Raw genomic sequence first — 144,179 nt, 5'->3', positions numbered from 1 at the left:
GGAGTTGGAAGCAGAAGTAAGTCTTGGCTAGACATGATTGATTGCTAGAAGGAAGAAAAAGGTCATTAATGTGATAAGTTGCAGGTGTTTTTGCAGAGTCCTTGGAATAATTGTGTTTTGGCCTAGTTCAAAAGTTCATGGCTCCACCTGGGGAGGATGAGTATGTATGATCTTAATGTTCTCTCAGCTTCATTTAAAAACCTTTTTATAAAAGTGGCTCCATTTTACTTCACAGTTTCTTCATTCATTCACTTGCTGTGGGACATCTTGGTTGCTCCAAATTTTGGTAGTTATGAATAAAGCTGCTATAAACATTCATGTGCAGGTTTTTGTGTGGATATAAGCTTTTAACTCCTTTGGGAGTTAAACATCAGGAAGTACGATTGCTGGATTATATGTTAAAAATGTGTTTAGTTTATAAGAAGTCACCATACTGTCTTCCATACTGGCTGTGTGATCTGTATGATTTTGAATTCCTACATTTCCTATTGCTTCATATCCTCACCAACATCTGATGCTCTCAGTGTTCTGGATTTTGACCATTCTAATCTGTGTGTTGTGATATTTTCCTATCATTTTAATTGGCATTTTCCTGTAACCCATGATGTAGAGCGTATGTTCATGCTTATTTGCCATGTGTATATCTTCTTTGATAGGGTGTCTGTTAACGTCTTTGGCCTATTTCACAACTGAGTTATTCTTTCATAGATTGTGCCTTTGGTATTGTGTTTAAAGAGGCTGCTGCTGCTGCTAAGTTGCTTCAGTCATGTCAGACTCTGCGATCCCACAGACTGCATGCAGCCTGCCAGGCTCCTCCGTCCATCAGATTTTTCAAGCAAGAGTACTGGAGTGGGGTGCCATTGCCTTCTCTGTTAAAGAGGCTACACACTGTATTATTTCAATTATGTGACTTTCTGGAAATGGTAAAATTATGGAGACAGTAAAAAAAAAATCAGTGATTGCCATGGGTTAGAAAGGATGAATAGGCAGAGCACGAGGCTTTTTAGAGAAGTGAAAATACTCTGTATGATAGTGTAACAGTGAAAACATGGCATTACACATTCGTCCAATCCCATAGAATGTGTAATACCAGGAGTGAACTTTAATATAACTCTGGACTTTGGGTGATGATGTGTTAACGTAGGTTTATCAGTTATAACAAAAGTACTACTCTGGTGGGGGATGCTGACTGTGCTGGAGGCTATGTATGTGTGAGGTCAGGGAGTCTATGAGGAATCTCTGTACCTTCTGTTCAAGTTTTCTATGGATTGAAAACAGCTCTGAAGAAATAATAAATACTACCTGTGAGGTCTTCTGGCCCTGAACTTTCATTGTTGGGAATTTTTTAAATTACTGATTCAGTTTCATTACTGGTAATTAGTCTCCCTTCGTATTTTCTGTTTCTTCTTGGTTCAGTCTCAGGAGATTGTACATTTCTAGGAATTCATCCATTTATTCTAGGATGTCCATTATATTGGCACATAATTGTAGTAATCTCTTATAATTCTCTGGATTTCTGAGGTTTCAGTTGTAACTTCTTTTTTTTTTTTTAATTTCCGATTTTACTGATTTGACTGTTTTTCTTCTTGAAGAGTCTAGCTAAAGGTTTACCAATTTTGTTTAACTTTTCAAAGAACTGGCTCTTTGATCTTTTCTATTGTTTTTTAACCTCTATTTCATTTATTGCCACTCTGATCTTTATGATCTATTTCCTTCTAACTTTGTTTTTGGTTTGTAATTCTTTTTCTAGTTTTTTTAGGCATAAGGTTAAATTATTATGAGATTTTTATTGTTTCTGAGGTAGGCTTAAAGAGATGGGAATATCAGACCACCTGACCTGCCTCTTGAGAAATCTGTATGTCGGTCAAGAGGCAACGGTTAGAACTGGACATGGAACAATAGACTGGTTCCAAATCGGGAAAGGAATACGTCAAGGCTGTATATTGTCACCCTGCTTATTTAACTTATATGCAGAGTACATCATGAGAAGTGCTGCACTGGATGAAGCACAAGCTGGAATCAAGATTGCCGGGAGAAATATCGATAATCTCAGATATGCAGATGACAGAAAGCCATATCCTTATGGCAGAAAGCAAAGAAGAACTAAAGAGCCTCTTTTGATGAAAGTGAAAGAGGAAAGTGAAAAAGTTGCTTAAAACTCAACATTCAGAAAACGAAGATCATGGCATCTGGTCCTATCACTTCATGGCAAATAGAATGGAAAACAGTGGAAATAGTGACATTATTTTGGGGGCTCCAAAATCACTGCAGATGGTGATTGCAGCCATGAAATTAAAAGATGCTTATTCCTTGGGAGAAAAGTTATGACCAACCTAGACAACATATTTAAAAGCAGAGACATTACTTTGTCAACAAAGGTCCATCTAGTCAAAGCTATGGCTTTTCCAGCAATCATGTATGGATGTGAGAGTTGGACTATAAAGAAAGCTGAGCACCAAAGAATTGATGCTTTTGAAATGTGTTGTTGAAGACTCTTGAGAGTCCCTTGGACTGCAAGGAGATCCAGTCCATCCTAAAGGAAATCAGCCCTGAGTATTCATTGGAAGGACTGATGCTGAAGCTGAAGCTCCAATATTTTGGCCACCTGATGTGAAGAACTGACTCATTGGAAAAGACCCTGTTGCTGGGAAAGATTGAAGGTGGAAGAATAAGAGGACAACAGAGGATGAGATGGTTGGATGGCATCACCGACTCAACGGACATGAGTTTGAGTAAACTCTGGGAGTTGGTGGTAGACAGGGAGGCCTGGTGTGCTACAGTCCGTGGTGTCGGAAAGATTTGGATATGACTGAGCGATTGAACTGAACTGAGGTAGGGTTGTATTGCTATAAATTTCCCTCTTAGAATTACTTTTACTGTGTTCCCTAGATTTTGGATCAGTGTGTTTTCATGTTCATTTCTCTCCAGGTATTTTTGAATTTCTTCTTTGTTTTTTTTGTTTTAGTGAAACATTGCTTGTTTTTTTTTTAATTAATTTTTAAATTGAAGTACAGTTGATTTATAACACCATGTTAGTTTCAAGTGTACAGCAACGTAATTCAGTATTTTTGTAGACTAGACTCCATTGTAAGTTACTATGAGATAATGGCTATGATTCCCTATACTATATAATACACCCTTGTGGCTTATCTGTTTTATACATAATAGTTTGTATCTATTAGACCCATACCCTTAATTTGTCCCTCCCTTCTTCTCTCCCGTGGTCACCAACCACAAGCTTATTTTCTATATCTCTGAGTCTGTTTCTGAATCTACTAAGTTAGTTGTCACGGGCATTTGGGAGATAATGCTGCAGGGAAGTGACTACCTTAAATACAGCCAACAGGGTATCCTATTTAAAGAGAACTTGGAGCCTTTGAAAATGCAGAGAAAGACAAATACTGTATGATGTCACCAATATGTGCAATCTAGAAAATAATACAAATGAATGCATATACAAAACAAAAACACACTTAGTTAACTTAGTATGTTTCTGTTTTGTGTATACAAATGGCTTCTCATTCTCATTACATGGCTTAAAATTTTCTCTCTGAGCATTTTTTTTTTTTTTTTTTTGCTCTGCACCCTGTGATTTTATTTTTTTATTTTTATTTTTATTTTCTGTTCTCTCTCTTTTTTTTTAATTTTAAAATCTTTAATTCTTACATGCATTCCCAAACATGAACCCCCCTCCCACCTCCCTCCCCATAACATCTTTCTGGGTCATCCCCATGCACCAGCCCCAAGCATGCTGCATCCTGCGTCAGACATAGACTGGCGATTCAATTCACATGATAGTATACATGTTAGAATGGCATTCTCCCAAATCATCCCACCCTCTCCCTCTCCCTCTGAGTCCAAAAGTCCGTTATACACATCTGTGTCTCTTCCCTGTCTTGCATACAGGGTCGTCATTGCCATCTTCCTAAATTCCATATATATGTGTTAGTATACTGTATTGGTGTTTTTCTTTCTGGCTTACTTCACTCTGTATAATCGGCTCCAGTTTCATCCATCTCAACAGAACTGATTCAAATGAATTCTTTTTAACGGCTGAGTAATACTCCATTGTGTATATGTACCACAGCTTGCTTATCCATTCATCTGCTGATGGACATCTAGGTTGTTTCCATGTCCTGGCTATTATAAACAGTGCTGCGATGAACATTGGGGTACATGTGTCTCTTTCAGTTCTGGTTTCCTCGGTGTGTATGCCCAGCAGTGGGATTGCTGGGTCATAAGGTAGTTCTATTTGCAATTTTTTAAGGAATCTCCACACTGTTCTCCATAGTGGCTGTACTAGTTTGCATTCCCACCAACAGTGTAGGAGGGTTCCCTTTTCTCCACACCCTCTCCAGCATTTATTGCTTGTAGACTTTTGGATAGCAGCCATTCTGACTGGTGTGAAGTGGTACCTCATTGTGGTTTTGATTTGCATTTCTCTAATAATGAGTGATGTTGAGCATCTTTTCATGTGTTTGTTAGCCATCCGTATGTCTTCTTTGGAGAAATGTCTATTTAGTTCTTTGGCCCATTTTTTGATTGGGTCGTTTATTTTTCTGGAGTTGAGCTGCAGGAGTTGCTTGTATATTTTTGAGATTAGTTGTTTGTCAGTTGCTTCATTTGCTATTATTTTCTCCCATTCAGAAGGCTGTCTTTTCACCTTGCTTATATTTTCCTTTGTTGTGCAGAAGCTTTTAATTTTAATTAGATCGCATTTGTTTATTTTTGCTTTTATTTCCAGCATTCTGGGAGGTGGATCATAGAGGATCCTGCTGTGATTTATGTCTGAGAGTGTTTTGCCTATGTTCTCCTCTAGGAGTTTTATAGTTTCTGATCTTACATTTAGATCTTTAATCCATTTTGAGTTTATTTTTGTGTGCGGTGTTAGAAAGTGATCTAGTTTCATTCTTTTACAAGTGGTTGACCAGTTTTCCCAGCACCACTTGTTAAAGAGATTGTCTTTACTCCATTGTATATTCTTGCCTCCTTTGTCAAAGATAAGGTGTCCATATGTGTGTGGATTTATCTCTGGGCTTTCTATTTTGTTCCATTGATCTATATGTCTGTCTTTGTGCCAGTACCATACTGTCTTGATGACTGTGGCTTTGTAGTAGAGCCTGAAGTCAGGCAAGTTGATTCCTCCAGTTCCATTCTTCTTTCTCAAGATTGCTTTGGCTATTCGAGGTTTTTGTATTTCCATACAAATCTTGAAATTATTTGTTCTAGTTCTGTGAAAAATGTGCCTGGTAGCTTGATAGGGATTGCATTGAATTTGTAAATTGCTTTGGGTAGTATACTCATTTTCACTATATTGATTCTTCCAATCCATGAACATGGTATATTTCTCCATCTATTAGTGTCCTCTTTGATTTCTTTCATCAGTGTTTTATAGTTTTCTATATATAGGTCTTTAGTTTCTTTAGGAAGATATATTCCTAAGTATTTTATTCTTTTCGTTGCAATGGTGAATGGAATTGTTTCCTTAATTTCTTTTTCTACTTTCTCATTATTAGTGTATAGGAATGCAAGGGATTTCTGTGTGTTGATTTTATATCCTGCAACTTTACTATATTCATTGATGAGCTCTAGTAATTTTCTGGTGGAGTCTTTAGGGTTTTCCATGTAGAGGATCATGTCATCTGCAAACAGTGAGAGTTTTACTTCTTCTTTTCCAATTTGGATTCCTTTTATTTCTTTTTCTGCTCTGATTGCTGTGGCCAAAACTTCCAGAACTATGTTGAATAGTAGCGGTGAAAGTGGACACCCTTGTCTTGTTCCTGACTTTAGGGGAAATGCCTTCAATTTTTCACCATTGAGGATAATGTTTGCTGTGGGTTTGTCATAGATAGCTTTTATTATGTTGAGGTATGTTCCTTCTATTCCTGCTTTCTGGAGAGTTTTTATCATAAATGGATGTTGAATTTTGTCAAAGGCCTTCTCTGCATCTATTGAGATAATCATATGGTTTTTATTTTTCAATTTGTTAATGTGGTGAATTACATTGATTGATTTGCGGATATTGAAGAATCCTTGCATCCCTGGGATAAAGCCCACTTGGTCATGGTGTATGATTTTTTTAATGTGTTGTTGGATTCTGATTGCTAGAATTTTGTTGAGGATTTTTGCATCTATGTTCATCAGAGATATTGGCCTGTAGTTTTCTTTTTTTGTGACATCTTTGTCAGGTTTTGGTATTAGGGTGATGGTGGCCTCATAGAATGAGTTTGGAAGTTTACCTTCCTCTGCAATTTTCTGGAAGAGTTTGAGTAGGATAGGTGTTAGCTCTTCTCGAAATTTTTGGTAGAATTCAGCTGTGAAGCCATCTGGACCTGGGCTTTTGTTTGCTGGAAGATTTCTGATTACAGTATCAATTTCCGTGCTTGTGATGGGTCTGTTAAGATTTTCTATTTCTTCCTGGTTCAGTTTTGGAAAATTGTACTTTTCTAAGAATTTGTCCATTTCTTCCACGTTGTCCATTTTATTGGCATACAACTGCTGATAGTAGTCTCTTATGATCCTTTGTATTTCTGTGTTGTCTGTTGTGATCTCTCCATTTTCATTTCTAATTTTATTGATTTGATTTTTCTCTCTTTGCTTCTTGATGAGTCTGGCTAATGGTTTGTCAATTTTATTTATCCTTTCAAAGAACCAGCTTTTGGCTTTGTTGATTTTTGCTATGGTCTCTTTTGTTTCTTTTGCATTTATTTCTGCCCTAATTTTTAAGATTTCTTTCCTTCTACTCACTCTGGGGTTCTCCAACTCTTCCTTTTCTAGTTGCTTTAGTTGTCGAGTTAGGTTGTTTATTTGACTTTTTTCTTGTTTCTTGAGGTATGCCTGTATTGCTATGAACTTTCCTCTTAGCACTGCTTTTATAGTGTCCCACAGGTTTTGGGTTGTTGTGTTTTCATTTTCATTAGTTTCTATGCATATTTTGATTTCTTTTTGATTTCTTCTGTGATTTGTTGGTTATTCAGAAGTGTGTTGTTCAACCTCCATATGTTGGAATTTTTAATAGTTTTTCTCCTGTAATTGAGATCTAATCTTAATGCATTATGGTCAGAAAAGATGCTTGGAGTGATTTCGATTTTTTTGAATTTATCAAGTTTAGATTTATGGCCCAGGATGTGATCTATCCTGGAGAAGGTTCCATGAGCACTTGAAAAAAAGGTGAAATTCGTTGTTTTGGGGTGAAATGTCCTATAGATATCAATTAGGTCTAACTGATCTAATGTATCATTTAAAGTTTGCGTTTCTTTGTTAATTTTCTGTTTAGTTGATCTGTCCATAGGTATGAGTGGGGTATTAAAGTCTCCCACTATTATTGTGTTATTGTTGATTTCCCCTTTCATACTTGTTAGCATTTGTCTTACATATTGTGGTGCTCCTATATTGGGTGCATATATATTTATAATTGTTATAGCTTCTTCTTGGATTGTTCCTTTGATCATTATGTAGTGGCCTTCTTTGTCTCTTTTCACAGCCTTTGTTTTAAAGTCTATTTTATCGGACATGAGTATTGCCACTCCTGCTTTCTTTTGGTCTCTATTCGCGTGGTATATCTTTTTCCAGCCCTTCACTTTCAGTCTGTATGTGTCCCTTGTTTTGAGGTGGGTCTCTTGTAAGCAGCATATAGAGGGGTCTTGTTTTTGTATCCATTCGGCCGTCTTTGTCTTTTGGTTGGGGCGTTCAACCCATTTACGTTTAAGGTAATTATTGATAAGTATGATCCCGTTGCCATTTACTTTATTGTTTTGGGTTCGGGTTTATACACCCTTTCGTGTTTCCTGTCTAGAGGATATCCTTTAGAATTTGTTGGAGAGCTGGTTTGGTGGTGCTGAATTCTCTCAGCTTTTGCTTGTCTGTAAAGCTTTTGATTTCTCCTTCGTATTTGAATGAGATCCTTGCTGGGTACAGTAATCTGGGCTGTAGGTTATTGTCTTTCATCACTTTAAGTATGTCTTGCCATTCCCTCCTGGCCTGAAACATTGCTTGTTTAGTAGCACATTTTTAGCCTCCAATTGTTTGTTTTTTTGCAGGTTTTTTTTTTTTCCCTATAGTTGATTTCTATTGTGTTTGGAAAAGATGCTTGATATGATTTCAATTTTCTTAAAAATTACTGAGAGTTGTTTTGTGACTTAGCATGTGATCTATCCTGGAGAATATTCCCAGGAGCACTTGCAAAGAATGTGTATTCTTCTGAATGAAATGCTCTCTCTATATATATACATAGTCCATTGGGTCTAACATGAGGGAGGAGGCTGTGTGCTGGGTCTTCATTGCAATGCGTGGGCTTCTCATTGTGGTGGCTTCTTTTGCTGTGGAGCATGAGCCCCAGAGCACGCAGACTTCAGTAGTTCGTGCAACTCGCAGGCTCTGGAGAGCAGGCTCAGTAACTGTGGCATATGAGCTTTGTTGCTTCACGGTATGTGGAATCTTCCTGCATCAGGGTTTGAACCTGTGTCCCCTGCATTAGCAGGAGGATTCTTAACCACTGGACCACTGAGGAAGTCCTAATGTGTCATTTAAAACCAGTGTTTCCTTATTAATTTTTCTGTCTGGATGATCTGTGACATTGATGTAAGCAGGGTGTTAAGTCCTATTATTATTACTGTGTTATTGTCAATTTCTCTCTTTCTGTCGGTTAATACTTGTTTTATGTATTTAGGTGCTCCTGTGTTCGGTACAGATATATTTACAGTTGCTGTATCTTCTTCTTGGGTTGATCCCTTGATCATTATATAATATCTTTCTTTGTCTCTTGTCACAGTCTTTGTTTTAAAATGTATTTTGCTTGATGTAAGTATTATTACTCCAGCTTTCTTTGAACTTCCATTAGTGTAGAATACCTCATGCCTGTCAGAATGGCAATTATCAGAAAAAACAAGAAACAGCAAGTGCTGGAGAGGATTTGGAGTAAGGTGGGTCCTCATGCACTGTTGGTGAGAATGTAAATTGGTGCATCCATTATGGAAAACAGTATGGAGACCACCCCAAAATTAAAAATAGAACTAACATGTGATCAAGCAATTCCACTCCTGGGTATTCATCTGAAGAAAACAAGAACACTAACATGAAAAGGTATATGCACCCCTATGTTCATTGTAGCATTATTTACAATAGCCAAGTTGTGGAAGCAACCAGATGCTCATGAATAGATGAATGGATAAAGAAGATATGGAGTGTGTGTGTGTGTGTGTGTGTGTGTGTGTGTGATGTTTGGAAATATTACTCAGCCATAAAAAAGGATGAAATCTTGTCCTTTATGACAACGTGGATGGACCTACAGAGTATTATACTCAGTGAGACAAATCAGGCAGAAAAAGACAACTACTACACAATTTCACTTATATGGAGAATCTGAAAAAACAAATGAACAGACAGAACAAAACAGAAACAGTGTTATAGAGAATAAACAGATGGTTGCCACAGGGGAGAGAGTGAGGGAGGAAAGAAAGAAGTGAGAGAAATTAAGAGGTACAAACTTCCATTTATGAAATAAATGAGTCACAGATATAAAATGTACAATGTGGAGAATAATTATAATATCTTTGTAATTATGTAACATTTTTATATGCTGATAGATCATAACTAGGCTTATGGTGATCTCTTTGAGATAGAAATATCAACTCATTATGTTGTATAACAGGAAATAACACAGTTTTGTAGGTCAATTATACCTCAAAAACAAACAAACAAGCTCAAAGACAAAAATATAGGTTTGTGGTTACTGGGGGTGGCTGCTGGGGGGAGTTAAATTGGATGAAGATAGCCGAAAGGCAGAAACTTCCAGTTATAAGATAAATAAGTACTAGGCATGCTCATTTGCTAAGTCATGTCCAACTCTTTGAGATTCCGTGGACTGCCATCCACCAGGGTTCTCTGCCCATGGGATTTCCCAGGCAAGAATACTGGAATGGGTTGCCATTTCCTTCTCCAAAGCACAAGGAATCTAAGATAAATAAGTGCCAGGAATCTAAAAAATCCAACAACTTGAATATTAATTAAAACAATTAGGTGATTCTCTGCATCTATTTATTTTATTTTTGGCTGTACTGGGGTCTTCGTTGCTGTAGGTGGGCTTTCCCCAGTTGCGCCGAGAGGGAGCTGCTCTCCAGCTGTGCTGTGTGGGCTTCTCATTGTGGTGGTCTCTTTTGTTGCAGAGCGCAGGCTCCAGGGTACTCAGGCTTCAGTAGCTGAGACACATGGCATAGTAACTGCAGCTCACGGGTGCTAGGACACAGGCTCAATAGTTGTGGGGCACAGAGTCAGTTGTTCTGTGGCACGTGGGAGCTTCCCAGATCAGGGCTTGAACCCATGTCTCCTGCACTGGCAGGCAGATTCTTGACCACTGAGCCACAGGGAAGCCTGATCCTTGGCACGTAAGAGCCTTCATCAGACATTAAAGAAATCTCAAGTGCCGTGTTTACGAATCTTTCGGTAGGTTCTGTCATTTACAACCAAGAATGTCTTGAGAGAGAATCAGATTCTTCCCTAACCCCATTCATTACATCACGTTTCCAGTTTGTCTCAGTGTCATAGATCTCACGGTTATATTTCTAAATTTCATTCTGCTTATGATAACCCTCCATGCACACATGGGTGGACAAGATACCTATTGGGATGCTTGTCTAGGCTTCTCTTGGCTGCATACTGTTTCTCCCCACTCCAAATCCCCAGATCTACAGAGTTCAGAGGTATCTTAGCTGTCATAATGGTGTGATTTGGTCCACCTTGGTCCAAGGTGACCACTAACCTAAGCAAGGTTAATAAGAGTGCCAGTTGAAAGAGAGCCTCAGACTCTCTCTAGGTGGCTAGAAGGATCATATGTAGAAGAAGGAACTGGGACTAGCTCTCGTCTACTCTTGGAGACTGGAGAGCAGGGGCAAAGGGTCCTTTTAGAGACAGAAGAATCAAGCTCATGGCAGAGAAACTGAAACAAAGATAGATGGGGAGCATTTGGGTTCTAGTCTGTTCCTGAAGCCCAGTCAGCTGCACATAGCCTTGAGTCTTGGGAGACATCTGGTACACTAATAATAATTCATCTCTCCCTTCTGAACAAAACAGAGTCAGTTTCTATTATTTGTAACCAAAAAATGTTATCTAATATGCCTGAAAAGATATTAAACTCTTCATATGAAGCAAACTCAAGGGTTTTATTTTAAAAAGAAATAGCTACTTGGTTGTCTCAATGAGAGGAACTTTCTGGTGTGGATCTGACCTTAGGATTATAAGTACTGGTCCAAGGTGTGTCCCCTGAGAAGTTCACAAAATTGTATTTGCCTAAAACTTAATCTATTAGAGTAACTCTGGCCTGATAATTCTTGCAGAATACCCAATGCTGAGTATAAGAAAGTCACAGTCAGTTAACCACTTGTGACTTCTGACAGTTCAGTTTAGTTCAGTGGCTCAGTCGTGTGTTTGCAACCCCATGGACTGCAGCAGGCCAGGCCTCCTTGTCCATCACCAACTCCCGGAGCTTGCTCAAACTCATGTCCGTCGAGTTGGTGATGCCATCCAACCATCTCATCCTCTGTTGTCCCCTTCTCCTCCTGCCTTCAATCTTTCCCAGAATCAAGGTCTTTTCCAGTGAGTCAGTTCTTCACTTACAAAATGCCCAGAACTGGTGTAAGAAAGTTACAGTCAATTAACCACTTGTGACTTGTATAGCATCTCATTATACTTAGTCTACTGGGAGATCCCCAAATTGCATTACATAGTCTGCAGTTAAAGCTGTTAGTTCACCATTCCCTCCCAGGAGAAACTGCATTTCCCAGCCCCTCTTGAAGGCAAGGCAAGGGGATAAGACTAAATTCTGACCCATAAACAAGGAGTGGACATGACAGGAGTAACTTTCCGAACATTCCTTATAGGAATGTCCTTTTCTTCTTTTTCCCTTCCTTCTCCTGGAATTTGAACGTGATTCTGGCAGCAGGTCCAGCCATGCTGGAACTCAAGATGAAAGTCATGTATTGTAAATAGAGATCAAAAATCTAGAAAGAGCGAGGGTCCCCAGACCTACTTACGTTTAGACCTTTCCATGTGAGAGAAATAAACCATTTTCTTTAAGTCCCTATTATTTTGACTTCTGTTTCAGTAGCTGAGCTGGTCCCTTAACTATAACACAGTCTTTACATAGTTTTCTACAAAAGGAAGTGCAGCCAAAAGTAAAACTTTAAATTCTTGAAACACTTGTTCAACAAAGATTTATTGAATCACAGAGGTCTGAAAGAGAATGTGAAGTACCCTTGGAAAAAGTGTACAGGCTAGTGAAGCAATCCAGCTCATACGAAATGAGATGCGCCCAAAAGAACATGGACCATTTAGCCCAGGGAGGGAAAAGGTTAGGCTAGGTTGGAGAGCTGTCACAAGACTTAGGAAGAACTCGTGTGGAAAAGAGAATAGCTCCATCTGCTCCATATGATCCCAGGTGGCTGAAGTAAGGCCAGTAAAGCATGTAGGGAAGTGAAGCACTAAGATCCAAAGGTTTCTGCATCAGTTCTGGTTCTTGGCTTTAAGCAATAGAAACAGACTCTAATGTCTTAGGCAAAAACAAAACTTGCTGGAATGGTATTTGGGGGTGAATCACAGAATTAACCATATACCAGAGTACTTGTCTCCAGTGGCTCAGCAGGCAAAGAATTTGCCTACAATGCAGAAGACACAGGAGATGAGGGTTCAATCCCTGGGTTGGGAAGATTCCCCTGCAGGAGGAAATGGTAACCCATTCCAGTATTCTTACCTGGAAAATCCCAAGGACAGAGGAGCCTGGTGGCCTACAGCGCAAAGGGTGGTAAAGAGTTGGACATGACTGAGCAACAAGCCCACAGAGCGCTGGCCAGGGATCAATAGTATCCGGACTGCTGGTTAGCAGGAAGAATAGCCACAGCCCTGGAGCACACCAAGGTCTGACCAGAATGATGAATGACTCCTAACTGCTCCTCATGTCCCTGAGTCATTCATTGAGGAGTCAGAATCACGCGAGAGAGTCTTATGGTTGCACCTAGATCATCCATTCCCTGGCTGAAGGAAGGCAGGGTGGATTAGGGGAAAATCATGTTGACTCTCACGTGGAAGTCAGGCACCACCTCCTGGAAACCAAGATACTATCAGACAAATTTCCAGGGCCACCCCTAATGATTCTTGCGAAGCCTGTGAATTTGTGACCCATGTCTTGTGATTGGGAAGAACTTGTCTGTTCAGGGAAGTTATCTCTGTATTCCTCACATATGCTTGTATACTCTCTGCTGAATGATTCCAACCCTGAAAGATTCACTAGTTCACATGTTCTTCTTCATGTTAAGATGAAATACAGGCTGGGAGTTTAGACTGCCTGATCCTCAAGACCCTCCAACTCTGGTTCTACTTTTGAACAGTTAAATTCTGTGATTCTTCTATAAAAGCCTTTCTTCCCATCCAGCTTCTTCACTCAATGTCACCATCCTCTGACCCCATCAAAACATCTTATGTTTATTCTCTTTACTTCTCCTGTCTATCTAAATGTTATCCATTCTTCACATTCCAGCTCAGATCCCACATCCTACACGAAACATTCCTGAACCATCCCAGCCCAAAGTAACTCTTTGGAAATTGTTTGCCTGTATGCTTCACAAGGCATTTAATCATTTGCTTTTTAAATGTTTTCTATTTTTTAGAATTGATATTTATACTTTGTTAATTTAACTTTAAACATACTTATATTTTCTCTATCTGGATTATAACTTCTTGAAGACATGAACTATTTCTTATCCAACTTTGTATCTCCTGTAGAACTTAACAAAATTCTTTCCACATGGACTTTTTCCTCCCTTAATTGATATGAATACCAGAGGTAAATATGGTCTTGACTCCTTATCCAGGAATTCAGGGAAGAGGAAGCAGAAGATGAGGGAAGAGGTAAGTCAGGCAATGACTTACAATTACTTCTTAGGCTATAATAATGTTGTGAGTGATTTATGCTTTCCAGCTTTTTTGGGTTATAATTGATATGCAAAACTGCACACACTTGTTAAGTTTTGACATATGTATACATCCACGAAACCATTACCCTAATCAAGATAATAGATCTATCTATCTCCTCCCCAAAGTTTCCTTATGCCCCTTCATAGACTCATTCACTTCTACTTCAAGCCTTCAAGCAACTGCTATTTGTTATCTGTCACTATGGTTTGAATTTCTACAGTTTTATATAAACAGAATCATTCAGTATGTACTCTTTTTGTCTGGTTTCTTTCACTCCACATAATTATTTTGAGATTCACCTATGTTGTTGAATAGATCAATAGCTCACTCTTATTCTTTTTATTGCTGAGTAGTATTCCATTGCATGAGCATACCACAATTTATTTGTCTGTTGATGGTCATTTGAGTTGTTTAGTTGTTTCGAGTTTTTGGCTATTGCAAGTTAAGCTGCTATGAACATTTATACAAGTCTTTTTATGTGGACACATGTTTTCATTCATCTTAGGTATTTACACCTAAGGTACAGTGTACTAAGGTACACCCAATAGTAGAATGCTTGGGCCTTAAAATCTATGTATAACATTTTAAAGAATGGCCAGAATGATTGCACCATTTTCATTCCCACCAGCAATGTAGGAGAATTGCGGTTGCTCCTTCTCCTAACCAATAGTTGCTTTAAAAAACAAAAAACAAGCTTAGGCCATTGTAGTGAGTGGTAGCTCACTGTGGTTTCAATTAGCATTTTCCTAATGACTAATGAAGAACATCTTTTCACGAGCTCATTCATCATCTTTTTTGACAAAGCGTTTGTTCATATCTTTTGTCCATTTTAAAGACTGAGTTGTTTTCTTACTGTTGTAAGTTTCTCTGTTCATTCTGGACACAATTTTTCATCATACATATGACCTGGAAATATTTTCTCATGGTCCCTGGCTTCCTTTTTAACTATGTCTTTTCAAGTTGTAGGAGGTTTAAATATTGATAAAGTCCAGTTTATCACTATTCTCTTTTATGAGTTGTGCTTTTGGTGTTGCAACTGAGAAACCTTGAATTCAGGGTCACAAAGATTTTCAGAGAAGGCACCCCACTCCAGTACTGTTGCTTGGAAAATCCCAAGGATGGAGGAGCCTGGTAGGCTGCAGTCCATGGGGTTGCTAGGAGTCAGACACGACTGAGCAACTTCAGTTTCACTTTTCACTTTCATGTGTTGGAGAAGGAAATGGCAACCCACTCCACTATTCTTGCCTGGAGAATCCCAGGGACAGAGGAGCCTGGTGGGCTGCCGTCTGTGGGGTCGCACAGTCAGACACGACTGAGGTGACTTAGCAGCAGCAGCAGCACAAAGATTTTCTTCTTCTGAAAGTTTTATAGCTTTAAGTTTTACCTAAATAGGTTTATGATAAATTTTTTTAGTTACTTTTGCCTATGGTGTGAGGTACTGATTGAGGTTCATTTTTTCGAATAAAGACATTAAGTTGCTCCAGAATCATCTGTTGAAAAGAGGATCCTTTCTCCACTGGATTGCCTTTGCAACCATGTTGAAAATCAGTTAACCATATGTGTGTGGGTCTGTTTATGGACTCTATCTGCTCCAGTTGTTGTGTCTATCTTTACACCAATATGTCACACAGGATTTATATTCCTATAGTGTTTTAGATAAAGTACTTAGGGTTGTGTTCATGATGTGGACTCTGGAGCCAAATTACTTCTGGGCAAATCTTGGCTCTAGCACTGTTGGCTTTATTGTGCATGCTGCTAAGTTGCTTCAGTCATGTCCAACTCTTTGTGACCCTATGGACTGTAGCTCACCAATCTCTTTTGTCCATGGGATTCTCCAGGCAAGAATGCTGGAATAAGTTGCCATGTCCTCCTCCAGGGGATCTTTCTTCAGGGATCAAACCCACGTCTCCTACAGCTCCTGGATTGCAGGCAGATTCTTTACTGCTAAGCCAACAGGCAAGCCTACTGGCTATATTACTTTGAAAAGTGAAAATCACTCTGTCGTGTCCGACTCTTTGCAACCCCATGGACTATGCAGTCCTTGGAATTCTCCAGGCCAGAATACTGGAGTGGGTAGCATTTCCCTTCTTCAGATATTACTTTAGGCAAACTCTTTAATATCTCTGTGCCTCAGTTTACTCATCTATAAAATGGGGATGATGAGAGTATCCACTCATCAGATTGCTGTGATCATTGGGTTGGTCCAAAAAGGTATATAAAGCAACATTCAGTGAGTTTTCTCTTATATAACTTCCTGTATAAAACAATCACAGGAGCTAGTCAGGTATTATTGTTCCTTTTAACAGATAAAGAACTTAAGATGAAAAGGGGTATTATCAGTATTGGCCATGCCACACAGAGAAAAACTGTACTTAAGTCTTCTGATACAGAACCTAGCGTCTTTTCTACTCCATCTCTGAGACTATAATGGAGGGCCCAGTCTTTCTATAACCTAATCTCCGAAGTCATCTTCTGTCACTTCTGCTGTATTCACTACTCTAGAAGCTAGTCTTTAAATCTGGCTCACACTCAAGGACGGAATTATTTGAAGTATAACACCAGTAGGTGGGGATCACAGGAGACCAGCTGAGAGGCCACTGATGACTGGCCCCTTCCCCTTTCTAGGATTCTCACAAGTCTGATAGGTGGGGTTGTACTCAGAGGTTTTTGAACTGTGGAATGAGAGGTCAGAGCATTCCCAAGCCAGTGACCTGGGAGGAGACTTTGCTTTCTCCTCCTGAAAAGAAAGAGAGCCTTAGCTCCTTCGTTCCCTGCCACACATTGGCCACACCTTTTAATTAAGGAAGTACAGTTTCTGACTACACCCATGGAAATGAAAGAGGTACCAAGGTTGGGCCGGGCAGTTTTCTTCTGCCCTCAGATGACACTAGAAACATGTTCACGTAAGAGATTTCTTGGAGGAAATGCCTGTCAAGGACAGACCTATGAAGGAGGGAATCAGAGAATGTGGGAGAGCTTTCAGATTGCATTACAGGACAGCTGTGCAAGGTGGGGAAAAGGAGGTGGGGACAGAGAGCGTTGTGCTGCAGTGCAATTCCAAGAGAGGACGTGCCAGCTCACTGAGAAGTCCTTGAGCCCGTGTCATCCATCAGAGGAGTGCTGGGGGTAATAGAACTGAGCCTGGAATGGTAGCCCCTCTGTGCTCAGTCCTGGGCTGAGAGCAGGCTGAGGGACATGTGGTCTTAGCACTAGTGGAGCAGGGGGTCCTGCGGGCCAGCAGCTAGGAGCCGCGCCGCATCTTTTCACATACGTCAGGCATATGCCATAGGGTCAGATTCGTGTGGCCATGAGGTGAGCACAGGTGTTAAAGGAGCACAAAGGCATCTAATCCAGACCTTTAGGGTGAGGGCAAAGCTTTCTGCAGCGCTTCCTGGTGGCTCAGATGGTAAAGCATTTGCCTGCAATGGGGGAGGCCCGAGTTCGATCCCTGGGTCGGAAGACCCCCTGGAGAAGGAAATGGCGACCCACTCCAGTATCTTTCCCTGGAAAACCCCATGGACGGAGGAGCCTTGTAGGCTACAGTCCATGGGGTAGCAAAGAGTCGGACATGACTGAGTGACTTCACTTTCCTTTCCTTTTCTGCAGTGCAGCGGTCAAAACTGACACAGGAGCCGAGAGAGGAATTAGCGAACCCACACGTGCCACTAATGCAGGTGCCTACTGGTACCACCGCCTGTGAAAGCCACTGGTGGTATGTAGGAAGCGGAAGTCTTTACATGCTCTGGCAGGTAGCGCTCCACCCCTGAGGATGGCAATTAGAGGAGAGCTTTGCCCATGCACATGGATGCTCTGGTCTGTGTGTACAAAAATATGCCCAGCAGTATCACTGGTACTCAGCACCCACAAAGCAAACAGTCCATATCCATCAGCAGCACAGAAGACTTGTGGGCCAATGAAATAATATCAGCAAGGAAAGGAAGTGAATTTACGGCTACACTCAATAACTTGGATCACGAACACAATGTTGGGGGCTGGAAATAAAGTCACGAACGCAACATTTTAAAAGGAGGCAGAAATAAGATACTGCTTAGGAAATGTATGCATAGATGGTAAGACCATAAAGAAATACAAGGATAAGAGTAGGCTACATGGAGGAAGTGTAGTATGTTCCAAGCAGAGAGCAAAGGACAGGAGGGGAGGTGCATGCAGGGGTTAGGGACTTGCAAACCCAAGTAGGGTGACGAGGTGAGGAGTGGCAGGTGACAGAGGTAGACAGAGGCCCCCGCAGATGGAGGAGTTTGAACCAGAGGGCAATAGGGAGCCACTGAAGTATTTAAGCTGTGGAGAAACGGAATGAGATCTATTTCCAGAAAGATCCTTCGGCCTGGCGTGAGGATGTGCCTCAGAGATCCAGGTGAGTGGGGATGAGCTGGGGAAAGAAGGAGGGTGCCTGGTCCTTGCTGTAGCCAGTGGCTGGTCTTTCTTCTTCACCATCAGGCCAACTGCTCTGCTCTGCTGCATCCAGGGACTTGTCATTTCTTAATCACAGAATCATTTGTAACCGGAGGAGAGTCCCTACCTGGCTGCTCTCCAATGTCAATCAGGAATATTACTGATGGAGGTGAACTGTCGGAGAAGGCAATGGCACCCCGCTCCAGTACTCTTGCCTGGAAAATCCCATGGACGGAGGAGCCTGGTGGGCTACAGTCCATGGGGTTGCTAAGAGTTGGACATGACTGAATGACTTCACTTTCACTTTTCACTTTCCTGCATTGGAGAAGGAAATGGCAACCCACTCCAGTGTTCATGCCTGGAGAATCCCAGGGACAGGGGCGCCTGGTGGGCTGCCGTCTATGGGGTCGCACAGAGTCAGACACAACTGAAGCAACTTAGCAGCAGCAGGAGCAACAGCAGGTGAACTGTAATTCTGGGTCCTAAGGGCCCTCTCATTTACATGCTGGACATTTTGGTGGAGAGGGGTAAAGAAAAACAAGTGAAAGGATTTGTAAGTAAGTGAAAGTGGAGAGTGAAAAAGTTGGCCTAAAGCTCAACATTCAGAAAACGAAGATCATGGCATCCGGTCCCATCACTTCACGGGAAATAGACCGGGAAACAGTGGAAACAGTGTCAGACTTTATTTTTGGGGGCTCCAAAATCACTGCAGATGGTGACTGCAGCCATGAAATTAAAAGATGCTTACTCCTTGGAAGAAAAGTTATGACCAACCTAGATACCATATTCAAAAACAGAGACATTACTTTGCCAACTAAGGTCCGTCTAGTCAAGGCTCTGGTTTATCCTGTGGTCATGTATGGATGTGAGAGTTGGACTGTGAAGAAAGCTGAACATTGAAGAATTGATGCTTTTGAACTGTGGTGTTGGAGAAGACTCTTGAGAGTCCCTGGGACGGCAAGGAGATCCAACCAATCCATTTTGAAGGAGATCGGCCCTGGGATTTCTTTGGAAGGAATGATGCTAAAGCTGAAACTCCAGTACTTTGGCCACCTGATGTGAAGAGTTGACTCATTGGAAAAGACTCTGATGCTGGGAGGGATTGGGGGCAGGAGGAAAAGGGGATGACAGAGGATGAGATGGCTGGATGGCATCATGGACTCGATGGACGTGAGTCTGAGTGAACTCCGGGAGTTGGTGATGGACAGGGAGGCCTGGTGTGCTGCGATTCATGGGGTTGCAAAGAGTCGGACACGACTGAGTGACTGACCTGAACTGAACTGAATCATCCCCAAAGTTCACCCTTTGTAGGAATCATTTAATAATAGCACTATATGTAATGATTCTTTATCGCTAAAAAGACTTGTTCCATCTGCAATAATATTATAGATGAGTGTTTGGTTAACATGGGGAAGTTTTTTTTTTTAGTGATTATGTATTTGATTTTAAGGTCAGTTGTGGACTTCTTTATTCAAGTCAGGAACTGAATTCCCAAGATATTGGCCAATCCAAAGAGTCTCTTTGGGTTTTTTGGTAACATCTTATGGAAAAACCTGAATGAACTTTATAGCTAACCCCAAATTCCTGCATGTTCTTCTAAGACCTCAGTAAAACCTAGGCCAAAAGTTCAAGCTGATGTAATGTGGGAGGAACCACCTAATGGCTCCTAATTATCCTGTAATCTTAATTGCATGTGAGGAAAATTATTTTCCTTCTGGCAGCATAAATGGTTGCTATTGTTGCCATTTTATTTATTTTTTAAAATATGGCCAATTTGATGAAATTAACAATATTTCTTTATTATAATCTATCTGCCCATGTCCATTCTCCTGTCTTAAAAATGTTTTCTTATCTTTGGTTTGTTCAAATCAGAATTCAGAAAAGTTCCACAGGTTGTATCCTGTTGGCATGTTTCTTGTGTGTCTTTTTATCTGTAACAGCGTTCAGCAAACATTCTGTTAAAGGTTAGATACTTAATGTTCTAGGCTTTGTGGCCTGTAAAATTGTTGAGAACTAAACTCTGCAGTTATAGCATGAAAGCAGCCCCTTGAAATGTGTGAAAAAGTCATTTAGCTGTATTCTTGTAATAAAACCTTATTTACACAGACAGCAGAACAGATTTGGCCCACTGCTTAGGGTTTGCAAACCAACCTTTGGTTTACAGTTCTGTAAGCAAAGAGGTTGGGCTTCCCAGGTGGCGCTAGTGGTAAGAACCCACCTGCCAATGCAGGAGACCTAAGAGACAGCAGAGTTTGATCCCTGAGTTGGGAAGATCCCCTGGAAGAGAGCAAGGCAACCTACTCCAGTATTCTGCCTGGAGAATCCCATGGACAGTGGAGCCTGATGGTCCATAGGGTCACAAAGAGTTGGACACAACAAAAAAGACAGCACAGCACAGCAGCACAAGGAATGAGGTTTATGTGTAGAAGCTAATAATATGCTATGATTTTATAAGGCTCAGACGGTAAAGAATCTGCCTGCAATGCAGGAGACCTGGGTTGGATCCTTGGGTTGGGAAGTTTCCCTGGAGGAGGGCACGGAAACTCACTCCAGTATTTGGTAGCTCAGCTGATAAAGAATCCGCCTGTAATGCAGGAGACCCTGGTTCAATCCCTGGGTCAGGAAGATCCCCTGGAGAAGGGATAGGCTACCCAGTCCAGTATTCTTGGGCTTCCCTGGTGGCTCGGGTGGTAAAGAATCTGCCTGCTACACAGGAGACCTGGGTTCATCTGTGGGTTGGGAAGATCCCCTGGAGAAGGGAATGTCTACCCATTCCAGTATTCTGGCCTGGAGAATCCCATGACAGAGGAGCTGGCAGGCTACAGTCCATGGGGTCCCAAAGAGTTGGACACAACTGAGCAGTTTTCACTTTCAAAGAAAATAACATCAAGCATTATAAAGTTAATGAGTTTCTTTTGGAGACTCTCAAAAAATATGGGCAATCTGAAAAAATAGATATTATCTAATAGGAAAACATTCTATCTAGATTTGATACATTCTAAAGTACAGAATCTTCCTCATAGCAGCTTTTGAGGAAGCTGGCTACTTACTAAATACCTTCTCCAGTAAAAATAATCATTTACCTTCTGAACATGTTCTCTGTTGGAATCCCCTCTGCCTCCTACACCCTCTCAGCTGGCTGTCCTCCTCTTCCTTTGTAAAAGGATGGTCAATGAAGTTCAGATCAAGGGCATAGATCTGTTTTGCCAAGGCAAACTAGACCCTGAGTCAGCAGGGAGCTGCATAGCTATGACTTATAATCTAGTGCCTATGTGCTTTGCTTCTTTTACTAAATCTCTCTTCAGTCCTGTCTGATGATAATGGGGACATTCTCGCCAATGTCCGTCAACAGAGCCCAAGCAACACAGGGGGCGATGCTCCTCCCAGGGGGCTAGACTTTGAGATGGTGCTTGCATGTTGACTTTCTTACCACGGGAAGTGCTGACCCATGGTGTCACAACATCCACCTTTCGACATTCCTCGGCTGGCCAGGTCATTTCGGGGGTGCTTCTCGTGCAGGCTTCAGGAATATCATCTTCCTTCCTTTGGTTAAAGTTCTCTGAACAGGGAGACTATTTTGAGCAGTAAGAGACATCACCTGGGTTCTACAGAAGATTATATACACTTGCTATGAAGATAAAACAACCAGAGGAAAAAATACCAACACACTGAGTTGTAATATAAGCATGATGAATTAGGAGCTGAGGAAACATCACCCGCGAGTATGACCAGAACAAGGGAAAGTCAGTCTAGAATGTTTTTGCTATTCTTGACCCTTGTCTTTCTAGCTGCCCCTCAAATAGCCTATCAGTCTCCCAATCTGGCAGGTTTCACCCCTCACACTCCTTCCTTCAGCCTCCACAAGCCCGGTTCACGGTGACCTCTGAGTGTGTTCCTGCTTACACAGGTGCACACTTGTACACCTGCTCCCTTTGAATCCATTTAGCCCCAATTACCTCCAGCTGAGAAACTCCTCTGTGCTGAGCAGGCCTCCCCTTGAATGACTGCCCCCCTAGTTTATTTTTCCGGGTGCTCTCACCTCACCCCGGAAGCCTGGCCCCCCTAAGATCCCTGCAGATGCTGTCTGATCCATCTGCAACCTTCTCCAGCTCATGGCCTTTGCTCATTTTACTATTGTTAATCTAAAATCCTCCTATATGTGTTCTTTTGGACTTTGCACATATGGAGAAAGAACACAAAGCTGTCTAATACCTCCCACATTATTGCCGTTTAACATTAAGAACACTTATAGGCCTCCAATAGGCAGTTGAGGATATTTCACAATAAACTTAGAAGAAAAACTAACTGCTTCAGTAAGTGGAGATACAGGAAGTATTATCTCTTTATAGTCATAAAATTAAAAAATACATTAAGTATTTGTTTCCTAAAAAAAAGATCCCGTGCTAAGGAGAAGGTCTCCCACAAACATCCCATAATTTATGTGCAGGGGAGGGCAGGCAAAGGTGAAGATAAGAGAACATGCCATTTGCTGCTGCTGCTGCTGCTGCTTAGTCGCTCAGTCGTGTCCGACTCTGTGACCCCATGGACTGCAGCCCACCAGGCTCCTCCGTCCATGGGATTTTCCAGGCAAGAGTACTGGAGTGGGGTCCCATTGCCTTCTCTGATATTCCATTTAGGCAAACTTTTGCTTTATCTTTTTATCTTTCCTTGTAAGTGAAGCCCAGAGGTGAGCTGTCCCTCTTTCTAAAAAAACAAAAAACAAAAAAACAAAAAAACCCTTATTTTTTCAAAATTAAAAAATAACTTGAAATTGGTATATCAAAAGGGAGGAAAATGTTTAGGGAACTGCCTAATGTCTGACCTAATAATGTACGTTGCCCACAGGGTTTCATTCTGCAAGGCACACAACCAATAGCACATGCAAGTTGATGGGGTGAGAGAGGTAAAGATCAGTCTAGATATTTCCAGGAGGCTTGCTGAGAAGAGAGACAACTGCAGGCAAATCAACATGGCTAAAAGGATCTAAACGTGGGGGCAAGGGTGTGGGGAGTGGGGGACAGGAAACATTACTGGTTCACAGGGCTTCCCTGGTGCTTAGACGGTAAAGAATCTGCCTGCGATGCGGGAGACTTGGGTTTGATCCCTAAGTCAGGAAGATCCCCCTGGAGAAGGGAATGGCAACCCGCTCCAGTATTCTTGCTGGGAGACAAGTATTCATGGACAGAGGAGCCTGGTGGGCTATGGTCCACAGGTCACAAAGAGTAGGACATGACTGAATGACTAACTCTTCTTTCACTGGATCACTGGTAAAACATTTAGGAACAAGATAAATTTGAAATGTTGAGACTTGGGTGTGAGCCACTGTATGAGGAACAAAGATGGTACTGAGCAGCCAGGCAGAGATACAGAATTTTACAGGGCCACAGTCTGGCTCTGAGCAATTAGTGATGAAAACAGTCCCAGGTCTCAGTGAGGAGGGATTTGGGAGACGGAGCTCGAATTTGCCAGAAATGGTGGCTCCCTTTTTCACCACGGAGAAGCTGATGGGCTGATGAGAGCAATGATTGACAGTTTTAAATATGACTTGGTGACACCATGGGATTTTTTTCCTCCATTGATTGAAAACATTCACGTTTCTTCATTTTCTAAGGGCTGTAGTTACAAACTCAGGTCTATTTTTGAGGTATCTTTGAGAATTAACGATCTCGTGTGAACTCAAGGTCAAGTCTCCTTACACAGGAATATAAAAGAAGAAGGCAAAGGTGATTATACTGGCCTAGGGCATTTACTGAAGTTACTTTTTTGGAAAAGGATCAGATTTTGACATCTGGGCTTCTTCTTGGCTGCACCAGGTGTTAGTCGTGGCACGTGGATCTTTAGTTGTGACCTGTGGGATCTAGCTTCGTGACAAGGGATTGAACCTGCGTCCCCTGCACTGAGAGCACAGAGTAGCCCCTGACCAGCAGGGAACTCTCTTGACTTCCCTTCTTATTTTTTCTTTTCTAAAAATGTAATGTAGTGTGTGTGCTCAGGCGTATCTCACTCTTTGCGACTCTGTGGACTGTAGCCCACCAGGCTCCTGTGTCCATGGGACTCTCCAGACAAGAATACTGGAGTGGGTTGTCATTTCCTTCTCCAGGGGATCTTCCCAACCCAGGGATCAAACCTGAGTCTCTTACATCTCCTACATTGGCAGGTGGATTCTTTACCACTACACCACTTATTCCCTATCACAAAAACTTAGTTGAAAATGAATTACAATTTCTGGCTAATCAAATCTTAAACATATACCAAATAAAACATTTCAATTCAGTTCAGTTCAGTGGCTCAGTCGTGTCCGACTCTTTGCGACCCCATGAACTGCAGCACGCCAGGCCTCCCTGTCCATCACCAACTCCTGGAGTTCATGCAAACCCATGTCCATTGAGTTGATGATGCCATCAAGCCACCTCATCCTCTGTCGTCCCCTTCTCCTCCTGCCCCCAATCCGTCCCAGCATCAGGGTCTTTTTGAATGAGTCAACTCTTTGCATGAGGTGGCCAAAGTATTGGAGTTTCAGCTTTAGCATCATTCCTTCCAAAGAACACCCAGGACTGATCTCCTTCAGAATGGACTGGTTGGATCTCTTTGCAGTCCCAGGGACTCTCAAGAGTCTTCTCCAACACCACAGTTCAAAAGCATCAATTCTTCGATGCTCAGCTTTCTTCACAGTCCAACTCTCACATACATACATGACCACTGGAAAAACCATAGCCTTGACTAGATGGACCTTTGTTGGCAAAGTAATGTCTCTGCTTTTCAATATGCTATCTAGGTTGCTCATAACTTTCCTTCCAAGGAGTAAGCGTCTTTTAATTTCATGGCTGCAATCACCATCTGCAGTGATTTTGGAGCCCCCAAAATAAAGTCTGACACTGTTTCCACTGTTTCCCGGTCTATTTCCCGTGAAGTGATAGGACCAGATGCCATGATCTTCGTTTTCTGAATGTTGAGCTTTAAGCCAACTTTTTCACTCTCCTCTTACACTTTCATCAAGAGGCTTTTAGCTCCTCTTCACTTTCTGCCATTAAGGGTGGTGTCATCTGCATATCTGAGGTTATTGATATTTCTCCCAACAATCTTGATTCCAGCTTGTGCTTCTTCCAGCCCAGTATTTCTCATGATGTACTCTGCATAGAAGTTAAATAAGCAGGGGGACAATATACAGCCTTGACGTACTCCTTTTCCTATTTGGAACCAGTCTGTTGTTCCATGTCCAGTTCTAACTGTTGCTTCCTGACCTGCATACAGGTTTCTCAAGAGGCAGGTCAGGTGGTCTGATATTCCCATCTCTTTCAGAATTCTCCACAGTTTATTGTGATTCACACAGACAAAGGCTTTGGCATAGTCAATAAAGCAGAAATAGATGTTTTCTGGAACTCTCTTGCTTTTTCGATGATCGAGCGGATGTTGGCAATTTGATCTCTGGTTCCTCTGCCTTTTCTAAAACCAGCTTGAACATCTGGAAGTTCACGGTTGACGTATTGCTGAAGCCTGGCTTGGAGAATTTTGAGGAAACTCTAAATTACAGAAATTTTTTTTTTTCTTGTCAAACGGAGACTTTGTATTCTTTGACTAATGCCTCCTGGTTCCTCATTTCTTGCAGCTCCTGCCAATCACTTCCCATGTATGCTTCTATGTGTTTAACTACCTTAGATATTTCATGTACATGGTATCGTATAGCATTTGTCTTTCTGTGTCTGGATTATTTCACTTACATAATATCCTCCAGTTTCATCCATGGAGATCTTTTTTGTACAGTTCTTCTGTGTATTCTTGCCACCTCTTCTTAATATCTTTTGCTTCTTTTAGGTCCATAACATTTCTGTCCTTTATTGAGCTCACGTTTGCAAACAAACAGCAAAGTTTCTCTTTTTCAAGGCTGAATAGTATCCCATTTACCACAGCTTCTTTATCTACTCTTGGACATTTTTAAAAAAGATTTATTTACTTATTTTATTTTTTGGCTGTGCTGGGTCTTTGTTGCTGTGCATGGACTTCCTATAGTTGCGGTGAGCCAGGACAATTTTTTATTGTGGTGCCTGGGCTTCTCACTATGATGTCTTCTCTTGCTGGGTACCACAGGTTCCAGGCACTTGGGCTTCTGTAGTTCCAGGGTGGGCTCAGTAGCTGTGGTACCCAGGCTTAGTTGGTCTGCAGCATCTTCCTGGAGTGGGGATCGAACCCATATCTCCTGTGTTGGGAGCTGGATTCTTAACCACTGGACCATCAGGGAAGCCCCATTCCTGGACATTTTATTTCCTCTCTTCGCTGTTGTAATCATGCTACAACAAACATGAGTGAGAAATCTCTTTAACACTTTGATTTCAATTCTTTTATATATAGAATCAGGATAAGGATTCCTGGGTCATATGGTACTTATATATATTTTTTGCAGAGCATCCATACTGTTTTCCATAGTGGCTGCACCAATTTACATTCTCACCAATAGTGTATAGGGTTCTCTTTTCTCCAGGCTCTTGCCGTACCTGTGTTCTCTTGGCTTCTTGGTAACAGTTCTTTCAACAGGTGTGAGGTAACATCTCATTGCAGCTTTGATTTGCATTTCCCAGATGATAATCCCAAGGATCTTCCCAGACCAGGGATCAAACCCATGTTCCCTGCACTGGCAGGTGGATTCTTAACCATGGGGCCACCACAGAAGTCCCCAAGAAATTATCACCAAAGCCGATGTTAAGAAGCTTCTTCCATGTTTTCTTCTAGGAGCTTTATGGTTTCAAGTCTTCAGTTCAGTTCAGTTCAGTTGCTCAGTTGTGTCTGACTCTTTGTGATCCCATGAATTGCAGCACACCAGGCCTCCCTGTCCATCACCAACTCCCGGAGTTCACTCAAACTCATGTCCGTTGAATCGGTGATGCCATCCAGCCATCTCAATCCTCGGTCGTCCCCTTCTCCTCCTGCCCCCAATCCCTCCCAGCATCAGAGTCTTTTCCAATGAGTCAACTCTTTGCATGAGGTGGCCAAAGTACTGGAGTTTCAGCTTTAGCATCATTCCTTCCAAAGAAATCCCAGGGTTATCTCCTTCAGAATGGACTGGTTGGATCTCCTTGCAGTCCAAGGGACTCTCGAGAGTCTTCTCCAACACCACAGTTCAAAAGCATCAATTCTTCGGTGCTCAGCCTTCTTCACAGTCCAACTCTCACATCCATACATGACCACAGGAAAAACCATAGCCTTGACTAGACGGACCTTAGTCAGCAAAGTAATGTCTCTGCTTTTGAATATGCTGTCTAGGTTGGTCATAACTTTTCTTCCAAGGAGTAAGCGTCTTTTAATTTCATGGCTGCAATCACCATCTGCAGTGATTCTGGAGCCCCCCAAAATAAAGTCTGACACTGTTTCCACTGTTTCCCCATCTATTTCTCATGAAGTGATAGGACCGGATGCCATGATCTTTGTTTTCTGAATGTTGAGCTTTAGGCCAACTTTTTCACTCTCCTCTTTCACTTTCATCAAGAGGCTTTTTAGCTCCTCTTCACTTTCTGCCATAAGGGTGGTGTCATCTGCAGATCTGAGGTGATTGATATTTCTCCCGGCAATCTTGATTCCAGCTTGTGTTTCTTCCAGTCTAGTGTTTCTCATGATGTACTCTGCATAGAAGTTAAATAAGCAGGGGGACAATATACAGCCTTTTCCTAGTTGGAACCAGTCTGTTGTTCCATGTCCAGTTCTAACTGTTGCTTCCTGACCTGCATACAGGTTTCTCAAGAGGCAGCTCAGGTGGTCTGGTATTCCCATCTCTTTCAGAATTTTCCACAGTTTATTGTGATCCACACAGACAAAGGCTTTGGCATAGTCAATAAAGCAGAAATAGATGTTTTTCTGGAACTCTCTTGCTTTTTCAATGATCCAGTGGATGTTGGCAATTTGATCTCTGGTTCCTCTGCCTTTTCTAAAACCAGCTTGAACATGAGGAAGTTCACGGTTCACGTGTTGCTGAAGCCTGGCTTGGAAAATTTTGAGCATGACTTTACTAGCATGTGAGATGAGTGCAATTGTGCGGTAGTTTGAGCATTCTTTGGCATCGCCTTTCTTTGGAACTGGAATGAAAACTGACCTTTTCCAGTCCTGTGGCCACTGTTGAGTTTTCCAAATTTGCTGGCATATTGAGTGGAGCACTTTCACAGCATCATCTTTCAGGATTTGAAACAGCTCAATTGGAATTCCATCACCTCCACTAGCTTTGTTCGTAGTGACGCTTTCTAAGGCCCACTTGACTTCACATTCCAAGATGTCTGGGTCTAGATTAGTGATCACATCATCATGACTATCTGGGTCGTGAAGATCTTTTTTGTACAGTTCTTCTGTGTATTCTTGCCACCTCTTCTTAATATCTTCTGCGTCTGTTAGGTGCCTCCCATTTCTGTCTTTTATTGAGCCCATCCTTGCGTAAAACGTTCCCTTGGTATCTCTAATTTTCTTGAAGAGATCTCTAGTCTTTCCCATTCTGTTGTTTTCCTCTATTTCTTTGCACTGATCGCTGAAGAAGGCTTTCTTATCTCTTCTTGCTATTCTTTGGAACACTGCATTTAGATGCCTATATCTTTCCTTTTCTCCTTTGCTTTTCGCCTCTCTTCTCTTCACAGCTATTTGTAAGGCCTCCCCAGACAGCCATTTTGCTTTTTTGCATTTCTTTTCCATGGGGATGGTCTTGATCCCTGTTCCTGTACAATGTCATGAACTTCATTCCATAGTTCATCAGGCACTCTATCTATCAGACCTAGGCCCTTAAATCTATCTCTCACTTCCACTGTATAATCATAAGGGATTTGATTTAGGTCATACCTGAATGGTCTAGCGGTTTTCCCTACTTTCTTCAATTTAAGTCTGAATTTGGTAGTAAGGAGTTGATGATCTGAGCCACAGTCAGCTCCTGGTCTTGTTTTTGTTGACTGTATAGAGCTTCTCCATCTTTGGCTGCAAAGAATATAATCAATCTGATTTCAGTGTTGACCATCTGGTGATGTCCATGTATGGAGTCTTCTCTCGTGTTGTTGGAAGAGGGTTTTTGCTATGACCAGTGCATTTTCTTGGCAAAACTCTATTAGTCTTTGCCCTGCTTCATTCCGTATTCCAAGGCCAAATTTGCCTCTTACTCCAGGTGTTTCTTGACTTCCTACTTTTGCATTCCAGTCCCCTATAATGAAAGGTATAAGACAAGTCAAGTGGACATGCAGTTTTTCCAGCACAATATACTGAAGAAATTATCCTTTTCCCATTATGTATTCCTGGATCCCTGTTGAAGGTCATTGGTTAACCTTATACTTGTGAGTTTATTTCTGGTCACTCTATTCTGTTCCACTGGTATATATATATATCTGTTTTTATGCTAGTACTATTTTGCTTACTATAACTTTGTAATACAGTTTGAAATCAGGAAGTACAATGCCTCCAGGTTTGTTCTTCTTGCTCAAAATTGCTTTGGCTTTTCAGGGTTTTTTTTGTTTTTTTTTTTTTTTAAATTCCATATGAATTTTAGGATTGTTTTTCCAAAATTCTCTAAAATTATTATTGAGATTTTGATAAAAATTGCATTGAATCTGTAGATTGCTTTGGGTAGTACTGGCATCTTAACAATATTAATTCTTCCAACTCATGAACATGGATCTCTTTCCATTTATTTGTGTCTGCTTTAATTTCTCTCATTAGTGTTCTGTAGTTTTCAGTACATTGACATTTCACCTTTTTGGTTAAGCTTATTTCTAAGTATCAGAGCAATTTTTAAAATTAATAAGTGAATATTGCAGAAACATTTTATAATTCTAAATGACTTTCTGTGTGTGCGTATTAGTCACTTAGTTGTGTCTGACTCTTTGCTACTCCGTGGACTGTAGCCCACAAGGTGCCCCTGTCCATGGGATTTCCCAGGCAAGAATACTGGAGTGGGCAGCTATCCCCTTCTCCAGGGCATCTTTCCAACTCAAGGACTGAACCTGGATTCCTTGCACTGCAGGCAAATTCTTCACCATCTGAGCTACCATGGGAAGCCCACTAAATGTCTACAAATAGTACAAAATTCAAAAAAATCTTTTTTGGTGAATTAACACTTACAGCTATCATGGGAAGATACTCAATTTGTAGCAGCATTCTCTATGATTTTATCATTTTTTTAAAATGAACCCACCAGTATTCTGCTACTGTGCTTAAAAATTTTTTTGAAGGGTTGTAGTCAAGGCAATGGTTTTTCCAGTGGTCATGTATGGATGTGAGTAGGACTGTGAAGAAAGCTGAGTGCCAAAGAATTGATGCTTTTGAACTGTGGTGTTGGAGAAGGCTCTTGAGAGTCCCTTGGACTGCAAGGAGATCCAACCAGTTCATCCTAAAGGAGATCAGTACTGGGATTTCTTTGGAAGGAATGATGCTGAAGCTCAAATTCCAGTACTTTGGCCACCTCATGCGAAGAGTTGACTCATTGGAAAAGACTCTGATGCTGGGAGGGATTGGGGGCAGGAGGAGAAGGGGACGACCGAGGATGAGACGGCTTGATAGCATCACTAACTTGATGGACATGTGAGTCTGAGTGAACTCCGGGAGTTGGTGATGGACAAGGAGGCCTGGGGTGATGCAATTCATGGGGTCACAAAGAATCGGACACGACTGAGCGACTGAACTGAACTGAACTGAAAATGTATTAATGGGGACTTTCCCAGTGGCTCAGCAGTAAAAGAATATGCCTGCAACGCAGGAGACACAGTAGTCTCAGGTTCGATCCCTGTGTGGGGAAGATCCCCTGGAGGAGGATATGACAACCCAACTTTCTTGCCTGGACAATCCCATGGATAGATGAGCCTGGCGGCCTACAGTCTATGAGGTTGCAAAGAGTCAGACACAGCAAAGCAACTGAGCACACAGCAGAAAATTTACTAACAACCAAAAAAGAAGGAACAGTAAACAGCTACTGAATGTGTTTTCTTATTTACATGTTTCAACTGCAGTAAGCATGTTTTAATCAACGTTTCAAGTAATTAAAGGAGTACAACTCCTTTTCCTCCTTTTCAAAAGAAACCAATGAGCCCTCAGGCAGTCACCAGATTGGGAGAGTTGGGGGTGCCAACTGTTGAAATATTATTCAATCAGGCTAATTTCCTTATGCTACTTTTCAGGTTAGACGGAGCAGGAGGGGAGGAAACCACATTCTCGAGCAACCCTGGGCATCAGGGGAAATTTCCCTAAAGGAAATCTCCTCTAGCGACTCTAGAGGAGATGCTAAAAGTTGAAGTCAGCTTACGGTATTGCCGTGGTCTTTGGCTTGGCATATTCCTTTGGGGATCCACATTTTCTCATTTAAACTGGGACATGTGGTTGATATCAGGAGGGACAGCTGAGGTAGGTACCATCCTGGGAAATCTGTACCTGACTCACTTCTGAAGGTTCAGAAATTTCTTACTTCCTTCTTTTTATTTATTTACACTATCCTACTCTCTTTAACCAAAGGCAAAATTACACTAACCAGGTAATTTGTACTACTGCCTCCATGGTTTCTCTTTGAAAGGACAAGGTGATGGAAAGGTCAAAGAAAATGTCAAAATCCAGGTATCACAGAACCGGTTGTATTCAAACCATCCTTACCTTTAGTGGTGGATGGGAGGTTGGGGATAAGAACCAATAAGATGTCTGGATAAGGTGGTAAATGGAATCTCAATTTTGGTTTACACAGAGTACATAGTAGACCTACTGCAAAACTGCATGAGCTCAGCCTCCATATAGTTTGGCTCCAAACTCGGTCCCTGTTCCTATCAGACCTGGGGCTGGTCTTGCGTGCCCGTTTCTAAATCCCTAAGGAGGGGTTACCATAATAGTTCTTGCCTCATAGATCTAGAGCTGTTAGGAGACTGACAAAGTGAAAGTGAAAAGTGAAAGTGAAGTCGCTCAATCGTGCCTGACTCTGCGACCCCATGGATAGTAGCCTGCACCAATAACACACATATAAAAGCCGCATTGTGGTGCCTGGCGCATAGTAAGTGCTCAGTAAGCTTTCCCTATTATTAAAGCACTGAAATGTTGACAAACATCTTGCCTACAGACCCTTTTAATGGGGCAAGCATGGGCAGGGGCGACAGTTGCAGGGGTATCAGGAGCACAGCTTGAGAAAGATGCACTGAGTCCAACTCCTGCCTCAGTTGGTAAAGAATTCGCCCGCAATGCAGGAATCCACCTGTGATGCAGGAGACCCCCGTTCCCTTCCTGGTTCTATTCCTGGGTCTGGAAATGGCAACCCACTCCAGTATTCTTGCCTGGAAAATCCCACGGACAGAGGAGCCTGGCGGGCTACAGCCCATGCGGTCACAAGAGTTGGACACGACTTAGCGACTAAACCACCACCACCACCACCACGTGCCAGGGCGAGCACAGCCAAGGCTGTTGGGCAGTGAGCTGTGTGCATGTTTGGGGGGTGGGGTGGCACTGCGTCCAGGGCACGTACGATCCCAGACGGTTACTAACTGGCCGTCCAAGCTTTCAGCTTGAGTTCTGTAAGTGAACGCCCAGTAAACATTGAAAAGAATATCGGTTTGAGCCGGAGTATTAGCCTGTCCTTAGCAACAACACGTGGGTCAGGCTATGCGCACACAACAACAAATGCCAGTGTGTGCCAGGCATCGTTCTCAGCGGTTTATGAGCATCAAGTCACTCGGAGGTTATCACGGCCCCTAGAAAGTAGGTGCCCTTCACAGCCCCCTTTTATCCAGGAGCCGGCCCCAAGGTCAGGCAGCCCGCGAGGGATGGGGCGAATAGGGGAGCCCTCCAGCCACTGCCGGCTCCGAGCGCCCACTTTCCCCGGTGAAGGGGTCCCGGGAAGCCGCCCCTGGGCAGCCACGCTGGAAAAGGAGAGCTTGAAGGCAAGGGCGCTTAGGGCAGCCCACCCAGGTAGCTCCCCCTGCGGAGTAGGGGGTGGTGGTGTGTGGTGGGGGGGGGGGCGCAGATCCAAGCCGCAGAACGTTCCAGAATCTGGGTGAGCGGCCGGGGGTGGGGCGGGGGTGCGGGGAAAGAGAACCCCGTGTCCCGCAGACATTCCCGCGCGGAGAAGCGTGGCCGTGGACCAGGCCCCTCGCGCCCCGGAATAGGGACGCACGCGCGCGCGCGCGCGCGCACGGACCGCACCGCACCGCACCGCACCGCAGCGCACGCGCACACGGGGGGGCAGGCTCGCCCGCCGCCCAGGACGAGATGGGAGGCCTGGAAAGTTCCAGCTGGTTCGAGAAGCATACGTAGCCAGCGCGGCAGCAGCAGGGTCGGGGGGGTGGCGATCGGTGGCTGCTGGCGTTTTCCGGCCGGAGAGACCCCGCGGCGCATCTCCGCTCAGTCGCGCGGGCCCTGCCCAGGGACTGGGGGCTGGGGTGGGGCGGGAAAGGGGCGGGGGAGGGTCCCCGGTGGGGGCCGCGCGCCGCTGAGAGCCGGGCTTTTCGATGGGGGCGCGGCGCGGCCGCCTTAAGGAGGGGGCGTGGCCTGGCGCCCTGTGGGGGGTGTGGCCCGCCGAGGGGGCGTGGCAGCCCGTCTGCGCAGCTGCCAGCGCCTTTAAGCCCGGGCTCGCGCGGCCGGAGCGTGCTGTCGCCGCCCGGGAGCCTTCCGGCCCAGTCAGTCAAGCCCGTCAGCTTCTCCGCGCGGGTCAGCCCACCCCCGCCCTCCGGTGTCCCGGGAGCCGGCTCGGTGCGGAAGCCACGCGCCGTCCTTTCGGGCATGCCCCGCTACGAGCTGGCTTTGATCCTGAAAGCCATGCAGCGGGTAAGTGACCTTCCCACCGCCTCCCCCACCACCTCATCTCTCCTCAGAGCCCGCCTTCCCCGCTAGGCCGCCGCCGCCGCCCCTTCCCTCAGTCCCCGCGCGGCCGGAGGTTGAGGGGGGAGGCGGGGGGACCGGGGCGGCGGGCGTACTTGCTTGAGGGGGCGCTTGTGGAGGGGGGAGGCCCCCGCCGGCCCGGCGAGGCCGCGTGCGCGCGGGAGGCGGGGGTGTGCCGGCGCGGGAGGGTGTGTGCCTCGCACGCGGCCTCGCCGGGCGGGCGGGCGGGCGGGCGACGGGAGGTGGGGGGACGGGCCGGCCCTCGGGATCCCAGTGAGAAGGTCCGCGGGGAGGACACGCGCCAGCGCGGGCCCGGAGCCCGGGGCCCCCCGCGCGCCCGCCGTCGCGAAGCTGCCTCGTCGCCGGCCCCGCTCCGCCGCCTCCCACTCGCCTCAGACTGCCTCCGCCGCCCGCCGGCCCGCCCGCCTTCCACTGTAGTGCCCGCCGGCCGCCCCAGAACCGTCCGTGCTCAATAAAGCCTTCTCCAAAGCGTGTGTGTGTGTGTGTGTGTGTGTGTGTGTGTGTGTGTGTGCGCGCGCGCGCGCGCGCGCGCGGTTGTGTCTGGACTACTGTCGCGTAGAACCGGCTCTCACGTTAAAAAAAAAAAATTCTTTGACTTTCTCTTTTTCTGACTTCAGCGGCAGTCCTACTCCGGGTGCCCTTAGCCCAGTTTTCATTCATCCAAGTTGTGGCCTTATTATTTTTTATTTTTGCGCCTTCCGGAAGAAACTTGTCTTCCCCCCCTCTTCCCCCCGCCCTGCTTTTGATTGCTCTTGAGGTAGGGGATTTCAGATTTGGAGGGATGCTAAGCGATCCTGCAAGCCCGTTCCACTCCAGGGAATGGTGTGGCCAAGGACAGGGACCTCGCAGCCCGGAGCCGCTCTTCGTTCTCTGTTCTGGGTCAGGTGCTCCTCAAGCCGTCGCCGAAACCCCCATTCTTCTGTGAATTTGGTAATGTAGCGCGTGGTGTATGCTTTCCCCCCCCCCCCCCCACCCCTTCCCTTCCAGGTATAGATAACGACAACAACAACAAAATATTGATGTTTGGACTTAGAAAACATAGCTAGCTTCTTAACAGCGCCAGAGACTTGGGCACATTTTATATTTCGGGTCAGTTTTGAAAACGAGCTGTTAGAAAGTTAGGTGGTACTTAAATTTGGGGCTATTGGAAAACTACCAATCCCAGAGATTAGGAAATTTTTACGTTCTTTGCACACTGTGAGCTGGGAAGGCACCAGTGTCTCTGGATCAGGTCTGGAGAGACTGGTCAGGCATGCTGTTGTGGCCTCAAGCTTGTTCTTCCTGAATTTGGGAGACGATAAGGTTAATTGTTTAGCCTCTTAAGTATTACCGTTTTCTTGGCCCCCTTCGCTCTAAAATGTAGTGCTTAAGAGAATAGGAACAATGAAAAAAAATCTTCAACTTACCCCTGTTAGGAGGTATCAGAACCTAGGAAATGTATTGAAATTTCTTTTATTTCACCTTGTTTTAGGGAGAAAGCAAGTATCATGAGTCAATGTGTATAGTGTGTGTTTGTTCTATAAACCTTTGAAATGAAAATTCAGAACTCTTCTTTGTCTGTAGCATAGCTGCTGAGTACTGTACACTTGTTCACAGAGCTTCTAGTATGTTAAGTGTATTTATTATGTTATATACTTTTTTTTTTTGTATCCTGTAACAACCACTATTCAATCATCTGTGGTGTGGAGCACACACATTTTTATTCCAGATAAGCTACATAGTGCAGTTTAAAATAATAATTCAATTAACCTTTCTTGAAATCCTGGCAAGTGTGTGTGTGTGGGGTGCTTTGCAGATAATCAAGGTGAACTCCTGCCTGGAGGCATAGGCCTCCATGGCTGCAGATAAGGACATTGTAACGATGATGATGAAGTTGTGTTGAAGAGATCCTTGACCTAAATAAAGTAAGATTAAACGATTAAAAAAAAAAAGCCTCTCTTTTTTGTATTCATAAAACTTGCTTTTGAGTAGGTTGTCAATTTGAGTAACAGACACAAAACTTCTGTCTTCCAAGTTCTGCTTGCTTTCGATTTGGGAAAATTAAGTTCTAAAATAAGGTCAATACTTTGGGGGAAATAAATGAAAAATGCTATGATGAGCTTTGACAGGCTTCAGGGAAACCTTTCTAACAGGCAGCAGTTTTGTGGTTCTGCTATAGGTAGCGTATTGTATGTAACTCCAATTTTAAGTAGCATGTCTTTTATATTTTTAGATTCTGAAATGTGTATGTCTCCTACGGTGTACCTTTTTGATGACTTAATTTCCACTTCCCTCAAGTCATTTATGTATTTTGGAATGGAGGGAATACTCTAGGTAATTCTTATATGTGGATAATGAGACTAATTTTTGCAGTCTTTTCATAGATTCCCAGAGAGATTTTTCTGTTTCTTTTGGGGGGTGGGGATATTCTATAGGCCTGAAGAGTGTTTGAGCCTGGTGGGCTACAGTCCATGCGGTTGCAAAAGAGCTGGACCTGACTTAGTGACTAAACCACTCCCATAGGCCTAAAGAGCATTCCTCCTCTCTTTAGGGTGTATTACTTTTCCTTCTCCAACTCTTGCATTTCCTCTGACTCCCTAGCTCAGAGTCCTTAAAATTGAGCATAGACGAGGTGTTGAATTTAAGAGGCAGGTACTGTTGAGGCTTTCATAGCATTTCTTGTGTTGGAGCCCCACTGCATTGTAGCAGTCTCTATACGAGTCCCTATTGGAAGATTTCAGGGTGTAATACGTAGAATGAATCCTTATTGAACTAGTCACTTAGACGTTTTCTCTGTTTGCAGTTGGGAGTCAGTGTGAGTCTGCTTTTTTTGCACTTGCAAGTCTGTGCACTTAGGAATGTAGATGCCAGACCTCCCAAGAAGAAATTTATTTGCAGGTACCATTTAGCTTGAGTTTTATTAAACACGTGTATATAAAGTTGTCTTTATTTCCATAATCTGGTGCGAAAAGTAGATAACTTTAATTCTGAAAATTGATGCAGTAAAGTCATGGATGTGGTGAAATTAGACTTTTAAAGGTCATGATTAAAGCCATTTGAGAAGGTGGATGCTTAGACCAGTGTTAGACCATAATGTAGAAGGGTCTCCAGAATAAAAAGGTTTTGAGAAGCTTGTCATAGATTAGCATTGTGAGAGTTATATTCACTTCTTGCAAACACAGTATTCAAGGCTGTAGTGTGGAAGGACACAGCTGCAGCGGAAAGACCACACACTGCAGGCAGTCTCAGTCCAGCCTCTGGAAGACATTTTCCAACAACTGAAAAATTAACAAAGTACCTGTGAGATGATGAGTTTTCTCCACGTTCCCGCTGACCTCTTACTGTGGGAAGTTTAGGTAGGTAGAGGAGATGAGAGGTCATGACTTTGGTGGGTGAGATATGACTCTGATTTCTGAGGTCCCTTCTCTTTGAGAGTTTGAGAAATGGGTTATGTCTGTTAAGTTCAGTTTGAAATTTGATGTGAAAGATTGGCACTTCATTTAAGCTAGGTAAAAGAATGAATCAACAGTTTTTTAACTTTAAAGCCTTGTACTGTGTTGAAAAACTGAACTTTGTAGAAACATTTGTACATTTGGGATAGGCTCAGGAAGAGGAATTTTGAGGTTAAAAAGAGATCTATGCAGAACATTTATATTTTTTGGTTACTTAGTTTAGGAACACTTAACATGTGATCATGTTTGCCCAAAGGATGATAACTGGTTGGAATATTTAGAGTTGTAAAATTCCGGGGAAAATATTTTTTCCTGAACTCTTCTCATTGCTACTCAGGAATTTTTCCACGAAGAATTAAAGGTTAATGGTTTAAACAATAATTAGTTCTAATTCTTAGTTTAATTCTAAGTAAATACAGGTGTGTACAATAAAATAGCATTTATATATTCTCTTGTGTATTTTTTCAAAAAGAAGTAAAAGCAGATGGCTACTTTGAAAATATTTTTCATTAAAACAGATTTCACAAGTTTATGTTCAGTATCTTTCATATTTAATTTCATTGAAAGTCAGATTATATTTAAGATTTTAAGGTAGCCCATTGAAATAGTTCTTTGCAAGTAAAGAGTTTTATGATGTGCTGAGTTTATGACTTGGGTTTTATACATTTAGAAATAGAAGTATAGTTATATTCTAGTTTCTATAATTGTACAAAGCAATAGGTTTTCTGATAATGCAGGAAAGCGTTTGTCATATTTTTCTTCAGTCAAGCTTTTTTGATTAGAAGACCTGGCAAAAGTGTATTCTAGAGTTGTACCCCAAGTTTAGCATCTTGTGAAAGTAGTTTCCGCAAACTGTCAGCATTTTAGATACATTCTGGAGGCGTAGGGTCTAACCAGGAACTCAGTATGAGACTGGCCACCCGTAGGTCATTGTAGCTTGGCTTGCTTGGCAATATTTGATAACTAGGAACTAGTGGTACTTTTGCTGTCAGGTGGTGGCAGACAAGTTCAAATGGAAACATCCTTATTCTAGTTGTCAGATGACTGTTTTGTTTTTTTTTTTTCCTCCCTCCTCACCAGCATGCCCATAACAGCTTAGCTTGTACCTTTATCTTCAGTAACCACCCTTTGTGCTTTGTCTACTTGCAATCAGATCACTTAAAACAGTTACCCAGTAAGGAAAGAACTGAGCCTTGTGGGCAAGCAGTGTCGTGCTTTGACTTGGTACTAAAATTTTCTTGGGTTTCCAGTTCATTGCTGCAGCAAGCGATTGAAGAAGGAATGCTGTCTCTGTCCCTGAGCTACAGCTAAGGTACAAGGAGTGGCTGGGGGCTGAGGAAGCCTTCCTCACCAGACATGGTTTGTATGTGTGAAGACTGCTGGTCATAAGTTGACTTTCTGCACTAAACTTTCTTCTTTTTCTTTGTGATTCGCACATTCAATGCAGATGTTTATTGCAAAATCTAGATGTTTTCACAATGCAGACTACCATTGAAGCTTCTCAACCTTTAGATTATAAAATCACTCCAAGGAAAACTTTAAGTTTGAAAGCAATGAAGAAATTCTAGAGTAATGTTTTTCATCTAGTACCTTCACTGTATTTGTAGTACAGGTAGGATTTATCTGTTCATCATGAGGAATGCATCTGTTCAGTGGAAGGCAATTCTAAACCAACAGGGACTATTTGCCAACACATGTAGTTAAGTCTTTCTCAGGGGAATCAAATTGAAGGAATTAGTCAGATTTAAAGAAGTCATTAACATTTAATGAATATCTGGTAAGTTACTAATTTATCTGAAGGAAAAACTACCATCAGAAGTTTGGAAAAAGACAGTTAATCCAGTCCTAATATCCTTGTTGTGCTCCAAATAGCAGTTGGCAAACTGTATGACTCACAGGCCAAATCTGACCTGTTGCCTGCATTTGTGTGGCCTGTAGGATTAACGAAGGATTTTACATTTTTAAGTAGTTGGGAAAAAATTAAAAGTTTTTATGGAAGTTATATGAAATTCAAATATCAGAGTCCATAAATACAGGTGTGTTGGAACATAACCCTGTTCATTTGTTTATATTTATTATCTGGTCCTTTACAACAACAACAAAAAAGCTTGCTGACCCCTGATTTAGAGGAAACAGACATAATTTCCTAGGTTGACCATTTGTCTTAACTTCTTATGGTGCTATATCCTGGGATTTCTCCTTTGATCCCTTCCTTTCCCTCTACTGTACCTTTGCCTTCGTATGGTTTGACCTTCATATGGTTTGCCTTTCTTTGGTAACAAGCCAAGAACTCTGGCATTTGGTGCTTTTCTGTGCTAGTATATTCCCATGGCGCTGCTAACTCAGTTTGGTTCAAACTTAATGAGTCGCCTACCCCCAAACTTGCCTGAGTTGTTTCTGTTTGTGGCTCCTGTTTTCTGTCACATGGGGCTAAACCAATCCAACTCTTTGTTCCTGCAGTCTCATTCCCATATAGTCTCTTCTCTGCCCTAGCTGAGCTACTTAGGTTTCTTGCTTGGGTTCTTGCAGTTTCTTAGATCTCTAACATACTGCTGAGGGGAGGGTAATCCATGCCTATAAATATGCTTTCTGGGGTGCAGAGATACAAGTTCTTGAAATACTTTGAAAGAGTTAAATTGGGATGCATTTTTAGGGACATAATACAAACCATTGTTACAGAGCATTGTGGTGATGCCTTTTTGATTACTTCATCACCTTCCCATATCAGTTGACTGTGTCAACACCATTGCCAAATTACAGCACATTCAGAAATGTGCTCTTTCTCAGAGATATTCGGAATGAAGTCTGGCATCCAAGGCCACCTGTGATACGACTCTAGTCTTTTATTTTAACCTTATCCTTTAATTTCTTTCATTCTCCATTTTTGTACAGTAGTGAGTAAAGAAAATTGCTGTATATCCCTATAAATATCATTCCCTTTAATTTCCTTTGGTGCCTGTGTGACACTGCTTTTCTTGGAATGATCATCTCCGAGAAAACATACCTCAAGTTCATTTTGACTCAGTTGGTGTATGAAACAAATACTGTGGACCTGCACTGTTATGAATTGTAATCTTTCCTTTGAATTTGCATGGTGTTTCTCTGTGTCTTATCCTGTGGACAGCTTTCTTGTTAATGTTACAGTTTATTGGTGAATGTTTCACATCCCCTTTGGTAGGTTACATGTGCTTGAGGGACAGGTCTGTTTCACGTCTGCTCTGTTTTACCCACAAGGTTGATGCTTACTTAGCTGCCTTGGGGCTTCCTGTTCCCATCAGTCTAAAGCAGTTCTTGACTATGAGACAGCATGCTGACCTCTGGTGCTAGTAAGTTGCTTTCGGATCAGTGCATGTTGCACTGAGGGAGTTGTATGCTTACCAGAACTTGTGTTGGTTTCCACGACTATTTCATGGCAGGTAATCTTGCTCTTATAATAATTTAAATATGTAAACTGATGAAATGAGTACAAACTTTTTTTTCCTCTCCTGAAAACCAAGTTGGATTCTTTGGAAAAACAAGCTGAAGGTGAGTCCCTAAAATAATGGCTGTAGAATCAGATGTAGCTGTCATAAAGTGGTGGAGAGAAGATAACAATAGTCCAGGATGATTCTGTATGTAGACTGTGTTACAAGGACTCCTTAAAGCTTTGCACTTTGGTGAAACTGGAATGGAGATGGTAGATGATGGATTTATAGATAACGGTTTAGATCAAGCAGAAGGAACTTCAGCAAGGAGCTCTACGTCATCAGTCCCATTCTCTCAAGGGCTTGACTCCATACTTAGATTGGGAAATACACTTATGTATTAAATGTAGGTAAAATGTTTAAGGTATGTATGATTTTTTTTTTAAATTTCCTCTTGCAGCTTTAATCCCTTTTTTACTTAATACTTTTGTGTATGATTGTTTTGGATACAGATGCTTCCGCTCCAGTCAGTGCTCCAGTTTTTGTTTTCTCAATAAATAGAAGAGCAAAAGATCCGAAATGAAGGTCCTGGTTGTGTTATGTTGGAATAAACAAAGAACTGACAGTGGGGCAGCAGAAAGAGCTTTAGAGACAGTGAACCTGGATTTGGTTCCTGGCACCTACCTACAAGGAATCGTAACCCTCTTGGATCCTCATTTCTGTCTGTGAAACGGGAGTGATCCGTCAGTTGGAGGGTCTTTGGAGATAAGTTGGTAACATAACCTTGGAGGCAGTAGGTGTTCAGTATGTCATTAAGGTACCTTTGTGCTCTCAGGCAAGGTATTAAACTTTATTGTAATTTTCCATTATTCCCACTTTATTAATGAAGAGACTCCGGAAGATAAATTTTGTGTAAGCTACCAGAATCCAAGACTTGAGTCAAACCTGACATACAGCACTTCCTCAAAAGTTTTTGAATTGAACATGAAAGTTTTAGAAGTGAACATGAGCCATGCTTCCTAATAGCTTGCATGCTAATTAAGTAAGGTTGAGCTTTTGCATCCGTGAAATGTAGAATGTATGTGAGGCGTCCGGTGAATGAACTCCACTGCATGGAACAGCCTCTCTGTCAGACAGATGTGCAGTGTTGATTCAGCAGCTGCCAGCCTTTTCCAGGCTGAGTGCACTGGGATTCCTCATCAAGAACTAAACTGTTTGAAGCTGGACGTTGTTTCATCTCTGTCTCTCATCTGACCTTGTATAACTAGAACTTAGTTAGACTTAGGTGTGTTTTAAGTGAGGAAAAGGTTGGAGAAAGCAAAGAAAATCTAAAGAGAAGAATTACTTTAGATAGGCTCGTAAGTCTCAAAATGATTTGAGGCAGGTGAGGGGAAAGCTTAGTATCTTAATCTTCAAGTAAATTTTGATTGCTGTTTGCCGAATTGCTGCTGAAACTTCAGGGATGACCCTGTTTCAGTAAAATCGACACATGGAGTTGGTGGATCATAGCCTAATCGATTTCTGTTGCCATGTGATACCTTGTTAGTATTTTTCTTTTCATTTATTTTTTTCTAACTTTTAATTTTTGATGGAGCAATGTATCATAAGACTACATCTTTCCATTTAATAGTTGATTTTTTAAAGAGTTTTTTTTTCCATTCCTATTGGTACAGATTTTATAAAGGAATTAAAACAGTATTTTGCATTGTAGTATATGTTGCTGGAATGTATATATGTCATTAACATGATTGAATTTTAAATAATTATCTTGTAAGCCAGAGGTACCTATGATCCAAATCGTCAAGACCATTTACAAGAGAATGCACATTTTATTTTGATGTATATTTAACTATCAGCCTCTTAAGCCCAACTTTGTTTCAGACTTAATTTGTGACTTTTTTTGTGCTGGATTATTTTATTCTGAAGCTCCATAATGAGATACTAGATGATACAGAATATCGAGCACTTATGAAGCAGATTTGAGAAATGTGTGTGAGTGTATAATAGTGGATGAAGAGATAAGAATGTGACTAAGAAGATTGAATAGTAATGCTGGTAATTTTAAAATCATTTTCATTGTGTTTGGAGATGGCAGTGTGAAGTAAATATGTCCATGAGTCAGTGAAAACTCTTAACAAAGTTGTCTGAGAAACAGAAAGGTTGTGTGTTGAATTCTCTTGACTTTGGTATGTTAAAACTGGTAAGTATGAATTAGGCTTAGATTATTTTGTTGGAGTTTGTAGTGTTGTAATTCAAAGACTGAAAGGGGTTAGTGGGCCTGTGGCGAAATGGTGGAGCTGCTACAGAGGTGTGTGCACGCGTGCAGGTGTGTGTGCATGCTTGCTCATGCTGGTGGTGCTGGTGCCTACTACCACTGTGTATTATTGCCATGGGGAGTGCGGGCCTGGTTTTGCCAGCTTGTCTTTTTCTATCCTGTTCTTAGCCACAACAGGAAGTTGATTTTTTGGGGTTACTTTTTGTCTTTGTTACATTTTTAGATGTTTGCACCATGGTATTGAGGCACCATGGATCTAAGGAAATGTGTCTGTTGGTCAGGTTTGGCTAACATCTTATAATTTCTGATTTAGATAATGGGTTTTAGATGTTCTTTAAAGACATCCTTAATTGCCTTTGGACCTCTTTCAGGATTTAGGCTACAGAAATTGCCGCTCATATTGACAGAACCCATCTAGTTAATTGACCATTGATTTAAAATGGGACTAATAGTAAATGGCAAACACATCCAGGTCTTTAAAAGGAGGATCAGTTTATTTGGACTAGTGGATTATGTATGCCCATTTCGGCCAAGCGTACAGACCTCAGAGAGTCACACAAAGACCGAGGTATGACTTAGTGTGAACTGTTAGAAATTGGTATTCATAGTCCACTTTGTCTTTAGACATCTGGGTGATTGCTTATTTTAAGGATGCTTTAGTACAGTTTGGTTTACAACTGCTGTACTGAAGTCCTACAGGTTTGAAATAATGCTTCTTGAAAGAGTCTGCTTTATCTAGAAGATGACATTTTTCCTCAGAGTATGTCTATGAAATTCATGTTAGCTTATATGACACATGACCCTTGGAATATAGTATTACTATGAAAAAAAGTTAGGTGTTTCCTCTAGTCAGAGTGTGGATCAGGGGATGATGTGACGTTACAATGTTTGGCCAGTCTTCATGTATCCATAGAACGGAAGCCAAGTCGTTACCCTGACTGACTTTCCCTCTGTGTCTTTGTAGCTTCCCCACTCCCACTCCAGGTACTCTACAGCAGGTTGCAAATAAACTCGGGTCCAGTTGGTTCTTCCCTAGCTTTCAAGTCCAGGGTCCAGTTGACTTGTTGCCACTCATCTCCCTCATCATTTTTATTGCAATTACAGTGCTCTAGTTAAGGGAATCCCTACCCACTTTGGGAACATTTCAGTAGAAATTGACATGGATGAGAGCTTAAAAATGGAATCGCAGGTGAAAGCAGAGGCTTCTTAAAACCTCCATCTGAAGCACTCAATGCTCATAAAGTGGCATTTGCCCGTTTCTGCCCTAGCATCAAGAATTCCTGGTTTTGAATTCCCTGGCGATCCAGTTGTTAGGACTCCGAGCTATCACTGCCGAGTGTGCGGGTTTTATGCCTGGCCAGGGAATGAAGATCCTACAAGCCCCATGGTGCTGCCAAAAAAAATAAAAAATTCCTGGTTTTGTCTTTGTTTAGACTTCGATGTTTAAAATGTCTCCTTGACCATTAAAATGCTTTGATTTTGTCAGGTGTAGAAACCCAAGGGCAGCTATAACAGCCAGATCGCTATGAGCCTGGTGGGCTGCCGTCTATGGGGTCGCACAGTCGGAAACTGAAGCAACTTAGCAGCAGCAGCAGCAGTTTAGTACGAGAACACCTTGGCTGTGCGGTGGTCAACTAAGTTTGGAGGTAGGATCTTTGTCAGGCATATATTACAGGGAAGGTGGACTTAAGTGTTGTTTTAAAAAAGTTGGCTTCAACCAGGATAAATACATGACCCAGTAGTAGGTGGTTTTGATTCTCATTCTTCCATGCCGGTATACTGTTTGTTTTCTGTTTTGTTGGCAGTGACATGAGAGTGCAGTTTTGTAACACTGACTCGAGTAGCCTGATTGGTTTCAGGAATGCTGTTCTTATGAGGCATTCTCTGAGGACCAGGAGTTTGTGCAAATCCAGTTTAAGAAGATTAAAGTGAAGAAATTCCTCCTAATACCCTTTCCTTTATTAAATATTTTACCTGATTTGGATGAAATAATTGGAAGCTACTTACAATTTCAAAATCTCCTGCCTTCTGACATCCAAGGAAAGCATTTCTGATCTTATTTCTCTGTATTTTACTTGTTCTGTCTTTGAAATGTAAGAGAAAAATCAGCTGGATTTGTAATCTACAAAACCATGCCTCAGTTTTATGTTCACTTCTTAGGTTCTGTTCAGGGCATGATCTCGACCATTCCTTCCAAAAACTGTTAGCCTGTTTATGGTCCTGTTGTTTATTTCTTGAAAATCCTGTATTCCCCAAACCTTTGAGAAGAATAGAAGATTTAAAAGTTTTCTAACCAAAAGCATCTGCCTGAGGAATCATCCCAATTTCAGGATCTTCTGTTTTATGACTTGGCCTCCTGGGAGTTAGAATCTGGTTTACCAGGAAGACTCTTGTGTTTACATTTTCTGGCCTCAGTCTCATGGAAAAATGAGAAAGAAACTTCTTGGCCTCTCTTCTTCTAGGAACAGTTTTTCTAGGAACGTAAAATTGAAACCAAGTAAGATACGAACGGAAAGCATGAAGGTAAACCACCACAAGTTGACATGGTTGGATGCCCCACATCTATCAAACTTATGGCTTGTAATACCTAATCCTCAGTGGCTGGTTTAAGCAAGATGTGTGTATTGTATGTGTGTGTGTATGTTATATGTGTGTGTATTCTCCGTTTTACACACAAAAACACTGAAGCAGAAAGGTACTTGTGACCACACAGCTCAGTAAGGTGCCAAGTTAGGATTCTAAAGGCAGTCTCAAAGCTAGAAGCTAAACTTTTGATCACTGCATCCACTGTAATAGTATTAGAGCTAAAAAGTTGCTTTAGACCAAAGGAAGTGTTTCACATCTATTTTGAGTGCCTACCACTACCATGTGTTGTAAACTATAGGAAAAAGTTACAGCTTTCCTGGGGCTTGCATTCTAATGAGGGAGACGGAGGAGTAGGTGCTGTGAAGAGAAACATCAAGATAAGGGGACAAAGTGTGGCGTAAGGTATTTCTGTTCCAGTGCTCAGGCAAGGCTGAGACTTAAGCGGGGGAGCGAGCCTTGGCCACTAGCTGTGGGCAGAAGAGCAGAGATGAGTGCAGACATGTTGGAGTGATTATATTAACATGCATTCAGGCTAGCAGGCTTCTATTTTATAGGTTGTCTCCAAGCCTTTCCCGAAAGAATTGACAGTATATGATGGTTGTTGAATGCTTGCTTCTCTCTCACAGGACTTTTACCTAGTAATCTACCTTGATTAGTAATCTGTTTTGATGATGTTGACTTGAAGTATGTTTTTTTCTGTTTTGTAGAAGTGAGAATTAAGACCTGGGCTCATACACAGAAGTAACTCGTTTAACGAATCTCTGTATTGTACCTATCACCCAGCTTCAACAGTTATCAACGTTTACCACTCTTGCTTTATCTCCACCACCCCTTCCTTTTATTCGTTTATTTTTTGCTGGAGTACTTTAAATTTTTTCATCTTAAAATTTTACACATTTAGAAGAGTTATAAGAACCATTTAGTTAACACTTGTATGCTTTTCCCCTAGATCACTAGGGATTAAAATTTGCCCTATTGGCTCTTATCTGTACCATTTGTTGCAGGTATTGTTGACATGCCTTTCTTAGGAATAAGGACTTTCTAACCATAGCATGACCATTACAATCAGGTTTGACATTACTACAATGCAATTGCAGAATGTTCAGTTCGTGTTCAAGTTTACCTTATTCCAGTGTTAGCCTTTACTTCTTTAATTCAGTATTCAATCAAGGTTCATGCATTTGGTTGTTATGTAGTCTCCTTGGTCTTGAATAGATCTTGAACCATTCTTTGTCATTAAAGACATTGTCACTTTGAAGAGTCCAGGCCCTCTGGTCTGGAGAGTCCCTCGATTTGAATTTGTCTAGTTGCTTTCTCATGATTAGAGATAGGTTAAACGTTGTTGGCAGGAATTTTACACAGGGATATCAAAGTATTATACCAGGAGACAGGTCAGTTTGTCCCACTCTGAGGATGTCATGCAGTCATTTGGTATGGGTGATATCCACCAGATTGTTCTATTATTAATGTACTTTTCTTCCTTTAGAAATCATTAAGTGGTTTATGGAGTGACAAACTTGAGACTGAATATTCTTTTCTCCAGCAGTCTTCCATTGGATTTAGCATTTCTGAATCAGTTGGGGTTACGAAGAGTTGGACACAGCTGAGCAACTCACACACACACGTGTGTATGTGCATGCAAATACTAAATCAGTTTTTGCTGGAGTCCTTGAAAGCAAATGCAGATATAAAAATTCACTTGTAAATATTTAGTATATATCCAAAAGGTAAGGGCTTAAAAACAAACAAAAACCAGTGCCTTTTTGCCACTAACTGTAATTCCTTAACATCTGATATCCATATACGGATGTCCTAAATTGTCTCAGATGTGTCACTACAATTGGCTTGCTTAAATCTGAATCCCAGCAGAGTCGACAGGTTGTATTTACTTGATGTTTTTGCAAGAATTCTGGGGTATAGCATCATGTCAGGAGGCAGCTGTTGTCAACTTCATTCATCCATTCTGAAGTCCCCGTCAGACGTTTTCACCTTTTAGCGTCAACCATAACCATTGCCTCAGAACATTATTTCATTAGGGATTACAGAAGATGATTCTCAGATTGCATCATTTCCTCTGAATTGATTAGCAGATTTTTTTTTTTTCTGAGTTGTATTTATTTCTACTTTTCATGTATATCTTCCTGGGGAGAGTTGTGAAAGGATACATTCTTCATCTTTACTTCACAGAGGATGGTTCTGGACTTCCTTAGTAATTCTTTTACTATGTCCTCAAATTTTCTCATCTGTAAATTGGGAGCAGTTATCATGCTTACCTCTTGGGGGATTTTGTGAGGATTAAATGATCTGGTGCATGTTGTATAAAAGTGGTGCCTGGCACTCGAGTTGGGAAGTGCTAGTTATTAAAGTAAGTTTTTAATGAACCCTTCAAGTGTTAGTGGAGAGGCAGAGATGGGAAAGATTCTTCCTGTGTTGACATCAGCAGGACGCTGGGGCCTGTGTCGAGGGAGCTGAGGGAGGTGCTGCTTGCCCACACCAGCATGGAAACAGCTGTAACACACGAGGCACGTGTCACTGCTCTCGGTGAAGTGGCCGTTGATGGCTGCAGAAGTGAGATCTGGGACACGTTGTGAAGTGGAGTTAGCACAATGAAGGAATGTAGGTAGGTAGATGAGATGGTGGCTCCAGACAGATTTCTATTGTATCATGGCCCATTGAGGTTTTTATCTGAACAGAGGGCAGCATGCTTGCCTAGTCTGATTTACCTTGTCATTCTGTACCTGCTCAATCAGTGCTGTTTGAGATTGCAAATCACTTTGCTCAAGGAGGAAATGCTCACCTACTTCTTGGCCTTTTAATCTACCTTCTGTTACTGCTTTAAAACCCAGTTGTTGATGACTGTATAGACTATTGGAAGTTTAACACTCTTGATCAGGTGCTTACTCATTAATATTGGATTCATTTGACAAACATTTGAGCCCTATAGTGTGTAAGATGATGTTCGAGACAGACCAGCCACATCTGTGAACCTGAGAGACTAGTCTCTGCTGTCATGGAATTTACATTCTGGTAGTGAGTAGACTGCAAGGTGATCCAACCAGCCCATTCTGAAGGAGATCAGCCCTGGGATTTCTTTTGGAAGGAATGATGCTAAAGCTGAAACTCCAGTACTTTGGCCACCTCATGGGAAGAGTTGACTCATTGGAAAAGACTTTGGTGCTGGGAGGGATCGGGGGCAGGAGGAGAAGGGGACGACAGAGGATGAGACGGCTGGATGGTATCACTGACTCGATGGACGTGAGTTTGAGTGAACTCCGGGAGTTGGTGATGGACAGGGAGGCCTGGCATGCTGCGGTTCATGGGGTCGCAAAGAGTTGGACACGACTGAGCGACTGAACTGAAGTGAGTGAGGTGACAGTAAACATAAGGAAGATTTATTAAAGTACGTTAGAAGGTGTTGCGTGCTGTGGGGGAAGAAATAAATCAGGATAAGGAGAGATGGAGATGGTTAGGGAAATGGTCAGGGTGCTAGCAGTTGAGATTATTTGTTCTGATTGTGGGTCTACTTTTGAGATAAAGTCAGCAGATTTTGCTGATGGATTGATTGTGTGTGGGTGGAGGGAAAGTGAGCAAGCCTTCAAGTGAAAGTGGCTCAGTCATGTCCGATTCTTTGCAACCCCATGGTCTTTGCAGTTCATAGGATTCTCCAGGCCAGAATACTGGAGTGGGGAGCCTTTCCCTTCTCCAGGGGATCTCCCCAACCCAGGGATTGAACCTGGATCACCTGCATTGCAGCTGAATTCTTTACCATCTGAGCCATAAGGGAAGCCCAGGCCTTCAAGGATCGCTGTTAATTCTTGACTGGAGCAATAAGAGTAAGGATGGAATTGACATTCTCTGAGATGAGGAAGAATTCAGTGGAATAGTTTCAGAGTCGATGAGCCAAATTATATATACTCCCTGGGAAAAGGATAAGTGGTCACAAACAGTTCATTCAGTAAGAAAAGTGGTCCGTAGGTTTTACTATGAGAACTCGTGTTTATAGATCATAGAGCTGACTCTTTCAATCTAATGTCTTAAAGATGGAAGTTAGCAGAGGAAGGAAGTTAGCAGAAGAAAGAAGGATGACTGAGACTTGTATAGCCATGGTAACAAGGTCAGGTGTAGAATAGACTTTGAGACTTAATTTTTAAATTCTAACACTGAAAAAGAGAATAGAGGCAAAAGCCTTCGTCTTGGATGAGAAACTGGTTAAACCTTGGTCTTCTAGCTGGATTTTCTGATCTGCACGTTTTTACTTACATAGGAAGCCTGTACCTGGGACTTCTTTTTGTTTTAATCTCTTTATTTTCTTTGTATATATATCCATCACGTATGATCAGACATAGATATTTAAGTTGGACTTTATCCTATGCACTTTTTGCAGTCTCTTCTGTTAGCATTTGTTATTTATACACCTCAGGTGTTTTCTCTGCAAGCTCAAATATTTTAAAACTTTTTGATGATATTGAATGATCTTTTATTAATATTGTTTCTGTTAATAAATTGTTCTTTTTCATTAAAGGTAGTATTGTGTAGTGATTAAGTGAAAGAAGCAGTTTAGACACAGATGGGAGTACAAATCCAGATGTGAACATAAATAACTGTATCTTGGGGTGTTAAACTACCTCACTGGTTTCAGTTTTCTTGTGTGTAATATCATAATAATTGTACTTCTCTCACAATTATTGTGAGGATTAAAGTAATGCAGATAGCACTTTAAGTACAGTACCTGCAAGGTGTCAGGACTTAGTGCCAAGTTTTTATTTTTTAATCTCCATTATGTATAACTTACATGATAATCAATCTTTTTTTTTTCATAAGCAAACCGTGCTGAGCCTCTTGAACTCTTCCCCATTCAAAGTTAACACCAATGTTTTAGTCATTGGGATTACATGATACGGTAGCATAGGCACTACAACTCTGTTATTTTACGTTTTCATTTCTCTCAAAGAAATAGGTTATTGGAGTTTGCTCCATACACATGTTCTAGTATCATCCAATAAAGGTTGAAACCAGTGGTAGTTTCAAAGTTGCCCCCATACCCAAAAGGCCTTCATTCTCTGAGACTTCTTTAGAAGAACAAACAAAACCAAAAAGACCCATTGTGAGCCACACTTCTGCAGTGGTAGAAGCAAATTAAAATGACTACATCTCAGGGGATTTTTGTATATGGATCAAGTGATAAGTTTGGTGGTTTATGAACTTTGCTAGGTGAAGAAGATTTTATTTGAAGAATTCGTTTACTTACTTGGGAAGCCGTACCTCCTAATCCCCTTCCCACCAGTACTTTGCTGAAAGTAGAGCTGTTCTGCTTGGTTGAGGCTGCTGGAGTGGGGCTTTAGTCCCTGCTCATTCTGCCTCACCTCCGTCCCCTGTGATGGGACACGGGGACTAGGAACCCTCAGAATATAAACCCTCAGAATAAGCCATTTGAGTTTAATTCAGGGCTTCGAACATTTCTTATATACTTCCAAAAGCTCAGCGAGATTGTAGGCATAGTTGAAATACTTTGCCAAAGAAATTTAAGGGCAGACTCCTTAAAAGTTTTAGGGACTGTTATAGGACTACATCGGAGAAGGCAGTGGCACCCCACTCCAGTACTCTTGCCTGGAAAATCCCATGGGCAGAGGAGCCTGGTAGGCTGCAGTCCATGGGGTCGCGAAGAGTCGGACCCGACTGAGTGACTTCCCTCTCACTTTCATGCACTGGAGAAGGAAATGGCAACCCACTCCAGTATTCTTGCCTGGAGAATCCCAGGGACAGGGGAGCCTGGTAGGCTACCGTCTATGGGGTCGCACAGAGTTGGACACGACTGAAGTGACTTAGCAGCAGCAGCAGCATAGGACTACATATAATATCTCCAGCTCCACTTGTAATTTTGAATTGGCTGGAGTTGATCTAAGTTGTATTAGAAGCACTCAACTTTCGTTTTGGTGTCACTGATAAACTGCTCTCATAGCCAAGCTCTACGTTTTTAAGGTAAGCAGGGGTTGGGCAACAGAAGGTCCTGTTACAAGTATGTACATACCAAGTGCGAGTAACCTGTTCCACTAGTGGAATTGGCTTTATTGGACTTCTAATCAAGATGACAAAAATATGTCTGGAAAGTAGATTTTTATATAAATTTAGTGAGCTTTTTTTTCTTGAGTTTTACTTGAGTGAGTTTTATTTGAATGAAGTGATGTAGATAGGCACTAATAGTTGTTGAGGTGGTTGGGAGTCAGTTTAAAATATTTGTGAGAGAACTGCATATTTAATACATTATTTCATCTATTTCTTTTTATCAATAAATAACTTCTAAGATGCTCCTGTGGAGAAGGGAATGGCAACCCACTCCAGTATTCTTGCCTAGAAAATTCCATGGACAGAACAGCCTGGAGGGCTACAGTCTGTGGGGTCCTAAAGAGTTGGCCTGGAGGATGAAATGGCAGCCCACTCCAGTATTCTTGCCTGGAGAATCCCATGGACAGAGGAGCCTGGCGGGCTACAGTCTATGGGGTCACAAGAGTCGGACGTGACTGAGCGACTGAACATGTAGCAAGCACAGCACGAGAAGCTCCTAAAATGCCCGGGGTGTCATTGGCAGTTTACTTTGAAAGAGGCTTATAGCACCACTGCCAGTCTGTGCAAGTTGTAGATGGTGAAGTGACATTCACTGAACACCTGTCTGTCTGTTGCACTGGGCAAGGTGACATACGTTCTAGGTGTTACTTACTCTTTATCAAACCGTTGGGTCAGAAAATGCACAAGACTTGGCACGCCTACTTTTGACAGTGCTGGATTCTGCCTGTTGAGATTGTCCTTTTTGAGCCCAAAGCTAAAAAGATTGTGGTTTGGTCACTTTGAGAGTCATTGTGTTCTACTCCTTGTCAGTCCACAGGCCTCATTGAGTTGATTGTGACTTGGAGCCCTGACGGCTTTAGGAATTGTTTTAGTTGTTCTTTGGTTTCTGTGGCAGATGATTTTCTTTCTAGAGTGACCATACATCCTATTCTGGACAGAGTGTCCCAGAATAACTTCCTAGTTTGGAAGATAAATTGTATGGTCTCCCTAGATAATAGAAGAGAGATGTTAGATTTGGTCATTATAACTAATTATGTTTTGATATATTATGAAGACGTTTAATAGCTGATGTTAATTTGGTCTTTCCTATTTGACTCTTTCTAGTTCAAACAGCAAATATTTATGTATGCTTCTCTATCTGGATTAATTCTTCAGTTGTAATTTAGTTCATCCAAGTACATGAAATAGTGCTTTCATGTACCAAGATTGTATTCTAATTTTGTGCAGAACTTCCAATAAAACACTGCTTTCTGAGAAGGAAACGCCCTCCTGTTGGCAGGAGTTTCTCTGTTTCACGACACCCTTGTGTTTGATTGAAGTTGGCTAAATTTATTACAGTGGCCATTATAACTAGGGGACTATTTCTTTATACATTCTGTGACTATTACTTAAATTATGATTGTTTTCTTAAAAATGCACTACAAAGGACCCAGCTCACATGCTTATCATCACTGTACCTACTTTATTCCTTGTCCTACATTTCTCACTTAAGGGATTTATCTCAACTGTGAACCAGCTTAGTCCTAGAAATACGAAAACATAAATTTAAAGGCACCTTTTAGCAGCTGGAGAAAAAAATTTTCCATGTGGCTTCTCTCTAACAGTAAAGGAACTCTGGATAGTGTTCATTATATTTTTATTGTAGAAATGTTTGGTTTTTAGAAAGAGTGAGAAAAAAATATGCAAAACATACTGTATGTTTTATTTGAGACCATTTTTAGGAATTGCACAGTTCATTTTCTGAAAGGCTGAAGTTCAAGCCTGTGATAATCTCTAAATGACTAGATATGAATTTGGCTGCATTGTATGGGGTCCTAAAGTCTAAAAGTCTGTGGGGTCCTAAAGTCTAAAGTCCTAAACTCTAGGGGGATCTATTTTACATCTTTCTATAAACTGATTTGACCTATTTTTATTTTCCTTTTCCAGTCTTTACTAGGTGCTGATTTCTGGATGTTTTTTGTTTAAATTGGAGAAATCTTAAATCCATCCACAGACTGTCACAGTGTCCTGTGACATGGGGGCTGCCTGCAGTGGCTTTTGAAGGATCTGAGGAGGCAGAAAGTGTTGAGAACTCAAGCCCTGAGCTAGTGTTTACCTCTTCCTTCCACTCCTGCTCTGGGCAGAAAGAACATCTTTTCTCTAGCTGACCCGCTTGCTGTTCTCGGGAAGTTAGGGGTTAGACCAGCCTAAGCGTTCATCAGGGAGCGGAGTATGGGTTAGATGTCTGACTTGCATCATGTTTGACAATGGGAAACAGTGTGGTCGATTTCCAGCGCTTCCTAGTGATCGGAGAAGGAAGGGCTTATTTTGTGTCTGAGCGCTTTGTTCTTCGAACGAATAAGCTGCTGTAGTGGCCACTACAATGCGTACCCAACTTCACCTTCCCTCCAAACAAAAATAAACATACTGGGTGTTTGTCTCTTCTTGAGGAGATGGCCAGTGACTGCCGTTGAGAAGAGAGACACTTGAAATGGCCCTCGGACCAGTGAACTAGGGTTATCTATGTGAAGTTGGAAGAGAATAGCAGGGGTATGGCTGGATGTTGGGTGCTCTGTTGACGACAGGGAAGAATCTCATAACTGCCAGCTACAGTTTTGTTTGTAGTTGAGGACCTAATTCTTACACTGAAACACTAAAGGTGCCCTTTATAAATAATTGCTTATTAGTTATTTGATTAGATTTTGTTTGAAATTTAGGTAATTCTTCCTAAATAATATCCAGTGTTTTTTTTTTTTTTAAATAACTTGAATGTTTCAGGGTCAGAGAAAGTAGTCATAGAAATACTACCAGTTTCAGGATTTGGCAAGAATAAAGTGATACAAGTCCCAGCTTTTAGTGTATTTTTGTTTTTGTTTGTGGCAGTTTTACTCATGCCAGTCATTATTGACACTGAGTTTTAGGACGAAGGATTTTAGTCAGTTTTTTTTTTTTTTAAGTATGATTGTTGTAGTGTGTTAAGCTTCAAAAAGGCATAGAGAAGGGTTTAAGACATTTCCATGTGGCACTATTATTAATTAGACTGAATAACTAATATGGTAGAGCATTTATATTTCAGCTTTTTTTTCTAGCTCCTTAAGAGGTGTGCTGCTAAGTGACTAGTACTGTGGTCTGTTTTGAAAAGAGATGGCTTTAGTATCATTTATAGGACTTGATGACTTTGCTACTAATTTTTACAGGAAAATAATCTAGGTTCATCAAAAAGCATCTGCTTTGTCAAGCATAGAAAAACATTGCACTCTGAGGTTGCCTTACCTCAAAAGGAGAAATCACTTTAGGAGTTAACATGTGGAAGGCGTTAGGTTGAATAACAAAATGTTTTTCATATTGTTCCTCAGCTCCAATTATAATTACTTTGAAGGTTCAGAATTTATCTCTTTTTCCAGGAGAAAACCTGTCATATTCATAAACTCAATTTTAGGTAAATTTAAATGTCGGTTTTTTGGTGATTTTCTTAATCCAGGACTGAAAAAAATCTGATTAATATTGACAATAATTTGTTCCCTAATGGCTTACAGATGTCTATTTTGTTTAGGTTTGGGAGATATAACAATAATGATGTTGTTTTTCAGTCTTCCAGAAAATTTTTCTCTTTTTCCCTCCTCTCCTTGCCTTGTATACCGTTCAACAAGAAAAAATACTTTTTTCAGTGTCTTCCTTCTAGCTAGCAGAATAAAAATTTAGGGTTGTTTATAAATTGTATGTTCCTGTCTTTGTATGGAACATCTGGTTTCCCTTTGAGGCAGGAGCCATGTCAAGTTTCTAGGGTAATGTGTGATGACTAGCACAGATGGACCTTTGTAGTAGGAATTCAGGGAGATTTTGTGACAGTAGTCTACCTAGGTTAAGCAATACTTGATACTGTGTGTGGGAGTGGATGATACTACCTAGTAGATACCTGTTCTATCTAGGACCCTAACTTAGCTACAAAATATATTACTCTTAGAACGCAGCAGTGTCTGAAGATTCATTTTGTTGTCATTAAGTCGTGTCCAACTCTGTGCGACCCCGTGGATTGTAGCCCATCAGATTGCTCTGTCCATGGGATTTTCCAGGCAAGAATACTGGAGTGGGTTGCCATTTCCTCCTCCAGAGGATCTTCCCGACGCAAGGATCGAACCTGTGTCTCCTGCACTGGCAGACGGATTATTTACCACTGAGCCACCTGGGAAGACTGAAGATTCATTTAGGTGACCTTATTTATTATGAATAATTAGAGTCCCCCTCCCCCAGGTTGCTTTACGACCTTGGTGCTTTTCCAGTCTGAGACTACCACAGTAAAAGAAGAAAGGGCAGTGTCACGGTGGGCAGTTGTCGGTTGCCAGAGAAGTTAGACTACTTACTTAGGACAGTATATTTTTGTTTTCAGTTCAAAATGATAAATATTCTCTCTGCAATTAAGTGATAGCATGGATTGCTCTTTCCTGTGGAACTAAAGTATATATATTAAAATTTTTTTTTTTTTAAATAATGTCTTGTTGCGCCGTTTTGTTAGACTGAAAGTTTCCTCATCGCTTGGTGAGCCCCTCCTCTAATTCAATCTTTGTCTTTTGTCTTTGCTGCCTTGCAGGGTTGGTACAGTAGGCTTCACTAGACTTAGCTGCAACTCAGAATGTCTCCTCCAGCCCCTGAGTAAATGCTGATGGTCTTGTGGAGAGTGGATTAAGAGGACGAGCTAAGTTCTCAATCCCAATTAAGAAGCGGAGGAAAATTTAAACTGTCTCCTTCAAAGTTTATCACAACCACCACCATCAAGACAGCAAACCAAAGGACAAAGACTTTGACCTGCTGTGTTGCTCTGTGTAGTCCAGTTCACGTATGGTTTCCAGACTTGGCTGGGGTTACTCATGAGTAAATAAAAAGTCGGACACTTCTGTCATTGGACGCATTTATTCGCAAAGTTACCAAACATGAGGGCTGTCCTGGAGACAGCAGACATTGCCATAGTGGCCCTGTATTTTATCCTGGTCATGTGCATTGGGTTTTTTGCCATGTGGAAATCTAATAGAAGCACCGTGAGTGGATACTTCTTGGCGGGGCGCTCTATGACCTGGGTAGCAATTGGTGCCTCTCTGTTTGTGAGCAATATTGGGAGTGAGCACTTCATTGGGCTGGCAGGATCTGGAGCGGCAAGTGGATTTGCAGTGGGCGCATGGGAGTTCAATGCCTTGCTGCTTTTGCAACTTCTGGGATGGGTTTTCATCCCGATTTACATCCGGTCGGGGGTATACACCATGCCTGAATACTTGTCCAAGCGATTTGGTGGCCATAGGATTCAGGTCTATTTCGCAGCATTGTCTCTGATTCTCTATATCTTCACCAAGCTCTCAGTGGATCTGTATTCGGGTGCCCTCTTTATCCAGGAGTCTTTGGGTTGGAACCTCTATGTGTCTGTCATCCTGCTCATTGGCATGACCGCTTTGCTGACCGTCACCGGAGGCCTTGTCGCAGTAATCTACACAGACACCTTGCAGGCTCTGCTCATGATCGTTGGGGCACTCACACTTATGGTGATTAGCATGATGGAGATTGGCGGGTTTGAGGAAGTTAAGAGAAGGTACATGTTGGCCTCACCCAATGTCACTTCCATCCTGCTGACGTACAACCTTTCAAACACAAATTCTTGTAATGTCCACCCCAAGAAAGACGCACTGAAAATGTTGCGGAACCCAACAGATGAAGACGTTCCTTGGCCTGGATTCATCCTTGGGCAGACCCCTGCTTCAGTCTGGTACTGGTGTGCCGACCAGGTCATCGTGCAGAGGGTCCTAGCAGCCAAAAACATTGCTCATGCCAAAGGCTCTACCCTGATGGCCGGCTTCCTGAAGCTTCTGCCAATGTTTATCATAGTGGTCCCTGGAATGATTTCCCGGATACTGTTTGCCGATGACATAGCTTGCATCAACCCCGAGCACTGCATGCAGGTGTGTGGGAGCAGAGCCGGGTGCTCTAACATTGCTTACCCGCGCTTGGTGATGAAGCTGGTTCCCGTGGGCCTCCGGGGCCTGATGATGGCCGTGATGATCGCCGCTCTGATGAGTGACTTGGACTCCATCTTCAACAGCGCCAGCACCATATTCACCCTCGACGTGTACAAACTCATCCGCAAGAGCGCCAGCTCCCGGGAACTAATGATCGTGGGCAGGATATTTGTGGCCTTCATGGTGGTGATCAGCATCGCGTGGGTGCCCATCATCGTGGAGATGCAAGGAGGCCAGATGTACCTTTACATCCAGGAGGTAGCTGACTACCTGACGCCCCCAGTTGCAGCCCTGTTCCTTCTGGCGATTTTCTGGAAGCGCTGCAATGAACAAGGGGCTTTCTATGGTGGAATGGCAGGCTTTATCCTTGGAGCAGTCCGCTTGACACTGGCCTTTGCCTACCGTGCCCCGGAATGTGACCAACCTGATAACAGGCCAGTCTTCATTAAAGACATCCATTACATGTATGTGGCCACAGCGTTGTTTTGGATCACGGGACTCATTACTGTAATTGTTAGCCTTCTCACACCACCTCCTACGAAGGAACAGATTCGCACCACCACCTTTTGGTCTAAGAAGAGCCTGGTGGTCAAGGAGAGCTGCTCCCCGAAAGATGAACCATACAAAATGCAAGAGAAGAGCATTCTGAGATGCAGTGAGAATAGCGAGGCCATCAACCACGCCATCCCCAACGGAAAGTCTGAGGACAGCATCAAGGGCCTGCAGCCGGAAGATGTTAATCTGTTGGTGACCTGCAGAGAGGAGGGCAACCCAGTGGCTTCCTTAGGTCATTCGGAGGCAGAAACACCCGTGGATGCGTATTCCAATGGGCAGGCAGCTCTCATGGGTGAGAAAGAGAGAAAGAAAGAAGCAGAAGACGGAAGCCGGTACTGGAAGTTCATCGATTGGTTTTGTGGCTTTAAAAGTAAGAGCCTCAGCAAGAGGAGTCTCAGAGACCTGATGGAGGAGGAGGCTGTTTGTTTACAAATGTTGGAAGAACCTCCACAAGTTAAAGTAATACTCAATATTGGACTTTTTGCTGTGTGTTCACTTGGAATTTTCATGTTTGTTTATTTCTCCTTATGAACTTTTAAGGATATGATGAGACGCTAACTTAAGAAAATACTGGTCTTTGGAAAACAACAACAACAACAACAACAAAAACCCTGCAAACTTATGTAACTGTTGCATCTCTCAGGCATTGTTTACGCTGTAGGTTTTAGCCAAATTTTACTTAGCAGAAAAATCATCTATTTGCAAGACTTTTATTTTCCCAGAGATGGATGAAAGTAAATTTTCAACCTAAATGAAGTAAAACTTGTTTAAACAGACTGAATTGTGCAAATGTGGTTTAAAATTTTCCATACCAAAGTAAGGAGAGACCAATTATTCTCATAGAGCACTTAGAGCAGAGTTATATGCTAAGGTATCATGAGTAAGATACACTGTCTGCACTGCCAAATCTTGGTAGGCCTTCTTACCCTGAAATAGAAGAGTTGCTCATTTTAACGTTTTCTCTGTCTCTGTAATCCCTACTCCCATTTTAAAGAACTGAATTTGTACATTGTATAATCCATTATGTACTGAAAATCTAACACGTGCTTGTGGAGTACTTGTTTCAGGGCAAGTTCGTTTGCCAGGTTTGTTTTGTTAGCATGAGCCTATGGATTCTGTATGCTGGAAGAAAGGAAGAGGAATGTTTCTTGTAGCTGTTCCTGTACCACCAGTATATGGAATGTTGGGAAAAAGTTCCAGCTGTTTTTTGTTTTCTCTTTTCTTTTTTTTTCCTCCTCTGAAGTTTAAGTGAACCACACTCAAATGATCATAAGTAGTCTTGTCTTTATAAAGTTGTATGTCATGACTGTATTGTAAATGATTATGGGGGGGAGAAAATGAAGTTAACGTTGCTGATGATCCCCAGATTTACTGACCAAGTTAAGATTGTTTATATAGTTTGAAAATTAGCATCCCCTAAAGCAGTGTTTGATCAGCTAAGCTGAACAGGTGATTCCTTGTACACCATTAATTCTCTAGTTTTGTTCTTTTCATTTGGTAACATTCTTTATTAACTAGTTAACCTTCCTGAGTGGATCCATTTGGAAAATATGTCCGGAAATTTGAAGAAAAATTAACTCTGCTTTTGTGTTGGTTTGCCCCACTTGATTAGATGGTGATATATTGAAGTTGAGTTTTTAGAGTGAAAATTCATTCTGAGATCATAATGTATATCCTTCATAAGTTTTTTCCAATTTTTTTTAAGACAACATATGTATACAGCCTCTGCATTTTTGTTTAAACAGTTACAGTGACTTAGAGCATGAGGATATTTCATTGCAAACAGGCCATCAGTAACAGAAAACTCAAAGAGTGCATGCTTTGCCACTGGTGGGTTGCAGTATAGTCTTTCTGTAGAGTGGATAGCATATTCAAGAGAACTTCTGCAGATTTAGTAGTGTGTCCTATGGAGATTCCAGGACTTGTGTAATTGTAGGATCCTCTGTCTTGGCATGGCTTTGTATCCAGTTTCAGCGTTCCTGGAAGAGAATCCATTTTTCACGGGTGGATTCCCCTTCATGAGCACAGGGTACAAAAGACGTTTGAGAAAAGCTCTCCACATGATGTCCTTCTTTGTGCATGCTGTCCTTTTTCCTCCGTGGCAGGTGAAGGAAACTAATTTTGTATCTACTTTCTTTGACTTTTCTGTAACCTCTGATATTTTTTAAATTGCATGATTTTATTAACCTTGTATTCTTTAGGGGAAAATTATTACTTTTTTAGATACTTTTGTAGATTTTGAATCAAAACTCAGTCATGATGACTTTAAATTTTTTTGTATTTGTAAACTAAGTTCATTATGATGGACTTGATTAGTTCAGAGTTGATTTTTAGAAATTATTAGGTAGCATAATGTCTTCCCATCTCCAGGAGGCTTTGTGATGGACTGAGTCTGTAGTTGAAAAAATAATTTGTGTTTGAATAGTATGATTTCTGAGAGCTTATTAGAGTGCCTTGCGGAATTTTTTTAGTTTCATTCTTAAGGTTTATAAGCTGGGGGCCAAATGAAAGTAAGGACCGTCCTCGAGTGGAGGCCGAGGCTGTGACATATCCAAGGTTACAGAGTTTGTTGGGAAGAACAGAAAGCCAGGTGTCCAAATCTGGACTTGTGGTTTGTCCTCTTCTTTTCTCAAAGGAACTGTTCTTCTTTCGAGACAGCCTTTTGGTATTTGGGGAAATAATAGGATCTTAGATTTTTCAAATTGCCATTAAGTTGTAGAAATTAAAATTTTTCTTTGAACACATTGCTGTGTAACTCAGCAGTGAGGTTTGACATATTGGCTGAGCAGCCTTCTTATCCCTTCTGTTAAAAGCATAAATGAATAGGTGGTGTCTAAGTGGATTCCCCCCCTCCTTTGTTTAATGTTGACTCCTAGTAGTTGGGGTCTTAGCATCCCCCTGTCTTCTCTCTGCTGTTGTCTTAGTATGGTACATAACATACATCATCTTGTGTCTTACTTGTGTGTATATAGCAGTAGGCCAAGTTTAGAGTACTAATGTTTGTAAATAAGGAATGGTTATTAGCATATCCATTAGGATTGTTTATTCTTGCCAGTGTAAACATCACTTTATTTAGACTGAAGTCCCTGAAGCTTGCCCTTCTTATTGCTTCCCAGTAATAGATAATGTGCTTGTATGTGAATTCCTGATTGCCGCTTCATTTCAAGGGACCATTCTTCAGTCTTTACTTCGTTAGAATGATCATGGAATGATACATAGTCTCTCGTAAAGCTAGCAAAATAGTCATACTTTACACTAAATGGGTCCTAAGTGATGACATTGATACCTAGACGTTAACATGTATATATTTTCTTATTGGCTCGAGCTAAGGTTGAGAACTGGCTAAGAGTGATTGACTGAAATAGTTAGCTAAGAGTCAGAATGAAGTGAGGACACTGGTATTCAAGGGTGGAGAAAAATACTGTCTCATCTGGTATCCCCAGTTCTTAGATTTTGTCCTCTCGGGCAGTCTTAGTCTCAAGATCTGATGAGAAGAGCTTGTTGCCCAGGCATGCAGAATGATTATGGGTTCCTTTGTGGGACGTCTCATTTCCCTGTTGAAGAATATTTTGTCCTTCTACCCTGAGATAGTAAGTGGCTTTTGAAACAGCAGAGCCAATCTTTTCCCCAGCCTGTCTTTCTTAGTGAGGTTATCACTCTTATCTTCTGGTTAGAGAAGCATCAAGCAGTAGCCGTGCTGGTGTGTCCTTTGGCCTCGGTCCAGCAGATCTGATCTCCCAAGGCTTCTTTTTCACTTGGCTCAAAGGCGCCATTGTCTTTTTGCAGAAAGAGGCTGGCCTGGGTCACAAAGCCCTAACTCTTAGGGATGGCACATGAAGTAATTAACAGGGGCCTGTTGCTTGATGAAATTTCACATTTTAAGAATTGAGGAGGAAGGTTGCTACTCAGTTCTCTAACCTGAGGCTGAGTAGGGGCTTGAAAGTCTTGTCCAGGGTGGTTAGAACCTTTAAGTCTCTACATTTCTCAGTCCATTGTTATCTTCTCTATATTGAGTTTTGTGGATCCTCTCTCTTTAGAGATCACGCAGTACAGGTTACTTTCATTCTTCACCCTGTAGACCTGCTATGTTATTAGCTGTTAAAAAGTTAGGCACTACTTTGTTTACGCTGTACTCCCCTGTGTCGTTTTCATCTGAGGTATGATGGCTGAAAATGACCACACAGGTATTTAGCAGTGACACCTCTGCATTTCCCAGTTTGGGTTGAGAGATGTTTAAAGACCATTGCTGTTAAATTATGTGACTACAGAGACCCGCCAGGACAAGATATTCTGAAGAAGTCGGAAAAACTACTAGATGAGATGCTGAGAAATACCTGGGTGTAGCAGCCCTAGGCTTCAGTATTCGTAAGATTTCTCATTAGCTGGGTGTTAAGTTGCTTGTCCTTTTAATGTTGACATTAGCCTGAGCAGACGTCAGAGATAGGACTTACTCCTGTTTGTGTGTTGGCCCACCTACCATTCAGAGAGACTGGTTTTCCCCTTGATTTGTCTTCTCTCACATTGCTTTAATTATTCACCTATTCTTTGTTTGAACACTTAACATATTCCTATTTTGATCTTTTGTCAGCTTAATTCACTTTCAGGCTTATTGCCATGGTGTGCACAAGTGGTGCTGTGCCCCAGATTTGAAGGCCTGGATCCAGAGAATGATTCACTAAATAGTAGTTGTGTTTAAATATACTAAAATATCTATTAGCTTAAACTGTAAATGCTCCAGAGTTTTATTTTCAGACTTTGTGTTCACTAATAACAAAAGCCCTGATACTAATAATTCATCAGAATTTTATTCTCGAAGCTCATTTTTCAAAAACTCGGCAGAAGTAGTTAAAATTCACACCAGTCCCTTGGAAATGATGGAATCGCAATGTAGAGAGGCATGGAGTTTGTTTTGATGCTAAAAAGCCTTGTTGCAGCAATTAAAGGTAAAAAGCTGGAACCTAGTCAGTTGGCATATAGAGAAACTCTTCTGTACTAGTTAGGTGTGAAGCTGGATTATGTAAGAAGTAATCTTTTAATCACTATGCTTGGTTTTCTTGGTTGGCTTAACTCAGGGCTGCAAACCCCATTTTCCTCCATTAAGCTAACTTCTCCTAATTTGGTGTGTTTTTTTTGGTCAAACTCTCAACCTCTGATGGAAGAGTTACTTTCAGTTACTTTGACTGCAGAACAGAATTTAGCTAAGGTTCAAAATTATTGATAGACTTTGCCAGTGCTGAGTCTCACACCATTGTTCATGTTGTCATATAAATGTTTTTATTTAAACTTCTTTCTCCAATGCTGGGAATAAGGCTTTAAACTACTGATTCACCTTTAAAGGAATGTTATGTGAATTGATATAATTTTATGTATTTGTTTCCTTCTCAAATCCTTTATAAAAGATAGGGTTTAGCCTTTTGTTTTGGATTAAGCACCCCGTTTGTCTGGTAACTAATAGCCTTAACCATTGGCATGTAGGCTTTTGTTCAGAAGTAAACACAAAGGTTTGATATATCTGCATCATTTCTCATCTCATGCACTTTATTTTTTGGAGGGAGGACCATAATCTGAGACCTGACTTAAACCAGTAACCTTAATTTACGTAATGACTTCTGAGATTCGATTTGGCTACCTGGATTTATAGTGTGTTTGGGTAGAGGGATGCTAGAATAAATCCGACAAAGCACAGTGGCCTCAGATTCTTGCTAGTGTAGGTGCAGTGCCTTCTCCTCAGAGAAGCCCTGGATTGTAATTGTTTCCCCGATAATGGAGCCACGCGCCCCCCGCCCCCCAGACAGTTTACAGAGAGTGAACCCTCTCAGTGAGGGAAGTACAGTTGTCAGTGGTCTCGGCAACAGCACAGAGCGAGAGTAGATAGCCACATCTTTATTGGAGACTTGTATTTGCCCTGGTAAATTCACCTTGTACCCTAGTGCTGCTGGATAAAGGAGTGTTTACTTTTTTTATTGCCTCTGGACAAACTTGTCTGGATAATTTTTCAGTATATCAGTGTCGCCTGTACCTCTGTAAGTGGAGTGTTCACTAATAACTCACTTTTTTGTTTTAGTACCCAAACTGGCACAGGCCATTCTGTAGGGTATTCCTTAATATAATCAGCTTCTGAAATTTATGTTTTGATTAGTGCCTTTTGGTTGCTGATGTATCTGCTAGTTCACACCTTTCCCTTTCTTGATACGTAACTCTTACATAATTCCTCTTTTTAAATTTTGCTATGACTAGTAAAGAAAATACATTTATATTTACATATTTTACATGTAGCCTTTATTTAGGTTCAAAGAACCAGGTAGGTCTAGCTTGTGTTGCAGCTTAAATGTTATTTATTCATCTGTGTTTGCTTTCTTTATATCCTTATTTAAAGATTAAGGTTACTTATCTGTGAGTATGTTTTAACTTTTATCATTTTCCAGGGTAGGTTGGGTAGGCATGTCTGAGAACATATATGTGACAAGAGTTTCACATTCCATGATAAAAAAGCGTAAAGTAAGTTTTATAGAAAGCACAAACCATGTTCCCTCGTGTGTGTAAGTCCACGTGTGGAAAGCACAAGGCTGACAGTGTTCTCAGTATCCCACAAGTGCCCGGCCTAAAAAGCCCACCATGGGTCATCTCTGGAGTTGTCAGGATGAGCACCGCAGTGTTGCAAGCCCTGGACAGGGAGAGGTAGCAAGCCCTGGACAGTGAGAGGTACCTGAATTGGGGCTCCTGTCACGAGAGAGTCAGTGTTCTAGTCTGAGGACCTGTGTACTGCTTTGGTGGAGGAGAGAATACTAGTGTCAAGACTGCTGCAATTGTACTGGGGGGTTACCAGCTGCAGCGGGGCCTGTGGGCTCTTCCTACCATTGAACTGGAGAAACAGGAACAGGCTTCCAGGTTTCTGGTGGGTGGAACATTTTGACAAACTTCTGCTTTAAGCTGTAGAGCCTTTGGGTTATTTTTTTAAATCATAAATCTGTATGAAATTTTACCTCCTGTCAATAGCACCCTGAGAGCATGGAGAAATCTCACATTTTAATAGGGCAAATACTAATCTTTAATCTTCGTGTAAGTTTAATAATCTTAATGAAGTTATTTTTTCATATGCCTGACTACCCTTCATTTTAATAGAGCAGAATTCGATCCAGGGATCACAAGCATCAAACAAAGTGAGACATCTGCCAAATGAACTACTCTTTGCTTTTCACATTGATTGTATTCTTTTGCCTGTGGTGTTACAAGACTAGGTTAGATGAAATCTATGAATATGCCTGCAAAGGAAGAAAAAATAATGTGTTTTCTTGCACTCGGCATTGCCCTTATTTTACTCCTCACTTTCTTCATCTGAACAGTTAGTCCCTGTTTATCGGCAATGAATAAATACATCTCTCTCTTGGATCTTGCCTATACTTCAAAAGATAGGAAAACTCTAAGAATGAAGAGAAGTGACTACGTTTTTCCCACTCTCCTCTGTTTCATATATTTATCTTAGGGACAGTCAACTTAAATAATAATGTGGAATGAAGATTCAAGCTGGTGTAGACTACAACATGGTTTAGAAGAATTAACCTGAGCACTTTTGAGGGAGAGAGTATGGCCTACAGCAAAAAAGCCAGCAGTTGTGTCCCTACAGCAGTTTTTAAGAATGTAGCACCTCAGGCTTTGGTGGAGTTGAGAGGAACAAGAAATACAGGGAAAAGGAGAGGTTTGAGGAAATCTTTGGCTTAGCCATGTGTGATACGGCAAAGCAGTAGTAACCTGTTGGTTCTATATACTATATAGAATGTGCTCTGTACCTTTAAATTTTGTTTTAAAATCTACAATTGTTTTTAAGAACTTAAAGGATGCTTTTGAAGATTCCTTGGGCAGAATATCTTTCACTGATATATCTTTCAGAATATCTTTCTGATTTCCATGAACGATTGCTTTAGTTAGTCTAGGTGCACGTGGCTGTCACGGTGTAAATACATACAATCAGAACCTTCTCATTTCACTGTGAGATCTCTTTTGAGTGGCAAACAGATCAGCTAGTCTTTTTTGCTCATGGACTTTTCTGTGGGGTTGTTAAAATGCAAAAGCTTTATTATTTTCTTTTTAAATAACGGCATATTACATTAGTGTCAGATGATGGTATGGAATCTGTTGCCCTGCTTCTCCCCACCACGATTGCTTCAGTTGATGGATTGCCAACAGAGTTCAGAAATGAAAGCAAGGATTTACCCTTTCTTTGCTTGAATGTTCCATTTTTGTTGCCCAGACCTGTGTTGGCAATCACATATGAACTATGTTCTCAGTGCTGCTGCTGCTGCTTCTCCTTTTTCTTTTTCTTTTGATAAGGTGGATATCAAAAATAGTTGCTGTGCAAAAGTTAGTAGTCTTCTTCAAGAAGAAAACCAATTCCTTTTCTAATATCCTGTGAAATTGCTTCATTCATTCCTTTACTTTTAAGCCAAATGTCAGCAGAGTACTGCTGCCTTCTGTCTGGTAATTTTGATGTGTAAGTATTAATGCATTTTTAACGGATGTCTCCATTGGAAGCTGTCTTCCCCAGTGTCCTGCCTCTTAAAAGCTTTGTGCACACGTTCTGTGAGAGACCAGTCTGCGCTGGGCTGTGTGTTGTGTACATGGGTTGTTTTGTCAGTTATGCATTGTAGACCAAATGTGATGTTAAATGAAGTTGTTGAGTTACTGGTGAGTTTTTTGAATTGTAAACTGATTTCCAGTGTACCCTTCATTGTCTGCAGCGTGTGTTTTTCTTTTTTTAAGGTTTGACTTACCAAGTCCATCTCATTGTATAACGCTTTAGTTCCGAACAGAAAGTAGAATTTGGTATAAACCAGGTAACTTCCATATTGAAAGGAATACAATTGAAATTGTAGATTTAGGATTGTTAACCATACATGACAGTTCTAACTTGACTCTTCTAACCTATTGTATACAATCTGATTTTTTAAATTGTAGACATGTATGATCTTGGTTTAATGTGTTTTTCAAAGTGTTATTATTTTTAAAAAATGAAGCAAATCTGCTAAAGAGCTGTCAGTTTTCATTACTGACTCTGTAAAATACACTGTTCTTTGTGTACTGTGTGTTATTTTGCCAGCTGCTGCATTAGCCTTTAAAAGTATTTGGAAACTTAAGATGAACTACATTTCTTGCAAAGTATATTCCTTTCTGTGGTATTTTGTCCTGTAACTGAAGTATAGTAATTATTTTATGGAAACGTTAGCACTTCTGTACCAACTTTGAATAAAATGAAAAATTTACATTTCTGTGGCTGAGTATTTTCAGTATGAACATACGTCCGTCTTCGAGGTTGTGCCTCAGTTCCTTTTCTCTTGGCTCATGAAGAGTTCCAGTGCGTTCCCCTACCGTTCATTGCTCTTCACCTTGGTAAGCATGGAGTCGCAAGTATTAACTGAGAATATAAAACAGAGTGAATAAAAATGTGCTCAGTGTTTTCAGTTCTAATTCTGAAATAATTGCAGATTGTAGGACAATTGTGAGGATAGTGTGAAGAACCCAGGAAACATTTTCATCCAGGTTTATAGTAGTTAACATTTGGCCGAAGCTTCTTGGTCATTTCTCTCATCAGACGCTTTCGTGAACCATTTGAAAACATAAGTTGCAGACCTCACTCCCCTTTAACCCTCTTAAGTACTTGGGGTTAAAACAAGGACAGTCACCCATATAAGCATAAAATAATTATCGAAATCTGAAAACAGTAGTACAATATTTTAATTTAAAGCTTTGATTCAAATGTCCTTTTATAGCAACTTTTTTTAATTTTTAAGTTTGGAAACCAGTTCATTGCCTTTAGCTTTAATGTCTATCTCTTTTAGTCTGCAGTAGTTTCTCGGTGTTCTTTTTGTCTTTCGTAGTACTGGTATTTTTGAAGTTTAGATGCCAGTCATTTTGTGAATTCCACTCCTATTTAGGATTGTTCTTCTCATGACTTGACTCACTATTCATTTTTGGTTACGTTTTGACTACAACATAAGCAACAATAATAGGTCCACAAAGCCTCACATTGGGAGGTGTGTGATGTGTTGTCTCATTATTGCTGACATTGACTTTGATACTTGATTCAAGTGGTACCTACTGTGTCTCTCCACTGTCTAGTTAACATCTTCCCTTTTGGTAGTAAGTAAGTTGTGGGGGAGACAATTGAGTTTATCTCACTGGGTTTCCCTGGTGGCACAGAGGTTAAAGTGTCTGTCTGCAGTGTGGGAGACCTGGGTTCCATCCCTGGGTCTGGAAGATCCCCTGAAGAAGGAAATGGCAACCCACTCCAGTATTCTTGCCTGGAAAGTCCCATGGACAGAGAAGCCTGGTGGGCTACAGTCCATGGGCCTGCAAAGAGTTGGACACAACTGAGCGACTTAACTTTCACTTTCCCTGATAAACTCTAATTTGGGCTTCCCTGATTGCTCAGTTGGTAAAGAATCACCTGCAGTGCAGGAGACCCCAGTTCAATTCCTGGGTTGGAAAGATTCGCTGACGAAGGAATAGGCTATCCACTCCAGTATTCTTGGGCTTCCCTTGTGGCTCAGCTGGTAAAGAATCCGCCTGCAGTGTGGGAGACCTGGGTTTGATCCCTGGGTTGAGAACATCCCCTGGACAAGGGAAAGGCTACCCACTTCAGTATTCTGACCTGGAGAATTCGTGGACTGTATAGACCATGGGGTTGCAAAGAGTTGGACACGACTGAGTGGCTTTCACAGAGTTCACATAAATAACTCATTCTTCCTCATCAAACTAGCCCATGGTTTTGGCATCCATTGATAATTCTTGCCTTAGCAAGTTATTCCTTTGGTGGTGTAAAACAGTGATTTTTCTTTCTTTTTCTTTTTTTACTATACTGAAATCAAGAATTTCCTCTTCTCCCCGTTTATCTATCAGTTTGAACTCATGTACTGCCTTATTTAGTAGGTTATGATTCATTATTGTCATTGTTTTGCTCAGATGTTTCCAGATTTAGCTAACAGGTGTCCCTTCAGGCTAGTTTGGGTTCTCTGTGGCACATTCCATTGTTTCTTGAGTACTTACTGGCACAGTGGTAAAAGAATGCGCCTGACAGTGCAGGAGACACGAGATGTGGGTTCAGTCCCTGGGTCGGGAAGATCCCTTAGAGGAGGAAATGGCAACCCACTCCAGTATTCTTGCCTGGAAAATCCCATGGGCAGAGGTGCCCGGAGAGCTGCAGTCCACGCCACAGTCACAGAGTCAGACACGACTGAGTGTGCGTGATATCGCCTCTTACAGCTGTGTCTTTGCCCTCAATTCCACGTATTTTTCTGTTTTATCCACTCCAGAGACTCAGCCTCCAAACACGCATCTAGGGGTCCAGCTACTCCATAAACTTTGAAGCAGCTTTATTTTAGTTCCTGACTCACCCGCATTTTCAGAGGTGTACTCAGTGTAGCCAGTCTCCAGGTCTTGGGAATTCTACAGTGTAAATATGGTTTGACTCTTGGTTTTCCCCACTGGTGCTTTTTCTCCACCTGCTTTCTTTTTCCTAAAATTGTATTGCTGTTTTCCCTTCTCTCCCTCATTCTTGTAGAGTTGTGTGTTAACAGCAACACTATTTAACAGGAGTTCTCGTAGGTTTTTAAGAGGGTGAGAAATATGCTGCTGTTGAATCCTCCCAACTTGCTGGGGAATCCTGGTATCCACTCTTCACTTAGCTTTGGAAGCTCGAAATTTCAGGGCCTGTTGCCTATTTCTGCCTTATCCTAAAAGAACATGTCAACCAGCAGCACAGCGGGAACTGAGGAATTCTGCTTACCTTGGGAGTTACAGCTTCTATACATGACCTCCAAGTTTGAATGCAGTGCTCCAGGGTAGATGCTGCTGATTTTAGACTGACAGGAAAAGGAAGTAGAACAGAATGAGGTCTGCCGTTAACTTTGGATTTTACTCCTTCTGGCTCTCATTTGAGATTTTATTGTCATGCTGTAAAATACTATTGTCTCTACATGGGCCTTGCTGACTCATTAACAGAAGTTTTCTTACGTGTTTGGAGTCTCAGTTTTGTTGTAATCTTCTCTGGTACACTGTAAGAGTCAAATGTCCACTGGTTTTATTGCATCCCAAGAATCTTCAGAAGTTTGGAGGCACCTTTCTGAGTCTCCCACTGTGTCTGTATTTCCACCCTCCCCGTTTGTTCCTAGTTCCTTGACTGTACATCTCTGATTTTGACTAACAAGATATACTTAACTTTCTTATGCGTCTCTACCTTTATATACATACATTATATATATAATGTGCAGTTGTATATATGTTTATGTGTGTGCTGTCTGCCTTTTTGCAATGAAGATCTTATTTCTCCTGAATTTTATTTCATTTTTTAGTTGAAGCCATTTTTCTGTTCTAGTTGAATTAAGTACAGTTGGTAACTTCCGTCTGTCTGTCCACATATTCTCTGAAGCACTTATTTATCAGACATTTGTTGACTGCATCCTGTGCGCCAGGTTCTTTGGATCTCCAGCATCTGGTGACGATGGAACAGAAAGCCACTTGGAGGGGCGTGGTTGGGGAAGAGGGTGTCCTGAATAATGGCACTCTCAAGATGCGAGTGGAGTGAGACACACACGCAGGATTAGGGAAGGGGAGGCACACTTTTCCTTGGAAGTAGCTGACTCTTGAAGGGTATTTTGATTTCTTGAATTCCTCTGTGCTTGTAAGCCCTTTGTCTTCTCTTTAGAGCAATGTAGTCCTTTAAGAACCTTCCTCCCACTGCTTGAATTAAGCACCACTGCAGGATAGTCACGGTTTGGGTCTGTTGTTCACCAAGATAACGCAAATGTGACTGTCTTGCCAAAGCCCGTGTTTCCGCCTCTTCTCGAGGTGTATTTTTAAAAAATTTCCCTTAAACCAGTCGGCTGATATTTTTGCTAAACCCATACGTACAGTGACACTTAGAAGATTCACAGAAGCTAAACTGACTCTGCTGATAACCCTTGTTCTCTACTGTCAAAGCCCTTTGCTGATTCCTACCTCCCTGGTCTCCCTGTCATTCCAGTGCTGCGTCCCCTCCTGCTCCCTGAACGGGTTGAAATATAAGGCGAAGGCCGTGCACTGAATTGTGCATGAAGGAGAGCAGTCAGTAAGCCAGGTGCCGCTCCATGCTGTCCACCTGATGCCTGCCCTTACTATCAGTTTCATGAGCTGTGGCGTTTCATCTGCTTGCTGCCATGGTAACCAGGACTCCTGCCAGTCTTCTTGATTCCCATCTTTTATTCATCTGTAAGTGCGTCTGGAGGGGGAATGAGGAGGACCGAAATGGAAATCTCCCAGCTTTAAAAGGGTTGTGGGTTTTGAATGTTCTCAGAATAGCAAACATGGATACTTCAATTTTGGCATTTTCCTACCTTTTCAGGTAGTATTAACCACAAGTAGTCACCTATTAAAATTGTCATTTCACATTCAGGGAGGGTTCCATTATTACTGTGAGGAAAGTGGAGCTTTTATGCTTCTTAAAGTTGGAGGAGAGCATTGCTGAAAATCCTCTGTTAACTATAGTTCAGCCAGGATCATTCATCTTTGGAGTGATGAGAAGCCAGCCAGCTTGCTACTGGAATGTAATTCTCACCTTTGTTCACACCTGGGGCGCTCTGAAGAATTGTAATGCCCAAGGTTTTTGAACCCCCAGTCTAACTGAATCAGCATATCTGAGGGTGAGATGGAGTGCCCTTTAAAGACTCCCCAGATGATTCTGATATCTAGAGCAATGCCTTGGGGATTCCACCCTTTTCCTTTGACTTACCCGAATCACAAAGGGAATGGTTGGTTATGGGCAAATGAGCCCCCACTTTGGCCCTAAGTGACCTCTGAATGACATTCTTTTTTGAGTTGAGACCTTGGACACAAGTAGGTTTATTAAGGAACAAAAACTACATTGCGGTTGAACTACTCATGTTTACTGGTAAATGAAAAGAAAAGTGTTAGTTGCTTAATCGTGTTCAACTCTGACACCATGGGCTGGGGCCTGCCAGGCTCCTCTGTTCAGATTCTCCAGGCAGGGATTCTGGAGTGGGTAGCTAGTCTCTTCTCCAGGGGGTCTTCTCAACTCAGGGATCGAACTTGGGTCTCCTGCATTACAGGCAGATTTCTTTACCGTCAGAGACACCAGGGAAGCCCATGTTTACTGATAACCCAGGCACATACATGGCCGACAACTAGTCATTTTGTGTGCTCTTTGCGACCCCGTGGACTGTAGCCCACCAGGCTCCTCTGTCCATGGGATTCTCCAGGCAGGAATATTGGAGTGGGTAGCCATTCTCTGGCTCTCTTGTAATCACGGGTTCCTTCTTGCTTGTTCTTTAAATTTATTTATTTATAACCTTTGACACCAATGCCGGTATTGATGTCTCTGCACAGACTAGCTGCAGGGGTCCTTTGGACGCCCGCTGCATTTAAGGTAAGTCCAGTTTGTGAATTAAAGGCACGGTGCCAGTCTTGTTGCTCACCCTTTTACACCCACACGTTCGACTGTGCCGCTTGTTGGACCGTGCCGCGGACCGTGACCCGACTTCACTATTTGCGCTCTGCTGTCGGCACAGCGTTCATCTGTGCTGAACTTGGCAGTCATTGGACACTGACCCCTCTGATTTTTTTTTTCTTCCATTCTTCCCTGGGTTCTTTCTATTTTCCTCAGATCCTCAAGACTCTCAGTCATGGCTGCCTGGCCGTTGAATGGGCAGCTCGTCTTAACTGTTGTCATTCTCTCGCTTTCCTTGGCTGTTGTCTTTTTCAAGGCCACACTTGGCCTTTCCCCATCGCATCTCTTCCGTCTGCCCTGATTCTAGACTCAGAGATCTCAGGGATCCAGTTTTCCCTCTCATTCCCCAAAGACGGAGCAGCCAGTTGTAAGCGCTCGTGATGCTTGAAGTACAGTTTGCAAGACTCTTCCAGTAAACCTGGAAAAGCTATCTGTACCAGCCTGATTGTTAAAATATTTAAAATGTGTATGGATATGGAGTCGGTGGAGTTCCCAGTGTTGAGGCATAGTTTCAAGGCTTTGACACAGAATTCACAAACTATGACATCTAAGAAGACAGCAGTTGGCATAGGCTTAGGGGAAGAAATTCTTCTTAAAACTGAATTTGCCCTTCACCCCCGTCCTAAAAGTTTGTTTTTAAAACACCTTTTCATTTTCATTTTAAGAGAAATTAGGTAATACAGTGAAGTGTTAAGAGACTGGAATATTCTTATCTTACTACTTAAGGAAAAGTAATAGAATTTAGGTGTATATTCATCTAGAAGCTATATATGTATATTTTAGTACTTTTTTTTCTGGAAAAAGCTGTGTATTGACCCTGCATGCTGATTTTTTAATTTATTTTATTAAAATGATTTTATGTCAGTATTTAAGGATATTAGGGTCAGCACTTTTTTAATGGCTGCATAGTACTTGTTCAGTCAGTGAAAATAGTTTATTGAACCAGACTCCTATTAATGGACAACTATGTTTCCATCTATTCACTGTCCTAATAATTTTGTGGTATTTTGGTAGCTAAATTCTTGTGCATGGGTATCGTAGTTTTCTTAATTTCCTAGGAGTGACTGTAGGATTGAAGGTGTACACATTTTAAACTAATATATATTGCCAAATGGCCCTCCAGAAAGTTTATGTTTTTACCAAAAGTGTGTTCAAAGAAACTGAAGTCTTAATTGTTCTAGGCAAAAAACGGCTGTGAGTGGACAAAAGCAAGGCTTCCACCTGTACTGAGTAAAGTGCCCCCATGGATTCTGTCCCAGATGCAGATTCCATCAGAACCTGCTGCTTGTTGAACTGTTATCCCACACGTGCTCTGAGAGGACCCTAGCTAACCCTCCACCCACTTCTTGAAGAGGTGCTCAGCCATCAGAGTCTGGGTGAAGTCTGCCAGCTCAAACTGTGCGCCACCCCCCCCCCCCCCCCCGCCCCGCCACGCCAGAAGTGTTTCCCCTTCCCTTTTGTTAGTTACTCGTGTGTATCTGCACAGCCCCCTCACAGCCCTCTGAAGGGCGGGGGCTCTGTGTCTCTTATCCTGTGGCATTTCTTTTGGAGGTGGATTACCTGATGAGTGACTTGGAAATCCTTGTCCTGAGGGAGACACTTGGAGAGGAATGTGGGTGGGTAAATATGAGGTTGAACCTTAGGAAATAGTCACTATTTGGACTGCTTGATCCTCCCCAAATGGCAGTTTCACAAGGTTCAACCTATATTTCTGATACCCACAGAGTGTTGTATATATGGGAGATCTATCCAATTTATTCTCACTCCATTTCTAGATGTAAATGTCTGCACCTTCTACAGCTGATTTATGCAATTAAGATTATTTTAAAGTTGTTCCCCAGTAGAGATTTCTAGATGTCCCCCTCCACAATAATTGTTTCCCATAAAAGATGATTATGTGAAACATTGAATCTTGTAATCATGAAGGCTTTTTCACTTAGCACATTCTTCAGCAGCTCTTAGGGCGCTTTTGCTTTAATGGCTAAATGACCACTTGGAATGTCTGAACTGTGAATGTATTTAACAATATTTTAAAATTCTGAGGTATTTTCGGTTTTGTGAAGTACACAGCAGAGGCACAGGAAAAGAAATTGTTTTTCGCAGCGTTACAGTATTTGTTACTTTCCTACACTTGATGTGTTTTGGTTCCTGTCTCTTCTCCCATCCTCTCCTCTGCCTTTTAAAGTCTGTTGAGTCTTTGTTCATAGTTATTTTACATTTTTAAAAAATGGTCTATTAAATATGATTCATGGACAAAGTAGTAGAGCAGTTAAGATCTCTAAAGTGTTTTCTGTCTTTGACCTTTAAAAGTTCTCTAAGAGTTACTTTTCTAGCCACTTAACCTACAAGTTATATAGTGTATAATAGTCCATTAGAGATACGTATAATCATGTTTCAGCATGTATTTATATATCTTTACATTAAAAAAAATTTTTTTAGAGTTTACATTTGTCCTTACTGAATTTTATTCAGATTTTTAAAATAGCTTTTGTACTTAACAGTTTTAATTCTTAATTACTGGAAGGACTGCAGCTCTTGATTCAATAAATTGTGGGGCAAAGAGATTTTCTTGAGTCATAAAAAATATTTGATGAAACAGTTCGCATGGACTCATACCCACAGTTGGGCTCTGTGGATGCTAGGCAGGGCTGGCCCTTCACACCCACTGGAGGTAGGTGGTGTCTGCTCCCTTTTCTAACCCAGGACTGCCAGTGACAGAGCTTCCTTGGAACCTGGCTCTTGGGAAGGTGCTCACAGATTTTGTTTTTCCAACTGTTGTGAGAATCTCAATGCAGAATTTCCAGGCACAAGTCTCTCTACTTGGAAATGTAAATTTCAAGGAAATTATTTTAAGGAGACAAACCTTGGAATTAAGGTGCAACAAAGATGGGAAAGGCTTTTACATTTACATTTTCTCAGGTTTTGCCAGTTTTCTGTCTTGGCTCTGCCTTCCCTAAATCCTCCTTGCTCCCAGGAATTGGGCTACTCTTTGTAGAGTGAGAAAGGTGAGATATGAGTGGGTGCTGTACGCCATTAAATGTTGTGAATTCCCGGGGATTTCTCTGGTGGAGTGGCTAAGACTCCACTCTCCTGGTGCAGACCGCTCAGGTTCCATTCCTGGCCAGGGAACTGGATCCCACATGCTGCCACTAAGACCTGGTGCAGCAAAATAAATAAATGTTATTAAAAAAATACTGTATATTCTGTATGGTTTTCCGGTGGGACGTGAGGGTGTTGTAGTGATAGCTGCGTATACCACTGATTCAGAGCTGTGCTTGCCAGAGAGTCTAATTTATGAGATAGTTTTTTTGACAGGCTTCTCTTTTGGGATGAAAATATTTTCATCCCACTGGCCATTAACTGGTTAAACACTGGCCATTGACTGTGGTGCTGCTCATGGTACTCCCGTGAACTCTTAGCTGAAAAAATGCTGCTGAATGGCAAGTGGAGATGCCCTTCCTTTGTTTTCCTCATCTCCTTGTTCTTTGTTTATTATAGCAACATTGCCCATCAGAGTCCTTAGAGCTGCAGGTTTCAAATTGTGATCTTTGGAGCCTTGGGCATCCCAGGGACCTTTTCAGGGGATCGGTGCAAAGACAACAGTGGGTAAAACAGCTGTTGCCTTAGTATAAATCTAGGCACCACCACCAGACTTTTCTCGTAGTCAATGTATTCCTTACCACCATGCAATTGGAGTGTTTTAAAAATGCCATTTTACTTCATAGTGTCCTTCAGAATGATTAGTGGTGCCAGAGCAGTATTGGAATTTAATCTCAGCAGGTGCTTTAGGGGGCTTCCCAGGTGACAGCAGTGCTAGAGAGTCAGCCGGGCGAAGCAGGAGACGCAAGTTTCATCCCTGGGTCAGGAAGATCCCCTGGAAGAGGAAATGACAACCCACTCCAGGATTCTTGCCTGGGACAGGTCTAGCCTTCCACCTGGCCCAAGGAGTGATCTGATGGTCACCTGATGTCTTTGCATTTTGAGTGATGGAAAGGTCAGTGCTTCATAAGGCAGCCTGTTCCACTTTCATGGAGCTGTAATTTTCAGAAATGTGCTCTTGTTATACATCAGGGCTCTGTTTCTCTGTAATTTATATCTTTTGATTCCAGTCTAAATCTTAGGGCCCAATCAAAACATGTCTATCTTTTACATAGTAGCCCTGTAAATATTTGAAGTTTCTCCCTATGTCTTTTTTCGGTGGCTTGAACACCAGTAGTTCCGGTAATTAATAATAGTTCAAAATTCTAACTTAATTAAGTTTTAATTTTGTCTAGGATGAACTTTCTTTTTTAAAGTATTGTTTAGTGTAAGTTTTTTGGATAATCCTATATCTTACCAGCAGATTATTAGAACAGTCCAAGTTTAACATTTATGAGTATGTCCATGTGAACTTCCTATTCCTGAAGTACGTGAGCTATTTAGTTTCACTTCTATTAAGTGAACCCTGGGTTCTTTTAAGCTGTAGTATTAGTGTGAGCAGCACTTTGGCGCTACGTGAGGCAGGTGCAGAAAATACCAACACTGACATGTTGCCTCGCTGTTAACAGTCACTGCCCTGACAGTGAGCTGTGCTGTGTGTGAAAAGCGGCTTCAGACTGTCTTAGAGAAAGAGGAAGCTTCGTGTCCCTGCGGGGTAAAACTGGGAATAGGTAAGGGGAAGAGGCCCCCTTGGGAGGAGGTGTGCTAATTTATTTAACAGCCCGTTTCTAGCACCTGTTCTAGCGATACGGACTGTTGTTAACAGTTGTGTACAGGATGGACAAATGTGCGTGCTCTCCTGAATCTTGCATTGCTGTATTGAATCAATGAGTGGAGTGAGTGAGAGAGAGTCGTTCAGTCATGTCCTCTTTGCTACCCCGTGGGCTGTAGCCTGCTAGGCTCCTCTGTCCATGGGATTCTCCAGGCAAGAAGGAGAATGACATAGAGAGCCTGGGGTTGGGATGGGCGCCTCTGGATGATAGGATATCAGAAGGAGGAACACTGGGAGAAAAGACTTGGTAAAAACACACACGTACACACGAAACTTTTATGTGCCCCCAGGATATTTTGAGAATTGTGGCAGAAATACTGTTTGTGTGAAACTCAGCAGAGACAGAAAAGTGGTTGAGAACCACTAACTTAGCACCTGGGAGACTGAGGCACATCTTTAAAATGGATAGATTTCAGTCATTTATCCAGAGCTGCATAACATTAGTGAAGGAATTGTGACTGGAATTCAGTTTTTCTAGTTCCCATTCACATTCATTCACTGTTTCTTTTCCATATTTTTTTTTTCTCAAGTGAACGTTTTCGGCTTCCCAATCTGTGCCGTAACAGAACCGTGTTTCATTGACATATGGTGGGTTGGAGGAAAGTCTTAAGGAGCTGCTTTACAGATAGGGTGAGAGAAGCCTGCAAGAAGCACGTGCGCACAACCTCTCTTAGAATAGTTGGAATTAAAGGGTTCAGAAGCCTTGTAAATGAGAATTACGCCAGCAAGGTCCCGTGCTTCCTGTAGACCATGTTTTTGTTGTTGTTGTTTTTTTTTTTTTTTTACAAATTGAACATTGTGCTTTGTTGAACAGAACTTTTTTTTTTTTTTTTTTAAAGAATCCTAACATTTTTATTTTAATAGACTCCTGAGTTTCACCAAATGAGGCAAGTTGGATGCCTGGGCTCATGGGTTGCTTAGATAAGGAGCCGGTGGATGGAAAGTGGTGGATTTTGTAGAAACCCGTCTGCATTCTGGCGTGCTTGTGCGGTGAGGCTGATGTCCCTCAGCACGTTGGTGCCCAGCGTGTCCACCTGAGGACCTGGCCCGGGGAACCCGTGGTCTGGAGCTCAGCGGCCCAGGCTCACCATACTGGCTGCCGCACATTTTAGGGAGAGCGGGTTGAGGTCTTACCCACTTCCCCTCAGCCCAGTAACACTGTGGAGCGGAGGTCAGCCAGATTAGCGTCCACTTTGCAGGCCATACAGTCTTGGCTGTAACTTCAGGCCTGCTTTAGCTTGGAAGCAGCCATGGGCACTCTGTAAAACGCCTGAGCTGGCTATGGGCCACTAAAACTTTATTTGCAATTCTGCGTGCTAAGATTTAGCCCTCAGGCCCTGGTTTGCTGACCTTTGACTTCCAGTTGATGAGGCAGGTATATAGGACAAATTGAGCAACTCTCTTCACAAACAAGAAGACTTTTAACCCCTCCTTTATCTTTTTTTTTTTTTTTTTAACTTTTGGTAACATGAATTACAGTGAAATGAATGTGGCCATTCAAGCAGTCTGCCATTTGGCCATTTGACCTTGATGTGCCAAAGTTAAGAGTGTGTTTTGATGTTTTCCCGAGCTACATTCTTGTTAGGTAGCCTTTCCCCTTTTTTGGACAGAAGAAAATCTTTGATTTTACAAGCTCTTACTTCAGAAGAGGTGCTCCATGTTTCATACTGTAAACTCTTCAGTTGGAGTTTAAACAAGGCAAGAGGCATTGAGATATATTCCTTTCTAATCAGGAAAAGCTGAATTAAAATTTATGATTTGAGGAGCTAGTCAGAAGACTGTAATTAGAGTGTGTGTGTTTCCCTTACCCATTCTTAATTTGTATAGACTGTTCATCTGTCTTATCATAAGTTAATTGATATAATACCAAGTCAAGAAATAGCATTTTTAATGAAATGAAATATCCCCCTCCTGTTAGATATGAGGTTTCCGCAGAACATGGAAATGTCTGTGAACTAATGAAATGTGAGAAGAATTTAGGCTCCGCTTGATTAGAGCTATACAAAAGTGTCTATGGAGAAATTGCCATAGATTTTTACCCAGTATTAATTAATACAAGGAGATTTTGGCCCCCCTTTTTTTTCCAGGAAATTTCTATTTATCATAAGGTTGGTTAAATATGTAAATACACATAATTTTCATTAGTAGGAATTAAAAAAAAAAATCCCTAGTGGGCTACAATACGAAATTCAAGTAGAAATTTTATTTCTAAACCTTGAATTAACAGTGTTTTCACAGCTTTTTAGCAGTATTTGTCAGAAAGAAATTACACAGGTATGTGGTGGGTTTTCTTCAGTTACTAGGATGTACACTTTAAACTTTTTCTGCAGTTTTCTTTTCATTTGATCCAAAACAAGCCACCGGAAGGTAGCCTTTTCTGAAGTTCCCTCCTGTGTTTCAAGATTTCTTTGCTTGCATTCCTTCACTCACGCCTGACTGTCATGCCCTTGTCCTCGGACCTTCCTCCTTTGCCTCAGCTTTCTCAGTGTTCCTTTTCTTCGCATCAGGCTCTTCCAGTTGTTAACAGCCACATGGTCTCCAAGTCATGGCATCTCTCAAAGGCCCAATTGCCAAATCTGTAAACCTTCTTTGCTTCCTTTTTTTTTGGTCCTGATGAAGATTAAATATATGTAGCAGTAAAACACTGGACAGGTCGTATAGCAGTTATGCAGCACATTGTGTTGGCAGTGTATGAAAACATCCATCTTGTTATCCTTTGGCTGGTTCATTCCCCTTTAACTGCTGACTTGCTCGTTGCTTTCTCTTCTCAGACACTGCTCAAATTTGTCTGCCCCTCAGACTCTGGTGTTTTCTCTTTCCATCATGTCTCAGCCTTGGCAGTCCAGCTTCTGGCAAGACTGTTGAGTGACTGTGTGGGCCTCGTACTGTGGCCTTTCCTTCTCCATGCTGTTTCTCTGGCAGCTGCCTGTTGCCTTAGTTTCTGCGACAAGGCTGGTCTGGTTTTCCTGCTGCTCTTTGCTTCTCTCACTTGGAATCCTCGTCTTGGCCCCTGAGTGTCTCTGCTTCCCAAGGTGCTGTTGGTCTCTCCTGCTCGCCCCATGCCCTCTCTTGTGCCCTCCCTGCTCCTGGGTAGCCCTTCTCTGCTGATGACGCTGAAGTGTAACCCTAGAGCCTGCCCTGAGGTTTTCAGCTGAACGCTCGCATCTTGAGAGGTCAGCTGTTTCCTTAGCTGTTAACAGTAACCCCGTTCTCCCAGCTACTGTGTTTGGGGCCTCTCTTTGGCTTCATCTCTCCCCCATTCTCCACCTTCCTTTATTTAGTTGTGCCTTCCTAAGTTTACCCCTGTGAAGTGTCTCTTCTTTCAAAAGCTTTTGGTATATACATGTGCATAGAAACCTGAAAAGAATTTCACCACAGTGTTGAAGCTCTTTGTCTCTGGATGCTGGAGCTTCCCATCGCTGCAGTTTTGGGTCCCGGCTGCAGGTCTCAGTTGTTTCTGTGCTTGGACGCAGCCGGCAGTCTCCGCCTTTCAGCCTGCCCTCGTCCTGAGCCTCGTCCGGTGGGGCTCCGAGCTGTCTCCTCTCTCCTTTCTGTCTCTGCTGCTTTCCTCAGTGCCCGCGTGGTGTGCTCCTGCGTCCCCCGTGGCCATCTCTCAGAGCTTCTGTCCAGACCTCCTTCCTCAGTGGAGCCCTTCTTCCAGCCGAGTGTGTCTTCTCTTTTCACGAGCTCTCTGGGCCCCGTGTCACTTCTGCGTCTTGCCCTCTGGCCTTCTTAACGTGGGTTTTTGGTGTTCATATCTTCATTAGATTGTAAGCTCCATGCGGGCAGAGATTGGGTCTTACTCATTCTTTCCCCATTTTGGTTTACAGTTTCTTACTTTTTCTTTGGGAGACAGCCGCTTTCCCCACTGGCTGTCTATGGTTCTGGTGGGACGGCCAGTCCAAGCATCCTGCCGAGAGGATGCCCTTTCCCTGGAGTTTGAATATTGAGTCCTGGGCTGCAAGGACTGGCAGTGACTGGTGCTGACTCACCCTGGCCAAGGTGCTCTGAAGAAGCCACTGGTTAGTCCCTGCCTCCCAGACCCCTGGAGCTGCTGTGGTCCCTGAACTCTCCGAGGCCTGCCTCTCCAGATTTTCCTCCGTATCTGTGAGCTATTCGTATCCTTCCAATAAATGTGTCTTTCTCTCTTTAAAAAAAAAAAAACTTTAAGTTAGCCAGAAATAGTTTCTGTTGATTTTACCCAAAGATCCCTTCCAATAGAGCTGTTATGATCGGAACTGACCAGACTTTAATCATTCTGCTCCTTACACTGATTCTCATGTGTTTTTTTTTTTTTCCTTCTTCTTCTTTTTAAAAACCAAAACAAAACCCAGCCTGAGACCGCTGCGGCCTTGAAGCGGACTCTGGAAGCCCTGATGGACAGAGGGGCTGTGGTGAGGAGCCTGGAGAGCCTGGGTGAGCGCACGCTCCCCTATAAGATGTCGGCCCACAGTCAGCAACACACCAGGGGAGGGTAAGTCCTCCGCGGGCCACTAGACCTGTGCTTCTGACGGGCCCCGTCAGGAGCACTGTGGAGCTCATCTCAGAGGTGACCAGACGCTCACAGTCCCACCCCATTGTGCTGGGTGGCATGCAGGTTGTGTACCCCAGAAGTGTTCTGTTGCAAATGGGATGCATGTACGCTCACCCACAATGAACTAACCAGAGCCCCAAAAGAGGCCATGCCAGGGAAAAGACGTTCATAAGCTTTTGATTGTGGGACCCCTTTGTTGTCAGTGTAAGCACTGTCTTCCCCGGACAGTTCTTTAATTTTTGCCTTTAAAACACCTCATTGTGTGATGTGCTGTCCACCTACTCAGTGCTTCCTTTGTAATTACGAAGGTTGCGGATAACAAGCAAGATGCGCTTCTTAATACCGATGTATATAACCAGAGCTTAAAATCCCCAATAGAAGAATGGTCTTACCTACTCCAACCAATTTTAATCACAATATTTTGTAATTGGATTTTTTTTTTTTCCTTATAGTATATAGCAAGTTCCTCAGACATGTCAAGGATTCGATTTTGCAGCAGTAACTATCTTGGAGAAATTGTCTGAGGTCAACTTGTTTGTTGGATTGCTTTGACGCGTCTCTAAAGTTATGCCCCTGGTTTCTGGTTTGGAGGAGGAATCTTACATTGTTGCGTTTCCTAGAAGTAGGTTGATGGAGACATGGGAATCAGTTTTTAGCTTCTCTGGACTAGACCTGATTCTGGCTCTCCCAGCTGTGTGGCCTAGACCAGGCCACTCAGCTTCTCTGGAAGGAACTCAGGTGGTCGTTCTCCCGTCCACGCTGCCACAGAGGTGGAATGAGATGACCTCGAAAGATTCGCTCTGTGGGACATGCTGCGCGTCGTGTCGTGGCCTTGTGCAGGTGCGCTGCGTGTGACGGGCCCAGGCGGAGCCTCATCTCTCCCCGGGTGTTCTTCCTCACCTGTAAACCTTCTGCCAAGATGTGGCACGGACAGCACGTGCCATCTTTTGATTGCTTCCCCTTGTTCTGTGCTAGTGTTCAGCTTCTGGAGAGCACCTCTGAAGAGCGCGCCTGAGGCGTTGCTAGGCAACAGGAAATGCACAGTGGCTTATTCGTCTTCACCATCATAACAGCAGTGAGCGATGGAGATTGTGTGTGTGAATTTTTTTTTAGCTTAACCGAAAAGGAGTTTGGTCTTAATAGCCAGGCTATGAATCCTTTTGCCTATTGCCGCCACCCCACCCCCCACTTTTTTTTAAGAGAAGCCGATAAAACTTGGCCAAGACTTACTAGCGAGGTTCTGTGGTGAGAGGTACTGAACAGGGAGAGAAGCCAGTTTCCTCCTTATTTACTTGCAGGAATGTACAGTAGGAATGCTTTCCTCCGACCCCTTTCCACGTAGAGGATTCTGACCTTGTTGAGGAGGGCATGGCAACCCATTCCAGTATTCTTGCCTGGAGAGTTCCCATGGACAGAGGAGCCTGGTGGGCTAGAGTCCATGGGGTTGCAAAGAGTCTTAACAGGACTGAGCAGCTAAGCACAGCACAAACCCCTTTCCACGTAGAGGATTCTGACCTTGTTGAGGGCTGGTGCAGCCAGCATCCTAGAATTTGCATTTCTCAGGGTGCTGCAGAGCATGCTTTGAGAACCACTGCACTGACTCAGTTTCCTGGCCTCTGTGTGCTGTGCTGGGGTAGGGTGGTTCTCTGTCTCCTTCATGGGTACAATAAATTCAGCTCTGAAAAGAGCTCACCTGAAATTAAGCCAGAGCTGCTGACAACAGCGGCTCCACATCCCAGGTTTCTGTCAAGGTGCCTGTGCCCCCCGAGGACTCTGGGGTCACATGGTCATTTACAGTTAAGGACTTTATTGTTGGGGGTGGGGGTGTTTGTTTGTTTGTTTTTACTTTCAAACTCCTCAGGAAAGGAGAAGTAGCATCCTTAACGTGTATCAGACCATGTCTGTTTCACATCTCCACAGAAAGGCGTTGCCCAGCTCCAGTTGGGGGAAGGCGGGGTGGTTCGTGTTTTTTAAGCTTGCTTTGCTGAGGATAAAGCAGTATGTGGGGTTTAATTGTCTGAGGTAATATTTTTGAAAGTGTGGTCTCTGAAATTCTAGTGATACAGATAAACTCCGCCAAAAAAAAGGAGGCTGTGTGTGATCAGTCAGATATGGGGAGCCTTAAAGAAAGGGGGTGGGGGAGGCAGGGGCTTCCCTGCTGGTCCGGTGGTTAAGACAGTGTCTCTAGTGCAGGGGGCGCGGGTGTGATCCTTGGTTGGGGAGCTGAGATTCCACATGTCACTAGGTTTGTTTGTTTGTTTAAAAAAAGAGGGGAAGCCTCGCATGATCTAATCCTCCTGGAGGCTGACAACATACCTTAGTGTGTAAATGGCAAGAGTCTCCTCCGTAAGGTGCCTCCGTGTTTCAGTTTTACTTGACCGCGTCTCTTTTGTTTTTGTAACACTCACTGATACTCTTCACAGTGGCTCTTGGTAATGAGATGGGGGGCTCGTGTAGTCTGGATTCCCCGGGTCGGAGATTTAGAATTGAGCGACGTGCCAGATGTCTGTAGTGGGGAGCTTCATTTCGGTCTGCTGTGCTCTTTGCTGCAGCCAGCCCTACCATAGTGCTTGACCCCAGCGACACTTGCAGTGGGCACGGTGTTCACTTGGAGAGTTCTTTCTGTGCACTGGCATAGCCAGAGGAGGCATTACAGATGTGTGCTTAGCAGACCTTGTGCCAGGGTGTGTTAGGTACAGTCAAGGCTTGCTTTTAGGATGTGGTTGAGAAGAGACAGAGCAGACTTGTTGGTTACACGTTTTATCAGCGTAAGTTTTTCTCTCCAGACAGCCCTGGAGGCTGTGAAAGGTGTCTGTAGCTTTCGTGGGGCCCTGTGGCGCGGTGGTAAGGAATCTGCCTGCCAGTGCAGGAGGTGCAGGAGACACAGGTTTGATCCTGGGTTGGGAAGATCTCCAGGAGGAAGCCGTGACACCCACTCCAGCATTCTTGCTTGGGAAATCGCGTGGACAGAGGAGCCGAGCAGGCTACAGTCCATGGGGTCACAAAGAGTCAGGCACAATGGAGCACGCACGTGCTGATTTGAACCCTGAAGTTGGTGTGTGAGAGCCAGGTTTTTGGCTGGTTGACGAGTGAGCCCTGATGCCCCCGAGGATCCACTTTGTGTTGTGGTGCTGTGGGTCTTAGGGCTTGTTGCCTTTACATTTTGTGGGGAGAAGTGATACACCCTAGTGGTCTTCCTCGGTCTCAGGATGGTTCTTGTGATCGTCATGGTTCCCCATCTCAGGGAGTTTTCAGTTGAATTGAGGACTTGCCTGCCTGTTGCTAACGTGGGCACCAGCGTTGCGTTGGGGCAGGGGCTCGGCATGGAAGGTCCTCCCGGCCAGGCTGCCTGCCAGCCGTCCCTCTTCCAGTTACTTCCCTTGTGCTGAGTGATCGCCTGCCACCCTCACCTCCTTCCCCCAGATCCGCACCCCTGCTGCACACATGCCAAGTAGGCCTGAAAGAAGAAAGAAGAAAGAGAGTACTTAGGTGGGAGAGGTAGGCTTTTGTAGGTGATTTCGAAAGTGTTCCAAAAGGAGGAGCTGGTACCCGGTGTTAATTATTATATCAAATCTATTACCAGTTTCTGCCCAAAATGTAATCATTGTATTCCAAATACTAACTTAGTCCTGACTTTGGGAGCAGGTTACATTACAGGAATTTGTGTTTTTTGTTTATAACTGGGGACCTGTTTTCTCACTGGAACAACTTGATGGTTAAGTTCCCTAGGCTGATCCATAGGAACTTACTTTTAAACTCATCATCTCTGAGGGTCAGTAGAGTTGGACGCATCACTTTTGTCCCCTGGTGATGTGAAATTAGGAACTGGGAGGTGTTGACTAGACGCCCTGTCACTGTTTGGGCAGGTTGGGATGGTAGGGGAGTTTGGGTCTCCTGGACCAGCTTTCTAGATGGCCGCTTCCAGCCTCAGTCACCAGCCCCCAGCCCCCCAGCCCTGTTTCACCAGGCAGTGTCTGGAAACCCCTGGAGGGAGCGTGGTTAGGAGCTGGGTTAGGAGCTGGGTGGGGAAGGTCCAAGAAGGCCTGGGATTTAGTCCCAGCTCGGGCTTTGCCTGGGTCTCGGGGGGTGGGGGCAGGGGGCGCAGATTCTCTTTGCTTCGTGCCTTCACAGGCTTACTTGCGTACCCGTGTTGACTTTCTGGGAAATGCAAATTTGGTGTTGTGGAAAATTCTTACCCGTGTTCCTTGGTGTCTAAAAGGGTCCAGCGTGTCATGCTCGGAAGGGAGCCACGGGCGTACTTGCTCGTTTAGACCCTTGTTCAGAAGAGGCAGGCCCCGCACCGAGGTGCAGCGTGCACCCGCCACCAGCCTGCAGCCTCACGGCGTCTTCCTCCCGGGCCACATGGCCTGGCCTAAGGCTCTCTTTCCACTAGATGGGGCTGGACTGAGACTCAGAGCGATTCCTCATGCAGGAGAGGGAACCTTAGAAGAAACCCTGGTCCGTATGGCAGCATCGGGCCTCAGCTCATGTGTAAAAGAACCCCCCTCCCCGCAATGCCCCTGCCGGCTTTGACTGTTTTCTACCGCGTCTGATTTTCCTGCAGTGCCACTGGGCTGACTCCAGAACACGTGTGTATATGAATGCTTAAGTAGTGAAGGAGGTTTTTCTGGCCTGTTTTGTCCCTTCTTTCTCTGTTCTCATCTGCTGTAAAAGGTGAGTAGGTGCTTACAGCAGAGATCTGCTGGCCTACATATAAGATGCCCTTCTATTTACGGGTAAGCAGAACGATAAAAATAACTGGCTCTATGGTGAATCAGTGGAATTTTACTGACTCGCTCCCCAGATGTGTCTGCAGCGTCCACCCTCTCTCTCTCGAGATTGATTCTCCCCTGTAGTTTTCCCGCTCGCTACTGTTTCCTTGTTCTTGCGCTTTGCTGCCAGCATCAGGCCCAGGCCAGCATCCTGACCCTGTTCTTGCGTGTAGGTGCTTCATGACGGGGTTTCAAGGCAGGACTGCTCTGGTCTCGCTCTCTTTTTCGGTGGCAGTGTCCCAAGATGTGTAAGCGTTCTGCAGCAGGTTTAGTGGTTTTTCAAATGTACGAGACCCAGTAGACATCAAAAGAAACGGGGGCTTTTCCACGCAGAGGGTTGTTTGAAGGCAAATAGTCCACTGCCTCAGGGAAGCCTGAATCCGGCAAGGTTTAACCCGTGCAGTCTAGGCAGTGCTGTTCACTTGGATCTGTTTCTTCTCTTCAGAGAGGCTTGACGATGCTGCACGGCTAGGCTGCAGAGCCCTCTCCTCCCCCCGCCCCCTTGCCCACCCCACTTGCTGTGAGCGGCTGCACGCTTCAGTGGAAATTTCCACTCGTCTGCCGGGGGTGGAGGGCGGGAGGCAGTGAGCGCGTGTGTGGCTGTGTCTGAGAGAGACAAAGAACGTAACTCACATTCAAGCAGGCACTTTTTATGGAAAACTTGTAAATGCAGGGTGAAGACAAAAGTGAAATGAAAACCAAATACACCCTTTCCATATAGGACATGGCAGGAAGGCATGTTTCTTCCCTGCGCCCCTTGGGTGGGCCGGGGCCTGGCTGCCAGCTGAGCCTTGTGTCAGGAGGCGAATGAGTGGTCCCCGGGCTCATGGCATAGAGAGGAGGAGCCGAAAGGATGCTTGGGGCTGCTGGCTCCCTCGAGAAACTGGGCTGGGCTGGAGCGTCCTGGTGGCCCTGGGCTCAGCCCGTCCTGGGGAAGCCCTTGTTGATGGGGTCTTCTCCGGTCTCTGTGGGGTTTCGTAGTGGAGAGCTTTGTAGTGAGTGTCTTCAGAAATACACAAGAGGATGAATTATCACCTTCAAGACGACGTGGGCAGTTCTGCCCACGAGACAGCTCCCCCGTTTCTCCAGCTTTGGAACATGGGACTCTGTGATGAGAAATGCACTTTTGTACTAGACTTTTTTCTTAGCCTTTTCTCTCCTTGAAAGTGAAAGTGTTAGTCATTCACTCATATCTGACTCTTTGTGACCCCATAGATTCTAGCCCACCAGGCTCCTCTATCCATGGGATTCTCCAGGCCAGAATCCTGGAGTGGGTAGCCCTTCCCTTCTCCAGGGGATCTTCCCAACCAGAGATTGAACCCAGGTCTCCTGCATTTCAGACAGATTCTCTACCGTCTGAGCCACCAGTGAAGCCCCTTTCTTTCCCTGCCTGATAGCAGTCATCTCCTGGCTTCTACTTCTGCAGAGTTGGTGCCGCATGAAACCCTAGTGTTTTTCTGTAGAAAGGCGAGATGCCGGGATGAAGCTCATGTCTGCCTCGCGGATAAAGTGATCCTATAATTAGAACCACACGTGGGAAAAACACACGTTGAAGTGCCAGCACCACCGGGTTTTGTGTTGAAGGAAAGGGCAGTACTTACCTGCCTCCCTGATACACAGAACCATTTCCCTGGTGCCACTGAACGCATGGTTGAAGATGCTGGGACTGTGCACTATGATTAGACTTAAGATTACTACACTGGATTTTTCCAAAGTGATCCATTCATTTTATTGATTTAATCACTGATTGGAGTAAATGGGGAGAAGGGAGAATTAGCTATTTGGAGATCTTGATTTCTCTTTTTCCCCATTAGTGAAATGTCAGCTTTGGGGCCCATCTAGGCTGGGCAGTTACAGTTATAATTCTGAACTTCCTTGAGTGAGGAGCTTATCGTGAGGATGGAGGTGACGAAAGAGTCACCACGTGATGTGACGTTGGGGGTCTGCGTTCTGACTCTGCCTAGCTGGTTTAGGGCAGGCAGCCCACGTGGATAATCTCATTGTGGGTAAAGGAGGGGCAATGATTCTCTGGAGACACGGAGCCCCTCTTTTGGTGCCTTCCTCAGAACAGCCCTGAAGCTGAAGCTCCAATACTTTGGCCACCTGATGCAAACACCCCAGCTCATTGGAAAAGACTCTGATGCTGGGAAAGATTAGGGTAGAAGAGGATGACGGGATGAGATGGTTGGATGGCATCGTTGACTCAATGGCTATGAGTGTCAGCAAACTCTGGGAGATGGTGAAGGACAGGGAAGCCTGGCATGCTACAGTCCATGGGGTCGCAAAGAGATGGATATGACTAAACAACTGAACAACGAGAACAGCTTCTCATCTGAATTTCAGAATGGCCTCTCCATGGCGGATTTCAGTGGGAGGTAGGGCATGCTGAGGTCATTTTATCAGCCACACTCCCATCTCTACAGGTCTGTCCTGGACCTGTGCTTTCATGGGAGAAGGATCCTTGCAGGCATCAGGAGTGGCCCAGGCCTACAAGCCCGAGTAGGCTGTTGCTGAGCCTCACATCCTCACGGATAGAAAGTCCCACGGTCATTCCTCAGGTGCCCTGTGGTTAGAAACCCCAGCAGCCAGGACCATGACCATGACCGCTGTGTTCCTTTCACAGCCTTCGGCAGGACAGGAATACGTGCACGGGCTGTGGAAGACTGGGTCTCCGCCAGACAGCCGTCCTTTGACTTCTGTCCCCAGGTAGACTCAGGTCGAGGCCATGAGTGCCTCATCTTTTAGTCTGCTGAGCTTTGCCCATCATCGATGGTTACTGATAGGTTAAGTTTGCCTGAGACAAATCAGTGAGAAAAAGAGTGTGTTCTGGCAGCCACCAAGAACTGGTCAGGACACCCCTGTGTGGAGAAGCCATGTTAGACTGTTGATTTATGAGCTTGGACCGCTAAGACAGACAGAGATTGTTCTGGACCCTGGCTTGGTTCCCTTGTGGTGGGGAGGGGCACCTTGGTTCCTAGGGTGTGGGGTCAGGGGGAGATGGTGGAGATCAGAGGTTCAGCTCTGGCCCAGGAGTGTTGACTACAGTAAGACCTGCCTGTCTGTGAGCCGCGCTTCCCCTTCCCTGTGATGGTGGTGTTTCCTTTTAGTGGAAATTTCCATGATGTAGTAAGGAGCATGGGAGTGGAAGCTGTCTTTGCCCACGTGGGCCCGGGCGTAGATCAGCAGGGTGATGAGCGTGAAATGAGTGTCACAGCTGTGGTTGTGGGCACAAGCCCATTTGCATCTTGGCCAGTGCTTTTGTCGAGTTGATTGCTGGGCGCGTGTGACCGGGAGAGGGAAGGCAGAATAGGTAAAAAGGTGAAGACTGGGGGGTTTGGAAGTCACAGAGCCTCCCCCCTGCCCCACAAAGCCAAGCTTAGGCTCTCCAGGCCTTTTTCTTGGGCTTTTCTTTATCCTTGGGAACCCTCCAAAAGGCTGGCTGCTGTAGTTTGGACTGAGGGGGAGCCTTGGGGCTCTGGAGCCTGCCTCTCACCCTGTGGCCCAGTGCAGCTCAGCTCTCTGGAAAGCAGCGGCAGGGGTTGGACTGCATCGTCTCCGTGGTCCCCTCCAGCCCTTCCGTCCTCTGATTCTGTAACCCTCAGGTTCCAAAGCTCTCAGTGGCTGTTAGAATTCTGGCAGTGGCCACTTAGTAAGCTGAATGACTTTGAACGAATGACTTAATTGGTGTGAAATTCAAAGGAGGGTATGGCATAGGAAACCATGTTGAAAGCGGCTGGAGCGCCGGTTGTTGCTGGGGAGAGGCTCATGGGCCCCAGCCGACCCCAGCACGCTTCCGCTCCTCGCACTCCCTGAGTTGCCACGCCAAGTGGAGCGTCTCCTTCCTCCCTCTTCTTCAGGAGCTGTTCAAAAGAAAGTTCTACCTGAGACGTTTTCCTTTCCGTTTGTGAAATGAGAGGTTTCTGATCCATCTGGCCTCTGGTTTCCATCCTTGGGGATCCTCTTTCCCCTTATCACAGAGTGGCATCCAAAGGCTGGGGTTATTTCTCAGCATTATCTGATGAGTGCCGGTGGACGGGGAGCCCTGCCCAGGAAGCCTGCATGAGAAGTGACTGGTGGCGGCTGGGCTGGTCGCTGGCTGTTGTAAACACACTCTCTCTCAGAAACTGTTTAGACTTGGAGGCAAGCCCACAGAAATGCCTAGTAGAATGGAAAACGGAAGAAAACAATACTTCCAAACCCCAGATATGGTATTTGAATGACTTGACCATAAGGAAGGGTAGGCTTAACTCACTAGCGCAAGAGACCCCTGTGTACTTTTCTGGAGGGAGGGAACTTGGGACACTAGGGAGCTGGTTGTGGTAGCTGTGGGGGTTGCTGTGTGCTCAGAGCCTGTCAGTCCCTTGCTCATAAGCATTTCCCTCCATAGATTACCTCCGTATAGGAGATGGCAGTTCACAGTGCACTTAGCAGGCCATCAGGGCTTTAAGTGGAGCAAAGCAAAAAGAGGACACTTCTAGGGGACCCTGAGCAAAAGGGAGCTCAGAGAGGATGCGTATGTATTTAAAGTAAAACTCCCCGCTGTAGAATTAAGCACGGTGGGATATTGACAGACAGAGGGTGAGGTCACAGCTCACCCATGGCATTCTAATGACTACAGGATGAAAGAACAAATGGATCACAAGGGAAGAGATGCTGGAGGCCACGCCGAGTGAGTGAGTCCCCAGCCCTGGCCTCCAGGTGGCATAATTATTTGGGGGTTGGAGGAGTGGGTGATGTGCTGGGGGTGGACAAGGAGAAGGTAATTTAAGGTGGATTACACTTACTTTGGGCTTCCCTGGTGGCTCAGATGGTAAAGGATCCACCTGCGATGCAAGAGATCCAGGTTCGATCCCTGGGTCAGGAAGATCCCCTGGAGAAAGAAATGGCCCCCCACTCCAGTATTCTTGCCTGGGGAATCCCATGGACAGAGGAGCCTGGTGGGCTCAGTCTATGGGGTCGCAGAGAGTCGGACACGACTGAGCGACTAACTCTTTCTGTGCTTATTTTTTAGGCTCTAATTCAGAGGTTTACCAAGATAAGTAATCTGTAATTAGCCGTTGAACAAACGAGCAGTTCTTTAGTTGGGTGATTGCGGTACTAGTGCCTGCTATGTGTAGTAGAAATAACCAAGTAGAGCTAAACCTTGGAAAGTGCAGCCAGGTTGGTGTGTAACGTTCAGAGTAAGCCCAAATAGGGGTCTCCTCATTGAGCAAATGTGCAACGCAGTGCTTCAGGAAGTTTGCCCAGGTAGTGGAGGAATTGGTGTTTTTATTAATATTTCATTTCTTGAAAAACACTTGGTATCTTCATCAGCTGTAATCACTCCCCCACCACTCTGCATCAAGTCATTCCACAAATCTTGACTCAACAGCTTTATAGAGAGAGAAATGACACACAGTGGACTGCACGTACGTATAAACCCATGAAATCTCCACAATCAAGATGTAGTTTTTTTTACTCTGCAAAATTATTATGAGATTCATCACGGGTATCTATTTATAGTTTATTCCTTTTTATTGCTGAGTAGTATGCCACTTTATGGATATACCACAGTTTGCTTATCAGTTTACATCTTAATGAATATTTGTGTTATTTCTAGCTTGGGGTTGTTAAAAGTTAAGCTGCTATAAACATCGATATACAAGTTGTTCTTTGGGCTTATCTAGGAATGTAAATCTCGGAATGGAATGGCTTGATCATAATGGCAGATAAATGTTTTATTTTTTAAGAGAATGCCACACTGTTTTCCGAAGTCAGTCATAGCCTTTTGCATTCCCACTGGCAGTGTATGAAAGTGTCAGTTCCTCTGTATGCTCACCAGCACTTGCTGTGGTCATTCTAATAGGTCATTCTTTGTGGTTTGTCCATTGGGCCATTCTCGTTTGTATTTCTCTGATGAGTAATGATGTTAAGCATCTTTTCATGCACTTCTTTGCCATTGTATATCTTCAGCGAAATGCTTCTTTAAATTTTTGGTGCATTTTTAGAATAGTTTTAGAAATAGGTTTAAATTAAACTTGGAGAGGTTTTAATATTCTAGAAATAAGCCCTCTATCAAATATGAGATTTGCAAGTCCCAGTGTATGGCTTATCTTTCTACTCTCTTAAAGAGTCTCTTTCAAAGAGCAGTTTTTAATTTTGACAAGGCCTAAAATGTCAAATTTTTCTTTTATGGAAATTGTGCTTTTGGTGTCTTGTCTAAATAATCTTTGCTTAATGCAGGATCACAAGGATTTTGTCTCAGGTTCTCTTCTAGTTTTATAACGTTATGTTTTATGTTTAGATCTGTGTTCTGTTTTGAGTTAATTTTTGTATATGGTACCAGTATGGATCAAAGAGTTCATTTTTTGGCCTGTGAATATCAAATTGTTCCTGTACCTTTTGTTGAAAGGGACTGTCCTTTATTTTTTGAGTTGCCTTGGCACCTTTGTCACAAATCAATATACTTACGTGTATGGATCTAATTCTGAACTCTTTTCTGTTGATCTGTTTGTCTTATCTGTATGCAGATACTATACTGCCTTGATTACCATAGTTTCATAGTAAGTCTTGAAATCAGGTAATGTTAGTCCTTCAACTTTATTCTTTATCAAAGTTGTGTTGGCTGTTCTTGGTCTTTTGAATTTCCGAATGAACTTAAGAATCAGTTGTAAATTTCTAACAAAAATGTCTTAGGATTTTGACTGGGATATATTTGGCTCTTTAGATCAGTTTGGGAGAATAGACATCTAAATAAATTGAGTCTTTTAGAACTAACACCCAAAAAAGATGTTCTTTTCATTATAGGGGACTGGAATGCAAAAGTAGGAAGTCAAGAAACACCTGGAGTAACAGGCAAATTTGGCCTTGGAATACAGAATGAAGCAGGTCAAAGGCTAATAGAGTTTTGCCAAAAGAACGCACTGGTCATAGCAAACACCCTCTTCCAACAATACAAGAGAAGACTGTACACATGGATATCACCAGACAGTCAACACCGAAATCAGATTGATCATATTCTTTGCAGCCAAAGATGGAGAAGCTCTATACAGTCAGCAAAAACAAGACCAGGAGCTGACTGTGGCTCAGATCATGAACTCCTTATTGCCAAATTCAGACTTAAATTGAAGAAAGTAGGGAAAACCACTAAACCATTCAGGTATGACCTAAATCAAATCCCTTATGATTATACAGTGGAAGGGAGAAATAGATTTAAAGGGCCTAGATCTGATAGATAGAGTGCCTGATGAACTATGGACTGAGGTTCATGCATTGTACAGGAGACAGGGATCAAGACCATCCCCATGGAAAAGAAATGCAAAAAAGCAAAATGGCTGTCTGGGGAGGCCTTAAAAATAGCTGTGAAAAGAAGAGAAGCAAAAAGCAAAGGAGAAAAGGAAAGATATAAGCATCTGAATGCAGAGTTCCAAAGAATAGCAAGAAGAGATAAGAAAGCTTTCTTCAGCAATCACTGCAAAGAAATAGAGGAAAATAACAGAATGAGAAAGACTAGAGACCTCTTCAAGAAAATTAGAGATACCAAGGGAACATTTCATGCAAAGATGGGCTTGATAAAGGACAGAAATGGGAGGTACCTAACAGAAGCAGAAGATATTAAGAAGAGGTGGCAAGGATACACAGAACTGTACAAAACAGATCTTCACAACCAAGATAATCACGATGGTGTGATCACTCACCTAGAGCCAGACATCCTGGAATGTGAAGTCAAACTGGCCTTAGGAAGCATCACTACGAACAAAGCTAGTGGAGGTGATGGAATTCCAATTGAGCTGTTTCAAATCCTGAAAGATGATGCTGTGAAAGTGCTGCACTCAATATGCCAGCAAATTTGGAAAACTCAGCAGTGGCCACAGGACTGAAAAAGGTCAGTTTTCATTCCAATGCCAAAGAATACTCAAACTACTGCACAATTGCACTCATCTCACATGCTAGTAAAGTAATGCTCAAAATTCTCCAAGCCAGGCTTCAGCAATACATGAACCCTGAACTTCCAGATACTCAAGCTGGTTTTAAGAAAGGCAAAATTGCCAGCATTCGCTGGATCATTGAAAAAGCAAGGGAGTTCCAGAAAAACATCTTTATTGACTGCCAAAGCCTTTGACTGTGTGGATCACAATAAACTGGAAAATTCTGAAAGAGATGGGAATACCAGACCACCTAACCTGCCTCCTGAGAAATCTGTATGCAAGTCAGGAAGCAACAGTTAGAACTGGACATGGAACAACAGACTGGTTCCAAATAGAAAAAGGAGTACGTCAAGGCTGTATATTGTCACCCTGCTTGTTTAACCTATATGCAGAGTACATCATGAGAAACGCTGGGCTGGAAGAAGCGCGAGCTGGAATCAAGATTGCCGGGAGAAATATCAAGCACCTCAGATATGCAGATGACACCACCCTTATGGCAGAAAGTGAAGAGGAACTAAAAAGCCTCTTGATGAAAGTGAAAGAAGAGAGCGAAAAAGTTGGCTTAAAGCTCAACATTCAGAAGACTAAGATCATGGCATCTGGTCCCATCACTTCATGGGAAATAGATGGGAAAACAGTGGAAACAGTGTCAGACTTTATTTTTTGGGGCTCCAGAATCTCTGCAGATGGTGATTGCAGCCATGACATTAAAAGACGCTTACTCCTTGGAAAGTTATGACCAACCTAGATAGCATATTCAAAAGCAGAGACATTACTTTGCCAACAAAGGTCCTTCTAGTCAAGGCTATGGTTTTTCCAGTGGTCATGTATGGATGTGAGAGTTGGACTGTGAAGAAAGCTGAGTGCCAAAGAATTGATGCTTTTTCACTGTGGTGTTGGAGAAGACTCTTGAGAGTCCCTTGGACTGCAAGGAGATCCAACCAGTCCATTCTGAAGGAGATCAGCCCTGGGTGTTCTTTGGTAGGACCGATGCTAAAGCTGAAACTCCAGTACTGTGGCCACCTCATGTGAAGAGTTGATTCATTGGAAAAGACTCTGATGCTGGGAGGGATTGGGGGCAGGAGGAGAAGGGGACAACAGAGGATGAGATGGCTGGATGGCATCACCGACTTGATGGACGTGAGTTTGAGTGAACTCCGGGAGTTGGTGATGGAGAGTCGGAGGCCTGGGGTGCTGCAGTTCACGGGGTCACAAAGAGTTGGACACTACTGAGCGACTGAAGTGAACTGACTACCTATGAGCGAAGTTTACCTCTCCATTTAAGTAGATTTTCTTTAACTTCTTTCAGCAGTGTTTTGTAATTTTAGTGTAGAAGTCTTGCACATCTTTTGTCAGATTTATTGCTAAATATTTCATTTTTAATTTCAAGGTCTGGTTATTTGTTGCTAGAATATAGAAATACAGTTGATTTTTGTTTATTGATCTTGTATCTTGCTAAACTAGAGTTTTGACATCTTTTTTATAAGCTTCAGATTTTTCTGTATACACAATTGTGACATCTGCAAAAAGTTGGTTTCACTTTTTCCTTATTGATCTAGATGGCTTTTACTCTTTCACACTTCAGTAAAATGTTGGATGGAAGCACTGAGAGTAGACATGTTTGCTTGTTCTCTTTCTTAGGGGGAAGGCACCTAGACTTTGACCAGTTAGTATGATGTTGGATGTGCGGTTTTCCACAGATGCTCTATAGAAGGTCATAGAAGATTCCATCTTTCTGTAGTATGCTGATAGTTTTATCAGGAATGGATATAGGGTTTTGCTAAATCCTTTTTGCATATGTTGGAGTGATCACATGGCTTTTTAGCTTGTTAATATGATTAATGTCATTCATGTTCAGATGTTTAAGCCAATCTTGCCTCGAACTAAATCCTACTTGGTTGGGATATATTGTTCTTTTTATTTATTATAGTAGTCAATTTACTAGAGTTTTATTTAGAATTTTTTCATTTATGTTTATGAGAGACACTGGTCTGTTTTTCTTTTCTTTTTAAAAAAGTTTATGTCTGATCTTGGTTCCAGGGTAATGCTGACTTCTTAGGACAAGTTCAAAAGTGTTTTCCTGCTTCACAGATAAGTTTGTGTTCGAATTGATATTTTTTTCTTAAATATTTGGTGGAGCTCACCAGTGAAACCATTTGTGCCAACCATTTGTGCCTGTAATCTTTATGGGAAGATTTTAAACTACAAATTTAATTTCTTTGATAGATATAGGGCTGGTCAGGTCATCTGTTTCTTCTTGAGTGAGTTTTGATAGTATTTCTTCAAGAAATTTCAGCTAGGTCATCAAGTTTATTGTAAAATTTTTTTATGATATTCATTTATCATCCTTTCAGTATCTGTAAACTTTGTAGTTATTTTACCTTTCTTATTCCCAAATATCAGTGATTTGTATCTTAACTCTTTTTCCTAATCAATCTGATTGGAGTTGTATCAGTTTTATCGATCTTCTCAGTGAGCTAGTGTTTGGTTTCACTAGTGTTCTCTTTCGTGTTTCAGAGGTTTCTGCTCTGATTTTTATTTTATTTTTATATTCTTTTTTGGTCCTACTTTGTATTTAATTTGCTCTTCTTTTTCCATTTTCTCAAGGTGGAAGCTGAAGTCATTAATTTGCGATCTTTATTCTTGGCTAGATGTGTAGTGCTGTAAATTTATTGCTAACACTACTTTAGTGGCATTCACCAAATTTTCATGTGTTGTTTTATTTTCATTCAGTCAAAGTACTTGGTAATTTTCCTTTTGATTTCTTCTTTGACCCATAGGTTGTTTAGATGTGTGTTTAGTTTCCAAGTATTTGGGGGATTTTTCTCAAGATCTTCTGCATGACTCAAGTCCCTTTAGATTTACTGAGACTCATTTTATGGCCCAGAAAATGGTCATCCTTAGTAAATGTTTTATACGCCCTGAGAACAAGTATGTGTAATATCTTGTTGTTGGGTGGAGGGTTCAATAAATATCAGATCCAGTTGGTTGAGGGTGCGCTTGCTCTTTCTGTATCTGACTCGATCTGTCAGTCACTGAGACGCATGGTAGCAGTTTTCAGCTCTAGTTGTGCGTTTGTCTCTTTTCTTCGTCCGTTAGTTTTTGCTTACTGTGTGGAAGCTGTTATCTCCACGTGCACATGTAGGATTGTTGTGTCTTCTTGGTGTACCCGTCTTTCTGTATTGTCTCCTTTTTCCCCTGATAATTTTTTGTTGTTGTTCAGAGGTCTCCTTGGTCTGATATTACCGTAGCCACTTGAACTTTCTTTTGATTAGTGTTTTTGCATGATATATGTTTTTCTGTCCTTTAACTTTTAATTATTTTTACTTGATTGACTTTCCCACTAGCTTGTGAATGGTCACACGCGAAGTTAGGAAGTTTTCTTAGGAGTTTTGAATGCTGAGTTTGTAGAATTACACAAAGTGCCATAGTTTGTCTAATAGCTTTCTTCCTTGCTGAGTTTGTTCATTTTCAGTTTGGTCTTTCCTGCTTTCTGTGAGAATTCCACCCTTCAGGCTCACACATCACGGTGAGATATTTCTGTGGATCTGATGAGTGTTAGCCTGTGTTCAGGGTGCTGGGGGTATAGTGACAAAGTCCTTCCTAGGGCCATTCTGTTTTAGTGCAGTGAGGCCGACTGTAAACACACTGTCAGCAGGGGTAACAGAACCACAGCCTCAAGAAAGGGAGGGGAGAGTGACCAAGGCCGGCGGGTGGGGCAGCAGGCCTCTCTGCCAAGGTGACCCTTGGACCGAGATGCGATGAAAGTGAGGGACGGGCCATGTGGACCTGGGCGAAGAGCATTTCCGGCAGAGGCACAGTGCCTGCAGAGACCTCTGATAGGAATATGCCTGGGAGGAGAGTGTGGCCGGAACCAAGTAAGTGATGTCAGAGGTCATCTTAGCCAGCTGGAACACTGAAGAATTCTGAAATACCGCCCTGAAAACTGTCCCTTTAACAGCACTGTGGTCCAAACTAAACAGCACAAGGGAGGCTTAAATTTTTAGAACTGAGGGGTAGGGTGGGCAGGGAATAGAGACGTGTCTTCCTTTGTATCTGCGTACAGACAACCACTGATAAAGTTTTATTGATCTTTTAAGACCAGTGAGCTGTAAGAGATCCTTATCTGTGTTAGTCTGGTCTGAGTAGATAAATGTTAAATTCTTTTGTCTCACCACAAGATTCAAGTTGTTTTCTTTTTGTTCCTTGTCAGTTCTTGAAGGTACCGAATGATGAGTCCTAGGCCTCTCTTAATCATTCTCCTTGTTTGTGAATATGGCTCATGGTTCTCATAGGTGCATCAAGTCACTTGTAAAATTCTTTGGAAAATTAGAAGACTTGTAGATGTTTTCACAGAAAGTGTCAACTCACGGTTTGGAAAATTCAGTAGAGTGAATGGGAAAGGGAGGTCTGGCATGCTGCTGCACTTGTGTTTAACTGGTCCACTGGCAGTTTCTGTTGTGACAAAGATGGATATTTGTGTTTGTGGGTAGTTGATGTCTTCATGTGGGGAAAAGTAAAATGAAAACATCGACCAAGATAGTGAAATCGCTGTATTTCAGAATGCAGCCCGTTCACGAATGTTTGTTTTATTGCAGGTACTTCTTGGTGGACTTTTATGCACCAACAGCAACTGTTGAAAGCATAATGGAGCACTTGTCTCGAGACATTGACGTGATTAGACCAAATGTTGTAAAACACCCTCTGACCCAGGAAGTGAAAGAATGTGAAGGGATCGTCCCGGTGCCACTTGAAGAAAAGCTGTATTCCACCAAGAAGAGGAAGTGAGAAGGCACACCACACTTTAGCCTTCTGTTTAATTCTCTCACTTTTGAGCGCCACAGATAGATAATTTACAGGTTTAATCTTTATATCTGAGGATGCTATTGGCACTGTTGGATTTTCCCGAGGTACTTTTAGCTCTTGGTCCTCTTTGCTGTGAGAACTGGGGGCTGACTTTCTTAGGGCCACTTGGTAATCTTTGGCACCAGCACGTCCTCCTCGCTTGCACTTCATGAGTATAATTTGTCAGTGAGGACTTCCTGCCCAACAGCAACACTAACCCCAGTTTGAAGAGCAAAGCTTATAAAAACTACTTTGGATTGCATGGTTGTTATTCACACTGTATACACCCATGCAAAATAAAATTTTAACACCACTGTATTATATGCGTCACTTTCGATCTGAGTGAAATTGTGTGATTTTTTAAAAGACCCTTGGCCTCTTGGCCCTCCACGGCACCGTGCACCAGCTGAGGCCTCACACACAGCTCCAGTCTGCCCAGACTGCTGGCAGTGTTGGGAGGAGCCCAGGTTCAAGCCTGGGAGAAGCCGGGGTGTGGGCAGGTGGGGTGCGTCTGCTCCTTGACCCCTGGGCAGTGCCTGCTCCTCTCCTCATCCTTGCGGTGGGCGCTGCTCTTGGTGAAGGGGCACGTGCCGTGTGGCAGTTGGCGGTGGCACTGCGTCCTATCATTCCTCTGCCACTAGCACTGCCCGCTCCCCACCCCTCAGCCCTGCAGACCTCTTTGGGGAAGTCGTCACCTCTGAATTCTGCACCCCGTCGCTTTTCCCCGCCGCTCTGATGACCTGGAGGCTGATTGCTGTTGAGTTGGAGATGCCTGAAGTGCTAGCTGGTGCCACTGCCTGTGGCGTGGCACGCTGAACTCTTAATTCTGTGGCACTTATTAGAAGATGCATCTTTTTCGTTGTTGTTTTTATTTGATACTTTATAGACCTTAAAAAAAAATATCCTGGAAATAAAAACACAAGCTCAAAGAGTTTCTCTGTGTTGGCAGAGGAGAAGTTGGGTTTTTGAAATGTTATACTTTGAGACTTAGAAGCAACCAGTCTTTGCTTGAAATTGATTGAGTTAATTTACTTAGCAAATAAAAATGCAGGATGGCCAATTAAATGTGAATTTCAGCTAAGTGACAAGTCCGCTTTCACATTAAGTATGCCCCTAATATTACATGGTAATACACTTATGCCAAAAAAAAAAAAAGATGCATTGTCTATTTGACGTTCAGATTTACCTGGGTGTCCTGTATATTCTATGTGGTTAGCTTTAGTAGAACTCTCAGAAGCAAATGAAGTCAACGTCCAGCATTCTGACTTCTCTGGCAGGGAGGCAAATGACAGGCGAGAACACAGCAGGCGTGCTCTAATTTGCCTCAACCGCTTCTCTGAACCCACCAGAAAACCGATCAGGAGACCAACTGAGATTTCACGTCTGGCCAGTTCCAGAGAATCTTTCTCTGAGCCTGGATTTACACCCCAGTGTGAGAATTCTCCTTCACCAAGTTGCATGTACGTCCCTGGTGACTCAGACGGCAAAAAATTCACTTGCAACACAGGAGACCAGGTTCAAGCCCTGGGTCAGGAAGGATCCCCTGGAGAAGGAAATGGCGACCCACTCCAGTATTCTTGCCTGGAGAATCCCATGGACTGAGGGGCCTGGCCGGCTAGAGTCCCTGGGGTCGCAAAGAGTGGAACATGTATTAGCAACTCACACTTTGACTTCCTTGGTCTCTGCCCCAGGCCTGGCAAGCTGAGGCCCCAGGTTCCCTGGCAGTGGGATACCTTCCGTGGCGAGTGAGGATGGGTGAAGATGAAAGAGTCTCTCTTATCTCCTCCCAGCGGCTGGTGCATTGGAAGAAGTTGCCCAGCCTTTCGAACTTCACAGAGCAGGGCCCTGCACAGGGTGTCTGCCCGCAACCCAAAGCTTCTGCACCGAGGTTGTTGGGAGAAGCGCCAGTTACCAAGGTAGATTTCCGGTTGTACTGATTATACAGACAGATCCTGTTAGGGGTGGAGAGGGCGGGAACTGGGCCTCTGCCTCTTCTAACCGCAGTGACGCTGAAACACTGGCAGATGAGCAAACAGGTGCCTGACTCGCCCAGCTCTGAACTCGCTTGGGGCTGCCGCCCTCAGTGATGCTGCCCTGGATCATCGGATTCCTCACGTGCCTTTCTCTTAAGAGCCCTGACGGCATCCAACTTCCACTTCCTCCAGAGGCATAAAAAGCTATAAGAAAGTCTCTTTGAAGAGCAATAGTTCAGTAAAAAGGGTCATTAAGAACTGGACACTGGAAATAAAAGGGATAAAGTAGAGATTATCTGGAAAAATGGGCTACTTCCTGTTTTATTAGGAATTTCCTGAAAGCGCAGGCGCTCAGCCAAGGCTGGAGGGAGCACAGATTCTCTACCAAACCGTCTGGGTCTCAGTGCAGTTTCGCTCAGACGCTAATGACCGAGGTGCAAGCTTGCGTTTTCCTAGAGTGTGTTTGTTACGTGTGTGCTTCATGCTGCACACACACTGTGTACCTCATTTAGCCTCTTCAGCTCGGTGATAGAGGAGCAGTACCCTTGTTATCTGGATAAGGAAACAAGACTCCCAAAAGGTTTGACCTTGACCCCCGCAACTTCGAGTGACCGCTCAGATCTTGAGCTGGGGACCCTGATGCCGTGTCGTCTTATCCCTCTGGTAGCGTGGAGGTTGTCCTCTCTGGTTATAAACAAGGCACCTGGGTGTCTGGGCTGAGCGTATGCTACGCGCCACACAGGTGTTAAGCGGCCACCCTCGGGGCCTGGGTGTGGCACTGCCACTTCCTCCTCCTGCCCTTGCTGGTCCCCAGGAAGATGGATGGACGCTGTTGGGCAGTCCAGGTCATCGGGTGTGTGGAATCTCGTGGCACAGTTTAGAGAGTGTTCGGAAGGAGGCTGGCTAAGTAGGACAGCTGTGCGCGTGCCAGTTCCCCTCCTGGGAAGCTCCGGAATGAAGCCACTGTCCCTTCCCCGCCGCCGTCCCCCCGCCCCCCAGGCGCTGATTCATAGCTGGACTCTGAGCGCTGAGGGCAACCCTTGCCTGTTGCAGCAGGGCTCGTGTGCAGGTTGTCCCCGGGCTGGGGGTGGGGGGTCCTCTTGTTCAGGTGGGTGGTGGGTGAGGGAGATATTTGAGTGGCCCACCCCCTTCAGTGGATGGTGACTTGCAGCGTGCTGGGGACGGAGCAGTGAAAAAGACAGTCCTGGGGGGCTGATAGTTGGGAAGGCAGAGAACTGTGGGTGCTGCCGTGAAGGGAAAGGGCAGAGGATGTGGGTGGGAGGGGGTGGGGGGCGCTGAGACCCGCGGCATATGGAGCTAGTCGCCTGATGTGGTGGTTCTGGCAGAGGGCGCAGCGCCTGCAGACACCTGGACCTCTGAGCTTAGGGGGTGTGATGAGGAGTCAGGGGCCAGATCTGGGAGGCTGACAGCACACCCTCGAGAATAAACGCAAAGGGATAGGAGTCTGCCATCTGAAGTGAACCGCAGAAGCCAAAGAAGCCAGGCCTGGGGGTGACTCCACAGTTCTGGAGCGCTGCCTCTGGGGGCCTCTTTCTCACACTTGTCACCCTATTCGTGGTCCACTTTGAACAGGATTGAGCTTCTAGAAGCACTGTTTTTTGTTTTCTTTGCACGAGGTGGGCTCAGGAAGGTGGAGAATGAGAGGGAGACTGTAGGCCAAAAAGCTAGTCCCAGCTGTGCCCTGGAAGCTGCTTCGCAGAGACACGAGTCAGGGAAGCACTGGGCAAGCATCTGAGCTTGAGACAATCAAGTCCTGTACCCTGAAGTGTCCGCAAGGAAGAACCACTGAGCCCAAGCGAGCCTTTTGCCGAAAGACCAGGTTTGTGTTAAGGTGAAATGCTGATGATAAGAGGAGTGTTCGAAGCGTGAGCTACTCCAGAAGAGCAGTGATCCATCCACCCTGACACACCTGAGGGACACAACACACAGCTTCAGCAAAAGCTCAGTGTGGGTATTATTCCCTTACCCTCCTCAACGCCCTAACGTGCATATTATACCCATTTTGCAGATGGGGCACCCCAGTGCTAAGAAAAGTGACTCCTCCGAGGCGACCCGAAGGCTCAGCAGGTTAAGAATCTGCCTGCAATACAGGAGATGCAGATTCATTACCTGGGTGGGGAAGATCCCCTGGAGAAGAAATAGCAACCCACTCCAGTATTCTTGCCTGAAAGATTCCATGGACAGAGGAGCCTGGTGGGCTACAGTCCATGGGGTCAGACAACTGAGCAGCCAAGCACGCGTGCACGCACACCCCGAGGTGATTAGTACTAGAGTTGGGGCTGGTCATTTGAACATCCATTTTGGGCACACCACACCTGTCCAGAGGTGGACACTGCCAGTCCCTGCAGCCCAGACTGTGCTCTGAATGACCTCCTCCCCGGGCCCTTCTCATCCCACCACCAGACCAAGGCCCCTGGCTTCATCACTGCAGGAGGGGAGAGTGGAGCTGGGACTCCTGCGACCTGTTTTTAATCTCAGGTCTTCAAAGGGAAGTCCTGAGAACACTGGAAGCAAGTTAGTGCATACCCTGGAGACCAGGCCTCCCTTTGTCCTGTTGTTTTCCAAACTGGTCTGTCATTTCCCACAGAGCTTTTTTCTCTCCACATTCCCTGAGGGGTGTGTGTATGGGTGACGCGCAGGGCAGGCGCTGCCCTGGGCAGGATACAAAGATGAGTGGGCCGTGACCCTAACCTCGAGGCTCTCACAGATCGGGGAAGGTGGAAATTATTCCACCCTGATATGAGATGCAAACAGTGCTAAAGAACTGGATTCCTTAGTCCTGGGTGGCAGTGCGGGTGGTGGGGCGGGGTGGGGGGGGTGGTTCCAGCAAAGATGGCCTTTGAGCAGGCAGGGGATGTCTCGTGTGGAGCAGGGGTGGCGGAGATGGGAGGTGCCAAAAATGTGTTTTGGAAACACGTGGGAGTGGGCAGGTGTGGTGCGATGGCAAGAGAGGCGTGGGGTGCGGGACACCCTGCAGATTGAGGGAAGCTCCGAGTTGTCATCAGCTGGTGGAGAGGCCTTTCATGGCTGCCAAGGGCCTCTCGAACTGAGGGACCACTTCCAAGAGCCAAGAATGAGTCCTGCGCGTATTCTTAGGCAATGAGCCTCCCAATGGGCCAGTCCCCCGCCCACACTTAGGAGAGAAACGAATGATTCTACCAGTTCCTCACGGAGAAGTGCCAGGAGGGCTGAGCAAGGTTTCCGGGTGTCCTCCAGCAGTGGACAGTGGGCCTGGGAACAGGCTGGTGTGCCGGTGGCGGCACGTGTCCAGGCCTGTTGGCGAGACTTTTGTCACTGTGGAGAAAACGCAAACACAGTAGTGGGATGAGCAGAGCACTTGGGCTTAGAGACCTGCACGGGCTGTGTGATCACAGACCGTCTCTTCTTCCAGCCTCCATTGCATGAGCTGCTTTTGAAGAGTCCTTCCAAGTCTGTCCAGCCCCGGCCCAGGTCCCACTGCCCAGTCTGCTGGGGCTTGGGGTGTTCGGTCCACAACTTGACAACCTGCTGACTGGTGGGATGCAGAGATGGGGAGAGTTTCTCAGAGGCCTCTTTGCACACTCTCCGTCTTCGGGTAAGGATGACTGTTGTTCCCGTAGCCTGCCAGGGGGTTCGGTGGGGCTGTCGCTCTAATTCTAGACAGAATAGGAGCTGTACCTGACCACAGGGAAACAGCCAACGGAGACTCCGAGGCCAGCAAGGCCGTTGGCTGCACTTAAATTGCCAGCATTCTTTTTTGCTCTGAGAACAAAGCTTTAAGGCACGTGACTTAGACCCAAACACAAATAATGAGGCATCCCGTTAGTCCATGGGAGGAAAATGGTGTGACCAGCAAGTCCCTGGGTGGTGGTGAGGTCTGGTTTTGGGAGAGCTGCCCCATGACTACCTAAATCAGCCTCTAAATTTATAGTTGTTCAGTCACTAAGTCGTGTCCAACTCTCTGTGACCCCACGGACTGCAGCCCACCAGGCTCCTCTCTCCTTCACTGTCTCAGAGTTTGCTCAGATTCACGTCCACTGAGTCAGTGATGCTATCGAACCATCTCATCCTCTGCCGCCCCCGTCTCCTTTTGCCTTCAGCCTTTCCCAGCATCAGAGTCTCTTCCAATGAGTCAGCTCTTCGCATCAGATGGCCAAAGTATTGGAACTTCAGCTTCAGCATCAGTCCTTCCGATGAATACAGGGTTGATTTCTTGTTTATAGTACCAGCAGCAATAGCTTGATAACCTGGTATGCTTCCAGCTCCTCTTGACCCAACAGGAAGGTCTCCTTCCAATGAATACAGGGTTGATTTCTTGTTTATAGTACCAGCAGCAATAGCTTGATAACCTGGTATGCTTCCAGCTCCTCTTGACCCAACAGGAAGATCAGCAAAAGTTGAGCTCCTGAAGCCAGACCAAGTGTCCAGAGTCCTCAAGACCTTTTGGGTGCTGCAAGGGAGCAGAGTTGTCATCTGCATGTTGCAATTGAACCGCTTTCTCCAGAACACTTGGGGCTAAGCTTGCCCCTTCTGAGGCAGGAATTGGGATTTCACTTCATTTCCTGGAGATTTCACCCTAAGCTGTGGTTGCCTTGTGAGTGGAAAAGACAAGGATGCATTGTCCAGTGGATAATGCCAGAAGTGAGGATTGTATTAATACAAAATGGGTTCTTGAGCTCTCCATGCCAAGTGGGAGACTCCACTGTGTCCATAAACTCGTATTGATCTGACTTGGATGGAGCACTGTGTGTCCCTGTGGGTCCCAAAGTATACGTACCTCTGTGGAAGATGAGATTTTGCTTTTTGGATGGAGGGTAACTGCTACTATTAACTGCCACCCGAGGTCCATCTAGTCAAAGCTCTGGTTTTTCCAGTAGTCATGTATGGATGTGAGAGTTGGACCATGAAGAAAGCTGCTGCTGCTAAGTCACTTCAGTCATGTCCAACTCTGTGCAACCCCATAGACGACAGCCCACCAGGCTGCTCTGTCCCTGGGATTCTCCAGGTAAGAGTACTAGAGTGGGTTGCCATTGCCTTCTCCCTAGAAAGCTGAGTGCCAAAGAATTGATACTTTTTGAACTATTGTGTTGGAGAAGACTCTTGAGAGTCCCTTGGACTGCAAGGAGATCAAACCAGTCAATCCTGAAGGAAATCAATCCTGAATATTCATTTATAGGACCAATGCTGAAGCTGAAGCTCCAATACTTTGGCTACCTGATGCGAATAACTGACTCCTTGGAAAAGACCCTGATGCTGGGAAAGATTGAAGGCAGGAGGCGAAGGGGACGACAGAGGATGAGATGGCTGGATGGCATCACTGACTCAATGGGCGTGAGTCTGAGTGAACTCCGGGAGTTGGTAATGGACAGGGAGGACTGGCATGCTGCAGTCCATGGCGTCGCAAAGAGTCAGACATGACTGAGCAACTGAACTGAACCGAGGCCTCTCTGAGTGGGAGTTTGATGTATGACACAGGGAACCCAGAGATGGTGCTCTGTGACAACCTGGAGGAATGGACGGGGAGGGAGGTGAGAAGGGGGTTCATTATTCAAAGATTCTGTTTGTGAATTTAAATTTTGAGTCTCTCAGTGTGTCTGTTCCCAGGCAAGGGTGAACAAGTGACTTCTTGTTTCAGCTCTTATGCTGTGAATAAGTGTCTTCCTCAGTCAATTTAGTGTTGTGATTCTTGCGTTTACCTGCTTTTTGTTGGTGCTTTTGCTGTGTCAAATGTCCCCTCCATCCACCATTAATGCAGAAATGCTGTCTAGTGTCCCTAAGCACAAAAAGGCTGGGATGTGCCTTATGGAAAAAAATGTATGTGTTAGGGTGGCTTTGCTCAGGCCCAAATTATGGTGCTGTTGGCTTTGTCCAATATTTTTAACTTTTATTGGCATATAGTTGACTTACAATGTTGTATTAGTTTCAGGTATACAACAAAGTGAGTCAGTCATACGTATCTGTATATCCACTTTTTTAGGGGGGAATTCTTTTCCTATATGTGGATCAACAACATATATTAAGTAAGATGTCATTAAGGGACTTCCTTGTAGCTCAGACAGTAAAGAATGTACCTGCAATTCAGGAGACCAAGGTTTGATCCCTGGGTCAGGAAGGTCCTCTGGAGAAGGGCATGGCAACCCACTCCAGTATTCTTGCCTGGAGAATCCCATGGACAGAGGAGCCTGGCAGGCTACAGTAAGTGGGGTCGCAATACAATTGAATGATGAACACTACTCCTACGAAGATGCCAGTAAAAAGAAACACACATAAAGCAAGGTTATTTATTGGGTGGGTGACACAGCTGTTGTGACCAAAGGCTCACAGGAGCCTAGCCCTGCATTTGCCCTAGGAACAGAGGTTTCCAAGTCTCTAAATCAGCATGGATGATGAGAATGGACTGTATTTGATGCGGGTTTGTGCTTTTTCTGAGCACCTCTTCGGTCGTCCAGTAATTCTCCAACTTTTATCTGCACTGAAGATTTTTATTCCCACCCTTGTCCTTATTCTGTGTGTCTGGCTCGTCTTTCACTGTCCTTCCTTCCCTTCTCATTACACTTGCATTCTCCTTCACCAGCTCCCATCCGCTAGAGCGCCGCACATCTAAGTGTGCCAGGGACCTGCTCTTTGAAAGGAACACTTAGAAAAGAACCTTGGCAGAAGGGTTTGGCAATGTGGCCAGCAAGAGCCTGGACACTGTCCATTTGTGTCTCAGCCTTAGAAGCAGGCAATTTGGTGGGTTTAGTTAAGGCCATGAAAAGGGATAATTAGATCGGCAGTAGAGCAGCCCCTGCCCCCTTCCTTGGGCTCTATGATATCTCAAGGGTTTTCATCACATGCTCCGAATCAAATACGTTTTAATTACCTTTAAAACAATTGCAAAAATTTGTTCACAAAGCAAGAGCACAAGTTTTAAAGGTGCTGATTTTGTAAAGTAGGCAATTATAGCCAGTGTTGTGAAAGCTTGTTCCTCTTCTGTTTATTTCTTTATTAAAAAAAAAATATATATATATATATATATTTATTTATGGCTGCACTGGGTCTTTGTGGCTGTGTACAGGTTTGCTCTACTTGTGGCAAGCAGGGAGCTTGCCTTATCCCTTATCCCCCCCAGTACCTCCTCTCTAGCTGTGGTGCACAGGCCTCTCATTGTGGTGGCTTCTCTTATTGTGGAGTGCAGGCTCTAGATTGTGAGGGCTTCAGCAGCCGCGGCTCCCGGGCCCTGGAGCGCAGGCTCAGTAGTTGGGGTGCACAGGCTTAGTTGCTCAGAGGCATGTGGGATCTTCCCGGACCAGGGATCAAACCCGTGCCTCCTGCATTGACAGGTGGATTCTTAACCACGGGACCACCAGAGAAGCCCTTCCACTTATTTCTTTCAAAGTGTAAATATAATAATGTGGAATGAGTTACATAGTCTGATCTGCAAAACAGCTAGGGAGTCTCTGTTTACTTAATGCTCCCTCATCCCTCCTCATCCCATGATGGTCTGGGTTGAATCTCCATTGCCATGAAACATGATGCTCTAATCATGATTGCCCTCACTTTATGGCACCATCCATATGCGGCTTGCTTTCTTAAAACTTGTACATGGACTGATACACTAGAAATAGTCTACTTTAAAAAAATTCAAACATCCCTAAAAGAATAGAAGATACTATAACAGACTTGAGGTCCTTATCACTCAGATTGAACAGATGTATTTTTGCTATATTTCTTTCAGGTCTTTTATTTTCAAGAGATAAAATATTAGATGTAGTTGAAGTCCTTTTTTTTTTTTTTTTGTATCTCTTTTCATCTATTCCTTCCTTCCCGAGAAGTAGCCATCATTCTCAAGTCAGTGTGTATCAGTTATATCCATCTTTTATGTTTTACTATATATATATGTATATATATGTACACAGTTGCTCAGTTGTGTCCGACTCTGTGGCCCCGTGGACTGTAGCCTGCCAGGACCCTCTGTCAGTGGGATTTTCTGGGCAAGAATAGTGGAATGGGTAGCCATTCACTTCTCCAGGGTATCTTTCTGACCCAGGGATTGAACCCTGGTCTCCTGCATTGCAGGTGAAGTCTTTACCCTCTGAGCCACCAGGGAATCCCATATGTATATATATATTATCATAATTTCATAATACTGCTTTGTGGATTTTGAATGAACCAACTAGATTTTTAACGAACTGACTGGATATGGAGGCTTCAGCAACATGTTTTTTTTCCTTCAACAGTATCATCTTGTGCCCTGTCATGGAGCTCTAGTTCATTGATCTCTTATGTTATATCAGGTGCCTTGTGTGACTGCAGAGAACTGTGGCCACTTGCCTCTTAATGGGCGTGTCTAAATTTACAGTGTTTCAAGCAAAGCTGTCGTGAAATTGCTGGCAGGCAAGAACACTCGAGTGGATAGCCGTTTCCTTCTCCAAGGGATCTTCCTGACCCAGGGATAGAACCCAGGTCTCCTGCACTGGCAGGCAGATTCTTACTGTCTGGTCCACCAGGGAAGCCCCATTGTATGCCAGTTCTAAGTATTTTATGAACATTAACTTACTTCATTCTTTTCGATCTCTTAACATCCTTACGCCATGTAGAGAAAATGCAGGTACAGAGGAGTTAAGCAACTGTCTCAAGACCACACGTCTTGTGTGCACGATCGGAGTTCCCAGTCCTGATGGGGGCATCGCACCCCCTCTCCTTGAGGGCTTGGCCGAGCATCACCTTCCCCGTGGGCTCTTTCCTGACCACCTTTCTTTGAAATGCAGCTCACACGCCTGCTTTCCCCTCCTCCTTCCCCTGCTATGTGTTTCACCACTGTGTTTACTTTGCCATCTGATATACACATTGTTTGGGCTTCCCTGGTGGCTCAGATGGTAAAGAATCTGCCTGCCAATGTAGGAGACCCAGGTTCGATCCCTGGGTCAGGAAGATCCCCAGAAGAAGAGAATGGCCACCCACTCCAGTATTCTTGCCTGGAGAATCCCATGGACAGAGGAGCCTGGTGGGCTACAGTCCATGGGGTCGCAAAGAGTCCTAGCAACTGAGCACACACATACTGTCTCCTCCCAGATGGAATGTAAGCTCTGTTGGGGTGTGAATTTTATCTAGCTGGCTCATGGAGTGGTGCCTGGAACGTTGCAGTTGGATGAGCGAAGAGGAATTTTCCAAGAGAACATGTGAATCTAAAGTTAGTGTCCTGGACTTTGAAACCTCCCATCCCGAGAGCCAGCGTCAGCGGCCCTGTCGTCCATATGTCTCAGGGGAAGAATGGATTGGTCAAAACTGCATAAGGATGAGTCCAGCAAAATAGCTGTTAGATGTAAAATCGTGACCTACCAAGGGTGAGTTGGCAGTAGGTAACAAAAACCACCAATAAATGCGTGGCTTGTGGTCCAGCAATTCCACTTGTGAGCATTTGCTTTGAATCACGCTTGGCACAGAGTCACCACATTGTTCTTTGATAAAATCAAAATGTTGAAAATCACCTGAATGTTCTACAGTAGGATACTGTAGAAATTGTGTATCAACTTAGTTAGTTGCTAACTCGTGTCTGACTTTTTGCGACCCCATGGACTGTAGCCCGACAGGCTCCTCTGTCCATGGGATTTTTCAGGCAAGAATACTGGAGTGGGTGGCTGTTTCCTTCTCCAGTGGATCTTCTTGGCCCAGGGACTGAACCCGCACGTCCTGCATCAGTTCAGTTCAGTCGTTCAGCTGTGTCAGTTCAGTCAGTTCAGCTCTTTGCGACCCCATGGACTGCAGCACACCTGGCCTCCCTGTCCATCCCCAACTCCCCAAGCTTACTCAAACTCATGTCCATCCAGTCAGTGATGCCATCCAACCTCTGTCTCCTGCATGGGTTTCCTGTATTGCAGGTGGATTCTTTACCCCTGAGCCACCAGGGAGGCCCTATCAACTTACTATGCTGCCATTAAAAACATATAACAGCATGAGAAAATATTAGTGATATCTCAATGAAGGTAAAATGAAATGGTGTCTTAGATACAGAAACTTAACATGAAAGTAGAATTGTAGCAAAAAAGAGACACAGCTTTACAAAGATAGCAAAAAATACATGGATGGGCCAGGATTAATAATATCAGTGAGAGCTCATGGCTATAATAGAAAATCAGTGTCTGGTATAATTCTGAGCACAGAAAGGGCATTAGATTGGCACCAATTTGGAAGAAGGGCAACCAGCATGGGGGTCATCCATAAAGAAGGACCAGGTAGGCATTTGGCAAGCTTGTCTAGGACAGCAGCAGTGACCTGCTGGTGCTCGCGTTGGGGCCCTTACATGACGGCCTAGAACACCCACTGTGGGGTCACAGTGCCCCAGAGACAGTCTCTCATGTAAACCTGGGTAGACTCAGAAGACAGAACTAAGGAGAGTTTGGGCTTTGAATAAATATGTCAGCCCAGGTCTTCTTGAGTGTTTGCTGGTGTTTCTCCCCACTTACTGGGCTGGCTTTTCTTCGGGTTAAATAAATCAGTGTTGGTAGATTCATTTTGTTTTGACCCCTAAGCCAATTTGAACTGCTGCTATGACTGATTCCGAGACTAGGAGTTGCTTTTGTTTTAAATTGAGTTGTAACAATGGTGACTCAACAGCCCTAAATAAGTGAGATGGCCCCGACCAGGAGGAGAGCGTGGGACCCCGGCTGTTACTGGATGAAAAAAGGTGCTTTAGAGCAGTCTAGTCTGGTCTGATCTCGTCTTAAGAAATCAGGATAAAAGACCTGACTATTCACTGGAAGGACTGATGCTGAAGCTGAAGCTCCAGTATTTTGGTCACTGATGCAAAGAGCTGACTCATTGGAAAAGACCCTGAGGCTGGGGAAGATTGACAGCAAAAGGAGAAGGGGGCAGCAGAGGATGAGATGGTGAGATAGCATCACTGACTCTGTGGACATGAATTTGAGCACACTCTGGGAGATAGTGGGGGATAGGGGAGCCTGACGTGCTGCAGTCCACGGGGTCGCAAAGAGTCTGACAAGAGTGACTGAACAGCAAAGATTGATGTGCTAAGTACCAACCTCCCGGCAGCAACCTCCCGGCAGCAGTTGCCCCTGAGAAGTGTCATGATGGTATTTCTAATTTTCTTCTTTCTGCCAACTATAATTGCTAATTAAAAAAAAAAAAAAACAGTCGTTATGTGCTGAATCACACAGTAGAAATATTACCAATAACAACAAAGAGCAAGCAAAACAGAGGAGAAACAACCCCAGGGGTCATCACAGCAACTTTCCCGTGTTTTCTGCAAACGTGATTTAGAGAAAGCTCGTACGTCACGGGATAGTAGACCTGGGGTCATCACAGCAACTTTCCCGTGTTTTCTGCAAACGTGATTTAGAGAAAGCTCGTACGTCACGGGATAGTAGACCTGGTTTGTGAAGTCATGGTCCCTGGGAGCTTTATTAGGCTCTTCCAGGTCTTAGGAGACACCCAAGAGGGCTCAGCAAAACACAGCTAATAACAGAATTAAGAAGATCATAACAGTTTGGATTATTTAGCATAAAAGAAATTGGGGCTTAAAAAGCTTAAGTAAGTGAAGAGGTTTTCGATGAAGCCACTGATCACTTCTAAATCATTTGCACAGAGGGCAGAAGAAATGGCCTGGAATTGGTTGAGAGTTTGAAGAAGAGATCCTTGCTAGGGAGGCTGTTGAGAGCCTGGCCTGGGCTGACCTGACTGTGGGCTCGCTCAGTCCTGGGAGAACTAAATATAGGAAACACCATCCATCCTCGAAAATCTGGGGGAGACTTTCCAGAAGGTTCCTTGAAGTTCCAATCCTATGATGTCTCCATGAAAGTATAAGCTTACCGAGTCCATTCCTGAACAACCTGCCCTGGGACACTCAGTGTCTGTGCTCTTGGCCAGGACTGGTCTTGGGGGAGCTGCTGGCCATCTGTGTGATGCCAGTGCTGCCAGCATGCCAGTCCCCTGCTGAGCCACGCTGTCGGAAACTCCACCAAGTGACAACCATTGTTTGGTCATCAAGAGCCCAATGGAGTGTGAGTGATGCACTTAGGATTTTTTTTTTCCTTTTCTTATATTCGAGCAGGAATAAATGTGGAGATTTTGAGATGACTAGTTCAGACTTTCTTTTAGAGATGGTCAAGAAAAATTACCCAACACTCAGAAATAAGGCAAGAGGGCATGCCCTCCCCGTGTCAACTAGGGGCATTGTTGGACAGGCTCACCCAGGGATCACTTAATTCTTGAGGGAATTTATCTGTGTCTTCTGTCACTGTTTACTAGTTGAGAAACCCAGACACAGTAGCGGGACATGTTAACTTGTCAATTTCTGTCCCTTAGAAACGAAAACCACAAAGGTTATGGTTTTATTCGCATCTAGGGCATTCACCAGTTTTGTAGAGTAGCTATCAAATGATCCAGCCATCCTTCTGACATTCTGTTTTGTTTTGAAAGGTCAGGAAATTCCACCAATGACCTTTGCACCATCTTTCCTATCCTTCTGATTGGCTCATTTTCACAAGTTAAATACATCTTGGACACGTGTTCTTTTTACGTCTTTGTGGGAACCCAGGCTTTGCTCGTTGAAGATGAATACTTCGAGAGGAAAGAGACGAAGTCCCGCTAGGAGAACAACTTTAAGAGCATAACGCTGTTTCTCTCTGAATAGAGGTTTCTCTGGTCATTCTCGGAAGGAGAAGGATTTGTCAGTTCTTGTGTAATTGATGATGAGCCAATACTTGGTGAGCAAAAGATGACTGGATTTTTTCCAGCCTTAACTGAGGCTACCTGAGAGCGAGGTCTATAGGACTGGGTGTGGGTGAAGTTGGTGCTGCTGGAATCAAAAGGAGGGAATTCCAAGTGACAGGACGAATAGGATCCTGGAGTGAGAACCCTGGTGGATGCAGAGGCCAAACTGGAGAATAAGATTTCAGAGGCAGAAGGGTTCAAGGGAGGTTAAGGTCCTGATGTGGGAGAAGGTGGCTGCCGCTCACTGGGGTGAGGGGTTAAGGCAGAGGGTGCCCAGGAGCCAAAGAAGCTACCAGTGACGGCTCCTCCCTGACGGTGACAGAGCCTGGCAGCGGCGACAGGAGCACCTGGGATGCTGGATGGGACCGGGCTGGAGGAGGGCCAGGCCTCGGCCATGGCCAGAGAATGACTTCCATGGGGGGGCCAAGGAAAGGCCCCTTTAAACAGAGTGGGGCCGGCGTGGGGGCAGGGTCGCAGCAGAGCTCTGTAGGGGAGCCATCGAGGGTCTAGGAGAGAACAGGTGAGCCGAGGAACCAACAACTCAGGCTGTGCCAACAGCCTCCAGGGTGAGGGCAGGAGGGAAGGAGGTCAGCCCTGAGAGGCTTAAGCATCATACAAATTACGCAGGTGACCCAAGGGGCAGGGTGTCCGAGGAAGGTCCCTGTCTGCCCTGCCCTGAGGCACAGACACAGGCAAACCTAGGGCCCGCCTCGTGTGGCACTGACATCTCCTTCTAGGCCTCTCTCAGGAAACAGCCAGCGGGCTTCCCTGGTGGCTCAGACAGTGAAGAGTCTTCCTGCAATGCAGGAGACATGGGCTCCATCCCTGGGTCGGGAAGATCCCTGGAGAAGGGAATGGCCACCCACTCCAGTATCATGCCTGGAGGAGACAGAGGCGTGGCTCCTGGCCACCCTCTGCTCTCCCCCCTCACCCCAGTGGGCGGCAGCCACCTTCCCCCACATTCACACGAGGACCTTAACCTCCCCTGGACCCCTCTGCCTCTGAAATCCTATTCTCCAGCTTGGCCTCTGCAGCCATGGACAGAGGAGCCTGGCGGGCTATAGTCCACGGGGTCACAAAAGAATGGACGGGACTGAGCAGTTAACACATTCATTTTCACTTTCTAGGCCTCTATTTTCTTGGGCTCCAAAATCACTGCAGATGGTGACTGCAGCCATGAAGTTAAAAGACACTTGCTCCTTGGAAGAAAAGCAATGGCCAACCTAGACAGCATATTAAAAAGCAGAGACATTACTTTATCAACAAAGGTCCATCTAGTCAAAGCTATGGTTTTTTCAGTGGTCACTTATGGATGTGAGAGTTGGACTGTAAAGAAAGCTGAGCACCGAAGAATTGATGCTTTTGAACTGTAATGCTGGAGAAGACTTGAGAGTCGCTTGGACTGCAAGGAAATCCAACCAGTCCATTCAGAAATCAGTTCTGAATATTCATTGGAAGGACTGATGTTGAAGCTGAAACTCCAATACTTTGGCCACCTGATGCGAATAACTGACTCATTTGAAAAGACTGTGATGCTGGGAAAGATTAAGGGTGGGAGGAGAAGGGGGCGACAGAGGATGAGATCGTTGGATGGATCACTGACTCAGTGGACATGAGTTTGAGTAAATTCTGGGAGTTGGTGATGGGCAGGGAGGCCTGGTGTGCTGCAGTCCACGGGGTCGCAAAGAGTTGGACATGACTGAGCAACTGAGCTGAACCAAGGCCTTTCTGAGTGGGAGTCTGATGTGTGACGCAGGGAACCCAAAGGCGGTGCTCTGTGGCAGCCTGGAGGAATGTTTGGGGAGGGAGGTGGGGGAGGGATCAGGAGAGAGGACACGCATTTATGGCAAAAATCATCATAATTTTGTAGAGTAATTATCCTCCAACTGCAATAAATAAATTTAAAAGTAAAGAAAATTATAAAAAGAAAGCAACCTCCTCCCTCTCTCAAGGAGACACTGACCCACCCTTTCAGGCCTTAGAAGGTAACACACAGCTCCTGAGGGCTTCGGACCTGCAGGCCTGGGTGTCACGCAGGATTCAGTGACTCCACACACTCCTCCTCGGCCACAATGGGGCTGCTCACCTGACCCCGGTCCAAGGCTCAGATGCCCTGTCACACGGTGGGTCCCAACTGTGGAGTGTTTGGGGTCCGAGCCCCTCATAGTCGTGTCTTGAATAAAACAAAACGCCACGCTTCTGCACACCCGTTGTGGGGGCGCTCTTTCACCCCCAGGGGCATCCCTCTTCACAGCTGCAAATTCCAGTTTTATCTCTGTTGTGTTTTGGAACCTGTTTGCTTTTGATGATGGTTCGGTTTTGAAAGGAAGAGGCACAGGCTCTCTAGCCCCCTATTTTCTTTCTTGGATGGAATAATACAGCTTCGTGATAGTGACATGTCTTTTTCCATTACGGCATCTTTAATTTTATTACTCTGCCACCTTGTGTTTTGAACTGCACAGAGGAAGGAACGCATCAAAGAATACTCCATTGTGTCTTTTTTTTTTTTTTTCCCCTCCTGTAGTTGACTGTAGAAAAAAAGTGTAGCATCCGATTAGTCATTCTGTACTGGGATGGTTTTTTGCCTGTGACCAACGGAATTACATTTTACACTCAAAAGAATTTTCTGTATGAACCCTTTCAATTCAATGCAAGTGGAGATAAGGTTCAAAGTATGGCTGACCCCATGCATCACATACAAAGTCCATTTCTTCCTTGGTTGGTGATAGTCTCCGAGGATGCACAGTGTTTAGCGCTTGAAGGGTGTTTTTTGTTTTTTTTTTTTTGGCTAAGTCTGGACCTGCTATTCCTTTTGCTTTTCTTTCTAGTGAAACCAGTTGAAGACATCACTTAACTAGGCATTTTGCTACCACCCTTTGGCTAGCAAAGGTAGCCACCTTGGCTCTCCAGCTTACTTCCTTGGTGTTTGCTTTCTTAGTCCTAGAAAAGGGAATAAGAAAAACCTCTCTCCTGGGAACCAAGAAGCTTCCTTCATTGCTCAAGCAGACTTGCAGAAGATCTGGCTGTATGTCACAGGAAGCCTTGTTAACATGTTCTAATCTTAGGTTTGAACCTGCATTTCTTAACTGTTTTCTACCATTTTCTTACCATATTTTCTACTGTGTTAGACTAAACAGGTACTTTAATGAGCTGCTTCTGCCTCTGTCTTCATTTCTGGGAGAGAAAATGGAATCACAGAGGACGGTGCTTGCCTTGCCTGGAATCTGCACAATTTAGGAGGAAGACTTTGATTGAACTTTACTGTTTCTGCTTCAATTTATACAAATAAAAGGGAAGCAGATCCTTATCAACTTGTGATGCTCTCCAGGAAAGAGTTGGGGATGCTGAATATCCCATTTTTCTGTAATTCAGCTGTGCCTTGGTTAAAGTGTCCTACTGACATGGAGAAATTGGAACCCTCATACACTGATGGTGGGAATTTAAGCTGCTGCAGCTGCTTTGGAAAAGAGTCTGGCAGTTCCTCAAAAATTAGCCATAGTCCATAGAATTCTCCAGGCCACAGTACTGGAATGGGTAGCCTTTCCCTTCTCCAGAGGATCTTCCCAACCCATGGGATGAACCCAGGTCTCTCGCATTGCCAGCAGATTCTTTACCAGCTGAGCCACAAGGGAAGCCCAAGAATACTGGAGTGGGTAGCCTATCCCTTCTCCAGGGGATCTTCCTGACCCAGGAATCGAACAGGGTCTCCTGCATTGCAGGTAGATTCTTTACCAACTGAGCTATGAGGGAAGCCCCATAGCATACCATATACATACATACATATATACATACCATACATACATACATATAACTCAGCAACCCTATCTGTAGGAATCTACCCAAGAGAACTGAAAAACTTATGTCCACACAGAAACTTGTACACAAATGTTCATAGCAGCATTAGTCATAATAACCAAAAAGTAGAAACAACCCAAATGTCCTTCAACTGATGAATGAATAAATATCATGTGATACATCCATACAATGGAATAAAATTTGGCAGTAAAAAAGAATTTTAACAAGCTATGTAAACCAAAAATAAATCCTCGGGGGCAATTTTTACTTCAAATCAAGGAACCTATTTATATCTAAATAATAATAATGATAGCGTTCATTTGTTTATTATAGTTATTCTACGTATCTCATTTGATTCTCATGATAATCTTCGAAAATAGCTCTTATCATTCCCATTTTCAAATGAGGAAACTGAGGTTCAAAGAATATATTCTGCAGCCCCCAGCTCTTCTGTCCCCAAAGCCCTGCCTCCTGAGAGTTTCCAAAACGTGAGATGCCGAGCACAGAAGGGGCAGGAGTGGTGGCATCTTTAGATGCCATCTCCTGAAGGGTGCACTTGACCTCCAGCTAGCAGAGCAGGGCGGGGAGTAATGATGAAAAGAACCCGTTACAGTGTGGTTTCACCTTCTCCAACAACTATGTCCTCGGGTGAAGAAGCAGGACACATAGACACGTTGAAGTCGATAATTAGGTAAAAGATTTAGGCACCAAGAAGTAGTCTTGCTCCTGCACCCCGATAATGAGTGTGGGGACAGTTCTGATCTCGTGACGGGAGGAAACTGTCATATATTCATTTATTCCAGTTACCCATGGGTCATTCTTTTTCCAGCCATGGCCTGGTCTGGGCCTGAGATAAGCTTCCTGGATCCATGGGTAGAGAGTTCTTCTATTAATAGTTTGGTCTCTGGAGACAGATCACTCTTGGTAACTTGTGGCTCCATGCCAGTGCCTCCTCTGACTCCCCACCTCGCCTGACCCTCCAACATGGCCCCCCAATCCCAGCCCGGATGTCCAGACCCATGTTTGACTCTGTGAGGCCTTGGACTGCTTTAATATTTTAGCTACTGCTCACTGCTCTATATCACCCCTCTTTTGTTCTGGTCTCTGTTCGGTTTTGAGCTCAGCTATGTAATAAAATACAGTTGTGTTTCCATCCATTTGGAGCAGGTCATCCTTTCTTATCATCTCGGTCTTCCACACTGAACAGGATGTTTTTATCTATTTTTACCTTTTCCTTTGTGGCCTAATTGTTATGGACTGAATGTCTGCGTCCCCCCAAAGTTCATATGTTGAAGCTCTCATCTCCAGTGTGATGCTATTAATTGGCCGGGGAGGGGCAGGGAGGGGGGTTTGGGAGGTGATTAGGTCATGAGGATGGAGCCTTCATGAACAGCGTTAGTGCCTCTATAAGAGACAAAAGGCCTCCCTCTCTATTCCTCCCCCGCTACAGCCCCTGGCCTCTTTCTCCCCCTCCTGCAACGAGAAATCAGCTCTTACCAAGAGCCTGACCATCTGGCCCTCTGATCTTGGACTTCAGCCTCCAGAGCACCGAGAGATGAATGCTTGTTGTTTAAGCTGCCCAGTCTGTTATAGCAGCCTGAATTAATACGCTCATCAGTCCGTTTTTGTCAAATCATTTCTAAGAAGTTTTCTGAATGTAGTCTGAACTTCTCTGCAGATGACAGGCAGCTTATCGGTTACCCAGTGTCTCCATGTCTTCACTTGGACAACTTGATCTGGTTATTTTGAAGAGAGCCATTAAAATGTCCTACTTTTTTTTTTTAATTTTGGGAAAGTTTTGGCCTATATACTTAGAAATAATGTCATAAAGAATATATAATGGCTTATAACATTCTGAGTTGTACCTATTATCATTATAAAACATTGCTTTTTGTCGTATTTAAAGCTGTTGGTCTTAAATTCCACTTTATCTGAACTTCAGGTTGTCTCCGTCTTTTGTTTAGTCTTGACTGGTATATTTTCCCATCTCTTTCTTTTCAAGTTTTCTTTGTAATTTTGTTTGGCTGTTTCTCATAAAGAGCATATAACAAATAGTGCTTTAAAACTATTTCAGGGCCTCCCTGGTAGCTCAGGTAGCTGCCTGCCAATGCAGGAGACCCAGGTTCAACTCCTGATCCAGGAAGATCCCACGTGTTGCAGAGCAGCTAAAAACCTGAGCACCACAGCTATTGATCCTGTGCTCTAGAGCCTGGGAGCTGCAAGTACAGAAAAGCTCACGCAGCAACAGAGAATCAGTAAGCCAAAAAATAATGGTAAATAGGTCAATAAAATTATCTTAAAAAACTATTTCAGAATATTTTTCATTTAGTGGAGGATTTAGTCACATTTATTAAGATGTCTGATATCTTCGGTCTTATTTTTCATCTTATCTCTTTGTTTTTTTAAACCATATGCTAAAGCTTCTTGTGTATTTTTACTTTCCTTATTTTTCCTGGATGAATCAAGTTTTTTTGTTTCTTTTCTCCTTAGCTCTTCTACCCATTTTGCCCCCATCCTCATTGGTAATCAGAAGCTCACCTGTGTATCTTTTTTGATAATTTGATTTTCCCTAATCCCGAGTCCTCGTAATCTTTTCTTAAAAATGGGACATGGGTAGAAATTTGTTAAGTCCTTGCAAAGTGCCAAAGTCTCTTTTCTTGGCTTCCTGTGTGTGTGATATTAGCCGGCAGAGGGATCCTGGATCAGTCTTATCTCTCAAAAGCTGTAAGCCTGGCTCCACTATCGGGGGCTCCAACTGCTTCCAGGAGGATCCAGTACCATTCAAATTCCCTTCCCTATGTGTTTAGTCACTAAGTCGTTTCTGACTCTTTGGGACCCCATTGGCTGCAGCATGCCGGGCATCCCTGTCCTTCACTGTCTCCCAGAATTTGCTCAGACTCATATCCATTGAGTTGATGATGCCATCCCACAATCTCATCCCTTCTCCTCGTGTCCTCAATCTTTCCCAGCATCAGGGTCTTTTCCAGTGAGTCAGCTGTTCGCATCAGGTGAGCAAAGTATTGGAATTTCAGCTTTAGCATCATAACATCCCTTATGTTAATAATTTATTTTTGTTCTCTAGTAGTTGGAGTTTGGGAATTTACCAGATTTTGCCCAGGTTTGATTCTTTCTTTCTTTTTTTTTTTTTTTTTTTTTTTTGCTTTTCAAGTGATTTTTATTTATCTTTCTTAGTTGGTACTTAGAGTTTACTTACATTCTGGTCCAAAAGTTGGTCTTCATTTAGCTGTTTTCTTCTAATTGTTTTTCAAGTTTGCTTCTCCATATTATTGTTCTCTGCTTTTTTGGAATTCCCAGTATTCAATTGCCAATATTCTCCCAGTATGTAATATTCTTGAGGATGTACTCCCTAGCTCTCGTATTTTCTTCATGATTTTCATTTTATTGAATTTGTGCTCTATGTTCTGGGGTCAGTCAGATTATTGATCATGCAGATCAACTTGTTTACTGGCACCACCATGAGAAAGTTCAAGGCTGAGGAGGGATAGAAACTGTTAGCACTTTTTACAGTACTTGCTTGGGGTTGGTTTACACCTGGAAGGCAAGAGGATCTCAAACCCCTTGACTGGGAGACTTATGTCAGCAAGGGGACAGTTCCAGGTTCAGATGGCATTTTTCAGTCTGACCAAGCCCAGGATGGATCCAGTTTCTAGAGGAGGTAGTGGTGTTGACAGTTTTGAAGTTGAGTTTATTCGTTGATTCTCTTAGTTATTTCCTGGAATCATGTTTTTTCTCCCTGTGTGCTCTGTTTATGGGCCCATCATGGGCTTGGTCATCACCTCGCCCTATATTCTGGGTGTTGTGATCCTTTGTCCTCTTGATCCTATAACCTCTATTCACGTCCCACCTGTATTAGTCACTCAGTCGTGTCCGACTCTTTGTGACCCCATGGACTATAGCCTACCAGACTCCTCCGTCCATGGGATTTTCCAGGTAAGAGTACTGGAGTGGGTTGCCATTTCCTTCTCCAGAAGTACCACAAACAGGGTGGCTTAAACAACAGAACCTTCTCACAAATGGAGGCTGGAAGTCCAAGATCGAGTGTTGGCAGGGCTGGTTTGGGGGCCTGTCTGCTTGGCTTGCAAGATGGCGTCTTCTTGCTGTGCCCTCGCATGACCTTGCCCCCATGTGTGCATGCTCCTAGTGTCTCTCTGGGTCCAAATCTGCTCTTCTTTTAAAGAACCAATCAGATTGGATCAGGGCCCACCCTAATGACCTCATTTAACCTTATTTACCTCTTTAAAGAGTCGCATTCTGACATATTGAATATTGAGGCTGTAACATGAGTTTGGAGCACACAGTTCAGTCCTTCACATACCCCTGGAGCTTAGTGCAGGCTTGCTGTGTAGCAGATGCTCAGTAAAAGTTTGTTGAGTAGCTAAATGAAAGTTTCCCAATGTGTTCTCTTTCCCTATATTCATTTTCAAGCAGATTGTAATGCAAGAGACAGCAAATGCTTTCCTAAGATAAATTAAATGAACTATCTCTTTATTGTCTTTTTTGTTGTTGTTCAGTCACTAAGTAGTGTCTGACTCTTTGCGACCCCATAACTGCAGCACGCCAGCCTTCCCTGTCCTTCACTATTTCCTGGGTTTTGCTCAAACTCATGTTCATTGAGTCACTGATGCCATCCAACTATCTTATCCTCTGTTGTCCCCTTCTCCTCCTGCCCTCAATCTTTCCCAGCATCAGGGTTTTTTGCAATGAGTTGGCTCTTCGCATCAGGTGGCCAAAGTATTGGAACTTCAACTTCAGCGTCAATCCTTTTGCTGCAGGAAGAGGGACCCCTTCCAGGGCCCAAAAGTGGGCTCTTGTCTAACACTCAGAAATGAATTGTCCAAGGAGACACATGTGCTGACAAAGCAAGAGATTTTATTGGAAAGGGGAGCCCTGGTGGAGAGCAGTAGGGTAAGGGAACCCAGTGGAACTGCTTTGCCATGTGGCTCACAGTCTCGGGTTTTACGGTGATGGGATTAATTTCCGGGTTGTCTTTGGCCAGTTGTTCTGATTCAGAGCCCTTCCTGGTGGCACACACGTTACTCAGTCAAGATGGACGCCAGCAAGGATTCTGGGAGGTTGTCGGACACGTGTTGTCACCTTTTGACCTTTCCTGAACTCTTCCGGTTGGTGGTGGCTTATTAGTTCTATGTTCCTTACCAGGACCTCCTGTCATAAAATAACTCATGCACATGGTAATTGTGGTGCCTGGGTAGGGTGGGTGGCTTCAGTCAGTGTGTTCCCCCTAACGACTCCCCCCGAGAGACTTCATGCTAAAGATATTACTTGGGAATTGGGGCAGAGGTCTCTTTCTTCTGTAAATTCTTCCTGCTGTGCTTGGGCTTAGGCCTGCCTAACAGAGCAGAAGTCTCTCTCTCAGTTCAGTTCAGTCGCTCAGTCGTGTCTGACTCTTTGCGACCCCATGAATCGCAGCACGCCAGGCCTCCCTGTCCATCACCATCTCCCGAAATTCACTCAGACTCACGTCCATTGAGTCCGTGATGCCAGCCAGTCATCTCATCCTCGGTCGTCCCCTTCTCCTCCTGCCCCCAATCTCTCCCAGCATCAGAGTCTTTTCCAATGAGTCAACTCTTCGAATGAGGTGGCCAAAGTACTGGAGTTTCAGCTTTAGCATCATTCCTTCCAAAGAAATCCCAGGGCTGATCTCTTTCAAAATGGACTGGTTGGATCTCCTTGCAGTCCAAGGGACTCTCAAGAGTCTTCTCCAACACCACAGTTCAAAAGGATCAATTCTTCGGTGCTCAGCCTTCTTCAGAGTCCAACTCTCACATCCATACATGACCACTGGAAAAACCATAGCCTTGACTAGATGGACCTTAGTCGGCAAAGTAATGTCTTTGCTTTTGAATATGCTATCTAGGTTGGTCATAACTTTTCTTCCACAGAGTAAGCGTCTTTTAAATTCATGGCTGCAGTCACCATCTGCAGTGATTTTGGGGCCCCCCAAAATAAAGTCTAACACTGTTTCCACTGTTTCCCCATCTATTTCCCATGAAGTGATGGGACCGGATGCCATGATCTTCGTTTTCTGAATGTTGAGCTTTAAGCCAACTTTTTCGCTCTCCTCTTTGACTTTTGTCAAGAGGCTTTTTAGCTCCTCTTCACTTTCTGCCATAAGGGTGGTGTCATCTGCAGATCTGAGGTGATTGATATTTCTCCCGGCAATCTTGATTCCAGCTTGTGTTTCTTCCAGCCCAGCGTTTCTCATGATGTACTCTGCACAGAAGTTAAATAAGCAGGGTGACCATATACAGCCTTGATGCACTCCTTTTCCTATTTGGAACCAGTCTGTTGTTCCATGTCCAGTTCTAACTGTTGCTTCCTGACCGGCATACAGATTTCTCAAGAGGCAGGTCAGGTGGTCTGGTATTCCCATCTCTTTCAGAATTTTCCATAGTTTCTTGTGATCCACACAGTCAAAGGCTTTGGCATAGTCAACAAAGCAGAAATAGATGTTTTCTGAAACTCTCTTGCTTTTTCCATGATCCAGTGGATGTTGGCAATTTGATCTCTGGTTCCTCTGCCTTTTCTAAAACCAGCATGAACATCAGGGAGTTCACGGTTCACGTATTGCTGAAGCCTGGCTTGGAGAATTTTGAGCATTACTTTACTAGCATGTGAGATGAGTGCAATTGTGCGGTAGTTTGAGCATTCTTTGGCATTGCCTTTCTTTGGGATTGGAATGAAAACTGACCTTTTCCAGTCCTGTGGCCACTGCTGAGTTTTCCAAATTTGCTGACATATTGAGTGCAGCACTTTCACAGCATCATCTTTCAGGATTTGAAACAGCTCAATTGGAATTCCATCACCTCCACTAGCTTTGTTCGTAATGATGCTTTCTAAGGCCCGCTTGACTTCACATTCCAAGATGTCTGGGTCTAGATTAGTGATCACATCATCATGATTATCTGGGTCGTGAAGATCTTTTTTGTACAGTTCTTCTGTGTATTCTTGCCACCTCTTCTTAATATCTTCTGCTTCTCTTAGGTCCCTCCCATTTCTGTCCTTTATCAAGCCCATCTTTGCATGAAACTTTCCCTTGGTATCTCTAATTTTCTTGAAGAGATCTCTAGTCTTTCCCATTCTGTTATTTTCCTCTATTTCTTTGCATTGATCGCTGAAGAAAGCTTTCTTATCTCTTCTTGCTATTCTTTGGAACTCTGCATTCAGACGCTTATATCTTTCCTTTTCTCCTTTGTTTTTCGCCTCTCTTCTTTTCACGGCTATTTGTAAGGCCTCCCCAGACAGCCATTTTGCTTTTTTGCATTTCTTTTCCATGGGGATGATCTTGATCCCTGTCTCCTGTACAATATCAGAAACCTCAGTCCATAGTTCATCAGGCACTCTATCTATCAGATCTAGGCCCTTAAATCTATTTCTCACTTCCACTGTATAATCATAAGGGATTTGATTTAGGTCATACCTGAATGGTCTAGCGGTTTTCCCTACTTTCTTCAATTTAAGTCTGAATTTGGTAATAAGGAGTTCATGATCTGAGCCACAGTCAGCTCCTGGTCTTGTTTTTGTTGACTGTATAGTGCTTGGGCTTAGGCCTGCCTAGCAGAGCAGAAGTCTCTCTCTATCTGATCTAAGTCGAGGTATTCTGTGCTTGAAACCAGCATTCACCCTTGTAAGAACGCAGTTTAGCTTGAAAGTGTTGGCCCCTGTCAGAGATGAAATGGACAGGGCCAAATAGGAGGCCTAAAAGGATGATCATCCCTGGGCCCCAGAAACAGAAGGAAACATTTGGGGTGAGGGTTGTAGGGTGTGGAACTTTCTTCTGATTGGTTGGTGGTGAGGCATCAGGGCTGTGCTCCAGGAATCTTGTGCTCATTCTGACGTTACCATCCTCCGCCTGGGTGGGGGCCCCAGTTCTGCAGAAGAACTCAAAGACAGCATTATGCGTAGTCCTTTGAGTGGGAACCAGGACCCTCTCTCAAGGCTGTACCACCATCTGATTGTTCCTCCTCTGTTTCTGTATCCCCTCCCTTCCCTGATTAGCAATTGTTTGAATCCGCCCTTTGGAACTCAGGGAAGGTCAAGGAGGCTGAATGAAGCCTATATCCTACAGACAAGAAACGGAGAACACAGAACAGATATCTACTCCAGAGTCCCACAGAGTCGTGCACATTTTTAATTCCGGGAACTGGGCAACTATGACTGTGATAACTTCCTGCCAAAATGGGGCATAGGACTGGCTCAGCTTGGAGAATAGACTCTGAATTGGAAGTATTTCTGAGTGCCAAGTCCCAGATCTAAATCTTGTATGATTAAAATCTCAATCTCTTGGTCTGCCATTTTGGTGTAACAGACCCAATTAGAAGTAGTTGGATGAGTGACAACTGGCATATTAATAGACAAAATAAATCTCATTTCTTTTCAGAGGAATAGTCCTGAAACTCAGTCTGGACCTGGCACTTCAGGGAGACTTGTAGCCACGTAGCCAGTTGCCTAGTTTTATAAAAAGCAAGGTTGCAGTTACTAGCTGCCAGCAGACATTGTTTTGAGAATGTCTGGTGGCATCCAAACCTGACACAACTCAGAAAACTCAAGTGTTTAGCAATACAAGGTCTAGTCTGAAATTGCACCCATAGTATCACCTAGTTATTTCCTTGGATGTCTGAACCACAGTTACTCTTTTGACTTTTAATTGTAAAATTCTTTTTAATAGCCAAAGCAGATGTCACCATTAACAATGTCAGTGTTTTTCTAGGTATGAGAAGATGCAAGAATTGGGACTCATAAAATTGTCTCCTGAAAAGATCTAACTATCTGAAGGCCTGGTCTGCCTGTTTTTCCCAGAGTACAGAGTGCCTCATTCCTGATTTAAATCCTGAACTTCTTTCAGGGGTGTTGAAGGTCAGCAGCTGCAGCGGCCATGATTTAATCTTTGTAGATGTAGACGGCAAGTGTCACTTTTCAGCTGACAGGGCCTCTTCTTGGTCATAAATCTGACCGTGATTTTGAGGCAGGGGGTGCGGGGTGGGGGGTGGGGGCTCATTTCATGACCATTTCATCCCACAGTGCTGAGAATGTTCATTCTCAGGTCAGGCAAAGATTTTGTTACTATTACTGCACTAGGCCATAAAATAGTACCCAGTACCCAAAATTATTTGGACCACCTGTCTTACTAGCTTCTTGGTCCAGGAAAACATTCCCACTTTTTGTTTCTTCCCATATCTGGAGTTACACTGCTACCGTCATTGATCTCATATGGAACTATGTATTATTTTGTCAGAGGCCTCAGTCACACATTTGGCAGTGTAAGAAACAGCAATTCTGTAAAACAGGCAAAATACAAATAACATAGCCAACAGTATTAGTAGTGTCGTAAGTAAGACTTAAGCTAAGAACTTCCATTAGACGTAGCCCAGTATATCCCAGGTTATCTGACTTAGTCTATTCTGTACAAATCTTTATCTTCCAGGGAAATTATATATTGGCACTGTCTATAAGGCACATAGCCCAGTTTCCTAGTGTTATTAGACTGATTATCCTTAGTGTGATTTAATTGTTTCCAACATAGAGGAGACTTTAAATTACCATAGCCTGGTGTTTATATAAATCCATCCCATAACTGTGGAAGATTTTTTCCTTTGCTGAAACTTTGCTTGTTGCTCTGATTGAGTTTGAGTACTAGAAGAAAACTCAAATTTACAACCAGGGCCAGAACAGGCATTATCAATTGTCCAGGTGAGGGGATCCCATCTAGTAATATCAATAGTGACCTGAATATGACTATATATATTTTTGTTTAAAATAAATTTTCTCAGGGCCAACCAGTTAGAGCCTTGTAGTAGAGAAATTTACTAAGGTAACCCTGAACTAGACACAGGTAATTGGCCACAGACCCAACAACTGGATTGATTTCTAAAACTAGCATAGGATCAGGCCTATGATAGAAAAGCATTTGATTTATATGCAAAGGTCTAAGAAGTCAACAAAACATTATAAGTGATCATACAAACCAGGTCCAGCATCTTGGGCAAGCTGTCTGCCTCTAATGTCAGATTCTTCTCATCCTGGTGTAGTGCAGTTTCTTCTCTGTTTGAGCACCATTTTAAGATGAGATCAGGTCAGCTGTCCTCTCTATAGACCAGTCCAGTGTAGGGGCCTTTGGAAGTGGGAATTAATCTATGAGTCAGTTTCCCTTCAATTTCACTGTGCATGAACCACTTAAGAGTACTTGATAAAAAGGTCCTTCCATCCAGGTTGGAGACAGTTCCTTAAATTGTGTCTTTTTCCAGTCCTGGTTGCAGGTCATGAGGCATCTGATCTTTATCCAAAGATAGATTACTGATAAGCTTCAGAAACAAACTTAGGGTGTTCTTTAAGAATTCGATTAAATTTTACATTAATATCACATAACAGCAAAGAACTATCCAGGAAATGAGTCTTACTAGATACAGACCTCCATTAACAAACTGGGATTTAACATTCATTGAAACACCCTTTTCTCCCTAAAATCACTGTCATTTTTACCAAATATAACCAAATTAAGACTGTTTGTGATATAGGTCTGGTCTCAATAAACTTGGCCTGATGACTTCAGTTCAGTTCAGTTCAGTCACAGTCATGTCCACCTCTTTGCAACCCCATGAACTGCAGCACACCAGGTCTCCCTGTCCATCACCAGCTCCCAGAGTCCACCCAAACCCATGTCTGTTGAGTATGTGATGCCATCCATCCATCTCATCCTCTGTCATCCCCTTCTCCTGCCCCCAGTCTTTCCCAGCATCAGGGTCTTTTCCAATGAGTCAGCTCTTCGCATCAGGTGGCCAAAGTATTGGAGTTTCAGCTTCAGCATCAGGCCTTCCATTGAACACCCAGGACTGATGTCCTTTAGGATGGACTGGTTGGATCTCCTTGCAGTCCAAAGGACTCTCAAGAGTCTTCTCCAACACCACAGTTCAAAAGCATCAATTCTTTGGTGCTCGGCTTTCTTTATAGTCCAACTCTCACATCCATACATGACCACTGGAAAAACCATAGCCTTGACTAGATGGACCTTTGTTGACAAAGTAATGTCTCCGTTTTTTAATATGCTTTCTAGGTTGGTCATAACTTTCCTTCCAAGGAGTAAGCGTCTTTTAATTTCATGGCTGCAATCACCATCTGCAGTGATTTTGGAACCCCCCAAAATAAAGTCAGCCACTGTTTCCACTATTTCACCATCTATTTGCCATGAGGTGATGGGACCGGATGCCATGATCTTAGTTTACTGAATGTTGAGCTTTAAGCTAACTTTTTATCTCCTCTTTTATATAACCATAATTGATCATAGATCTTTTTGCTTTGCTGAAACTTTTATAGAGTCACAGACTGAGCTTTGAGAATAAAACCTTCCAGGGCTAGGAAAGTCATGCCAAGGCTTATCACAGATTTTGCCTAACAGAGTGAATTCCTCCCTTTTCAAGTTCTCAAAAATTCCTTGAGATTTCTGTCCCTGTTAATGAAATAACCTTCCTAACTCATCTGACAAAGTTACTGGAAACCTAAGAGTTTCCAGTCTCTGGAGGAGTCAGATAGAAAATATAATTGTTTTAATTTGTTTATAGCGTATGTTTACCAAATTACTCTCAAAATTAGTTTGATGGGAAGGTTTTCCCTACTCTTGGAAAACACAGATTCAAACCTGTAATTTTTTTCAGATAGAAACTATTAAAATTATAAGCATATTCACTGGTTCATTCAGTCCTTTTGTTACCTTTTGTGAAGTCATCAGGTTTCCCATTAGAATACTAGGACATATTAGAATGTTAGGAATTCCATAAAATTTTTAGGATGTCTATATTAGTAATATTTACCATACATTATAACCTGAGAGGACTTATCACTCATTTGGTAATAATTCCCATGTAATTTAACCAACCAAATAAGCATAATTAGCTTAATATCTCTCTTTGGGATGTTTCAGGGGCCCTCTGAAGTATCCCAAAGTTAGCTAGAGGTCAAAAGAACTTCAACAGGATTTGATTTAGGAAGTTTTGTCAAAAAAATCAGTCAAAAGGGTTTAGACCATTTAGTCAATTTAGTTAGACTTAGTCAATGCTGATGGGTATATCATTTAGCTTGCTGTTATGTCACAATGAGTGTATATACTGAGGCTTAATGTCTAGTGAAAATGACTCTACCATCTTTGACCTAGTTAGCTCTAACCAGTTTTCCTATGGTTGTGTCATTCCTAAGAAAATCCATTTATCCTACTAATTGTAATCCAATTTTAGAAAATCCTTATCATGCATAACTCTTTTCAGTATTTTTTCCATACCTTCTTCTACTGAAAACACATCTTAGTTTCCCTAAAGTATTTTCTACAATGAGGCACATTTCTTGTTGACAGATTTGTAACAGAATACAGTCTTATTTGACCTCTAGTAAACCTAGGTACAACAGAAGTATTATACTTATTGATGGTTCTAAAGACATGTCTATGTTACCAGGTTTAATTTAATACTGAATATTTCCCAGTTCACATGAACCTGGAACTCATTGTTTAATTTGGAATTATTTGATTTGTAAGCACTTACTTTTCTTTAAGCCAATTAAATAGAGCTCATTTACAAATTAATCTCAAAAATATCATCCAGAGACAAAGAAATACTGAGACATGCACGTATATAGACAGACACAATGAAGATCTAGCTTCATTTTCTAAGCTTAGTCATGAATTAGATATTACAATGTAAAATTCATTAGTTTATAAATAACAGTTGGAATCAATAAAATTTTTTAAGCCTGCTTTCCATTTTTCCTCAGTCTCAGCAGTTAGAGATGGTCTAGATAAGTGTTCCTGAGGGCCCTGGTCTCAAGGCACAGGGAAAGAAAATCAAGCTCTAACAAAATGGCAGCAGGTCTAAACCAAATGGTGGCCACACAAAGCAAAATGGCCATCGCAAATCACAACACAGAACACAGAGTATAAACACACACATAGACCTGGCAGTCCTCATCAGAGCCTCTCTTAATACAAGATTACAGTTTCTGAGAAAACCTAAGAGACACAGAACTTCAGATTCAAGTACTAACGGAGTAAATGAAAACATCTCAGGTCTTCAAAGATTTCAAAGCGAGGAAAGGAAGTCAGGTTGAAAGAAGAAGGGGGAGGAGATGGGAGAGGGGGGCAAAAGGCGTGTTACAGGCATCTCCTGCCAGCTGCAGAACCCAGGCATTATGGAACTTTACTCTAGGCCTCCAGAGAAGGGAGGACTGGAACTCAATCCTGAGAGAAACCAGAACAGAACCAGAATTCGAGTTCTCTGCCAAGAGGAGGTGATTAGTCTCCAATCCTCAGCTCAGCTGAGGCCCTTTGACCAGATTCCTGTGTCCAGGACTGGGGGGCTAGAAAAAAGGGGAAGGATAGGAAGGTTAAGGAAAAGAAAGAGGAGGGGAGAGAGGTCAATAAAATCTCTTGTTCCTTACCCAGTCAGGGCATTCTGGCCAGTTGTCTGCATCAGGAGGAGACCAGGGACAAAAGGGTCCCAGTTGCAGTCACTGGGTCTGGTCCATCAGCAGGCAAGCTGGTCCCTGAGTACCCTGAGTGGTCAGGATGTCAGTCATAGTGAAGAAGAGTCCCTGTCAGAGTCACCATTTGTTGCAGGAAGGGGGATCCCTTCTAGGGCCCAAAAGTGGGCTCTCATCTAACACTCAGAAATGAATTGTCTGAGGAGACACTGACAAAGCAAGATATTTTATTGGAAAGGGGCTCCCGGACAGAGAGGAGCAGGGTAAGGGAACCCAGGTGAACTGCTCTGCCATGTGGCTCGCAGTCTTGGGTTTTATGGTGATGGGATTAGTTTCTGGGTTGTCTTTGCCCAAGCATTCTGATTCAAAGTCCTTCCTGGTGGCCCACGCATTGCTCAGCCAAAATGGACGCCAGCCAGAAGGATTCTGGGAGGTGATTGGACACATTGGTGTCACCTTTTGACTTTTCCTGAACTCTTCTTGTTGGTGGTAGCTTATTAGTTCCATGCCCCTTACCAGGACATCCTGTCATAAAACAACTCATGCAAATGGTAACTATGGTGCCTGGTCAGCGTGGGCAGTTTCAGTCAGTGGGTTTCCTCTAACACTTCCAATGAATGCTCAGGGTTGATTTCCTTTAGGATTGACTGGTTTGATCTCCTTGCTATCCAAGGGACACTCAAGGGTCTTCTCCAACACCACAGTTTGAAGGCATCAATTCTTCTGCCCTCAGCCTTCTTTATGATCCAGCTCTCACATCAATACATGACTGCTGGAAAAACCATAGCTTTGAGTAGATGGACCTTTGTCAGCAAAGTGATGTCTCTGCTTTTTAATACGCTGTCTAGGTTTGACATAGCTTGTGTTAAAAAACAAACTCTCTAGTATGAATACAGGTCCTTTCTCTGCCCTCCCCCCAAATATATCCTGCTGTTGCATGGTAGTGAAATGAACTCTAAGCCTGAGGTCAGATTCAGCCCAGTCTCTGTGGCAAACTCACTGAATATCGTATCACAGGCCTGTGTTATGTTTTTCTTGGGGATTTGAATCCGTGTTATTGCATACTGGATTTACCTACCTTGGGAATTTAGTTCCTTTTTTATTTCTTAGCACACTTCCTCTGTTTCATCATATTTATTTCCTTTCTCTATCCTCAGCTCTGACAAATATGAATTTTTCAAAAAGCTCAGAGAAATGTATTATACTGATTGTATCTGTTACTTGTGGTTGTTCTTCTAGTTTATAGTAATGAAAAGATGGAATTATCTCCTTTGGCTCCTTTTGTTCTTTTGCATTCTTAATTTTTCTATTTTGCTTTCCCTCACCAAATTTTTGATCTCTGAAACAGCAACTTAAAATAGCTATTCAAAGGTATACATACCCACCACAGTTTGTTGCCAAGCATACAAAATGAATGGATTCTTTATTGAAATGTGAAATGCCTACACAGCAGAGTCTATGTATAGAGCTGCAATGGAGACTTAGAACTGGCCTCTCTCATGGATATTATTAAGATGACAGCTTCCAATGGACTTAGAGTTTCATTGAATTTAATAGTCTACCAATGCTGTTTAATGAAACAATGTGATTTTCTTCTGCCGTGGTCTCAAAAGCCAAGAGAAGTTCAGGTCCTGGCCATTTGAAACTACGCACCATGACCGACACTTTCCACGCCCTGATTCTTTTTTGGCTCATGAGTGTGACTTTCCATTTGCTGAGAACACTGTTGTTCCCCTGCTCACTGGGAAGCTTTTCCTGGTCCCAAACTAGCCTAGGTGCTCTCCAAGGGCTCCCAAAGGTCCTGGCCACTCCCCTTGAGCATGCACAATGCTGATTTGCAAGTCATTGTTGATATGTCTGTCCTTTTTGACTAAAAGTCCTTACTAAGCCAGGCACCTCTTTGGAAGCTGAAGAGGCCTATGGATCTTAAGTTGTAAGTAAGTGCATGAGATAAAACACGTTGGGCTCCAACTGGGGGGCAGTGTGGAATGAAGCACATTCTACTCTGTCTGAATAGCAAATGGTAGTTTAGAGACTATAAAAAGACAGAATCTGAAATATCCCCAAACTCTTGATGAGTTACCATTTTTCCCCCCTCCGGAACACCCCCAGCCTAGATCCAGTACAGCTCTAAACCCAGAGATGGGCATTGGTACCAATAGAGGGGGCTTCCCCAGTGACTCAGTGGTAAAGACCCTACTGCTGTGCAGGAGATGCAGGAGACACGGGTTTGATCCCTAGGTCAGGAAGCTACCCACTCCAGTATTCTTGCCTGGGAAATGCCAGGAACCGAGGAGCCTGGTGGGCTTCAGTCCATAGAGTCACAAAGAGTCAGACACAAGTGACTGAGCGTACACACATACCTATAGAGTCCCATTCAGGTCCTGCCTTAGGGAGCAGGAAGCATGTCTCCTAGTACTGAGAAGTGGTGGAGAAATCCCCTGTTTTGTTTTTCTTTTCTCCATTCTCTTGTGCCCCAGACCTCCAGCCATCCTGTCATGCCAGGGGCATGAAAGCTCAAAGGATCCTAAAACCGAGGGAGAAGGATCTTCCCTTTGATCAGAAGAGCTGTGGGCCCAAGAGTGGAGCAAACTCCCAATGCATTTTGTCCTTTTTGCCCTCCCATTTCTGTGCCTGGACACACATGCAGCTGTGGGAAATGCATAGAAGAGCAGGCTAAGTAGAGCACCAGCTTTTTGGCTAAGGGGCCAGAAAGTTGAAGCCCCTGGGAACTGGAAAGTACCAGAGAGAAGGAAGCGCTAGGGAAAGCAACCGTAAAGTTGTTTGTGAACTTCTGGACTCACCCCTGAGATGCACAAGAATAGATCTGACCTCAAATAGCACACCATAAATTCTGAGAACTACAAAATAGACCATTGCCCAGGTTTCAGACTGGTTATTGGGTGGCGTACATAGGCTCATATCTGAAATCTTGGAAAACAAGACTTATTTTAGAACCATAACCCATGGAAGACTGGGTGGAACTCAATCTGGTAGGCTCTGATTTTTTAAAAAAATAGACAAAATCTAAAGTCTTATAATCATCCAAATGTTCATGAAACAATTAAAAATTACTCAACACATATGGAGAATTGGGAAAATCTCGATTTGTACGGGAAAAGACAGCTAACAGAAGCCAATACTTAGATGACACAGAATTTAAAGCAACTATTATAAAAGAACCCCAATACATAGGAGGAAATATTCTTAAAATGAATGAGGAGATTAAAAGTCTCAGAAAAGAAGTAAAAGATATAAAGAAGAACCAAAAGGAAATCTTAGAATGGAAAAAAGACTACAACCAGTGTAAAAACATCACAGGATAGGACTCAATAGCAGAATAGAGATGACAGAGGAAAGAGTCAGTGAACTTCAGTATAAATCAATAGAAATGATAAAATCTGAAAAATAAGGAAGTGAAGTCTTTCAGTCATGTCCGACTCTTTGTGACCCGTGGACTGTGGCCCACCAGGCTCCTCTGTCCATGGGATTCTCCAGGCAAGAATACTGGAGTGGTTTGCCATTTCCTTCACAGAGAAAAAAATTAAAGGTGAAAAAGAACAGAATATCATCAGCTGGTGGGAAAATACCAAATAGTCTGACAATCTTATAGAAGTCTTAGAAAGGATACGGTGCATAGAAAATGTATGAAGAAACAATGGCTAAAAACCCTGCCAAATTTGTAAAAAGGCATAATCCCACAGACACAAAAAGTCCAAGAAACCCCAAACAAGATAAACCCAAAGAATACATGCCCAGACACATCATTATTAAACTGATGAAAAGTAAAGAAGAAAAAGCAACATTTAAAGCAACCAGAGAAAAACAACACTTTACTTATAGGAGAACATGATTCAAAGAGTCACAGATCTCTCCAGAAGGAAATGGAACATTTTAAAAAAAACTGTCAACACACAATTCTATGTCCAGTAAAAAAAAATCCTTCAGGAATGAAGATGAAATAAGGACATTCTTAGGTGAAAAACACACAAGAGACTTCACTGTCACCAGTTCTGTGGTTTCTGGATGAGAAATGACACCAGAAGGAAAGCTGAAACGTCAAAAGTGAAGGAAAAGCAGCAGAAAAGGCACATACCTAGGTAAATGTGATAGACGATTCTTCTCCTCTTGGGTTCCTTAACTTTGTTTGATGGTGAAAAACAAAAGTTATAACATTGTCTAGTATGATTTCAATGTATATTGATATAACAAACACAACAATGGCAACATAAAGAAGGGAGGGTAAAGGTACCTATATAGTGATAATGTATCACTTAGAGTGGTAAATATTGATTTTACATAGACTATGAAAAGTTGAGTGTGTATATTTTAATCCCTACAATAACAGCTTAAAAGTTATACAAAATAGTAAAATTGCAATAGATAAAATCAAAAATAAAAGAGTTTAAAGAACCTAAAATAAAAGAAGAAAAGGGAAAATACAGAAACTAAAAATAAAGAGACAAAGAGAAAACAAATAATAAAATGGTATACCTAAATGCTAAATACCAATAATTACATAAAATGTAAGTGGACTGAACATAACAAAAAGACAGGTTATCAGAACAGATTTCAAAAATGACTTAATTATATACTGTTACAAGAAACTCATTTTAAATATAATGACCTCAGTAGCCTAAAAGTAAAAGATGGAAATATATATATATATATATATATATATATATATGTATGTATGTATCTCACTATCCAGAAAAAAAGGACTTCCCAGGTAGCAATGGTGGTAAAGAACCCGCCTGCCAATGCAGGAGACATAAGAGATTCGGGTTTGATCCCTGGGTTGGGAAGATCCCCTAGAGGAGGGCATGGGAACCCACTCCAGTATTCTTGTGTGGAAAATCCTCATGGGTAGAGGAGCCTGGTGGGCTACAGTCCATGGGGTTGCAAAGAGTCAGACATGATGGAACGATTTAGCACGCACGCACATTCAGAAGAAAACTGGAGTGGCTAGAGTAATATGGGACAAAGCAGATTTCACAGCAAAGCCAACTACCAGAGATAAAAAGAGACAATATGTAGTGATAATAGGGTCAGTTCACAGGAAGACACACAACCCTAAACGGATATGTACCAAATAAACGAGTTTGGAAATGTATGAAGCAAAAACTAACTGGTCTGAAAAAAGAAACAGATAAATGTACAGTAATACCTGGAGACTTCAGCATTCCTCTTGCAGTGATCAATGGAACTGGCAGACAGAAGACAAGCAAGGGTATACAAAAACTGAATCGTACTGTAAACCACTGGTTCTAATTGACATTTATAGAACACTGTAGCCTGCCAGGCTCCCCTTTCCATGGGCTTCTCCAGGCCAGACTACTGAAGTGGGTAGCTTTTCCCTTCTCCAGGGGATCTTCCAAGTCCAGGGATCGAACTCAGGTCTCCTGCATTGCAGGCAGATTCCTTATGGTCTGAGTCACCAGGGAAGCCCATTTATACAACACTCCACTCCAAAATGACAGAATATACATTCTTCCCAAGTGCTCATGGAACCTTTGCCAAAATAAACCAGACCCTGTGTTGTAAGATAATTTTCAAAAAAAACTTAAAGAGCTGAAATCATGCAAAGTATGTTCTCTGCCTATAATTAGTGAATGAACTATGAAATGACTTAAACAGGAACCAATGTGTTGAGAGACTCTAAAGACTTTAAGAAAAATGGACACATTTTGTTTACCCAACATGTGCTCACTGTTGATAATTATGAACTGGACTGTAATGACTGTCTTAACTGTCTTGTGTTGTAGTACCTGCCTTATTTTTGAGCATCTCCTGTTTCCATCCGCTAGTGTGTTTGTTGCTCGGTTGTATCCCTTATGATTATACAGTGGAAGTGAGAAATAGATTTAAGGGCCTAGATCTGATAGATAGAGTGCCTGATGAACTATGGACGGAGGTTCGTGACATTGTACAGGAGACAGGGATCTAGACCATCCCCATGGAAAAGAAATGCAAAAAAGCAAAATGGCTGTCTGGGGAGGCCTTACAAATAGCCATGAAAAGAAGAGAGGCGAAAAACAAAGGAGAAAAGGAAAGATATAAGCGTCTGAATGCAGAGTTCCAAAGAATAGCAAGAAGAGATAAGAAAGCCTTCTTCAGCGATCAATGCAAAGAAATAGAGGAAAATAACAGAATGGGAAAGACTAGAGATCTCTTCAAGAATATTAGAGATACCAAGGGAACATTTCATGCAAAGATGGGCTCGATAAAGGACAGAAATGGTATGGACCTCACAGAAGCATAAAATATTAAGAAGAGTTGCCAAGAATACACAGAAGAACTGTACAAAAAAGATCTTCACGACCCAGATAATCATGATGATGTGATCACTCATCTAGAACCAGACATCCTGGAATGTGAAGTCAAGTGAGCCTTAGAAAGCATCATTATGAACAAAGTTAGTGGAGGTGATGGAATTCCAGTGGAGCTATTTCACATCCTAAAAGATGATGCTGTGAAAGTGCTGCACTCAATATGCCAGCAAATTTGGAACTCAGCAGTGGCCACAGGATTGAAAAAGGTCAGTTTTCATTCCAATCCCAAAGAAAGGCAATGCCAAAGAATGCTCAAACTACTGAACAATTGCACTCATCTCAAAGTAGTAAAGTAAAGTAGTAAAGTAATGCTCAAAATTCTCCAAGCCAGGCTTCAACAATATGTGAACCGTGAACTTCCTGATGTTCAAGCTGGTTTTAGAAAAGGCAGAGGAACCAGAGATCAAATTGCCAGCATCCTCTGGATCATGGAAAAAGCAAGAGAGTTTCAGAAAAACATCTATTTCTGCTTTATTGACTATGCCAAAGCCTTTGACTGTGTGGATCACAAGAAACTATGGAAAATTCTGAAAGAGATGGGAATACCAGACCACCTGACCTGCCTCTTGAGAAATCTGTATGCCGGTCAGGAAGCAACAGTTAGAACTGGACATGGAACTACAGACTGGTTCCAAATAGGAAAAGGAGTGCATCAAGGCTGTATATTGTCACCCTGCTTATTTAACTTGTATGCAGAGTACATCATGAGAAACGCTGGACTGGAAGAAACACAAGCTGGAATCAAGATTGCTGGGAGAAATATCAATAACCTCAGATATGCAGATGATACCACCCTTATGGCAGAAAGTGAAGAGGAACTAAAAAGCCTCTTGATGAAAGTGAAAGAAGAGAGTGAAAAAGTTGGCTTAAAGCTCAACATTCAGAAAACGAAGATCATGGCATCCGGTCCCATCACTTCATGGCAAATAGATGGGGAAACAGTGGAAACAATGTCAGACTTTATTTTTCTGGACTCCAAAATCACTGCAGATGGTGACTGCAGCCATGAAATTAAAAGACACTTACTCCTTGGAAGAAAAGTTATGACCAACCTAGATAGCATATTCAAAAGCAAAGACATTACTTTGCCGACTAAGGTCCGTCTAGTCAAGGCTATGGTTTTTCCAGTGGTCATGTATGGATGTGAGAGTTGGACTGTGAAGAAAGCTGAGTGCCGAAGAATTGATGGTTTTGAACTGTGGTGTTGGAGAAGACTCTTGAGAGTCCCTTGTACTGCACGGAGAACAAACCAGTCCATTCTGGGGATCAGCCCTGGGATTTCTTTGGAGGGAATGATGCTAAAGCTGAAGCTCCAGTACTTTGGCCACTTCATGCGAAGAGTTTACTCATTGGAAAAGACTCTGATGCTGGGAGGGATTAGGGGCAGGAGGAGAAGGAGACGACAGAGGATGAGATGGCTGGATGGCATCACGGACTCAATGGACATGAGTCTGAGTGAATTCTGGGAGTTGGTGATGAACAGGAAGGCCTGGTGTGCTACAATTCATGGGGTCGCAAAGAGTCGGACACGACTGAGCGACTGAACTGTGTCCAACTCTTTGCGACCCCATAGACTGTAGCCTGCCAGGCCCCTCTGTCCATGGAATTCTCCTCTGTCCGTGGGTTGCCATTTCCTACTGCATGGATCTTTCCAACCCAGGAATCGAACCCCTGTCTCCTGCACTGCAGGCAGATTCTTCACCATCTGAGCCAGCAAGGAAGCCCATCCTGTAAAGGGAACAGTATATTTCATTGTGATCCTGTAGAGGGAAAAACCAAAAGCAAAAGGAGAAGAGGGTGGAAGCGGATGAGATGGCTGGATGGCATCACCAATTCAATGGACATGAACTTGAACAAACTCAGGAAGATGGTGAGGAACAGGTAGGCCCAGCATGCTGCAGCCCATGGGGTCACAAAGAGTCAGACACAACTTAATGACTGAGCAACAGCAATATCAGAGGGAACACAATTAAATATGCCAGTCCTTCCTCCAGAATTATGCACAGAATTATTATCAAAGATGGTAAATTACTATCCAAATCAAGTGCACGTGGGAATTAGTGTTTGAGATTTCCTGTGCCCTGTAGGACAGGACTTGGTAGGTGCAGTGCTGAGACGATCATAAGATTTTGCAAGTGGGAATTATTCAGGCTAACCGGGAGTCTGGGGTGAGGGTCGAATGGAGGATGCACACATGGTACATGGCATGAGGGGCACCAATGGGAAATTTATGGAGCCCTGAAAACTAAAGTTGGAAATGGAACCGAAGAGTCCTGCTTGTGCTCAGCTAGTAGCAGGGCTGGTGGAGAACTCAGTCACCAGAAGTTTCTGGAAAAGTTGCACAGACTGCATGAGCTGCTACACTTCACTGACCTCATCACGTACCAACAATCTCCTCGTTGGTCCATGGACCTGAATAAAAGAATGAGAAAAGCTAATAAGTCATTTTATTAAGTCAAGCCTAAGATGCTCTTGATTGTAAGATCTACCATTATTTTATGCACCAATAAGAAGGGAAAAACACTTTAAATAGACTGTGACAGGTGCCTTTAACAACAGTCCCAAGAGCCATATGAATCCATCCCCCCAGATCTCTTTGAAATCAATCTTCGTCTCTTCTGAGGGATCTGCAATGAAACAGATATTTTGGTAATAGAAAGTAGCAGAGCTTGCCTGACTTCGTGAGTATCTTCCTTTCTGTTGGCTCTAAGAAACTTGGTTGTTCCTTTACAAGAAAACGTGGACTCATGATCATTTCTCTGTGACAAAGACTCTTCAGCAATATCACATTGACCTCCTATGGCTTGGCCTCTGTGCCTTTCTGTGTACAATCTAGCTTATCATTTTAGTGCTGAATCACAGTGGAAAAGTTTTGGAGAACGTTCTGAATGGCAGTTAAGCACACAGGTTAAACTAACAGATACCTAAGCTGAAGTGAAGGCGGTGTAAACAGCTGTGGCCAAGTGCATAGACATGCAAAGTCCATGGCCGCCATGTCATGACTGCCAGCGGGCCGATGGCTTCTGAAAGACACCGTTGGTTCAGATGCACCTGGACTCTGGAAATGTTAAATTTTGTGAAACTCTGGGGACCTCTCTGGTGGTCCAGTAGCTATGACTGCATTCCCCAATGCAGGGGGCCTGGGTTCCATCCCCAGTCAGGGAGCCAGATCCATATGCTTCAACTAAGAATTCACACACCGCAACTGAAGACCCTGCATGCTGCAACTAAGACCCAGCACAGCCAAATAAATATTAAAAATATATATATATAGATTTTGCAAAACTGTGTATCTTAGGATCAGTAAAATACAGCCGTTCTGTTAGATTCCATGATTTGGGAGAGAGTTCAGCCCCTGTTTTTCTTGAATGTCCTCCTTTTGCCTCTGTTCTAGAGTTCCACATGGAGCTCACCTTGAGTAGGAAGAACAGGCAATAAATGAGTAAACGGAAAAATCATCACATTTTTTAAGTGCGACAAAATGGGGGTAGGGTTAGATGGAGACTCACGGAAGGGCCAGGGTACAGTGTATCATGCGTTTGTGCTGAGCTCTTGCACGTCTTGCAGAGTTCTAACTAAGTCACCATTTGGATTTTTGTCTCTGAGAATCACTGATGGCCTGCAGAGGGAAGAGCTGTTTCCAGGTCTGCTTGGAACTGAGGCATCTCCTGGGGTGTGGGAATTTCAGTCCTAAAGGGAGCACTTTCAGGCAAACTGGCAAAGTTGGTCACCCGATAGGGCTTCTAACTCTGTTTCCTTTTAGTTTAATATTTGCATTATTATTTCTATGTCTAATTAAGTCTGATAATAAGCCTACAAGTGTGACTTTTTTTCTTTTACTTTCATCTCTCCTGATTTCATAGAAAGAGGTTAATTTGACAAACATGACTTAAATCTCATAGTTACTAAATCGATTCCATTCAATCACTCAACAACACTGATGCAGTTCCTAGGCAAGTCCCGTGGGGGCTACAATGATGGGTCAAGGTGGCTGCCAGGGGTAAGAAGACTTGTCCAAAAAAGCTGGAGGAGATAGGTGGCAGCCTAAGAGCATGTTCACCGAAGTCCCCAGGGGCTCAGAGAAGGTGGGTGAGAGCAGAGGTGAGGAGGGCAGGGGAAGCTGCTTTCATTTTGTGATTCTGGGCTTTTATTTCACTTTAGATAAACAATACAAGGGCTTCCCAGGTAGCTCAGTGGTAAAGAATCTGCCTGCAATGCAGGAAACTCAGGTTCAGTGGGGGTCAGGAAGATCCCCTGGAGAAGGAAATGGCAACCCACTCCAGTATGCTTGCCTGGAGAGTCCCAGGGGCAGAGGAGCCTGGTGGGCTACAGTCCAAGGGGTTACAAAGAGCTGGACACGACTGAGCAACTAAGCATGCACGCACACAAGCAACAGAAACCAACATTTTTGAAGAAGAGTAATTTTCTTTGCCTTTGAAACGACTTAAAGGCAAAAGCAACTCTATTCTTTCATGGGAGGAATCATTTTGGTGTGCCTTTGTGTTTTTCAACTAAAAGACTAACTGAACTCTGGACTATAAATGCTTTCATGATTCTTGGAGCTATATATATATATATATATATTTTTTTTTTCTCTCTTTAAAACAACAAAACACATATTCTTGGCTTTTCCTTCTGGCAAGGGGCCCACCACATGGTGAAGTCATTTTCGTGTCTGTATACAAATGGGGTAATTAGATTGTCAGTGATACTACAATCTTTATTTATCTTCACAAGCCCTCAGTGAACTTTATGTTTGATCTCTGCCTTCAGTTCAGGGTTGATATGTAAATACTCACACACCTGCTGGAATATTTCAAAACCATCACATGAGTTCTTCCTCCCTCCCTTACCCCTCTGCATCTCATTTTCCCATTATAGCTCATAAAAATAGTCTTTAACTACCAATTGTATAGAATACCATGACCAGACTTTCGGACGTTGTAATCTGAATGAAGAAATCAAGCTCTCCGCTCCATCACTCCTGTTTATTGTTATTTTTTTAAAGATGAAAGTGGTCAGATGGAAATGGGGGTGTTCACTCCTTAACCTGTTCTAAAACTTTTTTTGCTCATATATGCCAAGAAAAGGTAAGTGTGAGAGAGTGTGTGTGATTGAAGCAAAGATTAGAGGAAACCCAAAAGCCTTAAAGTTAAGTAAAATTTGGAATCAACATTTAAATTAGGTATGCTTTACAGACTGATGTTATTTGAAATCTGAATAGCTGATGTCAAAAATAGATTTTCCTTTCTTTCCAGAGTGTGGCAAAAAATAACCACATGCCTTTCCTGGACTCCTGACTCTCACCCCAAAGGGTTTTCTTGTATAGGAACCAACAATTCCTTGGATGGAAACACTGGATAGGCTAGTCATTATTTTGAGATTTAGAAGACTGCAGATTCTTGGCAGCCCTCGGTTGTTTTTCTAGTAGTAGGCAAGTGGTTGGACAAAAAAGCAAGAAGCAGATCCACGCTGCTGGCTTTGGGTTCTCTGAACAAATGAGACAGGTGAGAGGCTGCCCTGCTCATCCCCCTTCTTTGTTTGGTGAGCAGTGAGGAAAAAGTGGTAGCATCTGCGATGCTGCTGTGGGATCCTGGTTTCCTGGAAACAACTTGTCCCTTCCCCTTTGCCTTTGGGGGTTGCCGGCCACTTGAGGAAGACCTAAGCGACGCCTGCCTGTTGCCAGCACAGCTCATGTAGGGGTCAGAAATAGTAGGATTGCTTGTGTAGGGAGAACAATCACTTCATTGTCAGATTTTTTTTCCCCACTCTTCATCCAAACGCTGGGTTGCTTTGTAGCACAGTTGGAGACACTGTGTTGAGAAGCCTTTGCTCATGGCAACGTTTCCTCTGTTCGTTTTCTGCTGCTTCTTGCACTGGAAAATTCCATCCTTTAGCACTGGGATTATATGTCACCACGGCTGAAATCATAGACACAGTCCACTTAATTGGCTGCAAGCATGAGAGATAGCCAGAGAGAATGGGAGACAGAGAGCATTCCCTTGCATAAAGAGAGGATTGAACGAGGTCATTGAACCAGAGAACCAGCAGGTCACAAACCCTCAGGGGGTCATGAAAATCTT

At 43.4% G+C, this 144,179-nt stretch overlaps 2 protein-coding genes and 1 long non-coding RNA gene across 4 annotated transcripts; all 3 read left to right on the top strand.

Annotated features, from left to right (window-relative positions):
• Window positions 1-18,015: 18,015 nt before the first annotated feature.
• LOC132659839 (uncharacterized) lies at window positions 18,016-20,490 on the top strand. The gene is made up of 2 exons (XR_009600738.1): window positions 18,016-18,337; window positions 18,421-20,490. It is a non-coding gene; the product is annotated as an uncharacterized LOC132659839 (long non-coding RNA).
• Window positions 20,491-33,561: 13,071 nt separating this feature from the next.
• Window positions 33,562-100,103, top strand: MRPS6 (mitochondrial ribosomal protein S6). Its single transcript, XM_027978027.2, has 4 exons — window positions 33,562-33,602; window positions 33,873-34,116; window positions 82,062-82,201; window positions 99,539-100,103. Exons 1-4 carry the CDS (start codon window positions 33,562-33,564, stop codon window positions 99,726-99,728), a joined length of 615 nt encoding a protein of 204 aa, XP_027833828.2. The 3' UTR covers window positions 99,729-100,103.
• SLC5A3 (solute carrier family 5 member 3) lies at window positions 42,417-67,742 on the top strand. Of its 2 annotated transcripts, none has more exons than XM_042229335.2 (2): window positions 42,417-44,947; window positions 56,518-67,742. In XM_042229335.2, the coding sequence occupies exon 2, from the start codon at window positions 56,858-56,860 to the stop codon at window positions 59,012-59,014; it is 2,157 nt and encodes a 718-aa protein (XP_042085269.1). In that variant the 5' UTR covers window positions 42,417-44,947; window positions 56,518-56,857; the 3' UTR covers window positions 59,015-67,742. The 2 variants fall into 2 exon arrangements, with proteins under 2 accessions (XP_042085269.1, XP_060271978.1); XM_060415995.1 differs by having other exon boundaries at window positions 42,417-49,247.
• Window positions 100,104-144,179: the final 44,076 nt, after the last annotated feature.

The sequence above is a fragment of the Ovis aries genome, chromosome 1 (assembly GCF_016772045.2).
Source record: "Ovis aries strain OAR_USU_Benz2616 breed Rambouillet chromosome 1, ARS-UI_Ramb_v3.0, whole genome shotgun sequence".
Lineage (NCBI taxonomy): Eukaryota > Metazoa > Chordata > Mammalia > Artiodactyla > Bovidae > Ovis > Ovis aries.
Note: the sequence above shows the minus strand (reverse complement) of the source record. Positions and strands in the feature narration are given on the sequence as shown.

Excerpts from the sequence above, each read along its gene's own strand:
- MRPS6 (XM_027978027.2), top strand. The coding sequence starts at position 33,562 with ATGGGAGGCCTGGAAAGTTCCAGCTGGTTCGAGAAGCATAC. Across the intron at positions 34,117-82,061 it reads TCCTGAAAGCCATGCAGCGG|CCTGAGACCGCTGCGGCCTT; the intron begins GTAAGTGACCTT and ends AACAAAACCCAG. Across the intron at positions 82,202-99,538 it reads CAGCAACACACCAGGGGAGG|GTACTTCTTGGTGGACTTTT; the intron begins GTAAGTCCTCCG and ends GTTTTATTGCAG.
- SLC5A3 (XM_042229335.2), top strand. The coding sequence starts at position 56,858 with ATGAGGGCTGTCCTGGAGACAGCAGACATTGCCATAGTGGCCCTGTAT.